We start from the raw sequence: 144,179 nt of genomic DNA, 5'->3' as shown, positions 1-144,179 counted from the left end.
TAGAAGGAGTAGGAGTAAATCCTCATGACCTTAGGCTATGATTTCTTAGATATAACACCAGAAACACAAACAATAAGAGGAAAAAAAGTGATAATTTAGACTTAATCAAAATTAAAAGCTTTTATATGTCAAAAGACACCATCAAGAAAGTAAAAATACAACTTACAGACTGGGAGAAATTATTTGCAAATCATATATGTGTTAAGTAACTTGTATCCATAATATACAAAGAACTCTCAAAACTCAATGGTTAAAAGATAAATAGCTCGATTAGAAAGTTGGCATAAGACAAGTAAAGACATTTCACTGAAGGGGATATATAGATACCAAATAAGCATATGAAAAGCAACATCATAGCCACCAGGGAAATGCAAATTAAAATCACAATGATCTATCATTATACACCCATCAGAATGATAAAAATAAAAAATTAGTGAGTGACAACATCAAATGCTGGCAAGGATGCAGAGAAGCTGGATCACTCATACATTGCTGGTGGAAATTTAAAATGATATAGCCACTCTGGGAAACAGTTTGACAGTTTCTTATAAAACTAAACATGCACTTACCATACAACCAAACACTTGTGCTCTTGGGCATTAATCTCAGAGAAATAAAAACTCTGTTCACACAAAAATCTGTCCACAAATGTTTACAGAAGCTTTATTCACAATATCCAAAAACTGGAAATAACTCAGATGTCCTTCCAACTCAGATGAACGGTTAAACAACTCCAGTACATTCTACCATGGAATACTACTCAGCAATAAAAAGATACGAACTATCGACACCTGTAACAGGTTGGATACATTTCTAGAGAATTATGCGAGGAAAAAAGTCAGTCTCCAAAGTTTACATACTCTATGATTCCATTTAAATGACATTATTGAAATGACAAAATTATAGAAATGGAAAAGAGATTTGTGGTTGCCAGAGGTTACCGACAGTGGGGTGGGCTGGGCTGGGGTGGAGGGGACGGGGAAAAGTAGGCGGTATAGTTATAAAAGGGCAAGAAGAGGGATCCTTGTGTAGATGAAACTTCTGGATCTTGTGGTGCTAGATACACAAATCTACACAGGTGGTAAAAATGTGTAGAACTAAATACACACACATGGGCATGTATACATGCACACAAGTGAGTACAAGTAAAACAGGAGAGATCAGAATAAGATTGGCAGTGTATCAGTGTCAATATCTTGGCTGTGATATGATACAATATGTCACTATTGGAAGAAACTGGGCAAGGGATCTTCTCTCAATTATTTTTTACACCTGCATGTGAATTTACAATAACTTCAATAAAATATTTAATTTAAAAAAGGCAAAGGATTGAAATAGACATTTTCTCCAAGATACACAAGTAACTGCTGAGCACATGAAAAGATGCTCAATATCATTAGTCACCAGGGAAATGCATACTGACAAAACGACAAAACCACAGTGAGATACCATTTTTTACCCACTAGAATGGTTATACTTTTTTTAAAAGGCAACCAATAACAATTGTGGGTGAGGATGTGGAGAAATTGCAACCTCCTACATTGCTAGTGGAAATGGAAAATGGTGCAGCCACTTTGGAATACAGTTTAGTATTTTCTCAAAAAGGAAAACACAGACTTAGCATATGATCCAACAATTCCACTTCTAGCTGTCTACCCAAAAGAAATGAAATGTCCACACAAAGATCTGTCAACAATGTTCATAGCAGCATTATTCACTGTAGCCATAAAGTGGAAACAATCTAAATGTCCGTGAACTGAAAAATGGGAAATAAAATGCTGTTTATGCATCCAGTGGAATACTATCTGACAATAAAAAGGAACAAAGTACTGCTACAGAGTGGAAGAACATGATGGTCAGCGAGGCAAGCCAGACACAAAAGACCACACACCATATAATTCTATTTATGTAAAATGTCAAGAAAAGGCAAATGTATAGTGACAGAGACTAGATTAGTGGTTGCCTAAGGCTGAGGGTAGAAAAGGAGGATGAGTGCTAATGGGCCATGGAAATGTTCTGAAATTAGATTGCGATAATGATGGCACAACTCTATAAATATACTAAAATTCTTTGAATTATATATTTAAAAGAGGTGAATGTTGTACTATGTAAATTGTATCTTAGTAAGACTGTAAAAATAAAAACAAAAAAATTAAGATAATAAAAAGTATGTTTGCAGAACATATTTTGACAGTTGGTTAGGTTGATTTACAACTGCTGAATATCTAGACACGTGGCATATGCATCTCCATTTGTGTTGGGGACAGTCTGTCTGCCATTGTCACTAGTGGGACCACAGGGAAAGTGCTGTGTTCACATGAGGAACCAAGCACTGAGAAGCGGCTGACTGGCTAGAGGGGAAAATGCACAGAAGTTCAGGAAAGTTCTAATTCCGATGCTGTAGGCCGCACCGTGCCACTACAAGACACTTGGGGTTCTCATTCACTCAGGGGTTCCGCCAGTCACTGCCCCGCTGAAAGCATAGACTCTAAGCTGATAGCATATTACAATTAATTTACTTCTACACTGCGCCAATCACTGTCTTGAATCCTCTCCTAACCCAGTGCCATGGTTTGAATGCGTCCCCTCCAAAGTTCAGGTATTGAAACTTAACCGCCAGTGTGACAGGGCTAAGAGGTTCCTGGGCCATGAGGGCTGCTCCCTCTGACAGGGAAAATTCATTCCTCTTGTCCTTTCCTCCCTTCTGACAGGTGAGGACACATTTGTTCCCTGTAAAGGATGCTGCCTTCAAGGCACCATCCTGGAAGCAGAGACCAGACCGTCACCAGACAATGAACCTGCCAGCACCTTGATCTCCGACTTCCCAACTTCCAAAACTGTAAGAAATAAATTTCCATTCTTTATAAATTACCTGGTCTGTGGTATTTTGTTATAGCAGCACGAATGGACCAAGTCACCCAGACTCCCACTTACCGTGTCAGTGAACATCGCAGCTGGGACTGATGCTTTCTGTCAGGATCAGATTTCTCCACCCTGCTCTCCTAACTCCTAGAACTCGACTCAGAGATTTATAAATCATTGACCCCTTTATGTCTATCCTAATCAATGCCATGAGTAAAATTAAAGAACAATATGTTTAAAGTAAAAACAAACTTAATTGGTTACAATTTTGATAGAATTCAGCATCTTATGGCCAAAAATCTTAGAATCTAAGCAATTATACAGTTTCCTAATATCCATACTAATTTTATAACATGGTGGGTGTTGGGGAATGGAGTACGTACGGCTAAGCAATTCCATGGTTCTGAATAGTCAGAACGGTCCAAGCACTGTATTTCCAGAAAGGGAAACGGCCTCTATGTTTTCTCATGCATTAATTAAGAGTTAAGTGCTTTCATAAATCTCTGCTTGGTGGCCCAAGGAGCTAAGTGATTACCACCTGGATTTGATGAGTTAGACTCTAAATATTAAACATCCCTGCAGGCCACGTCTGATGCTCATATCTGCCCTTCTGTGGCGTTCGGAGAGACTCTAACCGGCTGGGAGGGACCTTCCTACGCAGAGACAGGAGGCTGCCTCTGCCCTAAGAGGAAAGTCAGGGAGATCTGCAGATGCATGTGTTGTGGGGAGACTGTCTTAGAGGCTCGAATCACTGGGGCTGTGGGGAAGCTGAATCACTGAGGCTGCAGGGAAGCCACCTGGCTGAATTGTCTCCATTTCCCCTCAGATTCCTTCTCCGTCTTCCTCTGTCCTGCTGTCCATCAGGAGGCAGACCCTTGCCCTCTGACGGGCACTTGGACCCAGCTGATGGGGGAAACTGACAAGAAAGGGGAGGCCAAGAGGGAAGGGAGTATGGGGGCATTTACTCCCCACCTCTTCCTGGTCGGGCCCCAGGGCAGCCAGTCGCTGTGTTCCTCTACCCAGGGCCGTGGCTCCCGTATGGGGCCCTTTTCTACAAAGCCTGGTCTTGCCGGGTTGGTGCCACACCCTTCCCTTGCTCCTTCAGGCTGGGAGAGCGTCAGTTTCTCCTAAGCGTGCCTACTCCTTTGTAAATAGCCCTTCACACAACTTTCTTCCACGGCCCCTGCTGTGAGTGCCTCTGTTCCTCTGTTCCCTGCCGGAGCCAAGCAGTCGCCAGGAGTGACCACCAGTGAGTGTAATCGGAAGCTCTGGTAAAGGGTTTACCATTTCCCCTCACCCAGCCCTGTATTATTTTTTTTGTGTGTGTAATATTTAAAAATGAGTGAGTGTTACTTTGGTGATTAAACACAACTCTCTCTCTCTCTCAAAAAAGCAAAACTAAAGTAAATAAATAATATTACACACCATGAAATGCATGTGGGATATGTACCTATTTCTTGTCACTATGGGAAAAAGTTCAGACAAAGATATAGTAGGTTTGTTCCATGGGATGTAAAGATTGGATTATAAGTGTTTGTGCTTGTGTTATATTGATTTTAAAAATCTGTTTTTAGGTCCTTAAACATGGAATTCATCACCAAGTATGGGCTCATGAGCAAAAACAAAACTTTAAAATACATGTGGGAAGGAAAGAATTCAAGATTGCATTAAAATGATATAACATTTTACTATTTACTCTAAAAAAAATTATTCCAAAAAGATGCATTTGCTAGGGATTTAGTGAAGCATGGATATTCAGGTGCAGTCAAATGAGATATTCTTCCAAAAACTATGTCTGTTTAAAATATATGCTTATTTTGAAAGTGACATGGCAACATTTTCTCAAATTAATATTCTTTCTCCTCATAATTTTAAAACATAATATAATGTTAAATCTGTGACTTTACATAACTAAGCCTTTTTAAAAAATTAATCTTAATGCATATTTGCAGTAAAAAATATTTGACTTTATATTTGAAAGTATTATTACTCATTCCCTAACAAAAAATCAGAAGCAACCTAAATGTTCATTAGTAGTCAAATGGCCAAATAAAATATATCCAACAATGGAATGCTGTGTAGCAGTTAATGTTTCTCAAAACACATGTTGAATGAAAACAGCATATTCCATAATGGCATAATGTGCCATTTATGAAAAACAAAATGCATAAACAATAAGTATTTTGCTTTTGGTTTTTAAACAGACACTAAATAGTATTGATTAGGAGCCAGGCACTACTCTAAGAACCTGACAGGTGTTCACTATTTTTTTTTTTTTTTTTTTTTTTTTTGAGACAGAGTCTCACTCTGTTGCCCAGGCTAGAGTGCCATGGCGTCAGCCTAGCTCACAGCAACCTCAAACTCCTGGGCTCAAGCGATCCTCCTGCCTCAGCCTCCCAAGTAGCTGGGACTACAGGTATGTGCCACCATGCCCAGCTAATTTTTTCTGTGTATATTTTTAGTTGTCCATATAATTTCTCTCTATTTTTAGTAGAGACGGGGTCTCGCTCTTGCTTAGGCTGGTCTCGAACTCCTGAGCTCAAATGATCCGCCCACCTCTGCCTCCCAGAGTGCTAGGGCTACCTTCCAACCTGCTTGAGCCTCTGTCTTAATTGCAGTGAAGTCTGTTTCCTCTCTTCCTTAACACTTGCCAAGCTCTCACTTGCCTCTCACTCTTGGGAAAAAAAAACAACAACAAATTAATTAATTAAAATAAAAGCAAGAAATAGTTATTATCAAACCAAACCCTGCTACACTTTATTCCATGTGCATTTAAACCTTCACTACACCACGTTAAAGTTCAAGCCTTTGTAAGTTTCTGATCATTACTTATCAAATATTATTCATTGCATGTTCACAAGTGCAGGGATTGAGCTTCATGCTGAGGATATAAGGGCTGCTAAGACACAAGTTCAGTCATTTAAGAGTCTGTGGTCCAGTGGGGAAACCGACAAATCAACAGGAAATGACAGCCCAGGGTGAGAAGTGCTGCAGGAGTGAGCCCTGGGCGGGTGGGGCTGGGGGGCACCCGGCCCAGTTGAAAAGACAGAGGAAACTCAGGCAGCCAGCAGCCTGGAGCAGGGAGAGGCGATGGGAACAGGGTGGGCACCGTCGGTCCCCCAGATCCCAGCATCGCTGCGATGAGCACTGGGTTTCCCTATGAAGGGCTGTGGCTCTTCCTATGTGCCGACAGCTCCCAATTCATTCTCCCAGTTTTTCCTGCTCCAAACTTCCAAAGAACCTTAGAATTCAGCATGAGAAGAACAAATCCTCATGTTTTGAGCTTTAGCTCCTTGGAAACACTCTGCCGTCAGGTCATTCCCTGCCCAACCGCCTCCCTCCGTCCCTGTTGTCTTGCCGCGCCCCTGTTGTCTTGCCGTGCCGGGCCTAACACTCGTGGAAGGACACTGAAAATCACACGTGTTACAGGAAAGCAGCTCCAGCTCTCCAAGTGTGATAAAAATGTCGGGTATAAATCAGCATCATTAATAACATGTTGGACGGGGGAAAGAGCAGGGCCTGAGATCCCAGAAATCTTGGGTGTGGTTCCTCTTCTCCAACTCTGTGACCTGGAGCAAACCCTAAACCTCCCTGCAGTGCGTCTTGTCACTTTTTCCTGTTGAGCACTCTGGGTCCTTAGGGAAATGCTCGTCCTCGACTACACACACACCACACTGCACACAAACACACACACACCACACCACAGCACACACAAATACACACCACACTCACACACACACCACACTGCACACAAACACACACACACCACACCACAGCACACACAAATACACACCACACTCAAACACACACACACCACACTGCACACAAACACACACACACCACACCACACCACAGACAAATACACACCACACACAACCACACACACACCATATACACATACCATACACATACATAGATGGACCTGTAGGTAGATCTTGCAAATGTAGGAAAATGTCTTAAATTTTTTAATATAAATGGTAGGTGTCTGGGTGATGAGTACACAGTTCTTTTAATTTTTGTGAATGTTTGGAAATTTTTATAACAAATTAGAAAACAGAATTCCCATCCCCTAGTCAGTCCTCAATCTGTGACCTGTGACGTCCCCTCCATTCAGGGCACCCTGTCGGGTCCTGCTTCCTCCAATACCAAAGTCTGCTCAGAAATGCAGTCACCCATCATCACATGTCCTTAGCTTTAGGTGTGTTTACGCCAACCTCTTACCTTTCTGAGAAGCATTCACAGCTTATCTCCAACTGTGACATAAAGGTTTTGTGCCCTCTTAAATGGATTTCAAGATGAGAAACAGAGGACAGGAGGGACTGAGGAAAGCAGGTCACAGAGGCTATCTGCTCTGTCTACACCCACATTTGGACAGCATGGTGTCCCTCTTTAAGCCACATGTCTCAAGTGGGTTCTGTGCTCACTCGCTGTTGTTCTGAGTCCCACAGCCTCTCCAGACCACAGACTGCTCCTCTGTGAAGTGAGCCCACGGTACCAGCAGGTTGTTGGACCAGCTCACCTGGGCCGCATGGCAAGCATGCAGATTCCCGGGCCCCACCTCCTGGTGCACACGGTCCACAGTGCACCAGGTTTGGGCTGGTGCTGGAGCCCAAAGCAAGCGGGTTCAGAAAAAGGTGGAGTCAAGACAGATGTTCTAAAACCCAAAAACATTTTTTTTTTGGTTCTTCATTAAAATAAGACAAAATTGCTATGTATCAACAAAAATAAATAATTTTAAAAAAACCAAAACCAAAATTGCTCATCTCTTTCTCATTGCATTAAAATACATTTTACAAGATAGACTACCTTAACTATGGTTAAGATATATGGTCTGTTGTTCAGAACACTCCTTTTTAAAATCTGTTTTCTGAGAAACGCTTTGTAAAGGCATATTTCAGTCTAAAAATATAAATACTTTCCTTTAGGAAGTCACCGCTCCCTTCCCCTCACATATTTGAGGAAATACTGCTGATCTAACTGTAATGACTTAAAAAAAAAATAGGAAACCCAACCACAACACAAATCCCCTTCCAATGTTTTCACGGGAGCCAATACCAGCTAATGCCAAAATGATGTGGGGGGGCCTTGTTCTCCCCAATGTCATGCTCTACCTCCCGTTTCCTGTGGGCTGAGTGTTAAATAAACCTACATGCATGTCAACAAAGGGCCTTTTCATTGTGGGCGCACACAAACATGCAGGATTCGGGCCTGAAGTTCTGAGGCTCCTCTACCTGCCATGGGCTGAATGACTACAGGAATGTATGTAATAAGCCTCTGGAATGATCCTTCGTGGCAAATCCAAACGTGAGCACCGTAGGGCCAACTTCGCTGGTGACCGCTCCGTCTTCCCTGCCTGTTCCCTTGCCCGGACTTGTCTGGGTCATGTGATTATGACAAGACCAGGACAGAGATGGTTCCTTGAAGGAGCTCTGACTGCTTTCTCTTTTCTTCAGCACATTTCAAAGAATTGACAAAAGCATTTTATAAACAGATTTCTTTCAGACTCAGTGCTGCTCAGCCCACAGGTACACACACCTTGCTCTGACTGTCAAAGGCACTAGCTCAACACAATGAGCATTTATAAGGTGCTTGCTGAATGTACAACACTATTAACAGCTGAAGTGAACATGCAAAAAAAAAAAAAATTTTCATATTGTCTGTCAAAGAGTTTCATACCCAGGCTGGTCACGGTGGCTCACGCCTGTAATCCTAGCACTCTGGGAGGCCAAGGTGGGAGGATTGCTTCGGGTCAGAAGTTCAAGACCAGGCTGAGCAAGAGCGAGACTCTGTCTCTATGAAAAAACAGAAAAATTAGCCGGGTGTGGTAGCGCACCCCTGTAGTCCTAGCTACTAGGGAGGCCGAGGCAGGAGGATCCCTTGAGCCCAGGAGTGTGAGGCTGTAGTGAGCTATGATGAGGCCACTGTACTTCATCCTGGGTGACAGAGCAAAAAAAAAAAAAAAAAAAAAAGAGTTTTATACCCAATTAGGGAAGTAATTATCAATAAGTACAACACAGTTAAAGGACGAAACAGTATGAATGCAACAAACTACTACTATCACCTGAAGGAAAGATGCAGTTTGAGCTGAGTGTTTGCAGACGGCTTTATGCAGAATAAGCCTAACAGAGTAGCAGCAGTTAATGCAAACTGCCTTGGTCCAGAGCTGGGCTCCAGCACTTATTAGCTATGGGACCTAGGACAAAATACTTAACCCATTTCTGCCTTAGTTTTCTCATCTGTAAAATGGGGATAATACGAGTTCTTATCTCAGAAGGTTGTTGTAAGAAATACACACACACACATTTATTTACTTACTGTCCCTTTCCTCACTAGACTGTAAACTCCCTGTCAACAGGTAGTGTTGTTTGCTGCTATGGTGACTTTTTACTATGTCAATTAGCTAAGTTGGAACTATCTTTCCAGCATTCTCTCTTCCCTGTGTGTTTCTGGGTTAGGGTTGACCACAAGAGAATTTTGCACAATATTTGAAAGACAAAAGCAAAGTTTCTGCCATGTTTTTATGCTCTGAAGGCCAGTGCAGGCTCCAGGCAGCGTGTCAGCCCACACACGTCACTGATGTGCTGGCATGTCCTGTCTCATGGGCCACCAGCCAGGCTCCTGCTTCCCCAGCTCCCTCCAGGTCTCTTCCTTTGGCTCCTCTGAGTCCCAGCCAGGCGTGAGCGCAGCTCCATGATGAAGGCCACACAGTGCCTACCAGGTTCCATGTTGTCAGGGTCGGGGCCAGTGAGGCAGACACATGTTCTGGTCTGTTTTTGCGGATCCCAGTTAGCCTGTGGGTTCCAGTGTGCTCTGTGGGTCCCAATCTGCCCTTGTAGATCCCATTTCATACCTGGCTTTCGTTCCTCACACGGGCCTGGGTTCCTCACCACGGGGAGAGGAAACAGCCTTGCACAGACTCCTCCAGCAGCTCCACGATTGTGTGAGGTCTAATCCCTAAAATAAGCCCGTTTCTCTATATCACGTATGGTGGCTCTGCTTCTCTGACTGACCCTGACTTACACAGAAATCGGGGCTAGAAATGGTCCCAGAGGAAGTGTTTCCTGAACCAGTTCTGGGCTATCTGAAATTGGTTCTCCGATCTGATTAGATTAATTAACAAGTATTAATGACGCTGTTTCCACTGGTAAAGAGAATAATGACAGTGCCTGAGAAGCAGTGGCAAAAGTTGTTGTAATTATTACCTGCGGACACCTATAATCAAGTGTCTACAGGAAGCAAGTCTTTGGGTGACTAAGTGTTAATAGTTTCTGCCATAGAGCACTTTATATATAATAGGTTTGTTTGGTGGCTTTGAAGTGTTCTGGAGTATTCAGAGAAAGAAAATGATGAGCTTAGGGCTTTAAATTACCAAATCAAGGTCTGGCTAAAGAACTAGAAATCTTCTATGACTGTCCCCACCCCCCCCCAAAAAATCCCCCACTTTTTCTTGCAGCTACAGAGTCAAGATTTCTGGAAACCAAACCCAAAGTCCAACCCAGTTGAATTCCCAACCTTACAGGAGCTCTTTTGCTAAAATTAAGGCAATGATCAGAAAGGAGTAGAACTCTAAAAATTGGGAAGAGGGCATGCAGGCCTATTCAACACAGGAGGGGACTTTGAGTGCCCAAATTCTGCCAAGTCTTCTTTGCCAGTAAGGCAAAGGAGGCAAGGAGGTTACTGTCCTTACGGCTGAAGATCTCATAATGTCTCTTCTGCAGTGGTTGCCTTACAAGGGACTTGTGCTCCTCCTTAGGAGGAGGAACGGGCCAGGGTCAGCCCCACTCCCACCTGTATTTCTCACTGATTCTAGAACAGACTCAAATAGGCCCCAACAAATACAAAACATGACCCATAAGGTTGCAATACACACAGGAAGATTTTATCAATTTATATCAACAGAAAGCAGGAGGATGTGGATGGGAACCCAGAAACAGTGTTGGGTCAGAACGGAAGGAATACAATGTTACACTGGATTAAATTTATTTAAATAAATATTTAATAATGTATGTTACATAATGTAACTCGAAACAGAGATTCTTGATTCAATGTGTTAGCTCACAGGGCTGGGAGTGGCTCTAACAGTTTTCTTATTTGTTTGACTAAAACTGGACCCAAGGCGGCCACACTAAAACTTTAAAGAAATAGTAAAGAGAATACTTGTGGTGCAGAATGAACAGAAGATGGGAAAAGGTAATACTGGTTTCAAACATGTTCAGTCTTTAACAATGAATGAAAAGGAATTGGTTATTTTCTTACCCACAACTAAGAGCTTTAGAGCCCTTGTGAGACTAATCTCACTTTTTACACTAATTCCAGGTTTGAACATTGTGGATCATTTTTTCCCAGCCTTGTGCACCACTTGCAATTTTCAAATATTCTTACCTACTAAAGTCTGTGAAATGCAGTTAATATTAAAGAGAGATTCTAATTAAATCATTTAGCCATTCAAGCACAATAACCTTCTCTTTCCAGTTGTTTTCTCTCTTTTGGAACTGGTCCCTCGTGTTGAGTTCAATGAGCACATCATTCTCCCCAATTCTAAAGGGTAGGAAGTCCTCTGGCTTTGTGACTTTGCAGTTTATGACCCAAGATTTCCTAGCTTTGTGTGTTCGGGAAGTTTAATCTTCTTCATTTGCATTGTGGCCTTAATTAGCATGGCTGGGGCGAGAATCCAACAGACCGCATGAGTCAACACTAGACAAGGAGGAACAGCCAAAGGTGCCTGAGCTCAGTGTCAGCTCTGGCGGCTTCAGCATTCTCCCTGCTCCTGTTTCTAGAAACACCCCAGTCCTTGACGGTTTTAGGAGAAAAAGCCCTCATGAATCTAAAGAATGGAGTCAGCTATGTGAAGTTTTTTTTCCAAGCAGATTTGGTCCCCAAATATTCTTCAACCTCTTAAATTCTGCTTATTTTTTTTTTTAAAAAAATGCAAACTTTCCTTTTTCACAACTATTTCATATATAAAGATTTTAGTAGAGGCTGGGAAGGGTGGAAAGGAGGGGGACAGGTTGGTTATAGGATCCAGAGTTATAGCTGAGAAGGAAGAATGAGTTCTGGTGTTCTGTAGGGTAAATATGGTTAGCTGTAATGTATTATATATTCTCAAAAAGCTAGAAGAGAGGATTTTAAATGTTCACAACACAAAGAAATGATAAATGTTTGAAGTCATGAGTATGCTAATTACCCCGATTTGATTATTGCACATTGTATACAATGTTTTTGTAAAGAGAAAAGGTTACTGTAAGGCAGCCAACCGAGGAGATAGGAATCTGGCTCAAATCTGTCTCCCCAAGCTGGAGGCTGGGCAGGTTTTATATGGAGGGTAATAAGGCGAGATCTGATGGGATCTTGCAATGAGGTGATGTCGGGAGGCGTGGTCCGACATGTTGGGGGTGATGCCAGGGCTCGATCTGATTAGATCGTGGATTATGCCATGTGGTGTCTGGTTCTTAATCCGGTCCTGTTCTTTGGTCTGAGGTTCCCCGCCCCACCCCCCATCGTTGCAAGCTTGGTTCCTCTGAGCACTCTCAGTTTATTTAACTTGCAACCTGGGGGGCTGTGGCAACTGGAAACACAAAGTTAAACCAGACTGGTCTGGTTCTGCAGTTAGTATATCCTGCATTTTTATTTGCTAGATCTGGCACCCTTACCGTAAGGCAGTGTGGAATAGAACCACTGTGCCCAGAGAAGGCCAAATGCCATTGGTTATGACAGCACTCAGACCCAAACCGATCCCGGGCTACCCTTTCAAATCTCTTGCAACTCCTTTGTACTCTCAGAGTTTGTCATTCTGGATTTGAGGACCTGGGTTCAGAACCATCCCCAAGGACACGGGATTGGGGCAGTTAGTGGAGAAGTCACCAGGAAGCAGAGGGAAATTATTAATATTACTGAACCCACAAGAGGGTTCTGCCTAGGTCCAATTGCTTGCTGCACAGAAAGCCAATTACTGAGACAATGAGGACTGCCAAGGAAGAAAGATAATTTCTTACAGAGCTTCCTCAAATCTGTCTCTCCGACCAACTGAGGGTAGGGGTTTCTATAAGGGTTCAGGAAGGTGGCTACGGGTATGGGGGCAAGTTGTGTCAATTTAGAAGTCACAGGTTAGTGATGGATGGGGAACCTTGGTGTTGTTATCCTGCCAAGAGTCTGATGTTTCTGGGAGAAAACCCAAAAGGTAAAAGGGTTAGTTGAACAAGAAGATTATAATATTCTGGTCATTGAACCCTACTGGCCGGGAATCCAAAGCATAGGAAAGTTACAGGGAAAACATACATGGGGGGTATCAGTTTGTGTTTGTTCATGGCCAATTACAAAATGGTAGCCGGGGGCCCCGATTCAGGACCAAAGTAGATGTCTGCCTTCCACACCTCTCCAGGGCTTGGGGATGTCTCTGGCCTCCTCTTTCCTTTTAGATCTCCCCTCAGTGTTGGTTGGCACCAGATTGTTCCTCCATGAAATGTCAGGGAGGAAGGATAAATAACACCACAGGATTCCCCCACATTCTGAGCTTGATTCTGCGTCTGCCATCGCTCTCCCCACCCGTCCCCACGCCGCAGTCCAGACTCCCCACCACTGCTCCTTCCCTACCCATGTGAGCTACTCTCAGGATGGGGGATTTAGGACCAAGGGCCTGCCTTTGACCCTGACAGCTCCTCCTGCTCCCGGCCTTGGGAACTACAGTCCATGCTCAACAAACCACTGGGCTCACCGCCCCGGGATGTCCCTACTAGATCAAGAGGAGAAAGCTTTAAAATCCCAGCAAGCAGTTTCTCCAAATGATTTCTTTTTTATTTTATTTTTTCCTTTCTTTCTTTGTGTAACTTTACTTTTTGCCTTCCTTAGAATTAGAGACTCTTTTGGGGGGGGGACAGAAGCTCTGTGACTTTGTTCCTGAGAAGGTGAGTGAGGGGACCTTGCCTGGAGACCTGAGTGGTGAGTGGACACCGCTGTCCCTCGCGTGACAGGACCGCCCCCGACCCCCCCCCCCCCCACCCCCGCACACCCTCTGCCTGTGAAATACGTATTTCAGACTCAACGCAGCTTTCGGTTTCAACCTTCATCGAAGCTGTAGCCCCAGAGGGGCCTCACTCTAACACTTCTGCCTCCCTCAGAGAAAGTAACCTGCTCTCACCCCAGACTACACTCTCAGCTGGCAGAGTGAACTTTTATCAAATTAAAAAAAAAAAAACCCCACTAACAATTGTTCTCCACAAATTCTTGCAGAAAGGTCGGTTTTAATGCAATACTTATCAAATGCGGTTCAAGGGAGCCAAGGCTTGGCTAACTTGTTCCCAAACTTTAGTTTCTTAAGGTGTTTGATTTTGGGTGCTCAATCCACTTCAAATTCCAAATATTTGCGGTTCCCTGAGAGTGGGCTGTTGGACTTGGCGGCACGGCAGCCCCGAGGCAGCATTCTTGCCTGTCAGAATTCTAGAGGAAGATGAAAGAATGATAAATAGATCCACCGTGGGTGAGTCTGGACTAAAGGAAGTGCTGCCCTTGGTGCGTGGGACCGTCGCGGGCCGCGCTGCCCGCCTGACTGCGCAGGCCAGAGGAGCCGCGGGCCCTTCCAGCGCCGCTGCCGCCCTCGTCTCCCCCAGACTCTGACCTTCTCAGATTCCTGACCAAGTAAATGAAGAAAACACTAGCGTTTCACAAATTAGGTTTCATCATGTTCACTAATTAACAACTGTAGAACACGTTGGGATTAGGTGCATGTTGTCTTAAACTTAAAAATGAGAAATGCATAAGAAACAAGACACAAAGACACTGAATGATCCGGATTTGCTGTCTATCCCTGGGCCCATACATACTGATATACGTATGTATATATGTATCCCAGTAATTTCCAAACATAATTATCCCATATATATGCATGCAATTACCTTAGTATTAATAATTTCTGAACTTATTTCCCTCAAGAGGTCTCTTGTAGGCACAAATGATAGTTATTTTAGCAGTCTATCCTTTAACCCTTATATACTGAACACACCCACAGTATGTGAGGTATTGTGAAACTATTACATGGATTAAAAGCACTGAATGCAGGGCACAGTGGCTCACACCTGTATTCCCAGCACTTTGGGAGGCCAAGGTGGGAGGATCGCTTGAGGTCAGGAGTTCACGACCAGCCTCAGCAACATAGTGAGACACTGTCTCTACAAAAAAATTTAAAATGCATGCCTGTAGTCTTAGCAACTCTAAAGTCTGAGGCAGGAGGATCATCGGAGCCCAAGAATTCAAGGCTACAATGAGCTATGATTGAGACACTGTACTCCAGCATGGGCAATAGAATGAGACCCTGTCTCAAAAAAAAAAAAAAAAAAATTAGTGAATGCATTTCTTGCAAGTGCATGTGATTCTAAACTATCTCAAAATAAAACTTGTAATTAAAAATACTGAATTCCAAGATGTAAAAGAGACTTGTGGCTTCATGAATAAACAGTGAACTCTCATAGCAAAAATTCCTGAGGAAGAAAATGGCTCACTAATCCGTCCAATTTGGTATGATGCTATGTCTTGGCTTCAGCTCATTGAACCAAGGAAAGAAGAAAATTTCACTGTGTATCATTTACTGGGCAGGGTTCATGGGGGAGAAAACTGCATAAGAGGTTTGGAGAGATTGGGGGGACTGTCCCCAAAGTACCTCTGTTCTATACTATGCATATACTGTGTTTGCATATACAGTCATGCGTTGCTTAACAACGAGGATTCATTCTGAGAAATGCATCCTTAGGCCACTTTGCTGTTGTAGGAACAACGCAGAATGCAGTTACTCAGACCTAGAGGGTACAGCCTCCCACACACTAGGCTGTGTGGTACAGCCTATTGTTCTTAGGCCACAAACCAGGACTGCATGTGACTGCACTGAATACTGTAGGCAACTGTAACACAACAGTAAGAATTTGTGTCTCTAAATGTAGAAAAGGTATAGTAAAAATACAATATTATAATCCTATGGGATCACCATCGTTTATGCCGTCTGTCATTAACCAAACATCATTATGCACATCTGTATGTATATGTGTGTTTGCATATATACATATATACACCCATATATGCACATGTGTGTGTATATATCCCTTATTCCACTCCTTACTAAAATTAACTGAGCTAATTTATCTGTAGAATTCTTTCAGCTTGGAAATTCCAGGATTCTGTGTCGTGCTGGTCGGTGTGCAGCTCAGAATATAGGACAGGCAAATGCCTTTAGAAGTGGGATGCTCTGGAGCATGAGATGCTGCCAGAGGGAGAGAGCTCCAGTGGGGGGTCCAGGGCGGAAAAGGGGTGCCCACCAGGAGGAGGAATCCTGTTCAGGAGCAGCAAGGGCAGCAGAGTCAGGCTTGCCTGTGGCGACTGTTTCACCAGAGCAAGGTCTGTACCTGCAAACCTCGATTTAAGGGCAAAGTGTCTGAAAATATGCTCAATAACAATGGAGCCTGCTGACCCCTCTCAGAAGAAGTGATTGCAGGACACAGTGGGGGCAGTATTTAAGCCTTCATTTTAATGCCTAGAAGAATCTGCCTTTGCACGGTTGATTCTCCTCCTGTTTGAGTCTCAAACTTTTGACTTCCCCTTTGTTGAATCCTGACAGAAAAGGGGCCAGAGGTTAATGGACTTGGGAATCCGAGGCTCAGTTACGTAAGAACTGTACATTCCTCCATCCCTGGCGCTTCTGCGCATTATCGGACTAAGTAAATAGAGACACACCTCACTCATCTACAGCACAACTACAAAGCCAGCGCCCAAGTGGGAGTCAGGGAAGCAGAAAAAGGGCCTCATGATGGGGTGAAGATTACAGGTATTAGAAACACAGTGCATGAGCTGGAGGGAGGGGCCCAGAGAGACAGACAGACAGACGGACAGAGCTGCAGTACCATGCAGCCACTCCTGCTAACCCACAAATCAGGCAGTCCCCATTCTGTAGAGTCTGTTAGAGAGAGGAAGCAGCACTGTCTAAAGAGATGAATTAAGGATGCCTGTACACCTTAGGACTGTGTTTGAACAAGCGTGTAGAGCTGTGATTGGTGAAAAGAGCTGTAAAGGGACAGGAAGGACTCAGTGCACAGAAGGAGACAGGGAAAAGTGGACGGGCACTCGGGGCCACCAGGACGGGGCCATGCCCTCAGCTGCAACACTGAAGTGCCATCAGCTCACCCCGCATTGCAAGGAATAGGACATCAATGTCCATGTATGGAACTGTCAATGTCCCTATCTACCAATAAATGAGCTACAATATGGTCTCATTGAGTTCAAGCCTTAGCAACAAATTCCAAATTGGTGAACTTTTAGAATTCTAGCTTATTTCTATGTGTGCTACATGCAGCATTTGCACTAAATATAATTTACTCCATTCAAGGGAAGTCGTTTGGTCTGTTATAAAGACTAAAACGAAATCCTACAGTTGTAGCCAACTTGGAGTTCTGGTTTCCAACTCAGAGAAATTAGAAGTGAGAGAGGGTCTCCACTAACACAAACATCCACATCAGCAAGAAATGACAAGTAATAACATTCAGAGGAAAGAAAACAGACAGCTCTAATGTGCCAGCCCAAGAACCAGCAAGCACAGCAGTACCTCCAACTTTGTTGCAGACCTCTATGGCAGAAAACTGATGGCCAAAGTCTACAAAAATAATTGCAATTGGAATCAGTATATTTGATTTTTAAAAACTGAAAAGGGAGCAGGAAATTTGGTAATATTTTTGTCCAAAGGGGAAAAGAAAAAAAAATTATGCCTTCTAGAAAATTGGCTACCCAGAGCAAGTTGTCAAGGACTGTGGACAATTGAGGTCTGAACTGGGTTGAAGATCGTCTCCCACCAAGTTCACGTCCACTGGAACCTGTGAATATGACCTTATTTGGAAATGGGGTCATTGCAGATGTATTAAAGTGATGATGGAGCCATCCTGGATTCAGGTGGGCCCTAATCCAGTGACGGGTGTCCTCGTAGGAAGGGGGAAATTTGGAAACAGACAGAGGGCAGCAAGCCATGTGAGGATGAGGCTGAGATTGTAGTTACGCTGCCAAAGGACAAGGAACCCCAAGAATGGCAAGGAAGGGTCTCCCGAGAGAGCCTTCGGAGAGAGTGCGGCCTACAGACACCTTGACTCCAGACTTCTGGCCTCCAGAACTGTGAGAGAATACTTCTTTGTTTAAAGTCACCGGGTTCTTGGTACTTAGTTTTGGCAGCCCTAGGAAACTAAGACAACAGGTCCTATGCCTGGTTCCTTCAATTAATTCAGACAGTTGCTTTTGAAAAAGGTCTGTTTTGTTTGTGTCTACCATTTGCCAGACATCATTCTAAGCACTTTTCATGGGTCAACTCACTTAATCCTTACAATAACCATCTGAGATGGATATTATTATCAGATGAGAAAACTTCCATGTATTTCAAAGCTCTGTTGTTATGGATAAAAACATGAAGCAGAAAGAAATTAAGGAATTTGCTCAAGTTCACTCAGCTAGTGAGTTTTGGAACTAAAAAACTGGACTCAGGCAGGCTGGCTCCAGAATCCCACTCCACTGCCAATATGACACGTTTTGGAGCCTAAGTCATCTAAACCAGTTGTTTTCAAAAACCAAATGATCTAGGTAATTCACTTAGCATCCTTGTGGATAATTCAGGTCGAAGGTTAGCACAACAAAATATAGTGAATTTTATGGCTCACTGATGATTCTCTACCACTATGATCTATTCTAACAATATGGTTCATTGCATTCATTCTCTGACCATGCCACGCCCTCTCATGTATTGATGCCTCTGAAATAGTTATTTCTGTTTCCTGGAATGCTCTTTCTGGCTTCAGCATTTTAAAAATTACATCTTATCTTTGTATTTGCATTTTAAAAATTGCATCTTATCTTTCAAGTCACAGCTCACATGCAATGGTGTAGTTAAAGGCATATGCATGTAACAACAGAGCTTCAAAATGCATGAAGCAAAAACTGGCAGAACTTAAAGGAGACTTGAACAAATCCACAATCATAGTTGGAGACTTTAACTCACCTCTCTCAATCATAGAGAGAACTAATGGACAGAAAATCAGCAAGGATGTAGAAGAATGGAACAACACCATCAATCAACTTGACCTGGTATAAAACACTTCACCCAACAAAAAAATACACATTCTTTTCAACTGTATATGAAACATTCACCAAGATAGACTATATCCTGGTGTATTAAACAAATCTTTATAATTTAAAAGAATTGAAGTTATGCAAAATATGTTCTTGGACCATAAAAGAATTAAACTAGAAGTCAAAACCAAAAAGATATCTAAAAAATCCTCTAGATGGGTAGAAATTAAATAATTCACTTAATCCTTACAATACCATGAGAGGGGGATCATCATGCTCATGTTACAGAGGAGAAAGTGAGGCAGAGAGAAACTGAAGAAATTGTCCCAGTTTGCTCAGCTAGTTAGTGCTGGAGTCAGGAATTGGATTCAGGCAGGTTGGCTCCAAATCATGCTCTACTGCTCACCTGACACACTTTGGAGCCTAAATTATCCAAACCAGTGTTTCTATCCATCAAACAATCCAGATAATTCACTTAGCTTCATTTCGGATAACTCAGGACACTTTTGCTAGTTATAAAATCCTAGGTTGACAGGGTTTTCCCCCATAAGCACTTTCAACATGTTTTTCCATTGTCTTCTGCCTCCATTGTTTCTTTTTTTTTTTCCCAGAAAGAAAAATTAGTATTTATGAAGGAGAGTAATTGCGAAATAATTCTACCTTTTCTTTCCCCACTCAATGGAAGAATGGAGAGGCAGGGAAAAAAAGAAAAAATAAATAAAAAAGAATCATTTTCCATTTGTCAAAGATTGAACTGTTCTGGAACCCCTTTCTCCAGTGATTTTTTTTTCTTTTTTTTTTTTTTATTTCAGCATATTATGGGGGTACAAAAGTTTAAGTTACGTACATTGCCCTTGCCCCCCCTCCTCCTCAGCCTCCATTGTTTCTGATCATTGTTCTCCTACATGTGTCTTTTTTCCTTTGGCTTCTTTATCTCTAGTTCTTAGCAGTTTGCCAATGATTTGCCTAATGATAGTTTTCTTTAAATTTGTCCTGCTTGGGATTTGCTGAGCTTTAGGGTCTCCAAGTTGAATGGCTTTGTCTCAAATTTGGAAATTTGGCCACCATTTTCTTCATCTAAATGGTCTGCCCCATTCTCTCTCTCCTATTCTCCTGAGATTCTAATTACATGTCAGATATTGTCTCACAATCTTTGAGGCTCTGTTTATTTTTTTTTTAAATCTTTTTCTCTATTTGCTTCAGCTCAGATAATTTCTTTTCCTCTGTCTTCAGGTTCACTGCTCCTTTCTTCTGTAGTTAAGCTTATCTAATGATTTTTTTTTTATTATTTCAGATACGTGTTAGTCAATTGCAGCACACCCATTAGGTTCTTTTAAAAAATCTCCTGGCAGCCACTAGAATGCCCCACTCCTTGAGGGCAGGGCATTTCGTCCACTTTGTTCACTGCGCTATCCCTGTTCCCTAGAACTGGCATGATACCGGTTCATGGACGGACATGTGACTCCATCTCCCTAGATGTGGCTGATGGGATTCGGAAAACACAGACCTAGGAAAGGTCTGGGAACGAATGAGGGCTGGCGTGGTTCTATGTCTGTTCATGACAACCTTTGATGATCTCAAAGTCTGCCATTCCTTCTCCTGAAAATCTTGTATTTCAGATGTTGTTGACTATCTTAGTTTGAGTTTTAAAGAAGCAGACCTTTGAGAACCCTGGGACCAAGATTCCAATGCAAGTAGTTTATTTTGGAAAGGATGCCAGGAAATATCTGTAGATAAGCTGGGAACTGAGACGGTGTAAGAACGGCAGCCAATAAAGGGCGCATTATTGAGAGCATCACCAGGTGGACAGATGCAGCTTATTCCCAGAGCAGAATCCTGGGAGTCAGCGTAGGGTTATCCCACCCAGGGGACGAGGGAGCGGTGGCTTTTATACACCGTTCCCATCAGTCACTGTTGAGGGCTGCTGGCGTGGGGGTGAGGGAGTTAATTCTCTCGTGCTTTTAGTCCACTGTGCTGGCATTCTTGGGGAGCAAGCTCCGGAGCCAAAGACAGACCTCAGACGGTCAGGAGTCCTACCCAGTGCACCGCTACGGTAAGACATAAGGAAATGTGGGTGGGGAACCTTCATCAGGTGCTACACTGACCGACTCTGCGAGTAAGTGTCCAATAAGACAAATAACACAGTGCTAGGCTCACATAAATATTAGCCTACCGTAGTAGATAAGTCAGATTTTGGAATCAACTCAACTTGGGTTCACTTAGAATATCTTCTATCTACTTGCCTTGTGACCCCGAAAAAATTACTTAACTTCTCTGAGGTTCAGTTCCCTCACTTGTAAAAAGGTATAAAGCGTAAGATTGATGTAGAGTATAAATAAGAGAGCGCCTGGCACAGAGTCATCACTAGAAAAGAAGAAACTTGCATGGCTTCCCTTTCCCTGGCTTTAAGCCAGAGCAATAAATTATGGAATTTCAGGCATCAGTGAGCCAGGAGGAATGTGTATAGAGGGCATGAGTTAAAGGGAAGACAGCTTTCTGGCATTTCTGACCTGCAATACAGAGGGAATACCTCTTTGCCCTGCTTCCTGGCTTCCAGCATGAGTGCCCAGAACAGTGGGTACAATTTACAGAAATGGAGATGCTGGCAAGGGTAGTTGTTTGCGGGCAAGGGTGACTAATAAAGCAATTCAGTCAAATATTTGGATATTTAGTCCATAAGCGGCCAAAAATCTGAATATTGCCCTAGATTTTGATAATATATTTGTTCAAATTGAGCACTTTTTGCAAATGTATTTATACTTCAATAGAGATCACTGGATTTGTGTTAGAAAACTTGAGTTCAAACTCCAACTCTGCCACTGATTAGCTATAAATGGACAAGTCATTTGGCTTTTATAGTCCACAGTTTCCTCGTCCACAAAACGAAATTACATCTACTCTATCTCATAAGGGGACAAAGTGAAAACTACGTAATCCACAAAGTGTTACTATAAAAGAATGAAAATGTTATTACTGTATTATCAAGACACAAACATTGTTGTTACCAATAACATTAGGAAATATTTCTGCGGGCTATCAGTCTGGGCAAGACCATTATAAATCTGTCCAAATACCCACGGTAACAGGATGACAACATGTAAACAACTCTCAGACAATATTTTTAATAAAATTGGGTGGTAAAGTTTCCCCAGGAACCCCAGAATAATTGTGAGGAGGACCAAACCACAACTGTCGACAAAACCTGCTCATAGCCCGGTGGGGCTCGCGGCGGGGTGAAGACTCCAAGGGCAGCAGAAGGGGAATCCTCGTGGTGCCCAGAGCCAGTGACGTGCTGACGAATCAGCTCTCTGAGACAAGCACACATAACCAGACCTGACTTGCAGTGCCTGCTGATGTTTGTGGTGTGAATACTCCCAACACAGTTACTGTCACTAACTGCAGATCTGGGAAGAGCTACATAAATCAAGTCTTGCGAGCCAGTGTTAACTGAGAGTTCTAGAATCAGCCTTAGAGTCACTGCTTACGACACAGACCTTGCCAACAAAAACTCCCTCTCCCATGAGGGGGCCCCACTCTGCGAAGAAGCCGGGATGACGTAGGTCCTCGGGGACCTCAGACACACTCAGCAAAAACTTCTCTGGGAGGAAGAGGACCTATCCTGAATTTTAAAAAAATACTTCTGGTAGTGGTATCTAGATTGATCAGATCAGGCACTGGGTATAAACAGAGAGCAGGTACAAAGGAAGAAGAGCTAATAGCTGCGGGTGTGGATAAGAGAATGGCCATTTTTAAGAAAACTTTGACGTAAGGAAAGAACAGGGAGCCTTCAAGCCAGAAAGCTACCGTGGTCTATCTCCCACGCTCCGCATGAAAATATCACCCTAAAACTACAGGAAAACCCATCTCATATAAATATAAACCTTAAAAAAGAAATGTAATCAAGCCCCCTCCAAAGACATTTTAAAGAAAAAAGGAAAATGAACTGAATTTTGTATCAGTAGATCAGAAGGCACAGAAAAGGCAGGAAATATATGTCCACAAAGCAAGTGAAAAAGGTGTCCTAATATAAAATGAGCTCAAATTTTAAAAACTATAGAAGCCACAGAAACATAGCATAAATAAATTTTAAAAATCTCAGAAATTAGATCGCTAGACAATAGACATGTGTCAAAATCTGAGCGCTCAGAAAAAAATTGAAAATAATGTTTTTTAAATTCAGACTAGCTAGGTGCAGTGGCTCATGCCTGTAATCCTAGCACTTTGGGAGGCTGAGGTGGGAAGATTGCTTGAGGCTGGGAATTCAAGACCAGCCTGGGCAACACAGCAAGACCCTGTCTCTGAAAAAAATAAATAATAAAAAAAAAATTAGGCAAGGTGGTGCAAGTCAGGCAGAAGGATTGCTTGAGCCCAGGATTTTCAGGCTACAGTGATCATGCCACTCCACGCCAGCCTAGGCTACAGAGTAAGACCTTGTCTCTAAAAAAAAAATAAAATAAAATAAAAATTAAGACTAAGCTAGAAGTTACACAAGAGCAAATAGACATCACAGAAAGCATAGCAAGGGAAACTGAGATTAGAAAGGAGAAAATAAAAAATCAAACAGAAATAAAGAAGAAAAAGGATTTTTAAGAAAGAAATAGAAGATAGGCAGAGAAAATTCAACAACGTAACATTGGAGTTCCTAAAAAAGGAAATTAGGCTGGGCATGGTGGCTCGCACTTGTAATCCTAGCACTTTGGGAGGCTGAGGCAGGAGGATCACTTGAGGCCATGAGTTCAAGACCAGCCTGAGCAAGAGTGAGTCCTTATCTCTACAAAAAATAGAAAAATTAGCCAGGGGTGGTGACATGTGCCTGTAGTCACAGCTACTTGGGAGGCTGAGGCAGGAGGATCACTTGAGCCCAGGAGTTTGAGATTGTAGTGAACTATGAAGAGGTCACTGCACTCCAGCCTGGGCAATAGAGCAAGACCCTTAAACAAACTTAAAACAAAAAGCTATAAAAGTTTTACGAAAAAATAGGAAAAAAATCTTTAGGTTCTAGGGCTAGGCAGAGTTCTTAGACTTGACACTAAAAATACACTCCATAAAAGGAAAAATTGATAAATTGGATCTCATCAAAGTTAAAATCATTTGCTCTGTTCTCCTTTTTAAGAGGATGAAGAGACAGGCTACAGCCTGGTAGAAAAATTGATAAATGTGTCACATAAACGACCAGTATCTACAATATATAAAGAACTCTCAAAACTCAACAGTTTAAAATTTCCAATTAGAAAATGGGCAAAAGACATGAACAGATACTTCACTGCAAACTATTTACACATGGCAAATAAGCACATGGAAAGATGCTCAACACCATCACCTCTCAGGGAATGTGAATTAAAACCACAATGAGCTACAGGGATCACTACACCCTATCAGGATGGCTAAAATAAAAAACAGTGACAACACCAAAGGACAGCAGAAGCGCAGAGAAACTGAATCACTCAGACATTGCTGGTGGAAACATAAAACGGTGCAGCCACTCTGGAAAACGGTTTGACGGTTTGTTATAAAACTAAACACGTAATTACCATAAGTTCCAGTAATCGTACTCTTGGGAATTTATTTCAGAGAAACAAAAACTATGTTAACATAAATACCTGTAAACAAATATTCATCGCAGCTCTGTTCATAAAATTCAAAAACTAGAAACAAGGTAGGTGTGCTTTGGTGGGTGAAGGGTTAGACAGTCGTGGTCCACATGCCACGGGATAGTAATCGGCAGTAAAAAGGAGCCGCTTGCTGATACACAAAACTACTTGGATGAAGCTCTGGGCAATTACACTGAGTGAAAAATGCTAATGCCCAAAAGTTACAGATTGCATTATTCCGTTTGCATGACATTTTTGAAATGACAAAACTATAGAAATGGAGAACAGGTTAGCTGTTGACAGAGGCACCATGTGGGGTTGGGAGGTGGATACGGTTACAGAAAGACAACACAAGGAATCCTTGTAGAGACATGTCGGTTCTGTATCTCGACTATGGTGATGAGTACATCAACCTACACAGGTGATAAAATTGCCCAGAACTAAATACACACACACACACACACACACACACCCCACAGATAAAACTGGGAAAATCTGAGTCAGACTGGTGGAGTGTATCAGTATTATATCCTGTTGTGATCTTGTACTCTAGCTCTGTAAGATGTTACCACTGGGGAAAACTGGGGAAAAGGTACAAAAGATCTCTCTGTAATATTTCTTACAAATGCCTGTGAATCTCTAATTATATCAAAATAAAAAGTTTAGTTTAAAAAATGCAGCGCTCTGGGCTAACCATGTTCTTAAATCAATATTCAACGTAGGGGAAATTTCACTGATGACGACAATGGTGGTGGTGGTGGTGGCACTGGTGGTAATGACGCTAATAATCGTTTACTGAGCTATCACTGGAGGCTCCAAGAGAGCTGAGGCCTTGTCTGTGTTGTTCATTACTGTACCCCAGACACTAAAACCTACTGAACATACATTTGCTGAATAGCTGGTATTGAGCAAATACTTGTTGAATAAATAACGACCAATTCTGCAATATGCCTATGATAATGCTCACATTGCAGATGAGAGGACTGGAACTAAAAGAGTGTCAGTAATACTCAAAGGTCAAACAACTTACAAGTAGAAAAGCCGGATTGGCTAATCACAAAGTCTGTGCTATTAATAACTACATCACAATCTCCCAAAATGCTAGCATAGCTCCCATTACACCAACACGAATATTCTTTATTTTGGCAATAATCACTTTCACTGCCTAGCATCTCTCATCTGAGCCTCGTGACAGTTCTTATTTTAGAACTTATTTATAGTGCTGCACCATCAGCTCCCTGCCCATGCCTTATTGTTCCCGGAGCATCATTGTGAGAGATTATTATTAGTGCCACTGAACATGCGGGGAAAAGGAGGAACAGGGCAGCCCGCATGGGTTCAGAAAATCTGCCAATGACTAAAGCATTTTTAAGGCACGTTAGGCACCTTGGGAATTTCCATTAATTTCTGAAAATACTCTTAGGAATCTCACCCTATGGGTCTGTATTATTCCAATTTAAGTTGGCCACGTAAAAATCTGCAAATGGGTCTACTGTCAAGCATGGGACATAGTTTGAAAATAATAAGTCAGGCTGTTTTGGGGAAAGACTACTTGGGAAGTAAAGAATAAAAACTGGAAAGAAATTCTCCAAAATATTCAGAGTGTTTATCACTCAGTAAGTGGATTTTGAATTATTCGCATTTTCTTCTTTATATTTTTCTAATTTTCTACTATGAGTATAAATTACTTTTATAAATAATGTAGTAAAAATAAGAACATGAATGACTGAGGCCAAAAATTTTACAAACGAGTTTTTAAATTGAAAAAAAGAATTCAAGAGATTCTGGAATAAAGCTATCTTAGCCCAGGTTCCCTAGATACCAGAACTAAGGATAAGGCAGCAGCCTCACCTGCCCACGTTCAGCCTCCAGCTCCCAGGGCCCAGCAAGGTGTGACAGGGAGTAAAGAGGTCCCCAGGAGTCCCCTGCCCCTGCTGCCACAGAGAAGGGTCCGGTAGGAGGCGAGAGGCAGGCAGCAGGTACTGTCTGATGGGGACATGCCCAGGGCACCGCCGCAGCCAAGCAGCCGAGTAGCAGGGAGAGCCCCATATGACACTGCTGGCACCACAACATGGTGACCAAGTTCAACAGGCCTCCCTCCAACAAAGATGGAAACGTCCTCTCTGGACATGTGGGTTGTTTAGGAGTCGTGGGCAGATCAGCCACGCACACAGCGCTCCTATGGCCGGCCGGTGGCACATTCTGTCATCAATGGTACCTTCTGAGGGCTTCGAAGGAGAGTTGGAAGCCCAGGACTCCATGTGTCTGTCACTGACTGATAACTCGATCACATCCTTGTGCTTTGATTTCAATGAGAAATTAAAGTCCATCCTAGTGTTTGCTGCAGAGAAAATACAGCAAAATCTTGTAGGCAGTTGTCATTGAGAGGCAGACATTACCTGTGGCCAGCGAGGATGTGCAGGGGGAGTTCCCCAGACCCCCTGTCCACCCAGGGCCTCTGCAGAGTGACCAGCGTCACAGAGACTCAGTGTGGATGGAATTGTGGGACGTGGCAGCCCCACTCACGCCTCTCACCATTGCTTATACTGGTGGAGAAGACCACGATCCAAATGCAGAAAGTACAATTTTCTCACGAACAGGAGTTCTGGAGACACAAACAACAATAGATGGCGAGGGAGAGTGAGTTGTATCTCTCAGGGCCATTGTCCAGCATCTGCTACAACTGTCCTGGTCACAGGCTGTGGGCAGGTCACTCAATTCCCGATTTTGTGATTGATGAAAGTGCCATTGGTTTTCGAAGAAGTTTCCAAAAAGCAAATATTATCATATGTGCATTATACTTTATCTGAAGAGCCCTCCAAAGGCACGATTTTCTGTGTCCCCAGAAGAGCGCGCAGCTGGAGTCTTCACTGGCGCGCAGAACGCGGACACTTGGTGAAAGACAGCAGGGTTGTTGCGCAGCGACACAGGCGTGGTCCGCCCGTACTGTGTGTTTCAGAGACGCAGCGCTGTCCGCCTGCTGTGCCTAGGGGAGCCTTTCTAGCCCATACAGGAGTCGCTGGTGTCCTCAAGGCACGTTAAGTGTGAGTTACCTAAATCTCAAGTCCTGTGGAACTAACTGGCGATGAGAATAAAGGCCACACCCGGTTGGTTTCACACCTTTGTGCTTCCGTTCCTGCCTTCAAAAGCTTCAAGGCTTTGTTATGATGGGACAGGGTAGCTTCTAGGTATTATACATGGCTGTGGCCTGTGGCTTTATTGTCACGCAGGTGGGCCAATTTTCTAATGACTGTGGTTTGATTGCGGGCAAATGACAGATGGGTGTGGGGTGGGGTGAGGGAGGAGCTCTCAGTGTGGATGTAAAAGTGAAAAAAGAAGCAGAGGAAGAAAGGACAGAAGACAAGAAAGAAGAGGAAAGAGGAATCTGAAAAACTTGGAAACAAATCATTTCCAAAGAGCAGGCCTGAAGTTTACCTGTGTAAGCAATAAATATTCATGCAGTCCCTTCTAATGCATCGGATAGTTGCAGGAGCTGGAGATCGAGCAGTGAATAAAAGATATCTTTTCGGCACTTTCAGTCTGGTTGCTCTGCTGGAAGGCACATTTAAGAAGTGGTGGCCAGACTGGAGCTATCCCCTCCTGTTTAGTTAAGACTTTGAATCCCTTTAGGTTATTAACAGCATCCCCTAAGCCAGAAGACTAAATCTAGACCTGCCTCTGCAATCTATTGTAAAAGCTGAGACACCTCAGTGTGTCTGCCATGAGAATTCCTCCCGGCCATATGAGACCGGAAATTTGAAAAGAACTGACTCCACGCACATGCCAAGCAACAGATCAGAGTCACCAACACCTTCAGGAACCTTCTGCTAAGAGAAAAGCATCAGGATTCTAACTGCAGTGGCGGCTTATCTGCTTTGCCTGGTGTAGCCATCGGATAGGAGCAGATCTTTATCTTACACAGGGCAGAATCTTGCCAGGAGTGCACATTGGGTGTTTCAGCTGGCACACTGGCATCACCAGATGTGTCTCCGACAGAGCAGGAAGATGTGCACAATAAGTTTTACAACGGCTATCTAGAAATCACATCCAGGTGTCAATGTGAGTGGCAAAGAGTGGATGTCTGATATACTACCTTCTAGTCCCAGAACATTTCCGAAAGAGCAATGCTGAGATTAGGTAGCTAGACATATGCTAAGATGCACTGATACTTCCAAGACAACCAAAAATCACATGCAAAAACATGCATCTCAACCTGGCCATTAGATGCCCAAAGAATGAAGAGGAGGGTAGAGGAATGAGCATGGAATTGTAATTTGGGAAAATTGGGTTCTCACCGGACTCTACCACTAACTAGCCATGCGATCTTGGACAAGTCACTCTAATTCTCTCCAGAATCCGATCCTCTCTCACCAGTTCCACTGCTACTCCTCTCGCCATGCCAGGGGGATCCCTGTAACATCTGCTCTCCCTTTGCACCCCAGAGTCGACACGGCAGCCAGAGTGGTCTTCCAAAACCTGGGTCAGAGCAGGTCGCCTCTTCGCTCAACCTGGCAATGGTTTCTCTTTCCTCTGGAGGAAAAGCCAGGTCCGTGCAATGACCAGAAATGTCCTACAAGGTCGACACTCTCTGCCCTTTCCGCCCACCACTGGAGCCCTCGCTCTCTCTGTTCCCACTGACCGCCTAGCCTCGAGCCTGTGGGGCGTGCCCTGCTTCAGGGCATTTGAGCGAGCTCTTCTGCTGGAACGCTCTTCCTCCAGCTGCTCTTCCTCCAGCTGCTCAGAGCTAACCTCCTCTGCTTGTCTTTGCTTTCATGCTACTTTCCCAGTGAGTCACACTCTGACCTCCTAGTTACCATGGCGACCCCATTCCCAGCACCCACTCACCCCTTTCTATTTCTTTTTCCATAGCATTTATCACCTGCTATAATACTTTGTGCTATTTATTTATTATGGTTTATTAAATATAATAACCAAGAATCTAGGTGTATTTTGTTCACTGATATACCTGGGCTGGCCTAAAAGAGCACTTACATACCCTTAGTGTTTAATAAATATTTGTTAAATGAGTGAGTGAATGAACAATTCAGGATACGGTAACAAAACTCTCCATCCATACACACATAGGGCTCTGGATTGAGATGACTAGAAATGTCCAGCAGGTTTCCCACTCTGTTGTTGTCCCCTGGGGTGGTAAGGGATGTGTGAGCAGATAGAGGGCCCTGTCAACATCCAGGGGAAGCTGCCTGTCGTGAGTAAGGACGTTTGTTTCTGGTGCTTCTCCTGCCAGCTTGCCCACCAAGTCCCAACTGCCTCCGCGGGATCTGTGCTGGAGTCAGAGACCGATGACTGAGGAGATGGGCTGCTGTCAGCACGAGGTGTCTGAGCAGGAAGCGTTGCACAAGTAGCTCAGAGGCATTCACTTGTGCCACACGCCTGTGATTGAATGGGATCCGTGGAGGGCTGTGCAGAAGGCCGAGCGAACTGCTCCTTGGCAGGAGGGTGTTCCCAGGACTGGCTGCACTGAGCGTGTGCCCTGCAACATTCAATTCTGTTACGGTCCAGGACCTCTGCCATATCTCACTTACAAATAGAAAAGGGTAAGTCAGCAATTCTGCAAGGATTAGCTGCCTTTTAACTCCATTTTTAGCATTCAGGAAGTACCTATTTTCAAAAAATTCTCCTTGATTAGTGACTAAATCTAACTCCACCAAACAATGATATCATCGATGAACAGCTAGATCCATGTCCTGCAGCTATTCAGGACATAAGTGCCTGAAGGTAGCCTGCTACACTTCCGGGGACTCTGCCGGTGGTGGGGTTCTTCCTACTGACTAGATCAATAAGGCAGCTGACCTTGTCCTCCAATCCTTTTTGGATTCTTTCTTCTCTGTATCTAGTTCAGTCACTGAGTTACCAGCCAAATGGCAAACTGTGGTATTTCACGGAACTGATTTTGGTAATGTGCAGGACAGCACAGGTTGCATACTTTTGAGCATCTAAGTCATCTCCTGGTTACTGACAACTGTGTCCAGCCCCCTCCCTTGCTGGGCACGGGGGAGGAAAGAGACACAGAGGAAAGAGCTCCTGTCCCTTAAAAGACGGAGGAGATGGGCACCCACACAGGACATGCTAGAAGAGTCTGGCAGGCAAGGAGGCCCCTGAAGGCCATGCAGGCAGTGGGGGCTTCAGCTGCGCCTCGCAGGGCCCCTGCAGCAGAGAGGATGCTGTGTCCGCCACACCGTTCCCCTTCCTGGCACCCAGGGAGACTGCACTCCCCACTTTCTCTGCAGCCAATTTTGGCCACTGGAATGGGGGCGGACATTCAGGTTTGGCCTTTTAGAAGGAAAATAACGAATCCTCAAAAATGTATTTTTCTGTCTTCTCCTGGGCGGTCCCTCTCCCTCCACACATAGCCCGCCCGAGCCTCTGGGCTGGGTGCTTCTCAGGCCGGGCTGTGGCAACAGCTCACAAGCAAACATCCTTGTACTTTAGTGTTGACTAGAACGTACCTTGTCTCAGACACCTAACAATGCGTTCACCCGAAGGGAATGTCAGGGTTACATTTTTAGACCTTTTCTTCAATCATCTTGCCAGGGAGCCACTTACTACTCCTATGAGTGGAACTTGTCCAAATAGAAACAGAGTTCAGTGCCAGGAACATACCCTTGTTAATTGCAATCCTCATCCTAGAACATTTTTCTTTCACTGTTATGGGTCACTAGGGAACAAGTTCGTGCATAGGACCCACCTACTGGCTCTCCTCCCCCTGGTGATGTGATCTTATGTTCCTTTTAAAAATAAACATTTATGGCTGGAGTTCAAGACCAGCCTGAGCAAGAGCAAGACCCTATCTTTACAAAACTTAGCTGGGCGTGGTGGCACACACCTGTAGTCCCAGCTACTCGGGAGGCTGAGGCAGGAGGATCCCTTGAGCCCAGGAGTTCAAGGTTGCAGTGAGCTGTGTTGAGGCCACTGCCCCCAAGCCTGGGCAGCGAGTGAGACTCTGTCTCAAAAAACACACCAAAAAACCCTCATTTATTATATTTTCTTGTGTGTGTGTGTGTGGGGGGGAACCATGTTTACTGTACAAAACATTTCAGAACAAAGAAATAACATAAAGAAAATTTAAATCACCTTATATAATCCAACAATCTAAAAACAATAGTTGGATGTATGGATGTTTTCCTTTGGGTATGTATTTGTGTAGCCTGTGCTTGTTTTGTCTGACAAAACAAGATCGTATCACACATAGTGTTTTGTACTTGCTTTTTTCCTTCAGCAATATATAGTGACCATTTTTTCATGTTATTCAACACTGTATCTCCCCATGGCAGACCTACATACCCCGAATGAATAAAGGCGATTGCATTAGGGAAGGGGGCCGTTCTCACGAAGAACTCGTGTCTGCGAGGCTGCAGGCCCTCGGCAGAGCTCTGCAACCCGCCAAAGCAAACGGCAGGGGAGGCAGGGGCCGGGCGCAGAGGCCCCAGGCCGCAGCGCAGGAGGCTCTTACTCTGGGCGGGGACATTCCAGGGACACCTGAGTTTGCCAGAGGCCGGGGCAGCCGCTTCCTGCTCCCTCCCTGGCCTCCTCCAATGCCAGTCACTCTCTTCTGGAAAACCGCGTCCCCTACCTGTCTTCCGGGGGGCGTCCGAGTGGGAGGAGTGGGCGCGCGGCGGGGGTCAGAGAGGAGGGTCTGAGCGACATGGTCCTTTCTCTTTCTGGACTGTGTTTCCTTCTGGAAAGAAAAGGTCAATTTATTAATAATACCGCTTCACCTTCTAGGACAGCTTTGCAAATCGCTTACTAGACAGCGGCTTCCGACTTGCAGTGGGGACTCCCCGCAAGCGGGGGAAGGGGCCGCGCCGTGTCCTCGCCCGGGTCCCGATCCCGCCGCAGCGACACCCGGCGGGGGCACGGGGCGCGGTGCGGGGACCGCCCTACCTGCGCGAGTGTCTGCAGGTTTGTCTCCGCCAAATGCAAGAAAGCCTTTGCGTTCGTCACAGCTGGGTTCCCATTTTAAAACATAAAGGCTCATTGTCCTGAAGTCACCCGGCCTGTCTAACCACTTTGGAAATGTCTTTATGCTCCGCTGAACTTGGAACCGGTCACCCCCGTCGTGCTGGGGTGAGACTGCACTGTGCGGCCACGGGAGCTCCACAGGCGAACCTCTGCAAGAGGCCAGGCGAGTTTAATTTTCTGTGAGTGCAAAGCAAGCACCACCGGGGAAAGGCTCTGATTATCCTGTGAGAATGGTCAACACCTGACTAGCTGATGGAGGAGAATGAATAATTAACCTGAAAAATAAAACACTGCAGGTGGGAGTTTGTGTATCTGTTAGTGGTTGTGTGTGGTAGAAGATCCATCATTCAACGATTACCTGTTTTCAAAGAATGAACATCAAAAACATTTATGAAATGTAATTTAATCTCTCCTCCATGTCAAGCTATTGCATTTATTTCTCAAGGTCATTTGGGACATCCCATAAATTAATACTGGTTTTAAGTGTGTGGTTGATCAAGGTTCATGTTTGTAGACGTTGTCTTGCTGATTTTATCCTGACAGCTGAAGATTCCTAGTAAACTTTATTTTTCAGAGGGGAAGCCCTGAAAAGGTGTGCAAAGGCGTAAGTTTGGAGGCGGCCGGATGGAGAGTGCTTTCCTGCAAGAGAAGGTGCCAGCTGCTGCCAAGCTGCCCCAACGCTCTGGCACCTGCCTGAGTTCCTGTTGGCCAGGCTTTTCATCTGCGTCATTATTGCTTAAGAATAGGGAAGGCAAGAATAGGAGAGGACAAATAACACGAAAACCAAAACTCTTGGATAGCATTAGCGATAGGGAGGACACCAACCCACTACTCTGAAAACTATAAATAAAGAGAAAGAATTGTTAGTAAAAATTCTCTTTCCAGCTGGGTGCAATGGCTCCCTTCTGTAATCCTAGCACTTTGGGACACCAAGGCGGAGGACTGCTTGAGGCCAGGATTGTTTGAGACCAGCCTGAGCAACATAGCAAGACTCTGTCTCTACAAAAAAAACTCTTTTGAATATTTAGCCAGGAGTGGTGCTGCCACCTGCCTGTCGTCCTAGCTACTTGGGAGGCTCAGATAGGAAGACCACTTGAGCCCAGGAATTCCATCCAGCCTTGGCAAAAGAGCAAGACTCTGTCTAACCCACCTCTCCCCGCAAAGAAAACCCCCAAAACTTCTTTTTCCTATAGGAACTAGATTTTAGGGTAACTAAATAGACCTAATAGATGAGGCAAAAAAGTTTCCATACAGAATTCCAGGCAATGAATGCAGAACATTTTTAAATTACATTTTGAAACTTATAATTAAATAACTTCTAATTTAAAAACTTATATTTAATTAAGTTAAATACAAAACTCAGCTAAACATCCATTAAAACAATTGCATTGATGAGTGTTTAGCCGAACTGTATAATAAAGGGATTAGGCTGTCATCCTCGACACCCATTGATCAATCTTATCATCACTGACAGTGAGACAGCCAGACATTATGTGTGGCAATAAGAAGTGTAATATATCACCTATGAGACAGTCTTATCAAAAAAAAAAAAAAAGAGGGAGGGAAGGAAGGAAGCAGGGTGGAGGGAAAGAACATGAACTCAGGCAAGCTTTCAAGTCTGATTCCCAGGCCACTGGAAATACAGGAGATGGAGAAAGAAGTTACATAAACACCCGGGGGAAGCAATTAGCTAAATCCAGAATGAGGGATATTTTACAAGAAAACTGACCCCATTTCTTCAACAAGTCAAAGATAAGGGATAAAAAGGGAGAAGGGACTGTTCTACATTAAATGAAACTTTAAAAAGACTTAAGCTATGACTAAATATAACGATGGGCCTTGTTTGGCTCCCGACTTTAACCAGCTGTGAAAAGACTGCTTAATCAGGGAAAATTGGATATATATAGTATGTTAGACAATTTAAAAAATTTATTTTTAATTAATTGGATGGAATAATGCATTGTGGTTATGTGTTTTAAAAAGTCCTCTCATCTCCCTTGAGTGGGGCTAGATGATACAGGGCAAAGCAACACTGGTGAAGTGGAGTGCGAGCCTGGAAGCTTGTCATAGTCCCTGCTTTTCTGTATGTTTGGAGATTGTGGCAATAAAAAAATAAAATGAAATAAAGATGGCAAGCAGAAGTGGAGAAAATGTCATAAATGTAGTCTGACCAACTGGTGGTCACTAACATCTCTAATTAAAAAAGAAAAAAAATCACCAGCCTGACCAAGAGTGAGCTCCCGTCTCTACAAAAAATAGAAAAATTAGCCGGGCTTGGTGGTGTAGCCTATAGTCCCAGCTACTCAGGAGGCTGAGGCAGAAGGATCGTTTGAGCCCACAAGTTTGAGGTTGCTGTGAGCTAGGCTGACGCCACTGCACTCCACCCAGGGGAACAGGGAGAGATTCTGTCTCCCTAAAAAAAAAAAAAAAAAAAATTAGCTATGTGATTTTAAAAGCTTCATGGAGCTCCTACCATCCTATGCTTAAGTAATTCAGTAGTTCATCTTGAACAGAGAATTTCTTATTGTTGCTGTTAAATTTGGCATTTGGAATTCAGTCCTTTGTTGAGATAATGCTCGTTGAATCAAATTATCTCCTGTCAACTGAAGAATGACAAGGTTCATAAATTTGAAAAGGAGAGCTTTATTTCTTCTCATAAAGCGCTGTGGCCTGCAGGGTGGCCATGCCCACAGGCTGGGAAGCAGGGCCTCCAGCCAGAAGCCTGAAACTCCCGCTTGGAAGGAAAGGTAATGGGGACAGGAGTTTATGCAGACGGGGGGAGGGGGGGGCTAAATACACACACTTAACAACCTACAGGAGGCGTCATGAATATTTGTGAAAGGAGAAACATGGGCCTGAGAAATTGAGCTTCCTGCCACTCCCTGGGATCCGTGTTCAGAAAATGGCGGGTCAGCATGAGCAGAGGATGCAGTTTTCTGCCTTCTGACATCAAAAGGTGAAGTGGGAGACACGAAAACCCTCCCTGTGGCTGGGTCAGAACCTCTCCATGGCCAGCGGCTCCTATCGGGAAGGGACGCTGGTCAGTGTTGTGCCCAAGCTGCGAAGGGGAGGAGCAGCATTAGGCACCGAAGGGAACCCGCATGGCTGCTTGTTTCGCCCTTGGGGAAGGAAGCCCCCTCGTGGCTGGGAACTCAGCTTTAAGGTCCCTGGGCTCCGTTCAGTTAGTTGGGGGACTTAGGATTTTATTTTTATTTCTCACCCCCTAGACCAAATGTTTTCCAAACCACAGTTCCTCAATCTGATGAGCTTTACCAGAAAGAAGACAATCTTCATCCCCCAATCCTAGAATTGCTCTCCAGCAGCAGTGACGGTGAGGGGGCCAGCGCGCTTTCAGTTTTGTCCCCCGTCCCCCCAATTCTCTCATCACCGAATATGAACTCCTGGGGTGGAAAAAACACCAGCGTCACTCACAGCGGGCAAGTCTGTGTTCTCGCGCTGGCGCTGCAGGGGCCGATGCCAGCAAACCCTTTCAGCACCTGGAAAGCTCTCCTTGATCTGTTTATTTTACAAACCTTTATGTGGGCTCCAAAACCCAGTTCTCACGACATTATCTGTTCACGGATGATGGAAATGCATTCCGATACAACAAAAACACAGAATAATTTTATCACGAACAGGAAACAAAAACAACTCCAATGTCATTCCTTGAGGGGGCTCAACCTCCCTGCGGCTTCCTCCTCACTCTGTGAAGTTAACCACCTTCCCAGGGGTTCCTTTCTACCTCGTCTCTTTTATTAATTTTTTAACTATGGAAAATTTTAGACTTACCCAAAAGGAGAGTGAATAGTATGAGCCCCCAGTCTCGCTTCATCCATAGTTAACAATTATCAACATTTTTCAAATCTTGTATCATCTAGGTATTTTTTGTGTTTTCTGGAGTATTTTAAAGTGAATCTCAGACACCCCATCAGTTCACCACTCTTGTACCCACTTCAATTGCATTTATTACACTGTATTGGAGTTTGTTTACAGGGCGGTTCCTCCTAGGGGACCACTGTTCTTCAGGAATAGGGACTACTGTATGGCTGTAGCAACCAGCACAGAAAGTGGCCCACAGTAAGCCCAAGATAAACACTTGGAGTTCAATGTGTAGTTTGGGGCAACACGGTTTACTGTCACATACTTAAGGGAAGGTCTTAATTCACAGAATGCCCAGTGCCTCGGGCATACACATTTAGCAGAAGACTCTTTTATTTAGGACTAAGCACTGCGGCCGGAGAATGGTGGCTGTGTAGTGTGTCCTGGTTAAGCAGGCAGGCTCTGCAGGCAGCGCCTTGATTAGAATCCCAGCTCTTTACCACTTGCTGTGTCACTGGGTGTGGCAGCTTGTGTTTTCCAAAGATGGATGCAAAATAGCTCCTGTCCCACGCCTTCTAGGATGAGGCCATTCCCCATCAAGAGGTGAAGTTTATAGTTTCTGTTCCCTCATCTCAAATCTGGGTGGATTTGTGACCATAGAGGAAGTGATGTTATGTGAAATTCCAGACAAGGTCAAAAAAGGCAGTGCAGCTTCCACCTTGCTAGTTCCATTCTCACTGAGCGCTGTGCTGCCAGGTAAGCAGTCCGATGCCCTGAGATGGCCATGCTGTGAGGAAGCCCAGTGACCACATGGAAAGGTCCTAAGACTAAATGACAAGTGGCACCTTGGCTACAACTGCATAGGTGACACCAAGCCAGAACTGTTCAAGCAAGCTGTTCCCAAATTCCTGCCCTGCTGAAACCATAAAAGATAACGATTGTTGTTTTAAGCCGTTAAGCACTGGGATGATCTGCTTTGCAGCAGTTGATAACTTGAACACCGGGCAAGTTATTTAACCTCCCTGTTGCCTCAGTTTCCACATCTTTAAAATGGGAATAATAAGAGTATCTATACCACATTGGGCTTTAGTGAGTATTAAATGAGATAAAAAACATTCCCATTTAGCACATCTTAGCACTCAATAAATGTTAGCAATTGTCATTTGGGAACCTGAGCCCACAGGGCAACCTTAGCAGATTGCGTGTGCTCTCTCACCTCCTTAAAGACTGAGAAAAAACATAGACCTGTTTGTTTGCTTATCTTTACAGTGGCATGCACAATTACAAATCACACTGACATCAATGTTAATAATTTTAAAGTGTATATCAGTGACCCATTTGTCCATACACATACTTCATGTTTGACAATGGCAGTGCTAACACACAAGGTCTTTATCATGGAAGCAATGCATCAAACCACCTTAGAATTCAAAGGAACATTAAAGGCCTTTGTCCAATATTTTTCAAACTGCAGGTTATATCTCATTAGTGGGTCATGAAATCAATTTAGCAGGTTTCAGCCAGTGATATTTTTTAACAAAACAGAGTAGGATACAAAATATAAGAGTATATACAATGTACCATTTCATGAAACTTTTGTTTAGTCTTATATATTTCATATATACATACATGTATGTACACATGTATATACTCATATATGTAGTACATTACATAAATATCAGCAAATTCTTTTTTTTTTTTTTTTTTTTTTTTAGACTAGTCAAGTGCAGTAGTGAGGAGGGGGGAAAGTAGTAGAACAAGGAGTTCAATCTGTAACTGACTGAACAATCAAGTGAGATTTCTCACTACCTTCGGACCAGCCGGCAAATTCTGATAACATGGACCTAACCAACAGATAAGTGAGTATCTTCTCCAGCCTTCCCACAAAAAGTAGTAATACAGATGACACTCGTTGAGCACTAACTTTGGGTCAGGCACTGTTCCCAGCTGTTTTCTTACATGCATCTGTTTCATCCTTACAACAAGCTGATGAGATAGGTGCTATTACCATTTACATCTTATATATGAGAAAACTGAGATATACAGTGGGGAAGTAACTTGAAGAGTCACCTCGCCAGAAGCAGCAGAGGTAGGACCGGATCCTAGACAGACTCCGGAGTCACGCTCCATGGCCTCCACCTGAAAAGCTGTGTTGTAATAGGGGACTCACGTCCTCCCCAGACAGCCTATTGACTGTCCAAGTCTCACGGAAGTTTAGCAGAGCCAGTTCTAGAACAAAGATATCCAAATTTCCAACCCTTTGCTCTCCACTACATGCAACAGTGTTCTTAGTAAAAGCTGTCGCATGAAGTGGAAATCAAACAAGTTCAAAATAAATAAAAGATATACACAAGCAAATTTGAAAAAGAACATGTTTATTTACATCACTATTTCCTTTTTACAATGCTGCCACTTTTTAAATAATAAAATTTTCCAGGAAATCAGGTAGTTTTAAATTATTACGATATTTTAACAAAGGAAATTTTCACCCTATGATTTTTATTTACATGAATTTTCAAGAGTTTTAAATAGTCCTTTTAAAACTGCACAACATAACCAAAAGCTCTTTTTCAGACCTTGCATCTTTTCCGAAAACTTTTAGTTTAGGAAATCATGCTTATAATCAGGACCTGGCAGCTCAGATCCTTTCAGATGAAGATCTTATTAACACCTCTAAAACTATGAAGCTGCTTCATAAATGATCCACATTTCAGCTGCAAGCTGAACCTTTCTAAAACTTTTGAAAGTAAGCAAAGATATTTTTGACACCTTAATTAAACTGCTTTGGTTAAAACTTTCTGGAAGTTTTCCATATCAGTAATACAACTGCTCACGTTGTGTGTATGCTCTGAGCACACACTGAATTTATGAGGATGGATGTATCTCCAGTTCAGCCAACTATGAAAGAGATTCAGGGAATTCAGAACTTTACTGGCACAGATATTGGTGTATTTTCCTCTCTTTGTCCAGTCATATTTGGGATCCTTAATTTTCCTCTGATATTGTACACATAAATCACTTTTAATAGAATTTACTATTTATAAAATGACTTCCATCGAATAACAATGGTCTGAAACCTTTTATGTCACAATGACAGATTTCAAATATTTATTAGAGAAACTATAAGAGAGCATAGATTTTCTTAATATTTTAAGTATGAGTTCCTCTGAACAGTTGGTATAATATCCTTTAAAAAATAGAAAAGATTAACTTTTTACCATGATCCAAGCTACAGTTCACAATGAAACGCCTACATAGCTCTTCCCAACTTCTCTGTAAGAACAGCCAAGGGCTCGCCTTGAACATCACGCAGCAGCAATAGAGGTATCATCCATGAGTCGGCCCTGTGGCTTTAAAGTGGGAAAACAAAATTTTTTTTACAAGGTAATAATGACAACAAAAGTTCAATTAATTGAAAGGATTTTGGAATTCTTGAAACTGTTCTACAAAACCCGAATAAACAAGTATAAACATCAAAGTAACAATGGTTATTATCCTTCTGTTACCCCACCTTCTTTCTTCACTAGCACCTGGGGACAGCCACAGCACGCCTGGGCTGTGACACCTGACACCATCCCTGTGACACCATCAGCTGACTGTGCACCTCCACCTACCGAATCCACTTCAGCCTATACTTCTCTTAACCTCATGTACCAGCAGCCACTGCCAATCTCGATGGCACCTCGTTTACCATTCTTGCTCAACTGATCAAATTTCATTCTCTCTCGCTTGTGCAGGGCCATCCTATATCTCAAGCTTAAGTCCACCACAAACCTGAGCTGACAGACCAGTTCATTTTGGGGATTCAAGGTTTCCCAATCTTCTGTTTGAGAAAAGGTGATTCACATTGAACTCCAGAGTATCTAACAATGCACACTAGAAGGATAGAAGCAGCAGATAAAAACAAAAATTGCTCTTTCTCTAAGGTCACCGATTGAAAAAATTTAAAACATCACATCAGAAAAGTCAAGGCTATAAATGAATAAAAGGTGTCTATAAAACTGTTTTTAGTTGTAAAGTTTGTGACAGGTTAGTAACATCCCAGAGAGTTATCTGGTAGCTAAAAGAATAAAACTCTTGCAAATAATTTTATTTTATTACACAGACGTATAATAGCAGGCCTTTGTGGGGGAAGCATGAGAAGGATGGTGATCAGAAAATGAAACCAGGCCGGGCGCGGTGGCTCACGCCTGTAATCCTAGCACTCTGGGAGGCCGAGGCGGGTGGATCGCTCAAGGTCAGGAGTTCGAGACCAGCCTGAGCAAGAGCGAGACCCCGTCTCTGCTAAAAATAGAAAGAAATTATCTGGCCAACTAAAATATATGTAGAAAAAATTAGCCGGGCATGGTGGCGCATGCCTGTAGTCCCAGCTACTCGGGAGGCTGAGGCGGTAGGATCGCTTAAACCCAGGAGTTTGAGGTTGCTGTGAGCTAGGCTGACGCCACAGCACTCACTCTAGCCCGGGCAACAGAGTGAGACTCTGTCTCAAAAAAAAAAAGAAAAAAAAGAAAATGCAACCAAATAGTGTTACAACTTCACAGTCAAAAGCCATTGCTGGGCTTTCAGCAGAAGGATCCCTGAGGGCTTCCCGAAGGCAGTGGAGGCACCGCTCCTGCTCAGCTTTGCTGCTACTATGGCTGTAGTGCCGTAGATGGGGTGTGTGTGTGTGTGTGTGTGTGTGTACAAGTATAGGTCTCTGACATTCAAGTCGGGAATGGAATGAGTGAAATAACAGGTTACTAGTCTTTACTCATAACTTATTTTTTTAGTACTGATGGAGGCTGCTTAGTTTTAGAAACAAAATAAATGGCTCAAGCTAGTTAAATCCTTGCCAAACGTAGCTTTACAAGCAGGGGTAGAAAATGACTACATGTTGCAATCAAAAAACTAAATTTTTGGCCGCTCCGGACCCAGCCGAGCGGAAGTGAAGGGGCGGAGCTGTGCTAAGGCGTAAAACAAACAAACAAACAAAAAAACATTGAGTCGCTGAATTATATACCTCAGATTTGTGTATCTTTCTGCCTTGCGGTGTGGTGAGGTGCTATGTAGTTTGTTTTTGTTCATTTTTGTTGGCGTTTTTGGTGTTTTTTGGTTTGGCTTTTTGCGTTTTTCTTTTTTTTTCTTTTTTCTTTCTTTTTTTTTTCTCTTTTTCTTTCTTTCTTTTTCTTCTTTTTCTTTCTTTTCTCTTTCGTTTTCTCCTCTTTCTTTTCTTTCTTTCCTTTTCTTTCTTTTTTTTTTTTTTTTTTTTTTCTTCTCTTTCTCCTCTCTTTTCGCCTTCTAACTGGGGACCCACGGTGAGCTTCGGAACGGGCCAGGTCCCTGGCTCTGGTACATACCGGATCCTGAGCAGTCACCCCCAGGGCCGGAGATCTGCGGGCACGCAATCGCCATTCTAGGGCCCACAGCCAAGTCACTGCGGAGCAATAGGGTACCAAGAGGCTCCCTGGACGGCCCTCTCCCCTGGTCCACGGACCTTATATAGGATCCCCGCCGAAGTGTAAACACTGAATACTTCTCCAAAAGCGAGAGTGTGGAACCTGATCCCTGGGGACATTAGGCCAAGATAGACTTTTGCCCGTGGGAACTACAGCAACTGGGGCGCTGAGCAAGCGAGGTCACCGTCCTCTCCCCATAGCTAGTATCTTGCCTGCAGATAGAGTCAGAAACCTCCCCTATAGAGGAAGAACCAAAGGGAAACAAACAAAGAGAATTTCGGTCTACTATTAGTGTGGACCCCGCCTGCCTTCTGAAAGACCACAACACAGTGTTCTAACTCACCAAAGCGGTCTTGGATCACTCCAATCCTCTAGGATTGGACCCATCGGAAGCAGTCCCCCAACGGAAACAGAAAAATCTCTAAACAATACACAACAGTCTCCCCCTCTTGCCAAAAGAAGCAACATACCTAGACTGTTTCACAGCCTAAGAATAGAGCACAAAGAGTCCTGTTAACCAGACTAAATCTATAAGTAAGGATCCAACGATAAATCTAGATGGGAAGGGCCCAGCGAAAAAACACGGAGAGCACAAAGAATCAAATGGAAAGCTCATCCCCAAAGAGAAATACCAGCTCCCAACCATTTGACACAAACCAGACTCAAAACACCAACATGTCACAGGAAGAATTCCAATTATGGATTATAAACAAGCTGAATAATATACAAGAATCAATGGATAAACAACACAAGGAAAACACAAAAAAAATACAGGATTTGGAGGAAAAATTCACTAAAGAAATTGAAATATTGAAGAAAAACCAAACTGAACTCCTAGAAGTGAAGAATTCACTCAGAGAGCTACAAAACACTGTGGAAAGTCTCAAGGGCAGGGTAGATCAGAGGAAAGAATCTCAGAAATTGAAGATAACTCCTTCCAACTAAATAAGTCAGTCACAGAGATAGATCGAAAAAGTAAGAGAAATGATCTGAGTCTTCAAGAAATGTGGGATTATGTGAAGAAACCTAACTTGAGAGTTATTGGCATTCCTGAGGGTGAAGAAGATAATAAGCAAGGGTTGGACAAGCTATTTGAAGACATAATCGAGGAAAATTTTCCAGGCCTTGCCAATACTCTAGACATACAGATTCAAGAAGCTCAAAGGACCCCTGGGAGATTCATAGCAAATAGGAAAACACCACGCCACGTAGTCATCAGGCTGACCAAAATATCCACTAAAGAGTCACTTCTCCGAGCTGTAAGGAGAAAGAAACAAGTAACTTACAAAGGAAAACCCATCAGAATTACGCCAGATTTCTCAGCTGAAACCTTACAAGCAAGAAGAGGTTGGGGCCCCATTTTCACGCTTCTGAAACAGAATAATGCCCAGCCTAGAATCTTGTACCCAGCTAAGCTAAGTTTTCTATACAAAGGAGAAATCAAGACATTCTCAGATAAACAAAGGTTGAGGGAATTCACCAAGACAAGACCAGCCCTCCAAGAAGTACTCCAAAGAGAATTACACACGGATCAGCACAAGAAAGATCCACAAATGTAAAACTACTCAAGAGCTAAAGATCAAATTCCAGATACCACAATGGCCCAGGAGAGAAAACATCACAATGAAGTTCTACCCAACAAGCTGAACAAAAAACTGTCTCACTTATCAGTTTTCTCAATAAATGTGAATGGCTTGAACTCCCCGCTCAAGAGACATAGACTGGCCCAATGGATAAAAAAATACAATCCAAGTATCTGCTGTCTTCAAGAAACTCACCTAACCTGCAAAGATGCATTTAGACTGAAAATAAAAGGATGGAAATCGATATTTCAAGCAAATGGTAACCAAAAGAAAGCTGGTGTGGCAATCTTAATTTCCAATAACTTAGCTTTCAAACCAACAAAAATAATAAAAGACAAAGATGGCTACTACATACTGATTAAAGGTACAATTCATCAAGAAGCCATGACTATACTCAATATATATGCACCCAACCTAGGTGCACCTAGATTCATAAAGCAAACCCTACTAGATCTCAACCAAATGATAGATAACAATACTGTAATAGCTGGAGACTTTAACACCCCACTGACAGTACAGGACAGATCCTCTAAACAGAAAATAAACAAAGACACAACGGACTTAAATAGAATGCTAGAACAAATGGGCATGGCTGACATCTACAGGACATTCTACCCAAAGTCCACAGAATATACATTCTTCTCATCAGCTCACGGGACATTCTCTAAGATTGACCATGTCCTAGGACATAAATCATGTCTTCAAAAATTCAAAAAAATAGAAATTATACCATGCATCTTCTCAGATCACAGCGGAATAAAAGTAACAATGATCACAAACAGAAACCCTCACTCTTACTCAAAGTCATGGAAGCTAAATAACCTTCTCCTGAATAATTATTCTATAAAAGAAGAAATCAAGATGGAAATCAAAAATTTCTTTGAATTAAATGACAATGGAGATACAACTTATCAAAATCTATGGGATGCAGCTAAAGCAGTCCTGAGAGGAAAATTCATATCCATAAATGCCTATATCAAAAAGACAGAAAACATGCAAATAGACAACCTAACGAATAGACTCAAAGAACTGGAGAAAGAAGAACAGAATGATCCCAAACCCAGCAGAAGGCGAGAAATTACTAAGATCAAATCAGAACTAAATGAAAAGGACAACAAAGAAACTATAAGGGAAATTAATAAAACAAAAAGTTGGTTCTTTGAAAAGATAAACAAAATAGACACACCTCTGGCTAGACTAACCAAGAGCACAAAAGTAAAATCTCTAATAACCTCCATTAGGAACATGAAAGGAGAAATCACAACTGATGCTACAGAGATACAAGATATCATCTATGAATTCTACAAAAATCTTTATGCACACAAACTGGAGAACATGGAGGAAATGGACAAATTTTTAGAAACACATAGTCTTCCCAGGCTCAACCAGGAAGAAATAGAGTACCTGAACAGACCAATATCAAGAACTGAAATCGAAACAGCAATAAAAAACCTTCCCAAAAAGAAAAGCCCTGGTCCAGATGGGTTCACACCTGAATTTTACCATACATACAAAGAAGAACTGGTGCCCATCCTACATAAACTATTCTCCAATATTGAGAAGGATGGAGTTCTCCCCAACACGTTCTACCAAGCCAATATAACATTAATACCAAAACCTGGAAAGGACACAACAAAAATAGAGAACTACAGACCAATTTCCCTCATGAATATAGATGCAAAAATTTTCAATAAAATACTAGCAAATCGAATCCAAGTACTTATCAAAAAAGTAATCCACCACGACCAAGTGGGCTTCATCCCCGAGATGCAGGGGTGGTTCAACATACGTAAATCTATCAATGTAATTCACCACATAAATAGAAGCAAAAACAAAAACCATATGATACTCTCATTAGATGCAGAAAAAGCATTTGACAAAATTCAACACCCTTTTATGATAAAAACGCTTAACAAAATAGGCATTGATGGAACCTACCTAAAAATGATACAAGCCATATATGACAAACCCACAGCCAACATCATACTGAATGGGGAAAAACTGAAAGCACTCCCACTTAGAACTGGAACCAGACAGGGCTGCCCATTGTCTCCATTACTTTTCAACATAGTATTGGAAGTCCTTGCGAGAGCTATCAGGCAAGAGAGCAGAATCAAGGGAGTCCAAATAGGGAAGGAAGAGATCAAACTCTCACTTTTTGCTGATGATATGATGTTATATCTGGAAAACCCCCAGGATTCAACCAAGAGACTCCTGGAACTGATTAACGAATACAGCAAAGTCTCAGGCTACAAAATTAATATACACAAATCAGAGGCATTTATATATGCCAATAACAGTCAATCGGAAAACCAAATTAAAGACACAATACCCTTCAAAATAGCAACAAAGAAAATAAAATATCTAGGTATATATCTAACTAAAGAGGTAAAGGACCTCTATAAGGAAAACTATGAAACACTGAGAAAAGAAATAGCAGAACTTGCAAATAGATGGAAAAATATACCATGCTCGTGGATCGGAAGAATCAACATTGTTAAAATGTCTATACTACCCAAAGTGATCTACAGATTCAATGCAATCCCTATTAAATTACCAACATCATTCTTTACAGACATAGAGAAAATAATTATACACTTTGTATGGAATCAAAGAAGACCCCGTATAGCAAAAGCAATTTTAAGCAACAAAAACAAAATGGGAGGTATTAATTTGCCAGACCTCAAACTATACTACAAGGCCGTGGTTCTTAAAACAGCCTGGTATTGGCACAAGTGCAGGGACACAGACCAGTGGAACACAACAGAAAATCCAAATATAGAACCATCCTCATATAGTCACCTAATTTTTGACAAAGCGGGAAAGAATATACCCTGGGGACAGGAATCCCTATTCAACAAATGGTGCTGGGAGAATTGGTTAGCCACTTGTAGAAGACTGAAACAGGACCCACAGCTTTCACCTCTCACAAAAATCAAATCACGGTGGATAACAGACTTAAACCTCAGGCGTGATACAATCAGAATTCTAGAAGAAAATGTAGGAAAGACTCTTACAGACATTGGCCTAGGCAAAGAATTTATGAAGAAGACCCCCAAGGCAATCACAGCAGCAACAAAAATAAATGAATGGGACATGATTAAATTAAAAAGCTTCTGCACAGCCAAAGAAACAGTCCAGAGAATAAACAGACCACCTACAGAATGGGAAAAAATTTTTGCATACTACACATCAGATAAAGGACTGATAACAAGAATCTATTTAGAACTCAGGAAAATCAGCAAGAAAAAATCAAGCAACCCTATCAAAAAGTGGGCAAAGGACATGAATAGAAATTTTTCAAAAGAAGATATAAAAATGGCTAACAAACATATGAAAAAGTGTTCAACATCTCTAATCATCAGGGAAATGCAAATCAAAACCACAATGAGATATCACTTAACCCCAGTGAGAATGGCCTTTATCAAAAAAACCCAAAACAACACATGTTGGCGTGGGTGTGGAGAGACAGGAACACTAATACATTGCTGGTGGGACTGCAAACTAGTGCAACCCCTGTGGAAAGCATTATGGAGGTATCTTAAACAGATTCAAGTAGACCTGCCATTTGACCCAGCAATCCCATTACTGGGCATATACCCAAAGGAAAAAAGGTCATTCTGTAACAAAGGCACATGTACCCAAATGTTTATAGCAGCACAATTCACAATAGCAAAGATGTGGAAACAACCCAAATGCCCATCAATACATGATTGGATTAGTAAACTGTGGTATATGTATACCATGGAATATTACTCAGCTATAAGGAATGATGAAGATACGACATCTCTATGGTTCTCCTGGAGAGAGTTGGAACCCATTATATTAAGTGAAGTATCCCAAGAATGGAAAAACAAGCATCACATGTACTCACCAGAAAATTGGTTTCCCTGATCATCACCTAAATACAAATCTGGGAACGACACCAATTGGACATCAGACTGAGGTGGGGGGTGGGGGAGGGGATGGGGGTATGCCTACACAATGAGTGCATTGCGCACCGTTTGGGGAGTGGTAACACTTGAAGGTGCTGACTCGGGAAAGGGGGGGTGGGGAAAAAATATGAAACTATTGTTTTTAACTTGCACTGTTCACTTAATAATTTATCATGAATATTTCCCATATTATTTCATATCATTGTACAAGAAATAATGTATACATTATGAGGACATATTGTATCTAACAAGATATACTGTTAGACTCTTTGATTCTTTAAAATTAAATTGAAAAAAAAAAAAAGAAAAAAAAAAAAATTAAAAAAATACAAAAAAAAAAAAAAAAAAAACTAAATTTTTTTATTCAAAGGAAGAAAAATGTTGACCCAAACTTGCTCTAGGACAGCACTGTCTACTATGGTAGTCACTAGTCACATTTAGCTATTGAGCACCTGAAGTGTGGCTAGCGCACCCAAGTAATTTTCAAATTTAATTTTAACTTAAATTTCAATAGTCACATGTGACTAGTGGCTATTATACTGGACAGCACAGCTCTAAAGCTGAATAAAGGTGCACTGGGACATAAAATTTTAGTCAGTGACTGTCGAGTAAGTGGGAAAGGATACTCTCTCAGTCATTGTTCTTAGTGTAACAGGTTAAAATAAATTTTATTGACAAAAATTATATACATTTATAGTGTACAGCATGATTTTTGAAATATGTATAATATGTATACATTGTGGAATGGCAAAATTTTTAATTATAAGTTTTCCCAACTGATAAAGGAGCTGGCTCTGAAGATTCCAGACAACATTTTTGGCAGCGTTCAGTTAATAGAAGGTGGTACTTTTATTTAGAAAAGAGATCACTGCAGTTAAAAAGGGCATGTTAGTTATGTTAAAACTTATGAATGTTTATTTTCTGGAACTTTTCCTTATGAATTTAAATACTACGCAGCAGAGGTTTTACCTTGATCAAAAATCGAAAGACTGAACTAGCAGTAGTTGGGATTAGGTTTGGGTTTACTGGGCACTCCAGAGAAAAGACTGAGAGAGGTTAATTGATGGAACCAAATCTCTATTTCCCAATATAAGTAACTCTAGCATCTCAAAAAAGCTAATCAGAACAGTTGTGAACAGGTCTGTAGGCTGGTAAACCCTTTCTTCCATGATGATTAAACCAGTCTTCTAAGTTTAGGAATGGCAAACTCAAAAAGTCAAACAGCCAAAAGGACATTCCCTACTCCCCTTCTATTCCCTACCTAGTCATGAGACTGCTCCCCTGCAGGGGACTTAGTATAGTTTCTGACAGAAGAGACCCAAATCCAGCATTACACAGTTAGAATTAGGAAAGTTTAAGGATATCTAAAGTTAATCCATTTTGATTAAAAACTAGTTACAAACTAACTACAATTTGAAAACACTTTACTAAACCAAAGAAAAAACATGTTTAAGGATATTTAAGAATAAATCATTATTTACGTAAAGGAATAAAAATCTCTGAAATTAGACTCTATAAAATCATAGTAACTCTAGAGAAATGAATAGCAATATTGCCAAATTCATAAAATAAAAGTCAAAGCCATCACTTGTTAGTCTCAAAATATTGTTCAGTGAAGTGTACATGAAAAAAAGTCCTCTTTTGTTTGTTTTTAAGACACTGAATTTAAAAAGCAGAACATTTCTAGACCTTACCTTTACAAAAATACTGGTAGGTATAAGACGCCTGAGAAGCTGATTTGTGAAGTTGGGAAATCTCAGCAAGTGGATGTTGAGAGATGGCAGCTGCTGGTATCCAGCCATTAGTGGATAGAAATTATATAACATTTCCTGTTCAGTGCCAGGTAGGATACGCAATCGAATCTAAATCATAAAAAGTTGTAGAGAAAGATAATCAAATACACACGTACAATATCTGTATGTTGTTACCCTCAATTATTTATGAAAGACTGGATACTTAAATCCTTCTGGTGAAATATTCATTCTATCTCCTATTCCATCTTTCAGACAGATTCCAAAATTGTGGGCTGAATTAGTATGAGGTTAGGACAAAGCAGATAGGAAATGTATAAAAAATATATGCATGATTTCTCTGTTTCTGCCAAGATCTACAAAGGCAACTTATACCAACACTAGACAGGTTAATATTTTCTGCCTTAGCCCAGGTAGATTTTACATTCACAATGTGTTATAGGATAATTTGTAGGAGAGTGTCTGTTTGTAGACATATGTCAACATAAGACAAACTATTTATTTCCAGTGTTTTTTTTTTTTTTTTTTTTTTTTGAGATAGGGTCTCGCTCTGTTGCCTGGACTGAAGTCCAGTGGCGTCATCACAGTTCACAGCAACCCTCAACTGCTGGGCTCAAGCGATCCTCCTGCCTCCCCAGTAGCTGAGACTACAGGAACACGCCACCACCCCCAGCTATCTAGTGTTCTCTTTTAAGGATGTTACCCTTGTGTTAAGGTAAGTAACTTCAGGAAAAAAAGATGTTTGAAAATCTTTAACAATACTTTAGAAGAGAATACAAAGTGGTAAGATTTTGGCATCTTCATATTTCCTAACTATTTATATGTCAACACCTGGAAAAGACCAAGATACTCAAGAAAAGCTTTCTCGTTTGTAAATGAGAAATGAGTAAACATATATACATGTGTCAAGAATAATATATGCATAGGTGTACCAATATATTATAGCTGGTGTTATACTTAATACTGTATATCATAAATATAAAATAGTACATAGACATATAGCATATTTTATATGTAATTCTATTTTGCATTTACCAACAAACGCAGCACTAAGAATATGCAGAGCACAGTTAAATCGGTCAGGGTAGATACTTCTAGGTTGTAGGACATGCTTATTCCTTTAATTATACCCTTGCTAATAAAAAAGCATGTACTGAGGTATCTCTGTTATCCCTCTGACCGTGGGGGACAGCACTCTCACCAAAGCAGTTTTGCCAGAGTATTGGGTTTGCTCATTTAAAAACCTGACGAACTTTTCCACCTCTGATTTGACTGAATCAAAAAATCTGGATAATGTATTTTTAAGTTTAGATACAAAATTGTATCCAAACATACCAAAGGTAAATAAATTCTATGCATGATAAGTATTTCTATGAAATTTGACCAATAGTAGAGAAGAAAAATAGGCTGTTAATATTGGCATAGTCATACCTCCAAGCCTCAAATTAAGAAACACACACATATATACACACATGCACACACACACATCAGTAATATAGGGAAGATTACTTCAGGAATTCTAACATATTATAATATAGTCCAAGGATTTGTGAACTTTTGTTTTCTAAGGTGTAAGAACCTACACGTCTGATCTCCATGATGTTGTACTTAATCTTTAAAAGTGCTTAAAAATTCACGACTGTCAAAACAATAGAGAGGACAATCAGCCATAATCAGTTCATTCATAAAATCGAAATGTACAGCTCTCCATTTCCTGGTCACACTTTTGTGTCTACATAAGCAACACAACAAGATAAAACCTGTACCTGTTTGAGACCTGAGAACATGAAGGCGTCGCTGGGCTCCACAGAAATTTCCACATCTTGAACTAAGTTAGTCTTATTCTGTAGGTGATACCTGACAGGTAATGACTCTCTGACACGCCCAAAGGATGGCAGATCTACAGAGAAAGATGACGTAATTCTCTTGTTTAAAAAAAATAGCTCACCATTTATAAGTTGTTCTTGAAAATAAATCTCATTCTACAGACATAGTATTATTTAAATTAGTGGTATTACTGTATTCTTGACAGAAAAGAAAATTATTTGATTGGACAATAGCCATTGGATTGTAATAAACACGCTAACAAAATAAGTGTCCTACTAAAAATGACTGGTCTAGAAAGGGTCTTGGCTATTAGGAATTAAATTATATTTTAGGAATATTTCTTAAAAATCTATAAAAAATTTCCCAAAACATCAATCATGGTTCCTAAACTAGAATAAGCAAAAGCTATGTTTTAGTGAAACTATAAGTAAAACTTTCATTCATTTAAGTACCCATTCATTTGTTTTTATGTGTTTTTTTTTTACAGTTCTGCCATTTTATATTTCCTAGGACACAAAAATATGGAATGCTTCATGAATTTGTACATCATTCCCATGAAAGGGCAATGCTCATCTTCTCTGTATCATTCCAATTTTAACATATGTGCTGCTGAAGCAAGCACTATATACTACTTTTTCAAACTTATAGACATCACGGTAACCAAACAATTGATAAAGGGAGGTTTCTCTTAATAAAGTATTCCAGTCAAGAAAGAAGGAATGATAGATATTACATGCATATACCGTTAATTATGAAGTATTCTTGCCAAAAACTTGAACCCAAATCTACAAGTCTACAGGTAGCGAGCCACTTTATAGCAAGTGAGAAACATTTAAAAATGACACCATGCAATCAGCAAAGCCAGGCTGTGGAAAACTCTATGGGACAAATGACTTGGTTTCCTCAGCAGGGAAGAGAGGAGGACAGGAGGAGAAGGGAGAAGTGGTGCAGAAAGCAGTACTGGAAGAGGTGATGGAGGGGTAACAGTGGAGGGGAAGACGGGCTGTGGGGGGAGGAAGAGGGAGTCAGCCTACCTATAGATTACAGATGGATAGTATGAGACTTATCCATCAAATGCAGTGTACAGACCTTCAAATAAACTGAAAAACATTCACAGTCAAATTTCAACATTGAAATGTGATATTAAGAAATTACTGCTAATTTTTTTAAGTCATGATAATGGTACTGTGATTATGTTAAAAAAATAGCTAATTTTTGTTAAAGAGGCTTGATGAAATATTTATGGCTGAAATGGTATCTGGGACTTGTTTCAAAATGAGTGAGAGGAGTGTATAGGAGTGGAGACGAAACAAGACTGGCTGTGATCTACTCTTATAAAAATGTTGGAAATTTTTCATAATAGAAAGTTAAAAAACTAAAATCTTAGAAGCTAACATAAATATTATTATTATTGGATCCTTTTTATCAAGTCAAATTGGAATTCCCACTACCTGCATTCACATGAAGAGGGATATTTTCCACAATCACATGTGGCAGAGTGATGACAGTGCTGATGACGGGGATGTTCTCCATGGCTGAAGCTCTAGGGCAGAAAAGGTCATCTTTTAAACTCCATTTTATGTAAAAGGTTAATACATCAAAAGCAGGGAACATGTGTACTCATCAACTAATTTCAGAGTTAATAGAAATTATTTATCCATTTACCAAAACTTTATTAATGGAAGTAGTTTTGTGAAGTAAGAGCTTTTAGAGTCCCACTTTTGTTTTAAATATTTCCTTTTATGAAATGTTATGTTATAACCCACGGCTACTGTTTGTTACCGGTGGGGGCTGACATTAGGAGGTGTGCCAGATTGTCAACTGTGAAGCACACCATTTAATACGGTTCTGATAGCAAGACTTTCGCAGCAAGGGAAGCAGTGCAGTGATTTACATGATGACATAAATTCCTTAACTCACTGAGGATGCTTTACAGATGGGTCCCAGACCACTTCAAAGTTACAACTCACTACAAGTACACAGCAGAAACTGAAGAATTAAAAATATCTTACTATCAACAAACATAGTGGTGTTCCAACACTTACAGAGATAAAATAACATTATGCTATTTAAATATTCTCCCTATGTTACAGTTATAGTGGGAACTACAGGGGTGGCTGGTAGTCAACTGTCCGGGAAGTCCCTTATGAGGAGTCTGCCTCTAGGGCCAGACCAGCTACCATTATGTGCAAACTATTACCTAGCAAAAGCAATAGGCAGAAGCATCTAAGCCCTCGTCAATAATAAAAGAATTCATCTCTGTAGTGTCACTGTATGATGCAATAATTAAGCAGTGCCTTTAAAATGCTATCTTAATACCTAGAAACATATAAATTAAACTAAACATCAATACGGTAAATTCAGGAATAAAGAAAGATAAATTCTTTATTTATTTCTTAATAAAATTATATATTTCTCCATTCCAATTTTTAAAGTTTCTGCTTTAATTTTTAATACACTAAAACTCAAATAAAAACCCTTTAGGGTTCTCAATGATTTTTCAAAGTGTAAAGGTGTCCTGTGACCAAAAAGATAGCTGCTGGCCTGTAGTTTTCATGTTCTGCCTTTGTCAGGTTTAGTATCAGTGCTCTTCATGAAAAGAACCAAGGAACTATCCTTCTTGCTCTATGCTTTGCAAATAATTAATAACATGAGAATAATAAATGATGATGTAATGTAATTACATATACTAAACAAATAGTCTTTAAAGGTTTGAAGGTAACTTTCTGAATTTCCTTCAGTTATTGATTTTTTAGGTTTAAAAATTTCTCCTTCAGGCCGGGCGCGGTGGCTCACGCCTGTAATCCTAGCACTCTGGGAGGCCGAGGCGGGTGGATCGCTCGGGGTCAGGAGTTCGAGACCAGCCTGAGCAAGAGCGAGACCCCATCTCTACTAAAAATAGAAAGAAATTATATGGACAACTAAAAATCTATATAGAAAAAATTAGCCGGGCATAGTGGCGCATGCCTGTAGTCCCAGCTACTCGGGAGGCTGAGGCAGTAGGATCACTTAAGCCCAGGAGTTTGAGGTTGCTGTGAGCTGGGCTGACGCCACGGCACTCACTCTAGCCCGGGCAACAAAGTGAGACTCTGTCTCAACAAAAAAAAAAAAAAAAAAAAAAAGAAAAATTTCTCCTTCAGTCAATTTTGGTAATTTACAACCTTTTAGTGATAGCTGTAACATTCAGATCTTCCTAATCATTACTTTGAATTGTCCAAAAACTCTAATTAAGACCTTCCGATTTCCTTCTCTTTTTTGAGGGGGGCGGGGAGTAGTCTCACTCTGTCACCCTGGCTAGACTACAGTGACGTCATCCTAGTTCACTGAAACTTCAAATTCCTGGGCTCAAGCCATCCTCCTGTCTCAGCCTCCGGAGCAGCTGGGATTATAGGCACATACCATTACACGCAGCTAATTTTTCTATTTTTTGTAGAGATGAGCTCTCACTCTTGCTCAGGCTGGCCTTGAACACCTGAGCTCAAGTAATCCTCCCACCTCGGCCTCCCAGAGTGCTAGGATTACAGGCTCATTATTCCCTGTTTCAAAACTTATGAAAATAAGCCATTCTAAGAGAATACATGAAATATCATGTATCTACTCTCCCGTGTGAGAAAAAAATGCGAAAATCCAGCTGAATCTTCTGGCAAAGCTGCTGGTACCCCACCCTGCATTCCAGAGGTTAACTGCTATCCTGAATTTGACATCTATCATTCCCACGTATTTCTGGACACCTTTCCAAATTATGTATGTGCGTAGTCCTAAGAAATATATAGTATGTTTTACATGTTTTTCAATGTAATATAAATGCAATTTGTTTATATTCTCATCTTTAGCTTGCTTTGTTCACTATACATTAAGATGTTGATACATGTAGCTCTGGTTCATTCATTTTCACTGATATATAGTACTCCTCTGTATGAATGTGCCACAGTTTATCCACTTGCCTATTGATGGGCATTTAGTTTTTTCCAATTTTTTACTATTATAATCAGTGCTGCTATGAACATTCTTATACATATATCCCTTGTGTTCAGATTTAATTTGGCTAAAATTTAATTACCATGTAAGTTATGAATTGTGACAAACACAAATTAAAGTTTAACTTTTTCTTAGTCTTTGTGTTTTTAACAAATGGTCAGTCATATCCATGTGACTTCTCTTCTGCTCTTCAGAATGACAGAAGCTCTCAACTATTAAGTGACAATGACAAATAATAAAAGTATAAGAATAAAGACAATGAAGAAAAGATAGGATTGATATAATTTTTACCTCTTCCAGGAGATAATATAATGCCCAGTTGCTACTCCACCTTCAACATTTCCAACAGATGGGCATCGAAGACAAAAGCATTCACTGGCACTCTCCCCAGTCTGTAAGACAACTACAAGGAAGAGTCTTTATAACCCCTATGCAATGGCTTCCCCTATGAAAGAGGAGTTCTACATCCTAGTAACATAACAAAGAAGGAATGGCTTATCAATTATATATTATTTATAGAGACTTAGAAACGAAGCCTCAGAGATGTTAAATGACTTTTTCAAGGTCACAGTGTCCATTGTTTTTGCTAATCTATCAACATTCCATTATAGTAAAAACCAGTGAGGCATCCGTACACCTGCCAACAAGTCCTATTGAAATTAATGGATGCGAGAAGCTTGGGAAAAGAATATCCTATGGGTATTCTTCTTTTTCCCAATTATTTTATGCTTCCAAAGGAAACATTCTGGGGTAGATAAAAAGAAAAGAGAAAACTTTAGTCACCCTTAAAGTACTCAAAATGTCATTACAGAAAATTCTGGCTTTCTCTGAGTAAACACATATAGGTTGAGTGTACCTAATCCAAAAATCTGAAACGCAAAATACTCCAAAATCCAAACTCTTTGAGTGCAAGCATGATGCTCAAAGGTCATGCTCAAGGTCAGATTTCAGAATTTCGGATTAGGGATGCTCAACCAGTAAGTAAAATGCAAATATTCCAAAATGTGAACAATCAGATATCCAAAACACTTTGGTACCAAGCATTCTGGATAAGAGATACTCAAACTGTATTACTGATACCACTCACATTGCCCCATCATTGCCTGATGTGGCTACTCACCTCTCTGTGCAAAGATGCTTTCTTCTTGCCAATTTTATAGTAAATTTCCTGATGACAAGATAAGTGCTCATCTAAATCAAGTGTTCTCTACCTTTTAGCAGTTTAGAGCCTGCAATGTCTCTTCTTTAAAAGCAAGCAGGCCACAGTGCTTATTTTATGCCAATTTTAGCAAATCTGTGAGTGAAACTTTGAAATAATAAAAAAGTCCCTAAATATCAGGTTATTATTTTTATGGCTTTCTGATGAAGAAGGTTGTGGTAGATTAATGGAGGTCTGATTGTGTACAGAGAACAGCAGTAAAAGGCAAAAAAGCTGAGTCAACCTTTACTGTAATTAAGTACTCTGAAGTAATTTTAAGACTAGGACATGATATTGTAGTCCAGTAAATAAAAACTACATCAATTCAAACCTCTTGAAATCGAGTTTTTAAAAACCTGGGCCATTCAATTTAAACTCTACCAAAGTTCTCCCTGATTCTAAGAAGTTAACCAAAATGACCCTGACGTTTATTGACAATTAACATTAGGGTCAATTTGTGACACAAAAATGCTACATTGCTGGTTTCAAAGGTGGAGGAAGGAGCCATGAACTGAGGAATGCAACCATTTGTTTTTTGGATTTCTAACCTCCAGAACTTTAAGACAACAAATCTGTGTTGTCTTAAGCCACTAACTTTGTGGTCATTTGTTACAGCAATAGGAACTAATACACTGGAGAGTCAAACCAGAGATTATTCCTTAATTTAATAAACACTTATTAACCAACTACTACGATGCTAATAATATGAAGATGAAAAAGACACAGTTCTGGCTCTAAAGGAGCACACAGTCTAGTAAGAAAGCCTTTTTATTTTTTTTTTTTTTGAGATAGGGTCTCACTTTGTCATCCAGGCTGGATTGCAGTGGCATAATACCTCACCACAGCCCCGAACTCCTGGGCTCAAGTGATCCTCCTGCCTCAGCCTCCTGAGTAGTTGGGACTACAGGCATGTGCCACCACACCAGCTAATTTTTAAATTTTTTTTGCAGAGATGAGGACTTGCTATGTTACCCAGGTTGGTCTTAAATTCCTGGCCTCAAATGATCCTCCTGCCTCAGCGTCCCAAAATGCTGGGATTAGAAGCTTACACTACCCACCTGGCTGGGAGCCATATTTATAGATAAATAACTGCAATATAATAGGATAAGTGTTACAATGTAAGTATGTACAAAATACCATGTGACTAAAGGAAGAGTACTCAGGCCTGCTTGGGAGGATCAAGGAGTTAAAGCTTACATGAGCCCTGAAGAGCAAACAAGAGTTCAACAGGTAAAAAACAGAGAAAGGGTTTTAGACAAAAGTAATAATATGTTCAAAAGGAGTTGGGGCAATGTAAGTTTGCCTTAGTTGAAGTCTGGGAAAAAGCAAAAGGAAGTAGAAATTTTAAAATTTGACTTTAAAAGATCAGATTTTTTTCCTACTATAAGGGAGCTTCACTTTGAAAAATGTATTTTAAAGTAAAATAAGAATTCTTTTTGCATTTGAATTTTTTAAAGATTTTCTTCTTATTAATTTTAATTAATGTTTACTGTTATTTATAATTTGAAATGGAAAAAGATGTTTATTAAAGACACCTAGGAAAATATAGAAAAGTAGAAGATAAATTTTCCCACAGCTGGGAAGGTAAGCTAGAGCCTGACTGGATAAGGTCTAGCACGTCACAAAAGTTTTTTCAGGCATGACACTGAACTTGTCATGCCTACTTATAAAAGTGTTTTGAGGAATCAAACTCTAGCAGCAATATGAAAGGCAGACTAGGGAGAGAATGGCTGGCAAGGAGGAAAGCAGCTAAGAAGCCATCTCTATACACCAGGTGTGAAAAGGTGAGGATGGAGATGACAAGCTGGACTCGAGAGATGTTGCGAGGGCAGAACTTGGTGTCGGGCCGGATGTGGGTGTGCAGAAGGACTGCAGTTTTCCCCTGCAGTTTCTTGCCTGGATTAGGAGCACAGTGACTCCTCTAACAGGACGGAGAATACAGGCAGCTTAAGGTTGTGTGGCAGCTGAAGATTTGTACAGAAAGAAAAAGGAAACCAAAGTCAGGATCTTGGAGATGACCAACATTTTCAGGGTAAGAAAAGGAATCAGTAAAAATGGACAAATAACCAGCTTTTATTGAGCTGTTAAAAGATCAGCATTGAGGTAAGATATTTCATATTATCTCATATACATTATTTCATTATTTCACATGCATCATAGTCTTTAACTCTGCAAAGTGATGAAACAAAATGAACCATCCAAGTTCACAAAAGAACAAGTGGTAGGGCTGAGAACTGAATCTAGTTCAGTTTGACTCTAAAGCTCAGGATTATTCCAAATTAGCATGTTAGGAGAAAAGGAAGGACAGAAAAACAAAGTAGAAACAGAGACAGTAATTTCCAAAAACACAAGAAAAAAACAAGTTTCAAGGAGAAATGAAAAAGCTCATGAAGGCATTCTGAAAGCAAAATATGCTTTTTGTTATCATTACTTTACAGAATGTGGAACATATTTTTAGCATTTAAATAGAAAGTTTAGGGACATGTTTGATTTTTATCTATTGATCTTACATAAAGATTTGATGCCAAGATCTTGTGCAAAAACCCAATTGTTCTGTGTACTCTTTGATAGCTCAGCTAGTATAGTGAAGGACTGTAGACTGGACAAAAACCCAATTATTCCATTCCAAGGGGAAACAGTATCTCCTTTATGATGAGTTTCTAAAACACAGAGGCGTGAGTATGGAGACTGCCGGATCATTTTGGTATCTTCTCGAGAGCCTAGCCTGGTGCCTTATAGTGAAGCACCTGATAAGTATTTGTTGATTACTAATTGACAGATACTGAAATATATTTTCAGGGCAGATACTGAAATATGTTGTAATTCTGATACTTTCTCGTCTAATTTTAAGCTGCGTTGCGAATCAACAATGAACACTAGTGTTCAGTGACCAACAGTGAAATAAAGGAGACAGATAAACAGAGCAAATAAAACAACTCGTTTATATTTGGTTTAAGGAATAACATCATGACTTTTTTCCTCACAGTTTTTACCTTATGATAATACAGTTGAATACAATTTTGCTTGGGTTAATATTCAAATTAATTTCTAATACCTCTAAGAGTTCAAGAAGCATGCAAGCCCGGAGTACACTGAACCAGAAAGGTGTCGTTCTGGGTTTGAATCTGTTCTAGAAATTGTTTTAGTTGGGTGATTCAGAAAATTTATCTTCTACTTTTCTATATTTCCCTATGTTTCTTTAATAAATATCTTTTCCCATTTCAAATCATAAACAGTAAACATTAATTAAAAATTAATAAGAAAAACAATCTAAAAAATTCAAATACGAAAATATTCTTACTTTACTTTCAAGTACATTTTTCAAAATGTAGCTTCCTTACAGTAGAAAAAAAATATGATCTTTTAAAATCAGGTATACTCAAGCAAATGGTAAATAATACTAATTCTAACTTAATTCTATATGTATTGCTTTTGTGAGTGTAAGTCTCCAAGTTCCCTCACTTATTAAAAAGTTAACATTGCTAGCTTACACACGCATGCACCACGCATGCTTGCACACAATTCTTTCTGCTGTTTAGGTGGGAATGATCCAGTCTCACCTTTGTCTACCTGGGACTCTAGCTGATCCACTGCGGTCATGGAAGGAGCAAGCTGTAGCTCACTGGACACAATAGTGAGGGCCCAAGGCGAGGCACTTAAAAGGTCCGTCATCAACAGAAAGGGGATGTCAGCATAAACCCTTTCCAGGTGCTCGAACTGTCACAAATGAACATAAAAGGTCTGTCAGGAATTACATTCATCTATTTTTTTTTCCACTGAATTTCTATAACATAAATGATTTCCAATATGCCTTACAGGAACTTACCTTTGTAGAAACAAATTTAATGGCAACATCAAATGGAAAGACTGTTTCTATTGTTACAGTTTCATCCTGTAAGAAAATTTAAAGGGCACATTCAATGGCTTTTTAAAATCTTTTTATATAAAGTTTTAAAAATAGAAGGCATACAAAACACAATCTACAACTGATCAATAAATAATTCCAAGTTATACATTAAGAAGTAAAGGTCTTTCTCTTGGGTAAGATTTGTGAAAAATCTAAGTAGAGAGATCTGACTAATATTTCCAGTAAGTCACCTTACGGTTTTATAACAATTCACACTGCAAAGTGCTTTCTTCTACATTACTGATGTCGGATCTAGTGCAGCAGGCAGGGCAGCCATCGTGTCATTTTATAGTGGAGGAACCACACTCCCACAAAGCTAGTGGTGCCAGGCCTAGAATCTGGGTCTTCCTTTAGTCCAAGTGCTTTACCTCACCTTGACTCAAAATAGCTAAAATAAATATAACCATAATAATAATGATGTAGTATGACAGACACTGTTATAATCCCCATATAAGCATTATGTGAAGTTCCTATCACTCCAGGAAACAGGAGCTATTATGAGTGCCACTTTAAGATGAGGTCACATGGCTAGAAAGTGACAAAGGCACACAAACTGAACTGAAACAGCCCTGGAGCTCTTACTCTCAACCAACATGCTTTTAAAGTCTGTTAGAAAAACAATGGGGTTATTGTATCTCTCAAAACAAATAACCCAGCCTCGTGGTGAGAAACCTTTTAAAAAGGTCATGTTGGTTAAAAGCTCAAGCTGTAGTGCCAGATAAATCTGGAATCTAATCCTGGCTGGATACTTACTTACTAGCTCTGTCACCTTGGACATATAGCCACGTGACCTTGGGAAAGTTTTACAGGTTGACTATCTCTTATCTGAAATGCTCGGGATCAGAAGTGTTTCAGATTTTGGATTTTTTTGGATTTTGGAATATTTGCATTATACTTAGGATTGAGTATTCCAAATCCAAAATTCTCCAGTGAGTATTTCCTTTGAGTGTTACACTGGCACTCAAAGTTTCAGATTTTGGAGATTTTCAGATTTCAAATTTTTGGATTTGGGATGCTGTACAGTCTCTTTAAGTCTCACATACAAAGGCTGAGATTGGCACCCTTATCTCCTAATTCACCACCTAGGGCTCTATGCATTACACTGGGCTATGTGAAATTTCTGACACCCTTACGCGCCTTTCTCCTTCCCACTTGGGAAATACTGCTAACTTTTCTGGGATGGTTTTCCTTCCCAATGACTTGTAAACAGCCCATGGCCCAGACTCTGTACAGTAATGAAACCACAGATTCTCAGATTGCTAGGCCTTCTCCTCTGCTGGGCTGAGGACCCAATTCCTAAGAAAAAGCTGAGACAACACTGCTTCTAGGACCAAGAAGCTATTAAATACCATAACTTTCCTTTAATAAAAAGGATATAAACATTATATGCAATATGGTTAAATCTATTTAAAAACACGGCCCCTCAAAAATCTCCATAAAAAGAAAAGAGACCAATAAAAAATACATCAAAGGGTTAGCAGTTGCCATTGAGTTGTTGGACTATAATAATTCCTATTTTCACTCTTATTATGTACATTTACCAAAAACAATTTTTCACAAGAAGCTTTTTTAATAATAGAAAAATATATTTTAAAAAGGGAGACCTCCTTTCCTCCAAAAACTTCTGCATATAAGCCAACTTACAGATTTTGTCTAATGTGTGATTTGCTTGAGATCTCAAACCCATACGAAAAGTCACGTAAGCCAATTTTCTGTCTAACGTTTGAGCAATGAGTGCTAGCCTAAATGTATCTCAATATACAGAATAATAAAAAAACTCAACAGATGTTTAACTAAAATTTATAACAGGCTGTAATAAGCACACAAGCTGCTTATTTTACAGGCAAACTAACAAAAATAGGGGAATACTCCATACATGATGCTTTGTGAAGTAGTATAATACCTTGTGACACTTGCAAACAATTTCTTTTTCTTCAACGGTTGTATTGATCAGGTAAGAAACATACACGAGAAACATTCTTGAACCCACTGTTCCACAGCGAACATATAACATTTTTTCCAGCTATGACAAAAAAATTGTTATAATTTCATCAATATTATGGAGATTTATTCCTGATATTAATATATATTTTAGTATAATGTTCCCACTTTCTAGAGTTTATTATTCTAACTGACTAAATTCTTTATCACTTTCATAGGATGTTGCAGTGTAGCTAATCAAAGCTTCCACCGTGGAAGAGTACCCTGATTCTACTTCTGCCACAAAATACAAGGGGGATCACTGCTACTGCATCTTTTTTCATTATCATTCTTAACTTCCCCCGAATCTTTTGTGCTTGGTTTGGAAACAAGTTAATTGAGGGATTATTGCACTAAGTTACAAACAACAGTTATTTTATTAGACAACTAATTCTCTTTATGGCCATTTGTTCTACAATCCCTTGTAGAAAAACTGCTTAATACATTTTACACATTTAAATATGTAAAATGTATAAAATGTTCATTAGTTAAATCACTTTTTTAGTCCTAGGATATGTTATTAAAATGCTCTGAAACTATCTAACACTCACTGTATATTTAAAACTTCAAACTAACTGATTTCCTCTCCAATCCCAGTTGACCAAGTTCACCTGTTCCCCTGGTTGTAAGTCTCCAACAGGAATGTCAGTGAGTAAAGCTGGGTAGGACTCATCGCACAGTTCTGTTCCATGAAGAGTCACATGAGTTTTCTGAGTTAAATTGGCATCCTGTCCTAAAAGCGTTAATATTGGTGTTTTAAAATAAAGAAGTCAAATATTATTCTAACAATCAATACTGTGTGAAGAGCACTATGTCATACCTTCTTTTAAACAAAGGCCCTACAGTTAACACCACTGATGCTTATTTTATGTTGGGTTAATACTGCTCAAACTTAAAAAGCAAATGTTTACCTGGTTTTAAACCAGCAGTGAGCTTCACGTCTCTGATTTGGGTCTTTTCATGGGATTGAACAGTCACAACCAAACAATACATTTCATTAGTCAGGGCAGGAGGCTCATGTCGCAGATGCACAGAAATGTTTGGAACTCTGGAAATGATCCTTTGAAAAGAAATCTTAGCTAAGTTACTGATTTTTAAAAATACATAAATAAATCACATTAACAAAGTATTTAAAAGAAAAAAAAGGATGACCTTTAACATCATCTGCCAGGCAAGGTACACTCACATTGTGCTTGCCTGAATGATGATGCTGTCCCAGTGAACCTCATTGTCGGGGAGCTTAGGTCGTCTTTTGAAGGATCGAGCTGCCTGTAAAGCTTCTTGGGAGGAAGCAGCATCTCCTCCTCCTCCCTGCCAATTTAAAACCACACATCTTCCCGTCTCATTGCCCAGAGCAAGATCCACTGAAGTAATCTAAAAGAAGACGGTCTGTCAGAAATGCCATCTTATACTTGCTTGTCACCATCCCCTCTTAACAGAATCATGCTGTACTGTGGAGTTCATTTGGAGACCCACTGAGTAACAGAAAGCAGAACACCTGCTGTTAGAGTCTTATTCTGGCTCTGGGTTAACTGTGCTCCGAGTTTCAATCTCTTTACCTTTATTAAAATAGAGATAACTTGACTTTCTAGCTAAGAGACTGAGTGTACAGACAGTACTGTTATGATTTTAGCAACTTGCTACATAGCACCTGATGTAACAGATGCCCAATTAGCAGTTGCTGAATGAAATAAATATTTTGATGACCATGAATACATTTATAACCTAATCTATAATTACACAAATATCCTTCCTGAAAAATATTTATAGTACTAGCAGTGGAATGCTTTATTAATTAAATAAGTGTTCCTTCCAACTAAATTCATTAACAAGGGACTCAAAATAGGATTATTAAATATGATTTCTGTCTGATAGGCTTCCTCATGAAAAAAATAAAATATACAATTATGGATTTAGTCAAAATCATACAGGATTTTAAAAAAACGAATGAGCAAAAAACTCTGGATACAGGTTAATAATAAAATCAACAGGTTCACAGAAATTATTATGGGAACATTGGTAGTATAACCTTATGTACCATCTGTCTTAGCAATGGTCCCAAGTCTAGATTAAGCTAACCATTCCCATTCAAGTCATGAAAAACAAGCACTAGACGAGTGTTTATTCTGTGCTAATCACAATTCCAAGCAATTTATATCAACTGATGTAATGCTCATGAAACCCGAAGAAACAGGTACCATTATTATACTATCCCCATTTTACAGATGAGTACACTGAGATACAACAAGCTAGTAAGCTGCAGAGTTGGAATTTAAACCCACATAACCAGGCTCCAGAATTTATCCTCAATAAAAATATTACTTATATCATTTATTTCTAAGAGTCATTTCAATCATCTACATTACATTAATCTTTTAAAATATAGTTCATTTTTGTTTAAAAATGTACAATCAGCAATGTTTAAATATCAAAAAGATTATTTAGTCTGAATTATATATTATACAAAATATATTTGCTATACTATGTAGTATATATTGTTTAAAACTCCTTAACTAATTATGTAGCCATTAAAAAATGAAATGATGTCTGATATAAAGTGAAAAAAGCCAGCTAACAGAGTATTATGTACAATGTACTCCCAAATTTTTTTAACTGAAAAAAATTTTAAACTACAAATATGCTCACAGAAAAATGTCTGGAAGGAAACCTACCAAACTAAGAATGGTTTGTCTTAGGAAGTCCACATGAAGACTTTCATTTTTCACTTAATAAACTTCCGTATTAAACTTCTTCTGATATAAATACATTATTTTTACAATTAAAAATATTTTTAATGTAAATTTCATAACTAACCTCAATTTTCTTTCCCACATCTTCAGTTTTTGCAACAAATTTAAATGACAATTTTCTTGTTTTACCAGGAACTAAGCACATCTTTCCTTGAGTCAAATTTTCTAAAACTTCACTTGCTTTGGATGCTTCTTCTATTACACAGAACTGGTTGTATTCCTGAAAGAGAGGTTAGCAAAGGTCATCAAGCTCGTTTTATCCAGTTTAACGCAAGCTACAATAAGATACACACATGGTAAAAACATACCGAAAGGTATCATTACCTGATTATTAAAGCTCACACAGAGCTTGGAAAACCTAATGGGATGTGGACAATCAGCCTTCAGATAAATATCAAACTGAACAGGAACATCAACATGAAAGCTTGGGGCATGAAACTTGGCTTTGCATTGTACTAGAAACGAAACAAAAGGGCTGAGTTACACGTTACCAGATATATGAGACCCACGCACATTATTCTGTGAAACACGCTCTTCAGAAAAGACTTATCTGCATGGTCCATTATTACTGACTGTCACACTTAAGGCATTTCAACAGACATTAAATGTGGCTCAGTTTTTAAAAGAAAATTTAAATAAATTATAGATTTAAAACCACCTTTAATTTTAAAAACAGACACTCCTGAAATGTAGGTGATAAAATTTTACAGGAAAAAGAACCATTTTGTTATTAACTTACTTCAAAATACCTGCCTAGACAGTCAAGTGTGTTTCTAATAATACTCAAACTACAAATGAACAAAGTATATTTTAAGACATAAATCAGGTATTTATGTTGGTTATCTTTATAAGTCACTGAGCAGAAACAAATTCACAGTTTATCTACAAAATGATTGTACTTTGAAAAATTCTTTCTTGATTTTTATATTTATCATTTTGCACCTGTAAGAACGATTTCTCTGAAATACCGTAGATGTCGGCTACCTACCAAATGGCACAAAGTCCTGTACTCCTATTGTGAAAATATTGCTGCCAGCCAGAGAAACTCGGTCTGTCCACAGCTTCTGAGCAGTTTTCACAGCTAAGATATCACAGTCAGGTTCTGGATCAGGACTTTCATTCTGCACCAACAGAGTTAAACATTCGTTCAATCAGTTAGAGAAAAAAAAACTATATATCCATACACACACATATGTGTAGATGTAGATACAGGTATACATATCCATACAATACATTTTATATAAACAACTCCAACTTACCATTAAAACATTTATGAGGTTCTTTTCTATCCGAGATTTCTGGTCATCTTTCAGAGTTGAAGCTAATATGAAGAAAGAAGGAAAAAAATCAGGACTGTAAGACAGGCAAATGAGTTCACTATCCTTATTTAATAAATAAATAAATAAATATATATATATATATTTTTTTTAAATAAGGTTTCGCTATGTCACCCAGGCTGGAGTGCAGTAGCATCATCACAGCTCACTGCAACCTCAAGCTCCCAGCTCAAGCAAGCCTGCCTAAGCCTCCCAAGTAGCTGGAACTACAGGTGCACACCATCACGCCCCACTAATTTTTCTATTTTCTGAAGAGATGGGGTCTTGCTCTTGCTCAGGCTTGTCTGGAACTCCTGGTCTCAAGGGATCCCCTCGCCTCAGCCTCCCAGAGTTCTAGGATTACACGCCCAGGCTTTAAAAATATTTTATAATAAATATCTCTTTTAACATGACTAAGCACAGTGACTTGCATGTAGTAAAAGTATTGCTAAATATGTAAGACTAAATTATTCAAATTTCAAAAAGTTGACAGATGCTAAATAATTTTATGGATTGAGAATTTTGCTGAAAGACACCAAGTTACCTCTTCCAAGGAGTTCTAGGGAATAAGTAATGTAATCTTTCAACTGGGCCATGAGGTAAGAACACTTCAGAGCTGTAGTCAATATAGACGTGAGTAGAGTCCACCATCCTTCACTCCGATAATCACACATCACATAATCCAGTAACCTAAAAGATGATAAAATGTAAGATATACTGAAATAGCTCCACAAGAAAGGGTTTGAAGAGTTCTAGAAGAAAAAAAAGTGCAGTCCTAAAACTCTGAAAAAGATTGTGCCAGCAGATGGCACTTGAAAAAATATTACAGAAATGGAGTTTAACAGAAATATAAATATGAAAATAATAATCCTTCAACATAAATTTCTATTCCAATTTCATTGTAAGGTAATCAGACTACTTGTAAAAATAAATAGTGAACAGGGCTTACTTCAAAGCTTTGGTATAATCCTTTGCATAATAATATTCCTCTCCCATTTGAACCACTATAAAGGAAAAAAGATTTATGTATATAATTTAAAATCACTCAAAGTTTTATAAAATTGTGGCATGTTATGGATACATACTTAGATGGCTTTTCATTCTTGGACACTTATACTTCTTGAATTGTGCAACAGCATTGCTCAGAAGAGTTATTATTATTTCCTGGTAGAAAAGATAAAGTAGAAAACATTTCAATAAAAATAATTTCATATTTTTCTTGAATATTGTAAATAATAGTTTATATTGAAAAAAAAACTTACAGAGTGAACAACATTTCTCTCCTTCAGCTGAATGGCAAGAATTCCTATCTTCTCTTTTTCAGGATCAGAAAGATCAAAACCTGTATAAGATAAGACGCAACCCATCTTAGATAGCTCATTTAACATAAATCTTCACGTGAACATTGTATGTGTACACTCCTTGAATCCTTTACTTTAATATAACATATTTAAGACTCTTAAACATTCTAGAATCTTAAAGGTTCTAAGAGACAGCTTTGTTAACATGGAAATTCTCTGTGATCTCAGCTCTGAGGGGAACATTATTGAGCTCAATGTTCTTCTGCTTAGTGGAATCAACCATCTGACAAGTAATATCAATATCATCCTCTATACATATACTCTGGAGATAAAAGTAAATAATTTCTTGACACCTAAGGTTCAACTGCCCCAGATACTGCTTGAATTGAATTATGTATAAAACATAAAAAAGATACAGAGAAATTGTTCTTAAGGTGATACAACTCAACACTTTTTAAATGTCAAATAAAGTGTTAAAGTTAACTGGAATTATTAATATTTAAATAGGCAACAGTGGCTTATTGTGTTTAAGACAACAGATATCCAAATGTTTCAATCACATCAACATCGTTAATTATAAAGTTACTCTAATATGTAGTGGTACAAAGCATTCTAAAAACTAAGAAACTGCAAATCTTAAAAAAAAATGTTTGCACACATTTTTACTTCAACATAATTTCTTAGGCCTAACAGAGCCAATGGAAAAATTATGACAGTTATCTTTGCCTTCTGAGGTTGAGAAAAGGGTAGATGGAGGGAAAAATTATTTACTTAGTATTCCTTGTCGCCATGATCTTTGTCCATAAAAGTCAAGAAGGCCTGTTTGTGTTTCTAAGGGATCAGGATTGGGATACATTACAGAAGCCTGTAAATCAAAACACAAACCTAAATAATAGTTTATGTAATCCATCACAAATCAACTCTCGCCCCATCTTTGAACAGAAACGTTTTCAGAAATACAAACACCAAACACACATTCAAATATCAAAGTTGTGAATGTTTTAACATAAATTAAATTTTAACAGAAATTAAACTAAAAGTGTTTCACTTAATATTTAGGTAGTCTTATAAAAATTAAATTTAACAAATCAATCTGATTCTGACAAATGATTTCATAGTAATATGTTCACATTTTCTTTTTTATCTTTGTTATAATAAACCAGTAAAAATATACTACAAATTATGCTTGATATTTATTCCACATGTACAAGTGTTCTTTGTGTAAAAGAAAACAACGTTATATGGCATTTTAAAGAGAAGACATTATTTTCCTTCTTTATCACTTCTGTATTAAGTCCTGGTATTAGGGCAGGGGAAGATATTTTTGGCACCATAATTGACAGACTTATACTGCTTCATTTTTCTTTGTTATAATTTTTTCCCTCTGAAACCAAAATGTAATACAAGTATATTGTTGAAAAATGTAGAAAATACCCAAAAGGAAAAAGATAAAGATTTTAATTATATATAAACCTACTACCACTATGAAGAATGTATACATTATTCTTCCAGATTCCATGTGCAAAAATTTGGTAGAGATTGGAATAATTTTTCAATCTGCTTTTTTCATTTAAATATATTTTATACATTTCACCCTATCATTGACTAGTCTTCTAAAACATTTTCATGGCTACCTGTTTTTCCATATTTTAACAAATTCCCTATAGTTGGTTCATTTTATTTCTATTTTATATTACAATTAATAAACCTGTGAGAACAACTTTATAAATAAATCTTGGTACCTATCTCTGAGGATCTATTATCTGCCTTAATATTACTGAAAATGAAATTTTGGATCAAAAGATATACATAGTTTTAAGGCTTCTCACATTACTATTTGACAAAAATATTATTTTACATTTTAACCAATGATGTGTGTTAATGTCCAGTTCTTTATATCCTTACAAAACCTAGTTTAAATCACTTTTTAAAAATACTATGTTCAAATTACAATGTCAAACTTAAAAAATATAATACATGGAATAAAGTTATTAATCATATACAAATAACATGGTAAAAACAACTACATCAACATTTAAGAGGGAAAAATCCTAGCATTTCATGTGCCAATAATATACAAAATATTTGTTTCTGGAATAGTTTTTTAAATAGTATTATTAACAATATTCACCTATCTTCAGAGAAGAAAACTATAGGTTTTAAGTGAAAATAAACTGATATAACTACATGAATATAAATGTATTTTTATATACACACATACCCTATGTTCTTACTTTAAAGGTACTTAACGGGGAAACTAGTATCTAAATGTAATCATCCAAGAGAAAGGCAAAATGAAACGTCAAGTTTAATAAACTATGCAATTAACACTATGCCTCAAACAGATTCTTAAGAGTTTTCCATAGAGGAAAACCCCAGGAAGAGAAAGAAATCAAAAGTTATTCTCTCCAGTGGGTAAAAACAGAGCACATTCCCCAATCTCTTCTAAACTTCTACAGCAGTAATCATTGAAACAATGAATTTATACTGTGACAAGGACTAAAGTGCGGCTTTTATTTTAAAGTAATTTTCTCTTGTCTAAATCATTAACTTATTGTCAAACATAAATTAGTTCTTCAAAGAAAAATTTCTGTTCAACTCACAGGCACAAATACTCACACTAAAACCAAAAATAATCATAGTTCCTGAAACTTATATAAAAGATAAAAGCTGATTATATTCAAAGACTTGGAAAAAATTATCTATACCAATCAGTATTATTAATAGCTTCTTTCAAGAAGATATTAATAAATTTCCCAAATGCTAGATAATATGAAAGCTAGTAACTTACTTCATGGTTACAGAGGGTTTTTGCAAACTGTTTCCGCTCCTGGGCATAGTACGCAGCCTGCTGGTAATAGAAACCAGGATTCTGAGTTTGAATAGCTGTTAACCCTAACTTAATAGCTTCATCAAATAAATCTCCAAAGGCCTGGAATCTTAAAGAAAAATATTAAGAAATAAAAAAGAATGAATAGGAAAAGCAAAGAAAAAGAAGCTTACTTCTAATAATTATTCATCCTGGGAACCATAACTTCAGCAGACTATACTAAAATAATGCTATTAACAGTTAATATTTGTTATAATTTCTTTGTAAATATTAATGTACACTAATTCTGCATTTAAGTCATCTCTTCTATGCTAACAACTTATAAATATACCATCAAACTAGATCTCAACATAGTTCCCACCACTCCAATACAACCAGGTTTCTAGGAACAATTTTATTTTAGCAATTTTTAAGCATCAGCTCAAACAGTAAGCTCCATGAAAGCAGGAATTTTGTTTTGCTTACTGCTATATTTCTCAGGACCTAGACACATGATGGAAACTCAATAAATATATTTTGAATGAAAAAGATGGTACCATGAATTAACTGATTTCCATTAAGGAACTGTACAAACCAATACATACTATTACCAGACACATACTTAAGCTACATCATTAAAAACCTACAAAAAACTTGGTTCAGTTTTAGAACCAAAGCCCATGCTGATTCCATTTCTGCAAATCCCATGTATCATTTTAAAAAAATATTCTAAAAGTACAATTTAAAACATACTGTTTAGACATCCATGCAGCATGCTCAAAAGACAACTCCGCACTTCCAATTTTTTTCTTACACAAGTCAATGTGTTTTCGGAACTGAGCAATCGCATCCAATGGGGTGTTGTGTTGAAAACACAACCTACAGATCTGCAAAATGTAAAATCAATCCCAAATAAAGAAAAAAATCAAAGTCGAAAAGCATATTCATTTAAAAATAAGTTTGAGAGTAACTTTTTAAAAAGACTATGGAATTTCCCTCACTGAAGTTCTTTGTAATAGACTTTCTTCATCAAAATGGTTGAGCTAAAACCAGAGACTATATCCATTTTAGAAATGAAATAAAGTAACTCAGTATTAGGACTGAATTTATTTTATACTTTAGGAAAACTTTTCAAATACATAGAATTTTTTTTTTGTTTTTTTTTTTTTTTTTGAGACATGGTCTTGATCTGTTGCCCAAGCTGGAGTACAATGGCACGATCATACCTCCCTGTAGCCTTGAACTCCTGGGCTCAAGTGACTCTCTGGCCTCAGCTTCCCGAGTAACTGGGACTACAGGTGTGCACGACCACATCTGGCTAATTTTTTAAATTTTTTGTAGAGACAGGGTCTCGCTATGTTGCCCAGATTGGTCTTAACTCCTGGCCTCAAGTGATCCTCCTGCCTCGGCTTCCCAAAGTGCTGGGATTATAGGTGTGAGCCACTGTGCCTGGCCTGAATTTTAAAAACTATTCCCAATGAAGAACATAAAGATAGGCTAAAATAAACTATCTCCAATAAGAAAGTGAAAGAAGATAAATTAACTTTCAGTTTTAGATCTGTCAGAAAGCTAAAGATTTTCTGTAGCACAATTAAAGCAATAACACTTCCCTATCAAACAAGGATTACAGAAATTCTCAAACTTTTGTCTGGGATGCTATTTGAAAACAGTAATAACCTATACATATTTGGTAGTATTCCATGGTATATATAAAAGACATGTATTTGGGGAAAAAGGAAGAAACAAAGCCTAAATTTACTTCCATATGCTTGTTACAATTTTTTATTTTATTTTTTAAGTGCAAAGGAATACATGAAAAGTAAGTCTCCCATCCATCCCTGTACCCCAGCCATCTAATTTCTCTTTCCAGAGGCAACTAGTTTCTAGCATATGCTTCCAGATATATTCTACATACAAGTATGTGTACATTTATATATAGACTATTGTTTTTATACAAATAGCATCACACTCAATATGCTAATTTGTGCCTTACTTTTTTGACCTAACAATGTATCTTGGATATCATTCCATATCAATATATCGAGCTGCCTCATTCTTAATTGCTGTATAACGTTCCATTGTTTTGAGTTATACTTTATGTAACCAATCACTTAATGCTGGGTGGTTTCTAATCTTTTCCTATTAAAAGATAAATAAATACACATATATATGTGACTTTCAAGTGTTGGCATATATGTCAGACAAATTTCCTGAAATGGAATTGCTAGGTCAAAGGGAACATCCACTTTAAATTTACACAGTCATTGTAAATATATTTTCTACTGAAGTTGCACCAATTTACACTCACACCAGCAGTGAATGAAAGTATCTATTTGCCCACATATCATCAACACAGTGCCAGACATCTTTAAGATGAATGTGGAAAAATTAAAAGCAAAACAAATAGCCCTCACTTGCTTTCTGAGGGCACCTATTTCTACTATATACAATCTTAAAATGCTCCAAAAAAATTCCCTTTAAGGTGAAGAGATATACCTTTTCTTCACTGTACCAATATTAAACCAAGAAAGTTCTAATGTGTTGCATCTTTTAAAATTCAATAATCTAGGCAGCTTTCCTTGCTCTCACTTAAAAACAAATAAAAACCAAAAAACTAATAAACAGAAACCAAAAAAACCCTCCCAACTCTAAATAACTCCAGAACCCATCAACTCAAAAACCAACCATTACAATCAGGCTGCTAGGAACCAAGGCCCTTTTTGAGAAAAAGAATATAAAAGAGGAGAGCATAATTAAGCGAATACCAACTTTTCAGAGTAAGAAACTAATTTTGATTTTCAAATTTTAAAAGGATAATTTAACATTTAAAAACAAATTCCCTTTATTTGGAAGTAGAACAATTACCTTGTAGTTTATAAATCCTGCCATAGTCTTAATTTCCAGAATATTAGTTTCATGGGCTCTCAATTCATGTACAAGATTATAGGCAGTCCTATAATTCCTAATACAAACATGGGGAGGGTGGTTAATTATGATATAATTTAAGAAAAGATTTTTAAGAACAAAATCATTACAAATAACAGACAATATTTATTTAATATTTCTTAGCATTCAACAGCTCAATGACAGCATATACATATCAATCTCCGATTTCCTGAAAAAGGATCTATTAACTTAATATATGTGGGAAGAAGCAATGACTTTTCATGAAGAACAGAACCATCATGTGTACATTGTTCTTCCTGTCATTAACATCTATCAATAACCGATAGAAAACAAGTTGAAAAATAAAAGTAAATTGGATAACTGCCCAGAATTACAGCAAAAAATTAGCATTCTATTTAAAAATAAGGGTTTTTTTTTGAGAGACAGGGTCTTGTTCTGTCACGAAAAGTACTATTATAAGTTTCTCAAACAAACAGAAACTGTATTAGCAAAGGTGGTATCAAGACAGAGCATGGGTCAACTACTTTTTAACCCCAAGTACCTCTACAGGTTAAGAGTATCACTGATCTCAGGTAGAAGCTGGAGAGGAGGGACAAGTGTCCGTAGGGCAGCGAGGGCTGAAGGAGGATGGTGGTGAGAAAGGAGGGTCTGGGAGGAACTGGGCCTACCCCTAGGCATGGAAGGGAATGAGAAAATCTCAAAACAGTCTTCTCCATAGAAAAAAGTTTGCTCTTAACTTCTCCAGGTAAACTTATTTCTTTCCAGAATTATTTTGAACAGAACTGAAATTGGAGGTTTTCAACTATTAATAATACCATCCCTTTAAATGAACTACATTAAAGCCAGTTATAATTATATGAAGTCATTGAGATTCAGAGAACACAATTTGGTGCTTAGCACTTCAACAATAATAAAAATAAGATGTTTCTGCAATATTCCTGTGGATAATAGAATTATTTTCATTTACTTCTATTTTTCTCCCCCTCCTCAATTTTAGGCTAAATAGCTGTTTTTTTTATCCCCTTGTCAAACTGCCACTGTCAATCTTCAAAAATTGAGTTAAAGGTCATGTTAAATTATGCTTGGTAAAAACAAAGGAATAAAAGGTTTAACTACTGCTAACACATCTGCAACTCATCTTCAAGGCTCTATGTATAACAGATCCTTCAAATGGAAAATGATGCTATTAACAGGCATTATAAACTAACAAAAAAAAATTAAAAAGAAAATCATAGTTGAAATGAATAAATGTACTACTGTATAAACTTTAAAAAATCAATAGTCTGACCTAGATAATATTTAATGTATATTACACTTTGGAAATCAGTCTTTTAACACAAGGGTTTTACTGAGTATACAAATAAGAAATAGTCAAGAAAAGAGGGAAGATTTTAATATTATATATCTTAAGATCATAAAATTTAATTAAATTAGACCAGAAAGCTTTATGACACTATGAAATTTACTTCCAATAATAAAATAAAAAAAATTTGTAAATCCCAAAATAATATAATCCATTCGTCTCTTAACTAAAGTAAATATTAAATACCTGAATCTGACTAACATAAGCATTTAAAAATTAATTACAATTTGGTTGAGATTCAGAAATTGCCATTTATCTTACTGTTAACAGAAAGATAAGAAAAATTTAGTTTGAAAACTGTTAAAAACTTACTTCAGAGCATTTTGTGTATCTTGTTTCAACTCACTGAAGAAAGCTATCTTGAACTGATGTCTAACAAATAAAAGCTGAAAAATGGATAGAAAAAAATTGCTATTATACATATTCTATTTAAAATGTGAAAATTATAATAATGTTTATTACAAGGAGACTATAAAAGAATGAAAAACATTCAAAATTAAAATGCAAGAATTATTCCAAGAAGCAAGGGTACAGTTAAGAAAGCTATAAAAATCTACCTTTAAGAACTTTAAGGGCAAAGAGTTTAAAAACAAACCTTAAGGGCAAGGAGTTTAATTTAAAAACAAATTAGTTTTTAAAAGCTTTAAAAAAAACTTTAGAAGAACTGACGCCATTTGAAACCATCAAGGCATTAAAGACATGTAATAACTGCTTCAAAAATAACCAATAATCTGCTCTTGCGTGCTTCCATTATTGCAAAAAACATGTACCTGGTGTGTTGTTTTATTCAAAAATTCTTTATGAGATTTCACTCTTCTGATCTCAGTGTAGTAATAAGTCTGTGCATGCTCATAAAAGGCATTTTCTAATCTATTAAAAAACAAAACCAACATTCAAATATTAAAGTAATTTTAAACCAAGCTGTTTTCAAGAATCATATTTGTGAGACCTGAAAGTAAAATCCTGACAAAGTCTATTTTACCTTATGATTAAGATGAAAAGTGAAGCAAATATAACCTAAATTTCTAGATAAAAAGCCTAAAAATAAGACCCCCCAAAGCCATTTAAAATTATTTACAAGACATAATAGATAAAAATAACTTTTTCTAATTTGTAAAAATTGGTATACTCTAAGATTACTTTCACTTCTACTATTTTATACTTTTAAGAGTCTGAAAAGAATATTCAACACTCATTTATATTTCACTATTTTTGGTGATTTTAATATTTAGGGCTTAAAAGTATAAGAAAACTAATGAGGAAAGAGCCAAAAACAAAAACTAGCAAATGAGGTGAAAATAACATTTGTATGATTTAAATCCTACTTCATTCCATAACTTTGAGATTACATAGAAACAAAGAAAATCTGACCAGAGATGGCTAAACAACTCAAACTTTCTTTGGTGAAAACAAATGTACATCAGGAGCATTTGCCTAAGGCATAAAAGAAAGCTGAATTCATAGCCAGGTAAAAGCAAAAAAAACAAAAAAACAAAAAAAAAAACAAAAAAACCCACAAAACACCTTTTATTTTTCTCCTCAGAATAAAACAGAATTTTGGACCTATACTCAAAGGGTTTACATACACTTAAGGAAAATACATAAAGGAAAAAAAAGAAAACAGAATGTATAACTAAAAATTTTTTAAATCAGACGTATTTTAAGTTAGATTTTCTAGGTGAAACTTTTTCTATTTTCAAAACTATAATTTAAAAAATGTTAAAATATGAAAATAATTAAAATTAGATTCTAACCTTGAACCAAACAATGTTTGAAGGAACATATTAACCTAACCTGTTCTTTAAAGTTTTACAAATGAGTAACAATAAGGCACTGACTAGAATGTCTAATGTTATGGTAGCCTGAAATATGTAGGTTATTATGAATTATTAAAAAAAAAACAAAAGCAAAAAATCCTTCTCAACAGAGAAATCAGTATTACTGATTTAGATTATCTCAATAAGTATCAAAGATAAGCTTGGTTTTAGTTTCTAAGCTGGATGTGTACTCAGAGATAAAACACCTGGTAAGCAGTTAATACAGAAAATTGAGAGTCTGAAAAGTCCTATTATTTCTTCTAAACTTAAGTGATACAGAATCAAATCTTTCACTGTTTAAATGTAACAAATTAGTTATAGAGACATCCCTGGATAAAGGAAAAGTATCGTAAGACTTTCACTTTTTAATTTACACATTTCTATATTATTTGACTTTTTTTTGAGGAAAAAAATATACCCAGTTTCAAAAACATAAATAAATAAATAAATGACAGATCTAGTCAAGATGTGATGGGTTAATGAAAAGACCAATTCTTTTAGCAGATATTCAAAAATTATACTTTTAAGGTTAACGCCAATTAAGAAAGCTCTTTTGAGGAAACACACCTTGAGTTTCTTTGTTCCTACAACAGAAAATCCAGCTCATTCAGTCTTCCCATTTAGTGATGTAACCTAGCTGAATTTTAAATGTACATGCTTTTTTATGATGTTCCCCTGCCCCCAAATAACCACTACTTCCTTCCCACTAATCTAAACCTCCAAGCACAGATGCAAGGCCTTCCTCTTCCTTAAAGCCTTCCCAGGTCACAACTATCCATTTGTTCTCTTAAGACTTGTTCCTATAAGCCTCACAAACTGTCACACTTGCAATGGTCTGTGGTATTTAACACAGATGATTTTGGTCTCAACAATTAAATTAGTTCCTTTATGAAGGTAGGAACTTAATTAACTTGTTTTGAACCAGACAAAATATGCACATACACACACAGTTATGTATATTATAATTTATTACTTGACCTTGGCTCAAAATAGAACTTATCCTACCAGATAATTTAGATTGAAAATTTGATTGCAAGTAACTCCCTATTCCAGCTAATTACCAGAAGATATATGATGTTCACTCTTAGCAAAATTCATACAAAGATCACCTGGAGTCCATTTTCTGATACTGCTGCACTAGCATATCAAGTAAGCACACTTTTTAGGATATACAAACAGATATCTTAGCCACTGCAACTGAATTTTGAGAAGCTAGCATTCACTCCAGGGAACAGAGCTACCAGTTTTCCAATGAAGAACATTCAAGTTTCCAAGCTACAGATGCAGATTAAAGTCTAAAAGGAAAGAGGCTTTCCTTAATTTTGGAAACTATATAATACACAAAAACATTCACACAACTTCGAGGGACAAAGGGAGGAACTATGTGTACCTGAAAGGAAGTTATAACTGAAGGTAGATCCTTCCCTAAGGTTGAAAATAAAGGAGTAAAAAGAGCCAAAGCAGAAGCAGCAGGCATGTGGGAGTCCTTACATCCTTTTTCCTTTTTGCCTACAGCCTTTTCAGCAAAGGCAGACAGGGGGAAGAGTCAAATACTGCTTCAATATCATCCCACCCACCAAAATGCTTACAGTAGTTTTGATTTTTAATTTACAGAAGGGCAAAGATCGGAGATCCAAAACCTAACTGCAAGGATTAGATACATTTGTAGACGCTGTTTTGTATCTTTAATGAGTTCAAACCCATTGAAACCCTTTATTTAAAATAGTTTTAAACTAATTAAAAAATTGCTTCCTTATTTTCAGGAGCCCTTTTCAAGCACGTTCTCTCTACACCACAACTTTTCTCTGAGAAGCATGTTTTCTTAACTCATTAAAATGTCACCTTTGTTTTGAAAGGCAAAGTATGTGTGTGGTTTTTTAACATTTGCAAGTTAACATGACACTGATAGCCTACTGTCCTAAGAAAGGTTTGAAAATTCAGAACACATTTTCTTTTATAAAAGAAAAATGCTTAGTACACCATTAATTGAAATGAACAACGAACCTCTGTAATAGAAAAGATTTTCACAATCATTTCCAATGCATTACATAAGTTTTGTAAACATTTTAACATTTTGACACTTTAAAAAAATTAATCAAAGCACCATAGCATGTATACATAATACATCAAAATGCTCTGAAAGCACATGAATTAAGGATGCTACCAGTAAGTCTGCTACTTCTTCCCAGATCAATGAAGATGAAGATTTTTTGATATTCAACTTTTCTTTCTCTTAAGAAAAAAGATAACCATGAGGAAAGGGTCTGTCTTCCCTTATTCCCAACAGACTGTCTTATGCACCCCCGTCCTGATAGCCACATTCTGGAGGCCATGGACTCAGAGCACTTGCTTTTTACATCAGTCATTCTGACAGTGTCCTCCTTATTTAAATGTTTCATTATCTCCAATAAAACCATAAGTGGTTAAGGGCAGAAGTTACATTTGTTTCTCTTGTATCCAGGAAAGCACTGAATTTGAAAGCTGAGGAAAGGAGACAGGATCACTAATGGTTAAGGTAGTATTCTCAATCTCACCACTACTGACATTTTGAAACAGGTAATTCTTTGTTGCATAGGGCTGTCCTGTGCATTGTATGATGTGTAGCAATATCCCTCGGCTCTACATTCTAGATGCCAATATAGCAGCCCCCTCGGTCATGGCATAAGTGGCAGGAAAGTCTCCAGGCATTACCAAATATTCCCTGGAGGGTAACACTGCCCCCAGTTAAGAGTCACTGGGTAAGGTATAGAACAGAGGACAATAGCTTTTTAAAGAAGGGTTCGTGTAAACTAAGCCTTAACAGTTGAGTAAGGGGAGCTGGCAGGTGGGCACTAGGTATGAAAGCATACTGACAAGAAACAGCATGATAAAGGTACCGAAGTGCAAAGCAGAAGGACAAAGTGTTCAAACCTGGAAAGGGAGTCAGAGGCCAGCCGTGAGACTGGATGAGCCTCCGTGGAAAGAAAAGCAGTCTGGGTGTGCCACCATCAACTATACCTGGTCCCTCTCTTCTTTGTGTTCCCTACGGGTCATATGTTTGCAATTAAAAAACAAAATTCATCATTCTTTTCCTCTGTATTCTGGGCCATTATGCCAATGTTATCCTCAGCATGAATGACTTGACTTTCTCTGCTTCTAGCATGAAGATTTACTTTGCTAATTGCATTTAAGTTTTCTGCAAGTCATCTTTTCATTTGATCCTGTTCCTGTGCATGTTCTCTCCTTCAAAATTTATGCTTCTCTTTCTTAGGAGCCAAGTTATTTATATACCAATAAGAATGGCAGTTAACCTCCTGTAGTAGATCATTTTTTCATTTTCCTTCTGAGAAAGAGAGAGAAACAAACACAAGAAAAGCAATAATAAAAGATAAACTAAATTGTTCTTGAGATTAAGGACACTTATGCAGAATGAAAAGGAAAATCATTTTATAATCAATATCAATGAGAATATTCATATCTAAATACATCCTAGCTAAAAATGTAATACTATAAAACTTCTTTGCAACACTAAATGCCAGAAAACAATGGATAAAGGCCACATAATTTTTGAGATAATATTGTACCCTCAGGTAATCTGCCCTTTATCTATGAAGACTTTACAAAGATATTTAAGATCTGATGAAGCCCAGGACCTTCTTAAAAAATGATTTAAATAGATACATCAACATATCAAGAAGAAAGCAAAAAAGAGGCCAGAAATGGAGACATTCTCATATAAAATAACAAAATGTCATACAAGGACATGTGGTAATTACTGGAAAGTACAATGGAAAAATACATATTTTTTTAAAAATGAGGTTGACCTAGATATAGCTATGCAAAGGTGTCCATGAGTAAGTAGAAGTTCACTGTGTATTATATGATTACATTTATTTTTTGCATGTTTAGGTGTATGTGTATGGACTATAAAGATATACCTATATTTGTTCTTATACAAAAAGATATTTTTGGAAGGAAATTTAAGAAATTGCTGATAGTGGTTACCTCAAGAATTAGAGAGGGTCAAAAAGTTGACAAAAAGGGACTTTTATTTTCACCCTATATCCTCTGTATCATTTGAATTTTTTTCATGAGCATGTTTTTTTTTTTAAAATAAATGGGTGTAAGCTGCCAATTTCTCAATTCCTAATGAATACTCTAAAAAAAAAATACTTTAAAAGACCTTTATTTACCTTATGATATAACCCACCAGGTGGTCGGTGTGTGGCAGTACAAACAAAGACTTTCCTGAGAGCTCACATGCATTGCATAAAGCTGCAGCCCTTTCTGAAGCAATGACATCTTCTCCTGTTGATAACCCCCACAAGGATAAAGAAAGAAATTAATGTATTTTTCTAAATAAATATTTCCCCAAGTCTGAAAAATATAATTAGCAATAAAAACTCAAACGACTTTTCACCAGGCCAATAGGACTCCTGGGCTCCTTGGGAGCTCTGAGGGGTTCTTAGAAGTTACACAGTATATACCTTTTTGGAAAACACCGTGGAACTTTTTACCGAGCCAGGAGAAATGCCAACAGATATATCACATAAGTATTTGAAAACACATAACTAAAAGTGGAAGCAATAACTCACGAAAGAGTTTCCCACAACCATTTAGGATGCTACAAGTTTCAACATAGAAACAAAAACATATGGTCTATGAAAGTCTGGGAAGGCAGAAGGAATAAGTATTTGAAACTAAGACATGTTCCTAGAGGAAACTGCAAATCTTATAGCATTTTTCTTTGCTCTATAGCAAATTAATAAAAAAAATTACATAAGGAATAAAATTTCAAATAGAGCTCACATAAGTAAATTGCATTCTTTTTTTAAAAAAATCAAGCAAATTAACCGTTCTTCAATTAAACATGTCCTCTTACGTCCCCTACATGAGGAGGTAAGTGAAACTTCGAGAGTAGGACTTAAGAATCTGCATTCTTTACTATTTTTAATTATTTACAATAAGCATTTTTCATGTATTATCGGTTACTTTTTAAAGTTAACACACTATTAGCCCCATAACAGAGTGCATAAAAGATTTAAACATTAAAAAAAATCTATCTCCTTATAATAAGAATTGGAGGAATAAAGCAATTAATTTTAAAAAACCAAGTAAATAATTCATTAGCCTTTTGATACCTGGGGGCAAAGGGGTTTTCTTCTGAATTAGAACCACTGCAACTTTTGTGTTTCTTCCTTGTAAACTTTGCCTGCAATGGGGAAACAATAATAAAATTAATTAAATTATTTTAACTTTAAAAAAGTATTCATTACTTTACATTAAAACACAAGCTTGAAAATTCAACTGAAAATAAATTTCAACTTAAAAAACTAAGATCAGAGGAAATCTTTTCCTGCACACAAATAACGTATATGTCACAATGATTTAAATTCTAAAAGTATAATCTCACATCTTCTAATCCTCAAAAATCTGCCTTAAAAGCAAAAGTTTAATATGTTCTTTTATACAGAAGTTATAATACAACTTACTTCTTTTTTTTTATTTTATTTTATTTTTTTCAGCTCATTATGGGGGTACAAAAGTTCAGGTTATATATATTGCCCATGCCTCCCCATCCCTCCGAGTCTGAGCTTCAAGTGTGTCCATTCCCTAGACAGTGCACACCGCACTCATCATGTAGGTGTGCACTCATCCCCTCCCCCCACCTCCATCCCCCCCAGTCAGAACTTCAAGCGTGTCCATTCCCCAGGCAGTGCGTGTCCATTCCCCAGGCAGTGCGCATCGCACTCATCAAGTAGGTATACACCCATCCCTTCCTCCTAGCCCCCACCTCTGTCCGATACCCAATTGGTGTTATTCCCAAATGTGCACTCAGGGAAACCAGTTTGCTGGTGAGTACATGTGGTGCTTATTTTTCCATTCTTGGGATACTTCACTTAATAGAATGGGTTCCAGCTCTCTCCAGGAGAACCAAAGAGATGCCATATCGCCATTATTTCTAATAGCTGAGTAATATTCCATGGTATACATATACCACATTTTGCTAATCCATTCATGAATTGATGGGCATTTGGGTTGTTTCCACATCTTTGCAATTGTGAATTGTGCTGCTATAAACATTCGGGTGCAGGTGTCTTTTTTACAGAATGACTTTTGTTCTTCTGGGTAGATGCCCAATAATGCGATTGCTGGATCGAATGGTAGGTCTACTTGAATCTGTTTAAGGTATCTCCACATTGCTTTCCACAGGGGTCGCACTAGTTCACAGTCCCACCAGCAGTATGAGTGTACCTGTCTCTCCGCATCCATGCCAACATATATTGTTTTGGGACTTTTTGATAAAGGCCATTCTCAATGGAGTTAAGTGATATCTCATTGTGGTTTTGATTTGCATTTCCCTGATGATTAGAGATGTTGAATACTTTTTCATATGTTTGTTAGCCAGTTTTATATCTTCTTTTGAAAAATTTCTATTCATGTCCTTTGCCCAGTTTTTGATAGGGTTGTTCGATTTTTCCTTACTGATTTTCCTGAGTTCTAATTATAGTGATATATTACAGAGTAGTTATCCAAAAGAATTCATTGTGTTGAAACTGAAATAGTGACAAAGCAAAAGTGTTTTATAGGACTAAATAGTAAATTATTATGTCTCCAAAAAAGATCGTAAATGTAAGAAAAAATATTTGCAAATCCAGACCAATTTGTCTTCTAAATTTCTTCACATACTCGACATTATATACAGTCAATATTTATGCTCTCTGTTAGGAACTGAACAAGATTCATTAGAGGTTAGCGATCCCCAAAGTGACCATTATAGTCTAAACAGTCCTCAGTTGCCTTCAAAAAATATTAGTAAGTAACAGACATGTGCAAACTAACATGGGCAACCTGAAAAACAGAAGATCATACCTGACTATTTCCACTCTGGTGGCGCACTCGGACTGCTTTTCTTTCCACTGAGGTTCATCCCAGTCCAGTTCATAGAACACAACCACTAGGGCTGGCACCAGGTTCAGATGCTTATTCATCCAACCAGTCTTTAAAATCCCTTTAGGAATGTACCATTCATACGAAGTTCTCTGCAAATGTTGAAAAGTTATTTGACAACAACAGCAGCAGAAACCTCGTTATTGAGTGCCAGACACTTTATGTGTATTTGTCTCATTCAATCTATACACCACCCATTTTTATGATTAGGAAATTGAGACTTACAGAAATTAAACAAGAGCCAGCAAGTGTTGGAGGTAGAATCTCGACCCTAGAGTTGCTACACTTCTACTTCCCATTTAAAGAAGAATGACCAAAGCCAAAGAGTTTCTAATGATGTCAAGGCTCTCAGATACCTTGTAAAAAAAAGTATCTAGCCTGTTTTCAGGTAAATTCTACTTATATTCTTCACCATTCCAGTTTCTGTGCTTGTAAAACTGCTCAAATAAAATATTATCTAAAATCCAAAATGGCTTTGTTGTGAAGACATATTGCCATGATGGCATTTCACCTCACTTGTGAATGAAGTAAAAAATAAAAGACAATTCTTAAATACAGAAGAGCAGTCACTTGGGTGTCAGCACTAAGTGCCACGTAGCAGAAAGAGGATGCAGTAGATCTGACTGCTACCCCTGAAGAACGCAGTCGAAACCTCAAATCACTTCCAAATCACCTGCGGTGACTCAGACTACACCAGTTCACATTGGTCCAATGTCTACTTGAAGTAAGGAGAAAGACAAAGACAATAAGGAAGGCTGATACAAAATAAAGTGGGGACTCAGGAAAGAACCAGGAATAGGAAAATGAAAAGCATCCTGAATTGGAGAATTAAAGAAGAAAAGGGAGTTAGCTGTGCTGGGCCACTTGCCTTTTCTGACACAAACATCACATTAAAGAAAATCAAATGTGTAAGGGCCAGGGCCAAGGGTGCATTACTTGCATGATTTCAGACAGCTTCAGTTTCTAGGGTTAGGCACATGAAATGGAATCTCCAGCGTATGGGTCTTAAACACATAAGCAAAATAATCAGCTGGTGACCAAATCCACAGGTCCTACCCTTCCAGAGACTGAGGAGGCCTGGCATCTACATGTCTAATAAACACCCAGGTGATGATTACATAACTAAATGGTCCAGAGCACACTGTGTCTGAAACACTGCTCTAGAGAAAAAATAAAGGGGGGGCTTGGGGTGAGAGGGTTTGTTTTGATCAGTGTCTTGTTACCTAACTTTCAAACCAATTTCGTAAGATAATAAACATCAATCAATATAGATAAATTGCTTAAAACAGTAAACTTCACATAGTAAGAACCATGAACTATGTAAGCTGCTATTATTAATACTATGATTCTTATAACAACTACTTTTCTAAGATAAATTAATCTCTACTATGTTGTTCACCTTAAAAGTCAGTTTGGAACTTAATACCTTTCCTCATTCCACATTGAATAAACTGTTTTGGTTTACATATAACTTCCTAAGTACAGAGAACCCATCTTATTTAATTCATTATCACCAGCTTATTACATGGTTCCAGGTACTAAAACAAAGCAAGTGCTGAAAAGATATATGTGAAAAGGAGCCAAATTGAAAAAAAAAAAAAAAAAAAAAAGAGCCAAATTGCAAAGACCATGTATTCTATGATATTGGTAATCATGATGGGGGATGTGAGACCTTCCTTTTAGACGGGACTAGAAACTTGAGTTTTTTTCCCACCAATGCAGAAAAACTTAGGCTAATAGGACAGAAAGCTTTATAAAGTAACTATTCCTCTGGGGCTTAAAAACAATAACTATTATTAAACATATATGTAGTATATTACATGAAAATGTCTAAGGCTTTCTTTGTACACCACTGTCTTAATAAACTCCAGGGTTTTCTAACACAGACAATAGGTACAAAAAAGAGATACACACACACATGCACATAAAGAGAGGGGCAAAGAATACATGCAATCATAATGTCATTACCTTGGGCCTACATTTGGGATACTCATGGTCGCCTGGGAGCACTTTGAAAGAAATTGGTACCCGGTCAGCTCTCCGATTGGCACAAAAAGCATCCCAGACAGCTCGATGGACAGCATTATAAACGACATCCAGGCCCGTAAGAGTAACAAAAGCCATAGGCCGACAACATAATTCCACAGGGAAGTCCCACTGTGTAGGGCTCATATTTAAGGTGTCACAAAAAAATCTGAAATACAAATGTTAATACATTTACAATTCGTTAAGGAAAAAACCATATCCATTTCTAAGATATGAACCTCCGTCATCTAAAAATCATTACAAAAACGCTTTGAGTGTCTGGAAACTGTCAAGCAAACAGAAGAGGGCAAAAGGGAAAACCTTAATTCCTCAATTGGACCTATTAAAATATAATAACTATATCAAATTCTTAAAAAAATCTTCACATTAAAATGTTATAGTCAACTTTAAGACAAATCAGTATTTTCTGTAATGTCTCAAAATGCACACAGAAGTTTCAAATGAGCAGACCAAGAAAGCAAGATGATCAAACTAAAATAGGTCCACATGACCTATTTCAACTATAAATAATAAAAGTAAAATAATTACTGACTTGCATGTTAATAATCGAGAGAACATGTTTCTCTGAGGGGTCCATTTATTATGGACTAAGAATCTAGTATGCTTTGACTTCAGAAAAGCAATTATATAAAAATGTTTATTCAAACATTTTTTATTTTCTTTTACTTATTTTATATTTTAAAAATAATTTCAGGGCCAGACATGGTGGCTCATGTCTATAATCCTAGCACTTTGGGAGGCCAAGGCAGGAGGATGGCTTGAGCTCAGCAGTGCGAGGCTGCAGTGAGCTAAGATCAGGCCACTGCACTCCACCCTGGGTGGCACAGTGTGAACTTGTCTCAAGAAACAAAACAAACAAAACCTACTATTTTCTTTTCTTTTTCTTTTCTGAGACAGAGTCTCGCTCTGTCGCCTCAGGTAGAGTGCAGTGGTACTCACTGCAACCTCAAACTCCTGGGCTCAAGCGATCTTCCTGCCTCAGACTCCTGAGTAGCTGGGACCAGCTCAGGCTGGTCTTGAACTACAGACCTCAAGTGATCCTCCCGCCCTGGCCTCCCAGAGTGCTAAGATTATAAGCGTGAGACACTGTGCCCAGCCTAAACCTGGTAATTTCTTTTAAAAAATAATCTCCACCAGTATATTATACAGAATTCAAATATAATCTTGTGAAAAGTGAGGTGCACTTGGGCTAACATTTGATCCCCAAAACATGGAATATTTTTAACTGAAAGGTTAATTTAGTAAAGACTGTTAAGCTTTTGGTGTGCTGAGGGACCAATGGGTGTTGAATAAACAATTCGAAAATCTTGCCAGAAATGATACATGTTTATAACAGATAGAAGTTTTAGAATTATTTAAACATTTTTAGCACACGATTAAGTTATGAAGGCAAAGAATTGCATTTTCAGAAAAATATTCTAGTTCTAGAGAATTCGGATTGAAAATAAAAAAAGAGATGGTCAAAATACAGTATGGGTAACTTTGCTTAATAGCAGAGTCCAGACAAGAGCCCATTTCCCTTGATAACCCCAGGGCCTCAAAAGAAATAGCCGTGGTCTTTGAATATGGGGTGGAAATAAGGGGAACCTATAATGCTTTAAGTTGGTGCCATCCAACAGAAATACAGCATGAGCCATATGAATAATTTAAAATTTTCTAGCAGTCACATTAAACAGTAAAAAGAAATAGGTGGAATTCATTTTAATAATATTCTATTTAATTCAGTACAATATGTCCAATATATATTGACATTAATATAAAAGTTATTGACATATTTTGCCTTTTTATGTACTAAGTCTTCCAAATTTGGTGTGTATTTTACACTCATAGCACATCTCAATTCAGACTAGCCTATTTCAAATGCTCAATAGCCACATGTGGCTACTGGCTATCGTACTGAACAGCACAGCTCCAAATTATTCTGTCTCAAAATTACTTCATGAAAATTGTATCAGAAATTCTCGTCATATTCTCTCTTAAAAGCTTTAACACTTGAAATGATCGTGCTTATTCTGCGGCAAAGGGATGGGAATGGGCAGAACAGTGGTAAAGCAAAGGTGCAGAGATTGAATGGATCTCAATGACTGCCTGGGAAAAAGAAATTTCCAGGTCTCCTGGAAGAAGCCAATGGAGCAACCAACGAAACTATGACACAGATATAGAAGGTCTAGAGATTCAGAGTGTATGACACAAGGCTACTAAGAACAGGATTCAGAAATGTCCAACTACAAAATGATCACAAGAGGAACGACAGTTTGGGGCCGAAATGGTGGGGGGTGGGTGAGCTTGTGTTGAGGATGTGAAGCTACCACCCAACAGAGGAAAAGATATCGTCCCATGGTCTCAGTATTCTGCCGTGGTAGCTCCAAAGGGGAAAGGCGGAGAAATAACCTTGCAGCCCTAAAGACAGACGAAATCTTCCTCCTCTCTTCCCCCCGTCTTAAGCCTCGAAGCCCTAGATATAGGTGCGGCTTTTCTTTGGGGCTGAAAGAAAAGTGCCAGGATTGCACCCATCGACGAGGTAGGAAAACGCAGGCCCCCAAACCAGCATTGTTAAGAGCTAGCTCCCTGCCTCGGTGGTCTCGCCTAGCCACATAGGCCTCCGGGCCCGGACTCACCCAGGCCCCACGTCCCGGGCCCGCTGCAGCTGTGGCCGGTCGCCGCCAGTCCGGACAAGATGAGGGGAGGCAGACAGGGATACCCAAAACACCGAGGCCCGTCCCTGCAGACACAATCCCACAGCCCGCTCCAGCAGGCTAGACTTCCCTGTTCCCACCTCCACTGACACAGGAAGTACTTTCTGGGCCTGAGTGACATAGCTCTAACCCAATCGCTGTCTCGGAACTTTACGCCTCTCCTCAACACGTAAGGAGGGGGCTCCATTTCCTACAGGAGAAAGAGTTGGGGGCGGGGAGACAAGAAGCCAATAGGAGAAGCTAGAAGGAGGAGGGGGTGGAGCCTCTAACATTACCCTGCAGCCTCTCCCGAAACCCCAGGGCGTCCCACCTGCCGCCGCCTGTGATTCCGGGCCGGCAGCCCACCGCCGGCGGCTGGGCGCAGCCGAGGGCTGGGGCGCCCGGGACTCGCGTCTGTGGGTGTCGCCCCCGCAGCCGAGGCGCAGAAGGGGGACGTCCCGGCCTCGGGGCCACTGCCCTCGCTTTTTCTGCATTGTCGCGAACGCGGTCCGCCTGGGAGGCACCCGGCGATCGGCGTGATGAGTGCCAACGAGGACCAGGAGGTGAGTCCCCGGGCTGAGTGCCCCCTTCCCCGCGCGGGCGCGGTCCCCAGCCCCGAGGGAGGGCGGCTGAGAGGCCGACCTCCGGGTAAGACCTTGTGTCCGAAAGAGCGGCCTGGCACATGCCCTTTGCCCCTGGATCCTTCGGAGCTTGGAGGGGTGCCCCAAGGTGACCAGCGCCTCGCGAGGAGGCGCCAAGCATGCGTGAACGGGTAGGGGGTCTACCTCTGTCTCCCCACCCCCGGAATTTTTCATTTTTGCAAACTCGGGAGTCTCCTTCTGTTTCCTTAATCACAAGGTGAGCGTCCTTGGTAGACGACCCGGGTGCGCTTGGCTCTCCTTGTATCCCGTATGTTTGTTTAGCGCTTGTGTACTGAGTTACGCTGATTTGGAATCGAGCTCCTTTAAATTTTAAAGTCTGTTGACTAGTGGAGAGAGTATTAATTGATAGTTAAATTTCTCGTGGAAGAAAATGGCACTAGTGCCTTTGGTTTCAGCCCATATTGTTTGATGAAATCATTTATCCATCTGTTAGTTGTCCGGTGGGGACGAAATCCTTTTTGAGATATGTGTACCACCTGAATTGTATGGTTTATGCTCAGGTATTTTCTTGTGAAATGCCATTTTGCCATTGAATCACGTATTAGAGTTCGAGGGGATGCTACAGGTCATCTGTAGGGGGGAACCTTCCAACTTTGTTATGTGTAGAGATGAGGAATAGGGTCTACAGAGGTAAAGTGATTGTCCCAGGGGTGCACAGTGAGTATGTGATAGAATCAGGACTAGAACCCAAGTCTCCTTGAGTAGTAGGTAAGTAGTTCACTGTTCATTTAGAATATATTGCTTGAATGCCCTTTTGCACGATAAATGTAACAGAACCTCTGGATTGGAAGTTACCATTAAAGGACCCAAAGTTCAACAAGCTAATGGATAGCTGAATCCCTTCTAAAATATTCTTGCCAGGTGAGTTTCTAAGCTAAGACATTAGTAGTCTGTCTCTGCAAAGCAAAGAACATACAGTGTAATATTTGTCTAAGTTTGACCCATGGAAACATCCCCTTAGAACCATCTGGGTAGTTGTTAGAAAAACAGATGCCTGCATGCCACCCCAGACCTACTGAATCAAATTTCTGTGGTGGGGCCCAGGAATCGCCATTTTAACAAGAAAATTCCATTCATCTTCCACATGACTGATATTCAGATCTTTGAAGACAGTTTCCTGCCCAGTTTTTCAGAACTCTTCTCAGATGAAATGGTTCCTTTTAGCTTTTCCTCATATGTCCATTCATTTTAGTTCCTTCACTATCCTGAAATCACGTGTCTGAGGACAGATTCTAAGTTTATGTCCTTTTTAAAAGTTCAGGCATCCCATTGTTTTCTACAGTTAGATTAACTGTCAAGTGAAACCCATTAAGTATTTTATACAAAGTCTTTAATCCTCTGCTTGTGTATTTAGGTGTCTAAGTACAAGTTCCATTTGCCATGGTAAATTTCATCATTAGCTAGTTTTTTGAGGACGTTTTGGATTCTTACTCTACCACCAGCATTATTCAGTATCCCATCAGGTTATCATCCACAAATTTAATAAATCCGCCTTCTATTTTTCTTCCTGTCCAAGTCATTAATTAAATTATGAGAAAGGAGCCGCGCCCAGTGGCTCATGCCTGTAATCCTAGCACTTTGGGAGGCCTAGGTGGAGGACTTGCTTGAGACCAGGAGTTTGAGACCAGCCTGAGCAAGACCCAGGCCTCCATCTCTACAAAAAAATAGAAAAAGTTTGCCTGGTGTGGCAGCTCGTCATGCCTGTAGTCCCAGCTACTTGGGAGGCTGAAGCTCCTTAAGCTTAGGAGTTTGAAGCTGCAGTGAGTGAGCTATGATGACGCCACTGCACTCCAGTCTGGGCGACAGAGCGAGACCCTGTGTCACAAAAAAAAAGAAAGGATTAAGGACAGAAGAAATTATATATTTTGAGTAAAGGTGTTTGTTCCAGCCTAATCATCTTAGTTATTCTTTAATCCAGTTTGAGTTCCTACATTTTTTTCTGTAAAGGTAGCAAGAGGAACCTGTGGAGCCTTGCTGGAATCTAAATTGTCCATGTTTTGTACCTTTCCCTAATGTACCAATCAAGTTACCCACTCTAAGAAGGGTTATTTAAATATATTTTGGTTTTCATATGTTTGCTAGGTCTTAGGGACTGCTGCTTATTCACCCAGGTCCTTATACACTGTTTCTTTAATAATCTATTCTAAAATTTTGCCCATGTAGATTAAGCTCACCATCTTTAGTTTATAGAATTCCTGGCATGCATCTTTTTGAAAACTAAAACATGTGCCCAACCAAGTGCAGTCTTTCTTTGCTTCCTTTCTCAGGTATTTGTCTGTGATCACAATGGTTGAACTTCTTGTTTGCAATACCACAGTATTCTAAGAAATATTTGCAGGCAAGGATTACTGGTTACATTTTCCCATGTAGTCCTTTCTCCCATCTTTAGTAGATCCTTGTCATCCTTTTTCTCTGGAGTTGCTTTAAACTGAATCTTATTTTCCTGTCTGGTAGATAGGAGAAAATATGGTCTTCTTGACAGGATTGATTTGATAATTATAAGATAATAAAATGTAAAATGCATAGCAGTGTCTGGCACATAGTTTTAAAATAAGTGTTATTAAATAGTCGTAGTATTGTAATATGTTGGTACATGGCACATGTATTATTAATATAAGCACCTAAGTTAGCCAGGTTTTACATAGATGAGTGGGCTTGAATGGGAAAGTAGAAACTCTCTATTTGTAATTCATTTATACCACTAAATGAAACTCATTTGATTGTTTTCTTTCAGATGGAACTAGAAGCATTACGTTCTATTTATGAAGGAGACGAAAGTTTCCGGGAATTAAGTCCAGTTTCATTTCAATATAGGGTAAGACGGCATGAATGGGAGCACTTGCTACCATGCGAGAAAGGACTACAGGTTGCTAAAATTTAAACTTCATTGTTTAAATTTATTATGTCTTTGTATTTTCTGAAGCATTTAAATGGAAATCCCTGCCATCAATCATTTTTAACATGTGAAAACTTAATTCAGAAACTTTTTAAAAACAAAGATAAGCTTGTTCTTATTGTAACAGAATCGTAAAATATTAGAAGTGAAAGAAACCTTAAAAATTGTATAATTTTATCCTTAAAGGTAACTTCTCAGTCATAGTTTCCTAAGCTTCCACAGCTGATATTGATAAATATTAGGATTAAAATCCAGATATCTATTCCAAGCCTAGCATTCTTCTTACTTCCTTATGATACAGTCAAGAAAAGTTGGTCTTTTCTTAATTCTGTATTCTAAATATGTGTGGTCATTTTTTATGTATGTGAAACGTAGATTTTTCTTTAAAACTTGGTCTTTAAGATAAAGCAGTATTAGTATTTTATTTTGTAAATAATATAAACCATCTATTCAAATGATTATAAATATTAGTGGAATAGGAAAGTTTCTTTCGTAAGAGATATACAGTTATTAATGTTGTCACCATTTACAATAAATAATTTGCAGACTCACTCTGCACCCAGCTGCAGCCCCAGGCAGTGCCTTTTCCATCTGTCTGAGTAATATTCTGGGTGCTGTGGCTGCCTCACCTGTCAAGGACAATGCAGCTCTCTGGGGACATGGGGAAAAGATAATAAGATAAGATAATAAAAAATATAAAATAAATATAAAAAATAAATAAAATAAAAATCCTTACACATGGTTTATTGTAGACTGTCACAAGAAATAAATTCTCTATAATCACTTCCTTTGGATACTCTCCTCCCTGCTCAGCTTTCCTCAATTCCCTTTCAAGCTTAGCAATCCTGACACCATCGCCATGTATATAATAATCAGGGGATTTTTTAGGGCCAAAGTTATGATGGAGTTAAGTTCTAGATCTTTCTATTTGAATCCAACTGCCACCCCAGACTTGCCCTGCCACTGCCACGCTCTTCATTAGCAATAGGGAGATTGAGAATCCTCTATACTTTCCTAATTGTCTCTATTACCAACAGCAGTTATTTATCGAGTGCAGTATGCAGAATACTCTGGACATGTATGTGTGCTGTACCATGGACACTCCGATGTGACCCATAGGATGGATTTAAGAGGAATGAGACGTGAGATTAAGAGACAGTGTGTTTGCAGTCACAGGACCTGGGGTAGAGTTCTGCCTGTGTTCTAAGTCAGATCCCTCAGTTCTTGCATAGAATAGTTCAGTAGCCTCCCAAAGGACTTCCCCGGTTTAGTTCTTTCTTTAGCTTCCTCCGTACACTCCACCATTAGTCCTCCAACAGAATTGTTAATAATAGTTGGCTCTCTGAACACTTAAGTAGTCATCCCATTCTCTTGTTTAAAAAGGTTTCTCCATAGTTTCCTCTTGCCTATGGACTGAATTCCTCAGCATGACACTCAAAGTCCTTTTGTTTGTTTCTAACTGTCCTCCAAACTTTCCCACTCACCAGCATCCCTTAGACATAATGGATTGTTAAATTTCCCCTGCATTTTATTTTTACTACTATGCCTTTGGACACATTGTTTGCTCTTTCCCTCACCTCTAATACATTATCTATCCTGCTGCTGCTTTAAGGCCTAACTCAAGCCTCCTCTGTACATATTTGGGCCATGTCTCCTGTCTCCGACTTTGAAGCAGAATTAACCATTCCTCATTTCTTTGTGCTTTATTCTCATTTGAACTATTTTTCATGCTACAATTTAGTGAGTCATCTAAACATCTGCCTCCCTTGAAGATAGGAATGGGATGTCTCTGTCTTTGTATCTTCAGTACCTAGCACAGTGTGAGGCATATGACAATTTGTTCCTAAATGCACCAGGAGTAAGGACTTAGTGATTGCATAAAGCAAGTAACTATTATCACTTTTTAATTACCTCTGTATTTAAAACACAAGCATAAGCCAGTTATATCCATTATGCAGGTAATCAACTTATCCAAGTATATCAACAGATCCCTAAGTTTATTTGATACAATTTCTGAGCCTTGCCTCATGTTGGTAAGAATGTGATTGAGGGTGAAAGGATGGGGACGAAAAGTCAGTGGTCAGAAAATAAAGGTGAATCAAGTAATAATTTGGGTGAAAGATTTTTAAATCTTATTGCTGCTTAAAAATATCTTTTTAAAGTAGTATATATACTAAAAATAATATAGTAGAGATTAGCATAACCCAGAGCAAGGATGAGATGCTAATTCATAAAGCATTCCATAGTTTTATTATAAAGTCATTTTGCAACCACCACTGTAATAATTGGTTCAGTCAAGGACTATTAATGAATGCTAAAATTTTTAGATGAAGGGTTGTTGAGAAACAAGGTATTCACACAGTTTTGTAGTGTTACCCCACAGATGACTTCTTAATTATAAAATGAAAAGGTTTACATTGAAGAGATCTGGGGAATATCACCTTAACCAAGTGATCAAGCTTAGTGTCGCCAATGATGATTCCAGAAGATCTTGTCTGCCTCCTTATATGATGCCATGAGAATGGACCACATCACCTATGCAGTTTCCTAACCAAAAATGTTTAATTTGAATCTGAACATAGGAAACAATCGGTCTACATCTGAGGACGTTATGTAAGAAAACTGGGCTGGATTTATTTTGTCACAAAAGATATTTAAAAAGCAGGGGAGAAGGCTGAGGACTGTTCTTTTATAAATTAAAGCAGAATAAAGACACATGACAGCTAAATGCAATCCGTAATCCTTGAATGGATTATGGATTTGTGGGGTTGGGGGTGATGTCTGTTAAAGGACACTTCAGATATGGTTTATGTGTGAGGTAATAGTTTTGTATTAATGTTGAATTTCTTGGGTGTGATAATGGTCTTGTGGTTATAAAGGAGAATGTCCTTTTCTTAGGATGCTTTACCCATAAATATATTAGGACATTTCGTTACTTTCAAATGGTTCAACAAAAACCGAAGGGAAAAATCACATCAGGGGAATACGGGTGGATTCTCTGGTGAACAGGGGGAAAGATAAAGTAAATGGAGCAAAAGATATTTGGTGAATCAGAAAAGTGTCAATGTGTGTTCATTGTACTATTTCAGTTTTTCTTTAAGATTAAAGTTTTTTTAAAAAATTGGGGTAGCAAAAGAAACAAAAGACAGCTTTAACTTATTCAGGAATTGCTGTTCAGCTAAAGGCATGCCTTCTCCTTATCTGTTGTCTTTCCCTTTTTTCTCTCAGTTTTACATTTCCTTTTCTGGTCTCTTGGGATTGTGCCTCTTGTAATTTAGCAGTTGGATAACTTAGAATAAAGATAAGGTGTTTCAAGTTTGTGGATTATTATTTTTTTCTACTCCTTTCCTGTTTCCCATAGTTAATGTCTTCTGTTAATTCTCAGAACACTGGAGAAAACACACAAAAAAATGTAAGACATAGACTTGGTACATGGGGCTGGTTGGAGAGACAGGCCATGGGCTTAAACTAAATCTATTAAGACAAACTAGGATTAAATTGAAACTCAGGCCTTCTTTATACTCCCCTCGTCCCCTCTCAGTCTTAGCCTGTACCCCTGGACTTTTCAAAATAGTATGTTTCTGATCTGAGCATGAGTATTGCAAAGAATTCATCCTTTTGAAGATCATAATTTACTTCTCTGTCTTTTTATCACCTTTCACAAGCCTAAGATTTCCCCTTTTCTTCAGATAGGTGAAAATGGTGATCCCAAAGCCTTCTTAATAGAGATTTCCTGGACAGAAACATATCCCCAAACACCTCCAATTATATCTATGAACGCTTTTTTTAACAACACCATGTGAGTAGTGTTTTGTTTTCATTGTTTTTTGACTTCACTCTCTATTTTACTTTTCTCTTAGCAATGTATTTGTTGTGCATTGTAGATCATCGGCTGTAAAGCAGAGTATATTAGCCAAGTTGCAAGAAGCAGTAGAAGTTAATCTTGGAACCGCTATGACCTATACATTATTTGAATATGCCAAGGACAATAAAGAGCAGTTCATGGAGAATCACCATCCCATTAATTCTGCAGTGAGTATGTGATTATTTTTTGCTAAATTCTTTTGTTGTTTTGGTTTTGCTCTGCTAGTAATTAATTTTTACTAGTTAATATTTTTTCAAAATTGGAAGGAGACTTTGTGTTAGATTTAAAATGAGAGTTACATCCGAATTAAATAAGAACAATGAATTTTAAATTTCTCCTATTTAACCTAGAAGATGAAACAATATTCTCTAGATTTTTACCCTTTACCAAAGACTAGGATACATCTTATGCCCACTAGAACTGAGATTTTATAGAACCTAGTATTCTTTTTTTTTTTTTTTTTTGAGACAGAGTCTCACTCTGTTGCCCAGGCTAGAGTGAGTGCCGTGGCATCAGCCTAGCTCACAGCAACCTCAAACTCCTGAGCTCGAGCGATCCTCCTGTCTCAGCCTCCCGAGTAGCTGGGACTACAGGCATGCACCACCATGCCCGGCTAATTTTTTCTATATATATTTTTAGCTGTCCATATAATTTCTTTCTATTTTTAGTAGAGATGGGGTCTCGCTCTTGCTCAGGCTGGTCTCGAACTCCTGAGCTCAAACGATCCGCCCACCTCGGCCTCCCAGAGAGCTAGGATTACAGGCGTGAGCCACCGCGCCCGGCCAGAACCTAGTATTCTTAAAATTTACTTAATCTCTTCATAAAGCTTAGATAGCTAAAAAATTTCTTAGGTAGTGTTAAAATATTTGTGAAATTGCTTTCTCTGTGAGGCTTATTTTGTTGTAGTCTTGCCACAGTTTAATTTGAAGGTGTTGCAGCATAAGAAGACTTTATTGATTAGAAAAAATTGTTTTATTTATAGAATAATTTTAGGAATTATTCATCTGTCATGACCTCAGGCATAGGTATAGGACCCCTTCGCACCACATTATGCACTAAAAGACTTTCAGTCGTCAGTATTTAGTTTTGTCTTGTGAACCAAAGAATAAGCTTTTTGGTAGCAAAGTCCGTGTCTTCGACTTGAGTGGCTCTGGCTTTCACATTCCCAACAGGACACAGAAGAACCCTGAGAGGCAACTGGAGGAGCAGTAAAGGGTGGTAGCTAAGATCTTGGATTGTGGGCCAGACTGCCTGGGTTCAAATCCTCACTGCACCACTTACTAACTTTGTTACTTTGGGCAAGTTTCTTAATCTCTCTCTGCTCAGTTCCTCATCTGTAAAAGGGGGGTCATAATGGTATCTACTTCATAAGATTGTGTCAAGGATAAAATGAGTGATATATGTAAAACATTTGCAGCAATGCTTAGACCTAGTAGTAAGCATTTTAAATTTTAGTTATTCATAAATCCTGTCTACACAAACCCAAATGTTTTAAAAATATTCTTCAGGGAACCAGAATGTTCTAGGTAGGTCCATGTGATTTTTCTAAAGACATGTTTAAATTTCCAAATAATAGGAAGTTAACTGATTTGTAAAACTACCTTGGAACCTCAGGTCTTCAGCATAATGCTAGTAATGAGATCTCCCTCCCCAGGGTTTTGGTTATAATAGTTGCACTAATATTATGTCCTTCGATGTGAACTTTTACAAGAGTGAAACCAATAATGTGTTAAGGGCACCTGATTTAATAAATGAGTAATCATAATGTAGGATTCTTTTGTAAGTCTAAAAATTATCAATCCATTTCAGGTAGCTGGTATATATTTAGTGTTATTTAGTAAGTTTTAAGGCATGAGTCTAAGAATTATTTTTTTTTTATAGGCATCAATGAGCAATATGATCTCAGCTGAAACTCCTAATACAGCCTCATCAAGTAAGAAAAAAGACAAAAAAGAACAACTTTCAAAAGCCCAGAAGCGTAAGCTGGCAGATAAAACAGGTTTGTGTTATTTTTTTTCTTTTACAACCCAGATAAATGGACTACTTTTTAGTATGATATGGGTGCTTAATAAATATATCTAGATTTAGAAGGTTAATTCTCTATTTTTTAAACATTTGGATCACAGACCTCTTGGGTCACAGATATATACTGAAAATATTTACTATTTCATCATAAGAGATAACCGTTGAAAAGAATGTAACTGAGTGACAGAGTAACTATAAATGAGTCTTGAGATTGAGGTACATTAGTATACAAATAGTATACAAAAATGTGTATCCTACTTATGTGCTCTGACACGTTTGGGATTTTCCTATTTGTTTACTTCTGTGGCAGGCATGTGTTATTAAAAATTCTTTGTAATACAGCTTTCATTTGAAATGAAGCTTGGTATACCATTAGGTCTTAACATGGTAAATTAATGTTTTTGTTTGTAGTTAACTTACTTATACAACAACAAGATTTAAGAGTATTAAAAAAAAGATTTAAGAATAGAATTCCCGTGTTTCCTAAACCAGAGTCCTTTAGAAGAGGATTATAAACTTCATTTCATATCAATAATAATATTTGATTCCTTTTTTATTTAACCTGAAAATTTGCAAATTGATAATCAGTAAACTTTTTCACAGTTAGGGGAAATGAGGACATTATCGTGTATATGTGCACATTTATACTTATGTATATATGCGTGTGCTACTGTTACAAGGTAGCTGCCCTTTATTGAGAAGAACTGACCCTTTCATTTTGGTGAGGAAGTTTAAAATGCCTTTTCTTTCATAAAGGGATGGTAGTTTTTTGGTGATTTATGTTTTGTAGAATGTCTGTTTGTGGCAGAATAAAAAGATAGCAATTCTATGTTGATCCCTAAACTATATTTTTGAAATTGTAATGGTTTGTGAAATAAAAAATCTAGGAATCCATTATACCTAATGTCAGAGCAGCATTAAAGTATAAACAACTGAAGCAATAAATCATTAGCCATAATAGTCTGTTCACTAGAATTTTTGTTAATCTGTTTTTTGGAATGATGTAGCGTCTATGGCAGTTACCTGTTGCTTTTATACATAATGACCTATGATCATTCCCTTTCATTAATATCTCCCTACCTCCATCTCCTTGATGAGGCCTGCCTAAATCATTACCTTCCCATAATGACAGTCTAGGAGTTTGTGACTTGGAGCTTTCATTCCAAATAAAACTGTAATGAGACAGTCATGGCACTGTTGGTAAATTAGTTAACCAAAACTGGTGATCTGCCTCTGTACCCCTCATAACCAGTAACCAGTGGGATGTGATTCTTACTGGCATGAAAGAAAACAGAACCGTTAGCATCTAAAATTGAGCTCCAGTAATGTTATTTCTCGCCTGTAAGAATCATGGAGTTAATTTGTGTTTCCCTAGCTATAAAATTCATATAACGTACTTGGTTTGAGTGCAAATTTTGAAGGTTTCGTAAAATGAGACCTAAATGGCATATATCAAGCCACTTTAAATTGAAGAATTTTTAAATAGTATTTATTTATGAAACTACTCTTTAAATTTCAGTATTCTGTTAAAAGACTGAAATCACTTTGCAAACTATGAATTCTTATATAAATTCTTATGAGCTTGTGTTCTGGCACTCCCAACAGATAAAGCCCTTCTTAAAGAATGTTAGATTAAATAATGAATATTTCATCAGAGTACAACAACTAATACATAGGTTAGCCAGGCCTCCTCTTACTCTCGAAACCAAGCCAAACATTTGTTTATAAGGCCTGGCTTCCTGGTGTGAAACACTCATGAAACGGTGAACTAACACAGCTGCTTACTCAAATAAGCAATAACCTTATATAAAAGAGTAGAGTTGTACAAATGCCTAAAACTAATAAGTTGATTAGCTCCTATTCCTGGCATTACCAACCCAGCTCCATATTTTTTTCTTGATATCAGGTTTTGTCTTGAATGGAAATACCATAAATGTAAAAAGGGAATATACCTAAAATACTTTGTAAGTGTCCCCAGGTTAGACTGGTGCTTTCAGGTTACAATGATGATAAACTATTTTTCCAACTTAGTGACATGTGATTTAAATTTTTAATTTATTTGTTATATATAATAGTATATAAAATCTTATTTATTAGAGCTATAATTAATTTTAAACTAGCTGATTAGTCTTAGAAATAAAGTTGCTAATTTTTATCCTGTAGATCACAAAGGAGAACTTCCTCGAGGTTGGAACTGGGTTGATGTCGTAAAGGTATGTAATGTTTATATTTTAGTTTTTAAAATTGTTATAATTATTACCATCAAATAATGAAATTTATATTTTCTGCTTCCCCCCTCACAACCTTCGGAATTTCCTGGGAATGTCTGTTACCTTTTTTACATTCAGCATGTAAGTATTTTTTAAATATCCTTCACATTCTTCTCTTTTAGGTTTTGTTTTTTTAAAAATAATGGAAAATCTGCAAAAGTTATACTACCGTATAGTATGACTCTTTATGTAAGTACATCTTAAGAATGCAAACACTTAAATATGGCTCTAAATTATCAATAATATGGAAACTGAAAAGCCACTCATAGAAAGGAATGCTTTAATTTCTTAAAAGTTTTTGTGGTTTGGTTTGGTTTGTTTTGTTTAGGACAGATCTTAAATGTAGTTGTCCATTCTTGCCAAAAAAGATTTTCCATTTTGGTTAAAAATTATTTATATTTGGGATTTTTCTGCCTACTTCTCTCAGATTTTTCTTGCATTAGCTGTAGTTTTAAAACTGATGAATAACATAGTAAATTCTCTTTGTAGGACTTCATGAAATAAGTTTTGTGTGCCAGTTGGTGCCACAACTGCTATGACTAGTGTTTATTAATAATATGATCCAAGGGTAAAGATTAGGATCTTAATGGGGACCCACAAATACGGGCAATTTATGAAGTATTCTGAAAGTTTGTTTTAAAGTCTGCTGTTTGGTCCATGGAATGCATTTTCTGTAGAAACTCTTTAAAATAATCTTTGTGCCTCTAGAATCTAGTACAAAAATATTATGTGAGAGTAGGGAGCCATAAGCTGCAGTTAGAATAAAGAAACGTAGTATTTCTTCCTTCCTGGGTGGGAGGCTGAGCCAGTACAAGATGTCTGTATGGGTGGAACTTCTCTGGCATTCTCACATTTACCTGGCCCTCTGTGTTAATGCTTGGTGGAAACTTCGTGTGTCCTAGATGTGCTCGCATGCAGCCTACCAGCTAAATCCCTTCCCTCCCGAAAGTGCTCTGTGCTCTGGGATGAGCTGTTTTCTCTGTCAGAGTGTGGTTTCTCTGGTGCAGCAGCTCTCTGCTGAGAGTGAGACGAAAATAATCTGATTTATGGAAAGGGGGTGACAGTGCTTCTCCTTCCCTAGTTCCAGAAATTTTTGTTTGTTTTTAAGAGAGTCCCTGTTTTTTTTGTTTTTTTTGATCTGTCTCGCTACATCCCCCGGGCTGGAATGAGATGGCTCAGCCCAGCTCACAGCAACCTCAAACTCCTGGGCTCAAGCGATCCTCCTTCCTCCGCCTCCCAAGTAGCTGGGACTACAGGTGTGAGCCACCATGCCCAGCCTGAGTCCCTGTTAATAGAAATAGAATTCCAAGTTACAAAAAAAAAAAAAAATCAAATTCAAATAATGCAGTATTCTTGGGAGATGTGAGAAAGTATTAAAGGAGGTTTTTACCTAGACATAGTTTGGTCTCAGAATTCGCTACCCTAAGCCAGTGGTTTCCAAGTGTGGTCTTTGGACCCCTGAGAGGTCCCTGAGTATCATAATACTAAGACATTGTTTGCCTTTTTAATTCATTTTCTCATGAATTTTTTCTGGCATTTTCCAGAGACTGCATGATGTGTGGTGATGCCATAAGTCATACTCTATTTAAAGCACAAAGAGAATGTGTATTTGTACATTCTTGTGTTTTCCAGAATTTTCTAAGTTAGTAGGTTTAGGATCTAAGTATGTGCATTATTAACCCAGACTGTACTTCTGCTGTGCTCTTGTTAGCTGTCTTCCATTATACCTGCTTTACAGTAAAAGCAGATTTGTGAAAATCCAGCTGTCTTCTACTGAGCTAGATAATAAAGAGACTTGCAAAAATGTAAAACCAGCACCACTCTTCTCATTGTTCTGTTTTAGAAAATAGTTATTTTTCCTTAAAAAAATACTATTGGGTTATCATATAATGGGTGTATTGCTATTTTTACATAAATTAAATTTCTCAGTTTTAATTTCTAATGTAGTAGTTAAAACCCACATTAAAAAATTAAAATGTTCTTAGGGTCCTCATTTTTTAATAGTATAAAGAGGTCTTTGGGCTGAAGTGCTTGAAAACCACTGCCCTTAGTGGTTTCTGCTTTTCACAGCTTTGCATATTCTCTGGAGTTCTTAAAAGTTATTGGGTGCGGTGGGAGTTTCTCAGTGGCTGGGGTACTATTCTGATCAGAATTCTCTTTGCATTGTTTGACACCTTTATCTACCCTCCCCCCACCCCATTTGCCAACTCCTGCCAAAGATTTTGTGCAGAAAAAAATTATAATTTAATATTTTTATCATATTTTTAAAATTATAAGAATTTGATATCTGGTTAAGATGGTAAATCTTATGTTAAGTATTTTTTACCACAATTTTAAAATTTTTAAAAAAGATTTATTGTCTGATAGAAAACAAAAAATAGAAGAATGTCATTCATTTTATAAATGGCATCTCTAATTTGTATTTTCTTGGTTCCAGTTTATTTCTTCGAAAATTTCAAGGATTTTTTCCCCCTTATTCTTTTGATGTTATATTTTTGTTGAGTTCATATTTTTAAACCTGTTTGAAGTAGCTGAGCCTGAATTTGAAAAGTAGCTACATGTGATAAAAGCTATAGCTAGATGGTTTAAGTTATCTGATCTTTGTTGCCTATTATTTAATTTTGATACTGAGTGGAAATAATGAATCAAATAATATCACTTAAACTTGCTGAGTATTTCTTTTCTCTTTTTTTTAGTTAAGCAAAACTGGCTCTAAAGATGATGAATAGTGCTTGGAATTTGAGACAAGGAAAGAAGATTCTTTTAAAAGTAAACTGGGATCACAGTCTTTCATTACTATTTTATGGTACTGAGGTGGCTTTTTATAAAACAATTTTTTGTATGTTTCTTACATTAAAGATGTGAGCTGAAAGTTCATGAAGAGATCTGGTTGTATTAAATTATTTTCACAAACTTGCCTTAATAAAAGGTGAAAATGTTACTGTTTAGTATACTTTATGAAGCCTGTTGAGCTTTAAAAGTGGACAAATATGGGGAAAAATAATCAGTGTTAATTTATATTATCTTATTCTAATGGATGTGATATTTTTTAAAGGAGTATGAAGCCCTTTTCAAACTGTCATCCCAGTGCAGTCGAATATTGACTGAACAGTTATTCCATAGCATGATCCATTTTAATAGGCCTCTTAAGCAAAGTCTTCATCTCTTCTTTTGCTTAATTACTGAACCATAATTGCTTCAGAGAAATTTAAATACCAGTATTTCAACTTTCTACATGACACTCTTTGTAGTTCCTTTTTATTTTTCAAGAGTGAACTGCTTCCCTTTAATAAATTGATATCTATTTATACTTTTCTCTTGATTTGGGCCAAGATGTTTGATTATGAGAGCTTTCAATGGTATGTGGAATAGGAGAATATAAAATCTGCCAGATACTTTCGAAAAGCATTTGATTAAGGAGTGCTGGCACTTATTTACATTCTCTTTGATGCATACGCCAGGATGGGAGTAAAAGATGCCTTAATATTTAATTTTTATATTGTTGGAAACAGTGATTTTAATAAATTCCTATTTATCTGCTACTGTGTGTTTTTAGTTGTTGGATAACTGAGGTCTTCTAAATGGTTCAACAGAAAACCACCTCTCAAGTCTTATTTCTTTTTGGAGTGTCTTTTCAAGTGTGAAAATGTGTCTCAATCTGAGCATCTTTTTAATAATGTACATGCAAGTCTTCCAAATGCTGGACTGTTACAGTGCTTGATTTTTTAATCATTAATAGAAGAAACTGTTCGTATAGTTTTACCAAGAAAAGTTACTGGTGTTTATGGTTTACAGTGATTTTGTATATGCTCCCCAGCTTTAAGAACACTTAGAACTACTGCTGTATCTGAAAGGGTAGATTGTTAGTTCCTCAAGGTATACCTGTGCAGCTTGGGTCTGAGTTTTTAAAGAATAATTAACTTTTAAAGAAGTTATCTTAGCATTAGAGCAGCTTGAGTTGTATCCATGGTTTTTACTGGTTGACTTTAGCTTTGGTTAAATTGTTTGAATTATAAAGTAAGTATAATTACAGTAAAGGAGTTTAGTCTCATTTTCAAAAGCTGAATCATTTTATTTTTTGAATTAGAGCAAAATATGTTAACATTCAGGACCACTGGAATATACCAACTTTCGTTACAGGATTGTGTATGTGTAGTTTTTATTGTTGTGTTGATTTGTCTGCTTATTTTTTTAAGAAACATCTGCTAGTGGAAGAAAATGTTTTGTTCTGAAGATTCTGAAATTGTTCAGGCTTATCTTGGCTCATGGATTGCAAAGAATAATGCTAGTTATATGCCAATGAACTATTTTTACTCTTTTTATATGAAATGTACGAATTTCTAGGGGTGACGGTGAGAGTGGTGCCTCTAATTACCTTATATAAAACACTTGAACAGTCTCATCGATATTGCCATCACTGTTTAATACTCTCAGTATATTTTCTCAATGTCTGTTTACTTAAAATTGTGTAGAGAGACATACTTAATAAGCAATAAAGTCTGAATTACACACAGTGATTTTTCTGCACATTTTATTTCAAATCACTTCAGAGACAGCTGTTGATTTTATAAATCTGCATAGCCTCACTACGGTGTGAGATGTACCCTTCTACTAGAAACTACTCAAAATATTGGATTTAAAAATGTTTTTCGAGTGAGCTCATAAGAAGGTAAGGAATACCCAGAGTCTAAAAAATCAGATGACAGTTGGAACTTGCAAATTATGGGCAGCTTTGGTTTTCACAACTTCAAAAGACCAGAGATAAGAGGTGAAGTCCAAGCGCACACACACACACACACACACACACACACCCAGGCACCCTGAGCACACGTGAGGCTGCGACCCATCTCCCATTGGGGGCCCTGAGGAAAAGTTCCTATCTTGAACTTTGGTTTTAGATGGAGGAGCAAAATACAAGTATGCTCATGTGTGTGCATACACATACTCTCCTGCCAATTCATACCCACAAGTTACTTCACACTTGGATTGCAGCCCAAATTCCTCCCCATATGGGTAATTAAGAAAACAGAAAACCCTAAGCCAATATTTTAGTTTAAATTATTTGGTACCCATAGTATCAACTGGGTAGGGTCTCTAGGCAACTGTTAGGAACAAACACAAATCTGCTCTGGAAGAACCCATCTTCAACCCACACCTACAAAGAAGTCCCACATGCAGAATTCATGGAATGTGCGCCCTTAGTCAAAAATCCTACAATACACAGAAGCAAGGCATGAGCACCTGCCAGGAAAAAACCTTAGGGGACTAAGAGCCATGAGGATTTATGGATATTACATAGACTTAATGTATTTTAAATAAAGAAATAAAAGGAAATTGAGTAAGAACAAACTATTAAAAAATCAAGTAGGTTTGAAAAAAAAACTTCTAAAAAATGAAAAATAAAATAATTGAAATTAAGGTGACAGGTGAACAAGTATTACTTGCAGTGTACTTTGGCAAATCTGAAGTGTATAAATATCCTGTGGAACTAAATCAGTACTAAACCTGCATTTTCTATTTTCTCCCTTTGATTGCAGCATTACAATCTTAGTCATTCAACATCATTTCTTCACAGGCCAAAACATTTTAGATCAGTTGTTCAACGCCTAACCCTGGACTTTGTTTTGTTTTACAGATGGGGTCTTGCTATGTTGCCCAGGCTAGAGTGCAGTGGTATAATTATAGCTCACTGCAGCCTCCAACTCCTGGGCTCAAGCGATCCTCCTCCTTTCCTCCCAGGTAGCTGGGACTACAGGCGCACGCCAGCCCGTCTGGCTAGGATCCTGTTTTAAAAGAGAACAGTTAGGAGGATTTGGCCAGTATTTCCAGAGGGTTGTCTGTGGTAGCTTTAAAAATGTTAAATGTAAAAATCATGCTAGAGACTTTTGTTTTTTTACCAATGAACATTCGAGTAAAAACAGAACAAGAGGAATTATCTGACAATTTATGATTTAGAATTTCATTGTTTTCAATTATGTGACAAAATGATAAGGAAGTAAAGTGTGATCTAGAGTGTGCTTTAAATTTGTGATCCATTACTGAGGAAATTACTTGAGGGTCTTTACTAGCTTTCTTAATGGAATGAGAGAGAATAGAATTGAACAATAGAATTGATACCAGTGTGCACTACCTGTTGTTAGAGTATTTTTGTTTCTTGTGAAAACTTGTTTTTTGGGTGTTTAGGTATGGGTACTGAGTCACTATAAAATTTATGGAAGTGAGCAGTGGTGAAAAAAGTTTGAAAGCCACTGATCAGAGCATACAAAAGATGGAATAACTGTGGTATGAAGACTTCGTTTTTAAAAACACAAATATGTCTTTCAGAGTCCTTAGGACTTTCATCATTGACTTTGCATTATTCCTAAAGACCAGTGAGGTCAAGCTACATTGCACAGCATAAGGAGAGGAACAATGGTTTGATTTAGAGTGGGATCTTTAATGACTTTGTAAATTTGTAATAATGAAAAACTCTTACATGATAATTTTTTCTTATATGAAGAGCTGAGAACATTTTAAGAGGCAATTCCCTGAATAAATAAATAATTTTAATAGCTATAATTTCTCACTGATGAGAGCCAAAAATTTAAAAATTAATTCAGTTTTCTCACCATTTCTAGAAGAACAATCATTTGCTTGCTAAGTTTCCTGTATAAATCTAGTTTGCAAACTGTAGTGACAGATCAGTAGTGGTGATAAAGTAGGCAGGAAACATTCCCACCTCTGCCCATTTCCCGTTCGTTACTGCTGGCATCTGGGAAGTTTTAAGAGACCTTGCATGTTTTGTTGTAGCCTTCTGGAGCTATAAATGTCCTTTTCTGTGCCGTCTACAAATATTTGGCCTTTTGGGACACTATTTTTGATATTTTAAGTAACAAACTGTCATCTCTATGCTCAGTTCTTTCTCCTTTTCCTAATAAAAGAAAATGCAGGGCTGGGCCTGGTGGCTCATGCCTGTAATCCTAGCACTTTGGGAGGCCAGAGGCAGGAGGATTGCTGGAGGCCAGGCGTTCGAGACCAGCCTGAGCAAGAGCAGCCTCTACAAAAAATAGAAATTAGCCCTGTAGGGTGGTGAGCAGGAGGATGGCTTGAGCCCAGGAGTTTGAGGTTGCACTGAGCTATGATGATGCCACTGCACTCTAGCCTGGGTGACAGAGCAAGACCCTGTATTAAAAAAAAAAAAAAAAAAGAATGCAATTTAGAAAAGGAGAAAACTGTCCAGAGAAGGGAGTGCAGATTAAAACCATTTTGTTTCATAATTAGGTGATTAGAAATTAACCTCAAAACTTTAATATTATGACAATGTTTAGAGTACAAAAAGAGATCGGGGAAGGGTTTTCATTTAATGTGGATGGGGTGTCCACGTAGAGAGTTACAAGAGGCTGAGCCTTACTGTGTGTAGACTGAAGATTTTCCTCCTAAGTGCTCTGACACTTCATTTTTCTGCTCTTGCTGCAAGGTGAAGCTGAAGGACAGAGATTTGTTTTTACAGAGGGCGGTAGGAATTCTGAGTCACTTGCAGTTTATCCCATATGTGAAGGAACATACCAAGTTTTGGACCCCTGTGACCTGGGGAAGATCGCCATCTCCGGTCTACTTCAGTGGAAGCAAACACTTTTATTTCCACATTTTTTCACTGTCTTTTGTATTCCTAAAATCATGCTTTTTTCAAATATCCACCCAACAGTATGATTTTTTTTAAAACATGGAAGTGAAAGAAAAACTTGAAACCTTTTCCTCCTTTTTCTGTTCTTCTGTTTTCTGAAGATCACTAAATCTATGATTTGTCACTCTGCCATCTCGCTTGATAAATGCTGGATACACCAAGCATTCTTTACCTTCTAGGGGCAGCTCACAGACTAAATTTGAAATTGATGGATGTTATTTTGTTTAAAATCCTCATAACTGAGAAATCATGCAGTTTTGGTTATAAGAATGTCCATCCATCTGCTAAAAGAGAGTTTAACTCCCACTGCATGCTGACAAATACCATCTGTTAAGTTTTCCCATAAGTTTCTATATTTCTCTTTCATATGTCAGTGTTTTAAGAATTCTTACTAAGTTTTTATTTTTATCAAAGTCATACATGTAGATAGTTTCAGAAATGACATAGTTGCACAAGGCTTTTAATGTAAAAAGATCATTTTCCCTACGGTACCTGTCCCATCATCCGAGGTCCCACCCCACGTAGGTAACTACTCCAGCTTTTCAGCTTGAACTGGCCGTGGCCCTGGTCTGTGTCTGTTCCTCCTCCCCTGTTACTCTCCACCAGCTCCCGCCTTCTAGTCTTTGTTCTGGTGATTCCTCTGCCTGGGACACTCCCCAAGATAATCATTGGCCCTTTGCTCCGAGTCTGTTTCTTACTCTGAATGAGGGTTTTGAGCAGAGGAATGTGGTGGTCTGACTTCTGTATTGAGAATAGACAAGCAAGAGGGAAGGCGGAGAGACTAGTCAGGAAGCTGTGGACGAAGTGGGTAGGGAATGACCACAGCTTGGCGAGCCCGGGAGGTGGGTGTGGGTGGTAAGTGCTCCGTGTCCGGGCGCATGGTGAAGGAACCCTGACAGCGTCTGCTAAAGGAGCAGATGAAGGATGTGGGGGAGCTACAGGCATCAAGGGTGACTCCAAAGTTTTTGGCTTGAGCAATTGAAAAAAATCAACTGGTAAAGGTATTAATTCTCCTTAAATTATCCTATCAATGTAAGGTAATCCCAGTGAAATTGCAACTGGATTTTTAAAAGGAAGAGAAGCTGATTCAAAAGTTCTTAAGGACGACTCTAAGCATACCAGGACAGCCAGGAAAATGTTGAAAAGTTGTGAAGTAAGATTAGTTCTGCCAGTTGGTAAAACATATTTCAAGCAACAAGAATTAAATTGATGTGGTGCTGGCACCTGCTCAGATCAATGAAATAGAATAGAGCCCAGAAATAGACCGAAATATGTAAGAATTTAATAGATATCTTTGTAGAAAATATAATTTCTTCAGTATATGGCATAGGACAACCGGATAGCCACCTGGGGGAAACAGTGAAAAGAATTGTTTTGCCCTTGATGTCATAGGAACTTCAGAGAGATGAAAAAAGCTTTCGGAAGAAAATGGAGATTTATAAAATGCATAGTTGTAGGATGAGACAACCTTCCTTAAGTATGCACAAAACTCTGAAGCCACACAAAAAAATGCTGTTTGATGACATAAAAGTGAAAAAATTTGCATAAAAGGAAAAAGTACTTTTAATATACATAAGAAAGCTCTTAAAAATTAAGAAAAAGGACAACTTAATAAAAAAATAGGCAAAGTATGTGACAGTTTCAGAAAAGGAAATATAAATGGCTGTTAAACAGAAAGACGCACACTCTCATAATAGAAATTAAAACTGCGGTGAGATTCCATTTTTCTCCTGAACAGTTTGATGACAGTGTTTTTGAAGGTGTGAGGAAACAGGTTCCCTCTCACTCTGTCACCCAGACTAGAGTCCAGTGGCTCAATCATAGTTCACTGCAACCTCAAACTCCTGGGCTCAAGTGATCCTGCTTCAGCCTCCTGAGTAGCTGGGACTATAGATGTGTGCCACCACCCCTGGCTAATTTTTTTTTTTTTTTTTTTTTTGCGAGATGGGATCTTGCTATGTTGCCCAGGTTCATCTCAAACTCCTGGCCTCAAGTGATCCTCCTGTCTCAGCCTCCCAAAGTGCTGGGATTACAGGTGTTAGCCACCTTGCCCAGTTTGGGTGTAACCATGCACCTTTACAAAGGGCAATTCAGGAATGTCTATCAAAATTACAAAGGCCTTTGTTCCAGAAATTCAACTTCCAGGAATTGTTTCCACATCTGTGCTCTCCCATGTGGGAAGTGATCCACATACAAGGATAATTAATGTTTTGTGTCACTACTTGCCCATAATTATCAGTTAGTACCTTTAGGTATTCCCTGGATGAAAGACACCAGATTAGATATGGGATCAAAAAGAACACTTGAATCAGAGTAAGGTAGATGCCACATTATTTGTGTGAATTTAAGAAAATGACATCTCTCAGCCTCAGCTACCTCAACTATAAAATGGAGACGCGTTGGGAGAAGCAGTCCCCCCTGGGCCCCGAGGACCCTGCCTGTCCATGCTGAGCATGCCAAACTGCAAGGCCCACTGTCCCCTGACCTGTAGCAGCTGGTATAGCTAGTCACAAAGGCACCACTGCTCGCCCCTCAGGGAAGGAGACTGGCTTGTCGCCACTTGCTATCAAAGGTGCTGAGCCCTCGGCCCACATACAGAGCTGCCATCTGGCCCATCTCATGGGGTCAGGGAAACTGGCCCTACCATGCTGAGCTGCTGTCATTTGCTGCACTGAGCAATGGAGTATCTCGCGCTGGGCCACCAAGTCTCCTCTACGGCCAGCACCTGTGGCGCTAGCACAAGTCAGTCTGCTTGCCTGCTTTGTCCTCTCCTTCGCAGTCTTGTTACTTCTCGCCATTCTCTGTGTGGCTGGGGTTCTCCCCTTGACGGGAATAACAGTGCCCTAAATTACAAGGTTGTTGGGAAGATTAGAGAAAATGTTTATAAAGAGCCTAATACTGTAACGGCCATGACAGTAGACAGTACATGGTAGATATTACTTTATTTATTTTTTTAAACTCTGTTGCCCAGGCTAGAGTGCCGTGGCGTCAGCCCAGCTCACAGCAACCTCAAACTCCTGGGCTCAAGCAATCCTCCTGCCTCAGCCTCCCAGGTAGCTGGGACTACAGGCACACACCACCATGCCCAGCTAATTTTTTCTATATATTTTCAGCTGTCCAGATCATTCCTTTCTATTTTTCAGTAGAGACGGGGTCTCGCTCTTGCTCAGGCTGGTCTCGAACTCCTCAGCTCAAACGATCCGCCCATCTCGGCCTCCCAGAGTGCTAGAATTACAGGCGTGAGCCACCACACCTGGCCGATATTATTTTTTTAAATGAATATCTTTGCCACCTTTGTTCTAATCAGATATCCTTGAATATCAGTATCAAATGGTGTCCAGTTTATAAAATCTTGGCTATCATTCTACTACATAAATAATTAAAATAGAGAAAAATACATTTTCTAAACCTGTGTTTTTCAAGCTGGTTCACAACCCATTAGTGGATAGAAATTCAATTTAGTAAGTTTTTAGCAACATCTTTTTTAATGAACAGAACAGAATAGAGTATGTTGATCAGAATGCAATACATGTTCCAAGAGTAGATACTGTTTGTAAAACATTTTTGGCTTGTTTGAGAATGAGTATGTTTATGTAAGTACTGGGTTGTGATATGAAATCTACTGTGAGTTCTATTTTAAAAGCCTGAAAGCCTCTTTTCTAAATCCCAAGTTGCTGCTTGACTTTAACGTTTGTGAGGGTTTCAATGGAATCAGATCAAATGATCTTGTATTCAGCCAGCACAGCGCTTAGACTGGACCAAGGGTGGCAGAAAGACAGTGTGGCAAATGCTACTAGTCGGCTAGTCGGAGTGCCCAGAGCCCTTTGTCCCTGGCACCAACATTTAACAGGGTAAGAGTCCTGGAGAATTCAGTCTGAGATTGAAAACAACAACAACATCAATAACACAAAACTGCCAGTTTACATTATCAGCAAATGAACTCTTTAAAATCCTATTTTGTTCAGCATAGAGCAAAATCATGCCTTTTACTGAAGCATCCTGCTGGTTAATAAGCTGCAGAATTTGCTGTACACTATTTCCCACTTGAGCTGTGCCTCTGAGTCATTCTCACCGCGTCACGCTTTGGAGCAGGACATCTACTTCACTACCGCGTTGAGTCAGTGATTAAAAGCAAAAATACGCTCCATTGCTGCACCCGTGTGGTGATCCTTTAAGCAAAAGGACAAATGTCATTCTGAAGCAGTTGAGAATCAGTTTAAAATTTCCTCATCTTTTCAGTTTCCACCTTTAAATCATTTTCCTTTTCCACATTCAGTGATTTTATTTATTATTGAAAGAAATGCCCAGTGACAGTAGGGAAAGCCTGTCAGGCATCTCCGCCTAGACAGTGGGCCCAGGACTGGCTGCCAAGCAAACACTTGACCCCGTGTCTAAGTCTGGCCCCAGGAACTTGCCCCTCTTCCTGAGACCACTGGGCTGGGCAGCTTCTTTAGCAATTTTGTTAACTCTGCTCCCTGGTGGGAACCATCTTTTTTTGATCTGCATTGACTGACTCAACAGAATTTGGTTTTGTCAAGGATTTACAATTTAGATCAGGAATGGGCAATCTGTGGGCACTTACGTAAAAAGATTTGGGTGAGTAGTCATCAACTCAAACCTTGCAGCACCACCACAGACAGCGGTCCTGAAACTGCGAAGCGTGGGGACTCCATTTCCCACCTCTCATCTGGTCACCTCCTCCGGTTCCACAGACCTCAGAGTCCACCTGCTACTGTGAGACCCCAAAGTCCCCACTTCATGTGCCCATTCCCTCACCTGCCTCTCTCACCCATATCCTAAGTTCCACGTCCCTTGTCCCCGTGAGAGTGCATGTTAATGCCTGTGATTAATGCCTGTCTATGTTTGGAGGAAAACTACTTTCTCTAAGTAGCTCATCTTCCCACCAGCACAGCCAGCATCCCGGCCGCGGTGGACCCATATTCACTGCTATGCCGCGGTGCACAGTGTAAAATGCCTCCGCTCTTACCCAGGCCCACCTCTTCACTTGGGTTCTACCTCCCATTGCCTCTAAGGGTCTCAAAGGCTTCTGCAGTGACCGTTTCTCTCTTGCATCATCAGTGTTTATCTGCTGGGCCATTCCCTTCAGCAAACAAGCATGCTCTAGTATCTCCTCTCGATTACAAAACTGAAAACCTGAAAGCCATTCTTAATCTCCCACCGGCCCCGGCTTCCTGCCCCGTCCTTCTGCTTACCTGCACGGCAAAGCTCCTCCTTCATACCTGCCCGGCCTCTCTAATCTCCACGCGGGGCAGACACGAGTGTTATTCCCGTTTCACAGCGGATCTGTTCATTCTAGATCACCTCTGACTTGCCCAGGCTGACGTGGCCTTCCATTACTCACTTTTACAAACTCCTGGCATTTTCGTGCCTCTGAACACCTGTCATTTCAGTTCACTGGGTGCTCCCTGCACAGTATTGACAAGTAGGTGCCTTCCTTGAGTCAAAAAGGACACAGTGGCTTACTCAGTGGGACCTGGACCCAATAGAAGACTGTACTGTCCTGGAAAGGCTGGGATACTCTCCTCCCCGCTTCTGGATGTCCACTGAAGGTCAAGGGCTGTGAAAGCCTCTAAGGGTCTACATCAGATCTGGCTTCTCTGAAGTAAGTTCATTTTTTGTTTTGTGTTCCCTGGGAGATCCCTACAACTTGGCATTCTGCAGTCAGAGCAGATGGCCTTTATCTCAGCAAATGTTTCTGGCTGCCGAGTTACAGGAGACAGGCCTCACAAATAGCATCAGCCTGTACAGAAAGGGGGAGGAAGGCATAGCCGGGGAGATCTCAAGGAGTCGCAAAGCAGCTTGTTCTGCTTCCTCGCCCTGTGCACAGTTGGCGCTGCCTTGGCCGCCCCCTCAACCCGAAATACTCAGCCTGCTCCTCTGTTCCTTCACCTCCCTCAACATACGGCTCGAGACCAATGTCCTCCTGGAAGCCTTGCTCTCCCTGAACCCTGAACACAAACACAGTAAATGCATTGTCCTTCCTCCAAGCCACCATAACCCTAAGGACACGAAAAATGTGAGATTACAAACAAATGAAAGTGCAGAAATGCAACAGTCATGTGCTGTTGTAACATTTGGTCTAGCCCTACTAAGAGCTAGCAGTATGCAATGAGATCTGGCAGGACTCTGAGAAAGATGCTCTTGCTTTTTGGCTTAAAGCCAAGAGGCTGAGGCCGGGCACGGTGGCTCACGCCTGTAATCCTAGCTCTCTGTGAGGCGGAAGTGGGAGGGTCCCTTGAGGTCAGGAGTTTGAGACCTGCTTGGGCAAGAGTGAGACCCCATCTCTATTAAAACCAGAAAAAATTAGCCAGGTGTGGTGGTGGGAGCCTACAGTCCCAGTTACTTGGGAGGCTGAGGCAGGAGGATCGCTTGAGCCCAGGAGTTTGAGGTTGCTGTGAGCTAGGCTGACGCCATGGCACTCTAGCCGGGGCAACAGAGTGAGACTCTGTCTCAAAAAACAAACAAACAACAACAAAAAAATTGCCAAACTTTTGAAGACCCAAAACACTTCTAATATCAAACACCGAAGTACATGTGAGCTATAACATTTAGGAAAGATTAACCAAAACAAGTAAAATAAGCATTTGCCCGCTTATTCCAGTCCAGGGTCAGGGTGGCCAGAGCCCGTCCCTGCAGTTCAGGGCCTAGGCGGGCACCAGCCCCCCAGGAGCCATCCTGTCACAGGTGCTCACAGCCACACCCACTGACACGCGACCCCAGACAGGCGCCGTGTACCTGACCTCGGGGCTTTGGGACATGGGAGGAACCCTGAGCGCCCAGTGAGGAGAATGTGCCGAGTCCTCACAGTCCTGGCCAGGAATTTTTTTTTTTTTTCTCATCAAAGTTATCATGAAACAACATTGAACAAAACAAGGTAGAGAATGAAAAGTACAGAGAACACAGTCTGGAATCTAGAGACGTTCAGTGCATGCCCTCCTTGGGCCACAGAGGATTGTGGCAGATGACACATAAACAACCAAACAAACAAAAAAAGGCGCCGGGACTAGGAATATATAGGAAGCATAGAACCAATGGGGATGCACAGAACACAGAATCTTTTACAGGGTCCTACATAGTTACTAGAGTTTGCTAGGAATTTAGTTCTGCGCTTTCTGGAGATCAAAGTTAAAAGAAATAATTACACACTTTCAATAGGCAAAAAGAGAAGTTATGCAGTCTTTGGGAAAAATCAAATAACTAAAAGCTGGCTTTTAACTGCAAGAATCTGCCCATATGAAGTTTCACAATGGGGATGGAAGGAGGTTTAAACCTCCCTTAACAAGTACAGTGATGGATTTCATAAGGTTATTTCTTTTATTAATTTTTTGAAATAATTTCAGACCTGCAAAAATAGTACAAGGAAGTCCCTTATACTCTTCACCTGGACTTACCAAATGTTACACTTGTCACATTTTATCTTATATTTACTTTATCATCCTCCCTCTAGCACTCTCTGTCTCTCTCCCAATCTCTCTCTCTCTGTCTTTCCCAGTACATGCAAACACACACACACACACACACACACATATATATATATATATGCACACATACAGTAGTCCTCCTAGAAACGATTTTACTTCTGTGGTTTCAGTGACTCAAGTCAACCACGGTCTGAAAATAGGTAAATACAGTACGATATTTTTTTTTTTCTTTTTGAGACAGAGTCTCACTCTGTTGCCCAGGCTAGAGTGAGTGCCGTGGCATCAGCCTAGCTCACAGCAACCTCAAACTCCTGAGCTCAAGCGATCCTCCTGTCTCAGCCTCCCGAGTAGCTGGGACTACAGGCATGCACCACCATGCCCGGCTAATTTTTTCTATATATATTTTTAGCTGTCCATATAATTTCTTTCTATTTTTAGTAGAGATGGAGTCTCGCTCTTGCTCAGGCTGGTCTCGAACTCCTGAGCTCAAACGATCCGCCCACCTCGGCCTCCCAGAGTGCTAGGATTACAGGCGTGAGCCACCGCTCCCGGCCTACAGTACGATATTTTGAGAGAGAAAGAGCGTGAGCGTGTGCGAGCACGCACAGTCACATAACTTTTATTACAGTACATTGTCATAACTATTCTACTTCATTATTGTTGTTAATCTTTTACTGTCCCCAATTTCTAAATTAAACTTTATCATAGGCATGTATGTATAGGAAAAAACATAGCCTATACGGGCTGTGGTACTCTTTGTGTTTTCAGGCATCCACTGGGGGTCCTGGAAGGTTTCCCCTGGGGATAAAGGGGTAGTACTGACTGTATCCACGTTTCTGAACCATTTGAGAGATAGTTGGAGATATTACATCCCTTTACTCTGTCCAATTTTAGCGTATGTGCTGCCGAAGCGAGTACAGGCCCCTTTATTCTTGAAGACTTCAGTGGGAATTTCCTAAAAACAAGGACGTTCTCTTATGTAACCACAACACAATGATCAAAATCAGGAAATTAACATTGATAAACAGTAGTATTTTCTAATACACAGACCTTTTGAGATTTTACCATTTTTCTCAAATAGCCTTATGTCAAAAGAAAAAAAATGGTTTTTTGGCTCAAGGCTCTTATCTAGGATCAAACTTGCACTTTGTTATCATCTCTTTGGTCTTTAACCTGAACAACTTCCTTAGTCTTTCTTTGTCCTGCAAGACCTTGACCTTTGGAACAGTATAGGCCTACATTTGTAGAATGTCCTGCAGTTTTGGTCTGTCCATTGTTTTATCATTAAATTCAGGTTACAGATTCTTGGCAGGAACATGTTGGAAGCGGTACTGGATCCGGCGTGGGCCATCAGAGGCACAGGATGTCTACCCTTCCCACCACTGGCCACCTTAACTTTGAACACGTGGTTAAGGCAGTGTCAGCTGGATTTCTCACCTGCAAAAGATACTGTTTTTTACCTTTATAATTAACAATTATTTTATAAGGAGATACTTTGATATTATGTAAATATTTTGTTTCATATCCAGCCTACCAGTTTCTTTCTTTCTGTTTTTTTTTTTTTTTTTTTTTTTGAAACAGAGTGTCACTCTGTCCCCTGGGCTAGAATGCAGTGGCATCATCACAGCTCACAGCAACCTCCAATTTCTGGGCTCAAAAGCAATCCTCCTGCCTCAGCCTCCTGAGTAGCTGGGACTACAGGTTTGTGCCACCACGCCCAGCTAACTTTTTCTGTTTTTAGTAGTGACAGGGTGTCACTCTTGCCCAAGCTGGTCTCAAACTCCTGACCTCAAGCGATCCTCCCACCTTGGCCTCCCAGAGTGCTAGGATTACAGGCATGAGCCACCATGCCTGGTCAAAGATTGTTTCTTTTTAAAAACTAAATCTAACTGATATTGCTTACCAGGTCCAAATCAGTTTCTATCCTTTCCCTCTCCTTAAGAGTTTTTCAGTTTTTTGTTTTCTTTCTTTCTTTTTTTTTTTTTTGTCGTTGTTTTTTAAATGACCTATGTTGCTGAAACAGCAGAGGGAGCTAAAATTAATAAACTGATGGTTGCTGCCATTGTCTTCAACGCTTCCAAGGCACAAATATTTGAAAAGCAGGCACATGAGTTTTCCACTCCACTAACAACATGGTTTGAACAGAGAGTAGGAGTGCAGTCCTTACCCGGGAGATAAGAGGGTCATAGTACTTAAAATCGGGTGATAAAACTGAAATACAGCTTTTACATGTTGAGAAAGCCTGACTCATCCAAGATCACGTTCCAGAGAAGCCTTGAGAGAGCAGCAATTCTTACTGCTAGGCTTGCAAATCCACGTACTAAATTTCGATTCCCTGGGAAAGAAAGGCCCAGAGTCCTCTGTAGAGTGAAACGTCACCTCCGATAGATGCAGGCTTCCTTGGAAGTGGTCAGGTTGGGAAGAGAGTTCACAGCAGATCTCTTTTAACTGCAACATATCATGTAATGTAATCACTGATGTATTTGGGATTAAATCTACCTTTCTGTCTCATCTGCTTTATATGTTTTTGTGTCCATTAATTTTATGTGTTAACTTGACTGGGCCACAGAGTGCCCAGATATTTGCCCAAACATTATTCTGGGTATTTCTGCAAGGGTGTTTTTTGGATGATAATTACATGCTAGTTAGTAGAATAAAGCAGATTGCCCTCCATAACGCAGGTGGACCTCGTCCAATCAGTTGCAGGTCTGAATAGAATAAGAAGACTGACCATTCCCCAAGTAAGGCAGAATTCTCCAGTTAACTGCCTCCAGATTTCATCCGCACCAGCAGCTCTCCCGGGTCTCTAGGCTGCTGGCCCTCAGACTGGAACTGCACCATCAGCTCTCCCCGGTCTTGGGCCTATTGGCCCACACTGCAGATATGGGCTTCCCAAACTCTCTAATCAGATGAGCCATTTCCTTATAATACGTTTCTTTTATAATACATGTACATCCTATGGGTTCTGTTTCTCTGGAGAACCCTGACTACAGTAATCCCCTTTATCTGGGGGGAATACGATTCAAGACCTCCACTGGATGCCTGAAACCACAGATGGTACCAAATCATATATAGATACACTATATTTTTTTCAATGCATTCATACATATGATAAATTTTAATGTATAAATTAGGCACAGTAAGAGATTAACAGTAATAGTAAAATCAAATAGTTATAACAATATATTGTAATAAAATTATCTGAGCTGGGCGTGGTGGCTCATACCTATAATCCCAGCACTTTGGGAGGCTGAGGTGGGAGGATCGCTTGAGGCCAAGAGTTTGAGACCAGGCTGGGCAACATAGTGAGACCTCATCTCTACAAAAAAATTTTAAAAAATTAGTAAGGCACGGTGGTGAGCACCTGTAGTCCCAGCCACTCAGGAGGCTGTGGTGGGAAGATCACTTGAGCCCAGGAATTTGAAGTTACAGTGAGCTATGATTGACAGCCTGAGTGACAGAGCAAGATCCTAGCTCAAAAAAAAAAAAAAGTTATGTGACTATGGTCTTTCTCTCTCAAAATATCTGACTGTACTGTACTCACCCTTCTTGTGATGAGGAGAGATACATGATGAGATAAAGTGAAGTGAATGACACAGGCATTGTGACTTCTCCATCGGCTACTGTTGACCTTAAACACAAGTGCTACAATACTGAGACAGTGGATCTAAGAGTGAGACAGCTACTAAGTGACTAACAGGCAGGTAGCATATATGGCCTGGGTACACTGGACAAAGGGATGATTCACCTCCCAGACAGGAGGACTGAGTGGGATGGTGTGAGATTTCATCACACTACTCAGAATGGTGTACAATTTAAAATTTATGAATGGTTTATTTGAAATTTTCCATTTGATATTTTTGGACCATGATTGACCACAGGTAACTAAAACTACGGAAGCAAAACAGTGGATTTGGTGGAGGGGGGGCTATTGTAATATCATTTTTTCCTCTCCTTTCACAGTTTATCATTTCTACCCATCTCTCTCTCTCTAAAAACAGTTTGTTTCTATTATTTTAGTGACTATCCAAGAAATTAAAATATGTATGCTTAAATGATCAAAAACTAAAGTTTGCTGAATGTTTGCCCTCTCCCAGATGGTACATTTTCATGCTTTAAATTTTATTTGTCCCTGTCTGCTTATATTACTGTTGTGTGTTTTTTTAAATCGTATGCTGTTATTGTCTTTTTAACTTCTCAAGCTGTTCTTACTGTTCCAAGGAGGCCATGTTCACTTAGATTTCCCCACAGTGGGAGAAAAGCTAATGTCCCTCCTTTGCGACACACAGTAAAATGGCTCTTTCCCACCCTCTTGAAGTTCGACGTGACTGTGTGACTTGCTCTGGCATATGAAATGGGAGTGTTAGTAACCTGTGTCATTCTCACCAGAAGCCCTTAAGGACCACTCTGTTTTTTGCTGTTTCCTTTCCTCTCCTGGCGACCAGCACCATTCCAGGTGGAGGGAATGTTCCAGAGGGAGGAGGCTCCACATAGGAAGCGAAGCCTCCAGCAAGCACACAGTGCACACGTGGCATGGTGGGTCCTGTGTTGTGCTACACTGCCATGTCATGTTATGGCCTATCCTGACCGAGGAACCCACTTTTCAAAACCACTTTCTTTGCTCTTCATTCCATCTTACATTTCAGCCCTTCCCTCTGCCTTTACTTTGCTTCCTCTTAATATATAGGCTTTTAAATCTCCTATGGTGTGGATCTGCTGACGGTGAACTCTCTCAGGTTTTGTTTGAGGATAATCTTATTTGCTCTTCACATTTAGAAATATTTTCACTGGGTATAGAATTCGACGTCGGCAGTTATTTTCTTTTGGCAGATGAAGACATCATTCCATCATCGTCTGCTGTCTATTGCTGTTGAGAAGTCAGCTGTCATTAAACCACTTCTTTAAAGGCAATCTGTGTTTTTTTTTCCTCTGAACTCTTCTTATACATCTTTGGTGTTCTTCATTTTGACTACAATATATCTGAGGGGTGGACTTCTTCTTTGTTATCTTACTTGAGGTGTTTTGGGCTTCATAAGATTGTGGCTTAGGGTCTTTAATCAGTTCTTGAAATTCCCAGTGCTGTCCTGCGGACTCAGGCCTGGCTGCGGGGCCTGTGCTCTTGGCCCCTGTGCTGTGTCACACGGTAAAATAATCTGCTCAGCTTCCCTCTGGATAGGCTTGGTATGTAAAGATGAGTTTGAAATCATGTTCCATGTCATTCACTTTAAGAAAAAAGTTAACTATGTGAAAAATTTTAGAGGGATTTCCTTCCAAATCATAAAAATTAACATTTCAGAGCTTAAAATAAGCTTCAGATATTTGGAGAATTGTGTTCACGACTTCATTCCCTGATTATGATACTGAATAACTAAGATGCTTCTATCTGCATATTAGTCTTACTAGTCTACTTGCTAGTTCATGCCCCTATCTCATTCCAAAAGGAACTTAGCCAAAGTCACACAGTGAGTCTCTAGTGGAGTAGGTGCTAGATCCTTGGTGTTTTGATTTTCCATTTACTGATCCAGACGCTAAACCAATCCAAGAGCATACATGAGCCTTTTTTCCTGCTATATCTGAGCGAGTTCTCAATCAGCATTCTTTATCCGTGCCACAGCTGCTAATACAGAAGGTGGCAGTGCATTCACTCTTATTAGTATGTTGGAAATATTTGCTTCCCAACAGCTGTCATTTTGCATAACTGTGAACACAAACCATAGACACCATCTGGGATGTCAGGGCAAAGGAGAGTGTGGCTGTTTGAAACTCCCTTCCAATTTAATTTCATAGTTTTTAAAAGCCTTGTTTTTCTTTCATGATAATCATAGGGAAAATAATTAACAATTATCCTCTGAATGATAAAATTACTACAAATTAAGAAACAGTTATGAATATAATTTACAAATAATTATGTGACAGGAACATGAGAAGTGCAGAACTAATGAAACAAAATTAATTAAAGCAACTGAGAGATAATTTTGTTTCGTATTTAGTTGTTTGGGTCCTGTAAGGAGAGACTGTCCCAAGATGACTTACAACACCTAGAATTATAATTCAGAAGGATACCGGAAGAGCAGGCTCACAAATACATGTGGTGTGTTGGGTTGCGCTGCCAGCAGCACATGGCTCTAGGTCTCATTAGGACATGAAGAAAAACAGCACTATCCCAACACAAAGTGTTTAAGACAATTGACATGAATATGAAGCATAGGGGTGAATATGATAAGCCTAGACCAGTATTTCCTTACTGGGAGTTGATGTCAGCCAAAATGGCAAAGTAAAGACCTCTAAAAATTCTTTCTTCCATAAAAAGCAAAGAGAAAAATGTCAAAAATGGTCACAATCAACTTTTTTCACAACTCTGGAAATTAACTAAAAGTTTGCAGCAATCCAGAGACTATTTATTCAAGAAAAATGGCTGAATCTTGGTAACAACGACTGGCTTTATGGCATTTTAACTTGTTCTATTCCCACTCCCTTCTCTCTAGGTCTGTGTTAGCTTGAAAACCAAAAGCCTCCAAATCACAGTGGAAACCAGCAGCCCAGAAGCCCAGCAGCCACTAGACAGGGCAAAATGGGCTGGAGTTCTTCAAGGCCTCATTCCTAGAGAATTGTCATTATTTCACCTGCTAAGTGGTTCCCCTGAGAGACCTCACTTGCAAAATTGTCTTTATTTGATCTGACTCTGAGCTCACCTGGTGGCAAAGCCCATGTTTGGGACATTTGTCAAAAACATTTAAAAGCAAGTTTTTAGCTTTGCAGCTGCCTGAGGTGGTAGATAACAATTGGGGCAAATAATAGATTAACCAAAATATTTAAAAGGTAAAGCTAGAAAATGAAATACCCATGGGGCTTTGAAAAGCTCCTACATATTCCTGCAAATCTAGAAGGCCACACACACGTAGGGTTGTGTGCATGCACAGGGTTGTACACATACTCAGGAAAGATCTGAGAAGGCCGTAAGCTCTTGCCTCTGGGTGGCCCTGCAGGTCTGTGCAATGAGGAAGTGAAGGCTAAGACAGAGTTGTCAGTGCCTGTCTGACTACTGAAGGTTTGCCCAACATTCACAAATGGCCCACTGACACACTGACAGGCTTATAGGTTTCCAGGTGTTTAAGACAATCTCTCTCTAATCGTTAGCTGACCACCAAGCTGAGAAAGAATTTCAGTAGCCACACTGAAACACAGGCTTTACAGAATTAGCTCAGGAAAGTCACTAAATAAATAAACAATAACAACAATAAAAAGAAACACAATAGCAGTAATAACAAACTCTGAGGAGTGGAGAGAATCTGATTTCCTGAGTTGGCGTATTATAATGATTTTAAATGCACAGTTTTCAACAAAAAATTATGAGACATGCTGTCTTAATCCATGTTGTCATTTTCTGTTGCTAAAACAGAATATCTAAAACTAGGTGATTTATGATGAAAAGAAATTTATTTGGCTTACAGTTCTGGAGACTGGAAAGCTCAAGATCTTGGCACCAATATCTGGCAAGGGCCTTCCTGCTGCATCATTGCATGGCAGAAGCTGGAAGGGCAAGAGAGGATGAGAGAGCAAGAGGGGGTCAAATTCACTTTTCCATGATTTTTAATATTTTCAAAAATGTCATCAACAAGTATGTGTTGCCTTTATCCTATGATAAATAAATTTAAAGTAAACAAAAAATTCAATTTTATAATGAACCCATTCTTGTGATTACTAACTCACTCCCATAATAATGACATTAATCTATTCATGAAGGCAGAGCCCTCATGACCTAATCACCTCTTAACACTGTTGCGCTGGGAATTAAGCTTTCAACATGTGAACTTTGAGGGACACATCCAAATAATAGCGCGCCAAGAAATAAGAAAGCATAGCCCATGTGCATGAAGGAAGCAATCGATAGAAACTGTCCCTCATGAATCCCATATGTTTAACTCACTAAATAAAGACTGTAAGTCAGCTATTTAAAATATGCCTCAAAAAACTAAAGGAAGCCATGTCTAAAGAACTAAGGGAAAATATGAGAGTAGTATCTCAAGAAATAGAGCATACTAATAAAGAGAAATTATATAAAAAAAGAATGAAATACAAATTCTGTAGTTGAAAATTATAACAACTAAAATGAAAAAGTCACTAGATTGTCTCAACAGCAAATTTGAGGCAGAAGAAAGAATCAGCAAACTGAAAAGTGGTTAGTTGAGATAATCCAGTCTGAGGAATAGAAAGAAAAAAAAATAAAGAAAAATGAAGGCCGGGCGCGGTGGCTCACGCCTGTAATCCTAGCACTCTGGGAGGCCGAGGTGGGCGGATCGTTTGAGCTCAGGAGTTCGAGACCAGCCTGAGCAAGAGCGAGACCCCACCTCTACTAAAAATAGAAAGAAATTATATGGACAGCTAAAAATATATATAGAAAAAATTAGCCGGGCATGGTGGCGCATGCCTGTAGTCCCAGCTACTCGGGAGGCTGAGACAGGAGGATCGCTTGAGCTCAGGAGTTTGAGGTTGCTGTGAGCTAGGCTGACGCCACGGCACTCACTCTAGCCTGGGCAACAGAGTGAGACTCTGTCTCAAAAAAAAAAAAAAAAAAAAAAAGAAAAATGAAAAGAGCCTCATAGATAAGTACGACACCATCAAGCCATCAAGCATACTAACATATGCATTAATAGGAATCCCAGAAGGTTAGGAGAAAGAGAAAGAGGAAGAAAGAATCCATGAAGAAATAATGGCTGAAAACTTCCCAAATTTGGTGGAAAACATTAATTTTCACATCCAGAAAGTTTAACAAACTCCAAGTAGAATAAACTCAAAGGGATGTACACCTAGACGCATCATCATCAAACATCAAAAGCTGAAGACAGAGACTCTTGAAAACAAGAGAGAAGTAACTCATCACATATAAGAATTTCTCAATAAAATTGAAAGCTGATTTCTCATAAGAAATCATGGAGACCAGAGGCAGTGGGATGATATATTCAAAGTACTGAAAGAAAAGGACTATAATCTAAGAATTCTACATCCAGTTAAACTATCCTGCAAAAGCCAAGAATTCTATATTCAGCAAAACTATCATTCAAAAATGAAGGAGATATAAAACATTCCTGATTTTAAAAACTGAGCAAATTCATCACTAGAAAGTGTACCCTACACAAAACACTAAAGAGAGTCCTTCAGGCTGTAATTAAAGGACACTAGATAGTAACTTGAATATACACAAAGAAGTTAAGTGTACCAGTAAAGGTAACTACGTAGGTAAATGTAAATGACAGTATAAACGTATTTTTGTTTGTAACTCCTTTTTCTCCTATATGACTTAAAAGACAACTGCACAAAGCAATAATTATAAATTTGTGTTGATGGACAAAACATGTATAAAGATGTCATGTATATGACAATAACAGCACAAAGGAGAAGGGAATGAAGGGAGCTATAAAGTTTTTGTATATGATTGCAATTAGGTCGGTATAATCCAAACTGGATTCTTATAAATTAAGATGTTAATTGTAATCCTCAGGGTAACCACTAACAAAACAACTCAAAAAAATATATAGGAGAGAAGTAAGTAAAATGATACAATACGAAATATCTAACACAAAAGAAGGCAGTAATGGAGGAAAAGAGATACAAAAAAGATATAAGACATATGGAAAACAAACAGCACAATTGTAGATATAAATACAATTACCTTATCAGTAATTACACTAGATGTACATGAATTAAACTCTTGAATTAAAAGGCAGAGTTGGGCAGAATGGCTAAAGCCGTATTTCCCAGCACTCATCAACTAACTTGTAGTACCCTCTAATATAGAGATTTAAACCTTGATGGCACATTAGAATCACCTGGAAGACTTAAACTTCACTTAAATTCCCCAATTAAAACAGAATCTCTGGGGGTGGGACCCATGTGTTAGTATTTTTAAAGCCTCTCAGGTATTTCCAATGTGCAGCCAAATTTGAAGACCACAGATATAACCTGTGTTTCCCTGGGCCACAGTAGCTTGGAGGGCACGGTGGAGTCACAGTGTCAGAATCAGAACAGTGACCCCTGACTTTCCATATGTGTCACTGTGTTGCCGAGCACCTCTCCTGGGTTCAGGAAGGTTGTGGAGTGTGTTTCTACGTGGGTGTTTCATGTTGTCAGCCTTTTTCCTGTATCACTAGCACTCCTAGAATAGGTCTTTGTCTTCCTCAACCACAAAACCTCCTCCCTCTCCACCTTTAATGTCTTGCAGTGGTGCAATCATAGCTCACTGTAGCCTTGAACCCCTGTGCTCAAGCCTCCCAAGTAGCTGGGAGTACAGGTGCATGCCACCATGCCCAGGTCATTTTTTAAAAATTTTTGTAGAGATGGAGTCTTGCTCTGTAGCTCAGGCTGGTCTTGAACTCCTGGCCTCAAGCAATCCTCCTGCCTTGGCCTCCCAAAGTGCTGGGATTACAGTCATACACCACCTCACTCAGCCTTGAAGGACATTTTGATTACTTTCCAGTTTGAGCAGTTATGGATACAGTCGGTATAAAGATTCATCTGCAGGTGTTTCTGTGAACATACATTTCAACTCATTTGGGTATGTACCAAGGAGCTCGATCCTATGGTAATAGTATGTTTCATTTTGTAAGGAACTACCAAACTATCTTCCAAAGTGGCTGTACCATTTTCCATTCCTACCAGCAATGAATGAGAGTTCCGGTTGCTCCACATCCTTGCCAGCAATTGGTATTACCAGTGTTTTAAATTTTTGCCATTCTAGTAAGTGTGTTATGGTATCTCATTGCTTTAATTTGCAGTTCTCTGATGACGTACGATGTTGATCATATTTTCACCTGCTTATTTTGCCATCTGTATATCTTTTCTGGTGACGTCTACTTAGGTCTTTTGCCCATTTTTGCCCACCTTTTTTTTCTTCTCTTTTCAGACTATTTGTCTGATTTTGGTTCTTACATGCTGGCATCTCTTTCATAGAGCGGCTGATCAGGCAGTCAATTATTTATTTACTTTCTAAATATTATTATATCAGTAAAGTCCATTTATTGTGGATTTATGAAAACAATTATAAAGAAGAAAATAAAATTACCCATAATACCATCAAGTGTATAGGAGATAATAGTTTCATAAATAAACAGTATTTTACTGAATCTAAGACAGTATTTTACAGAATCTGATTTTAGATGGATCCTAATTTCAAAATGTAAAAAATGTATACATTAGAATCAGTGAAATATGGTATATGTATGTACATAATTGAAATCACAAAATTCCATAAGAAAGCCCTAATTCCAAAAAAATACAAATTTTTTATATTCCCACTATTTTTTCTGAGCATTAGCTTATTACATATATTTTTAAAAAATGTTTAGTGACTGCATTTCTTACATTATAATAATTTAACATTTGTGTTTTTTCCATTTTTTCCCTATTTTAAATTACACTGAAATGAATGTTATTATATATAAATTTATGTAATCCTGAATTATTTCTATAGGATAGATTCTAGAACTGCAGACACTAAATCAAAGGGTATACATTTTTAAAGTGTTCTTCATACTATCGCCAAATTGTTTTTCAGGAAATGTCTTTCAATTCATATTCCCATTGGCTATATATAAAACTCCAGTCAAAACTGTATAATTCCCACACTTTAATATTTTTTCTTTCTTTCTTTTTCTCCTTTCTCCCTTCCTGTATTTCTCCCTCTCTCTCGCCCTCTCTTCCCTCCTTTCCTTTAAAATAAAGCCCCCTTTTAATTAGGCTTTATTTTTTTAGAGCAGTTTTAGGTTCACAGTATGTATGTAGCTTTTTTTCAGATTGGCTTCTTTCATTTAGTCATGTGCATTTAAGCCTCCTCCGTGTCTCTTCATGGTTTGATGGCTCATTTCTTCTTAGCACTGAATAATATTCCATTGTCATAATTTTATATAACATAATAAATAATACTTTAAATGTGATAACTTGATTTAACATAATATTTTTTAGCTTGCTTTTATTTTCTTTATTTAGTCTTTATTTCTTTTCCTTTATTTATTAGGTAGATCATCAAAATTTCCACTATTAGCAATTTCATTTTCAATTGATATAATTAAAAGCAACATCAGTCACTCTTAGCAAATGCAAGATCACAAATAAATTTTGGTCATTTTTAATTTTAAGAAGGACAAAACTGTTTCTGGAGCTATGAGTGTTTGTGAGCTGTGACAGCATTGGGAAAATTTTCTGATAAATTATTTTGAAACATAAATTTTAGCAAATCTAGAAATGATTCTCACAGAATGAATTTTCTAAAAAAGATTTAACTCTTCATATAAATCAGTTTTACATAAATCTGAATTTTATTTTAAGTGTAAATTTATACACTGGCATTTTAAGGTTGTTTTCTGGCATTTCTTCTAACTTGTAGAGGTTGTTTGGAATTGTCTTCATGATTTTTATATAATTTAAAACATTTGTTTATGCATTTTTATAATTGCATCTTCAATTACAAGGAAAATTGAATTTTAAAATTGTCCTCTCCATTAATAACTGATTCATTTGAAGCTTCTTATAAAAAGGGTGTTCTTTTCTGTTGAATGCAATGACCTTTAAATTTAATTTCTAAGCCTGTGGATATTTGCTTTGCAATGTTCCAGTAGTTTAAAAAACCAGAGATTCCACACTCTCAACATTCTGTAATAATAGCTCCCTGATATGCTTTATTGCAATGCCCATATGTATGCTTTTCTTTTGTAATAATTTACTGACAAAGTTTACTGCCTGATCTCCCGTGGTTCCTGTCCCGACACTCAGGCCCGAGGGTTGACATTTGTGCAGACGCTGCAGGGATGGGCTCTGGAGACAGAGCCAGATTGCCTCTCACCCGGGTACTGATGCTGCCCCCTCACTACAAAGCCTGTCCTTTTTATCATGACTTCAGCCATTGCCACTCCCACCAGCACAGCTGCCACTGTCGTCACCACCAATCAAGGGCCAGGTCCTGACCAGCCGCCTGGCCGTTGGTCAGTGCCCGGGCCCCTGGCACATTCCACTGCTCACAGGCATGTTCCATTGTCCCCATCAGATGTCACTTACAAAACACAAATTCAAGGATAAATTTAGGAATTTCGAGATGGTACAACAGAGCATTAAACCAAACATGATGCTAAGTGAAAGAAGCCAGTTACAAAAGGCCACATATGATTCCATTCACATGAAACCAAGTCCCACACCCACGAAGCCAGTCGCGGCTTCCACTTGCTCATTTCCCAAGTTGGTGCCACCTCCCACCAATAGCACCAAGGGCTTTTGGGAGATGGCAGACGTCTTTTACCCTGTGCGCCCCCAACCAGTGTCACCCAAGGCAGTCACCCCAGAAGTCCTCCAGGGGGGACTATGACTATCTCCTCTATGGGCTTTTCAGATTTTTGCTCCACAAAGCCAATGGGCCCTTCCAATGCGATGGACCCTTCCGATTAATATGCTCTCTTGCTTCCCGTCAGTATGCTGCCTGTTTTGCCAGATAAAAGGCTGACATCCTTGCATGAATGATACCACCCTTCTCTCTCCACCCATACCCTCTCCCCTGTTCTCCCTGCTGGTGGCAGTGTCTGGAAGGTTGAGGTGCAGACAACTTCAAAGAGATCACATTCTAGCAATGGAAGGTGTACAGTCTAAAAAGTGCAAAAGAAGACATGTTTGGATTATGCGTTGTTCCGTCGTTAAGCTGCAACATTCCAAACAGAATAGTAAGCCTGGCCAGAAAGGCCAGAAAACAAATCATTGTTCAAATTTTCCTGCATGTTCTGGGTAGAATTTGAATCTGTAGTCATCTTCAATGAAGCCCAGTAACAACCTTGAAGAGAGTCGTTAGAAGCCAGTGTTCACGGGCATGCCAGTGGGGGATGCAGCATCCTGAGTAAAGATGTAATCAGTGTTAAATAAATGGTATCAGGGAACTGCAGAGACAGGAAGATCTGTAATCTTTCAATACGCACACACTCTGAAGAGCCATAGCATTTGCGTACTAACAGTACTGCTACCTTTCTCTCATGATGGGAGATGTGAAAGTAGTCAGGAAGAAAGCATTTGACAGGCTGGGTTCGATGGCTCTTGCCTGTAATCCTAGCACTCTGGGAGGCCAAGGCGGGAAGATTGCTTGAGCTCAGGAGTTTGAGACCAGCTAGAGCAAAAGTGAGACCCTTTCTCTACTAAAAATAGAAAAATTAGCCGGGTGTTGTGTTGTGCACCTGCAGTGCCAGCTACTCTAGAGGCTGAGGCAGGAGGATCCCTTGAGCCCAGGAGTTGGAGGTTGCTGTGAACTACAGTGACGCACAGCACTCTACCCAGGGCAACAGAGCTAGATCCTGTCCCCCCCGCCCCCACCTGCCAAAAAAATGGCATTTGACAAGAAAGAACTCTACGAGATGATTCCTAAACAAAAGGAGATGGTGCTTGGACACTGAGAAGAATTTTTACATGCACTGATTGGACAAGAGACACATACGTTAATCTCTTTTCTAGTCATTTTTCTAAATCTTCATCAATAATTCACTATATAGATTTGGTTGTTTATATAGACAAGGGACTTGCAAAAAATATTTTTTCAGAACTCACAGGTAATAGGGGTAACTCTAACCTCCCCCATGAGCTCATAAACTTCTTGATGTGTCTGTTTTATATACTATGTATCCCCAGTACCTTGTTGAATTGAACTGACTATTGTATACATATGAAAACTGGTGAAATCCATGGGTCTGTCTAGATGATTGTGTTGCACAAAAATTATCTGAAAATAATTGGGACTTGAAAATTATTTTGTAAAATAGAGATTTCTATATTGGTTTTTGACATAAGCCACATTGGAATCGTTAAGCTTTTCTCAGATTCAGTTAATAGTTTACAACTGTCATGCTTAGGCACTTTTATTATTTCGATTCACCATTCTGACAATCATTACACCAGCTGCATTTACAGCAGAGTAAACAGATATCACATCTGGGTGTTACATTAGCAGAGCAAGCATGAAAACATGGCACTTGAGTTTCTAGAGCATTCGTGGCCTGTGTCGGAGAGCTGCGGTGTTCCCTCCACCCCCACTCCTCTCTTGCCTCTACATTTTGTGCTACAATGTTTTATTATAAATCCTTCCCATTAGTCCGACCAGCTGACTGGCTGTAACTGCTTTGAAATTGCCATTTCTTTCACACAACAATTGACACTGTTCACCTGCGGATTATAATGGTGGCTATTCAGCTGCTCCTATGCTGCTATAGCTATTAATAGTAGTATAACTGCGGATCTTCAGGCAATGAAACAACATTTGTGACAATGGTTACTGGCAGGTAAGCTACACGTCTCTGCGAAAATTGGTTGAGATTATGCTTGCAAATGAGTCCCAGCTGTCCTTTATAGACAGCGATTCATTACTTCTGGAAGACTCTCCATCTCTCTGCAGCCTTAGACTCCATGCAAACATCTCCTCACCACAGTCAGAGCTGGGCGCCATTTGAAAGGCTTCAATCGAGAGGGCGGATTTAGTTTTGGGTGGTCTGGAAGTTCCTGGCTATTTAGGACATCCGTTGTTCAAGCATCATCAGGTAAATGCTGCGTTGTTGACTTTGCTGAAGCATCACTGTTAAGAACACCCTCATCCTGCTGTGTGGCTAGGACGTGAAGACTGTGGGATGGGTGGTGTGTGCAAATGTCAGAAGAAAGTCTCTACTAATCCAGAAAAGCCTGAATGAAATATTGCCCATTTTATAATTCATGTCCTCTATTATAATTCATACCCAGACTTCTAGGTAAATTATATTTCAACTAGGATTTAAAAATTATTGCAGAGCATAAATAGCAGACAGCCAAAGTAAATTCCATGATTATATATGAGCCACTATTTTTTGTTTATTTCAGTATTATCTGCAAAAAAAGAAATGAAGTACCGATGCGTGCTGCAACATAGGTGGACCTTGAAAACATGCTAAGTGAAATAAGACAATCACAAAAGACTACATATCATATGATCCATTTCTATGAAAAGTCCAGAATAGGCAAATCTATATGGGCAGAAAGCAGTTGCTGGTTGCACAATCTGGTGAATGTATGAAAAAGAAACATTGAAGTATACACTTTAAATGGGTAGATTATATGATATGTGAATTATATCTCCATAAAGCTATAAAATTTTTTGTATTGGGGTTTAAAAGTATTAATGCTGTACCTCAAATCATAATTTGATCTAAAAATCAGAAAAGTCTCAGTTCATAACTGGGTCATTTAGATCAATAGCTTTAGGTTAAGGCTATGTACACAGTACCGAACATGATCATTAAAAAGGGCAAAGTTATAAATAGTCTGGTTCTCATGCTCCTGCCGTTCTGTAACATGACTACTCCTCTTCTCGGACATCTCGTCAAATTCTGAAGTGAGGATCTAAAGAAAGCTGTTACGACACTGGGGGAGGTGACACTGTAGTGTGGCGTGCTCCCAGAAATGGGAGCTCATAAATCAAGCTGAAACTTGGTGAATCTGCAAGACTTATGGCTCACATAAAAATATGCTAACACAACTGTAAATTGATACGCCACCAACTCGAGCTCTGTCTTCTGCCACAACACTGCTGAAACTGTTAGGCACAGACTTTTGGGAGAATGAATGCGGGGTGTTAAAGTTAAATAGAGTCTCTGTGGCTTGACACAGCCCTCCCCGAGGCAGCACGAGATGGTCTCCAGCCAGCTTGCAGAAGAGATGGGGAACAGGCTCTCCAACACGTCTCCAGTCAAAACAGTGTAAAGAATTTGAGAAAGTTAATTCACAGAGTCCATAATAAAGCTGTGGGGATTTGGGGCCCTAAATTTAACTTCATTTAGCCCTTTGGAACAAGAACAAAGTACCTATTTACCTTTACTTACGAAAGCACAACCTGGCTTTAAAATCTTGGGAGCAGAGTCTTAAAAAGTCACAGATTGAGAATATTGCTTCACAAATGTCTTTCTATCCCTCTTTTCTATTTTGCTTCTTGTGTGTTTCTACTGGAAATCGTAGCAGTTGAAATTGCTTCTTGAAATACGTCTTTCAGGAATCTCCATTTTCTGGGCAAATTTTGCCTCCTAATCATAGGTCAATCAGCCATGAGCTCTGTGAGTGGTTCAGAGCCAACATCCTCTGTGTTTTATTTTTGTTGTTTTTTTTTTTTCTGTTTTGCATTTTTGGCTCCCTTTAGGGGTCTCCTCTCTCTAGAGTGCCTTTGTTCTCATCATGCTGCCGGCCTCCCCGGATGGCCTCCCCAGTCATGCACACATCAGCTCTGCCTAAACCAGAAAGGGCCTCTCTGGAACTTTCTGTCTATTTCTAGTATTTTCAGCAGTGACCTAAGGTTTATCTTTGTTCACGCAATCCCTCTGCATTTTGAATTCATGACATACTATTTGATAGTCTGCATTTCAAATTCTTAGTTTCCGTACTTTAACATGTTATGATCTTACGCTGTCGATCACTAGTTTGAGTTATTTAGTAGGACAGTCTGATTTCTTTTTTTTTTTTTTTTGAGACAGAATCTTGCTCTGTTGCCCAGGCTAGAGTGAGTGCCGTGGCGTCAGCCTAGCTCACAGCAACCTCAAACTCCTGGGCTTAAGCAATCCTACTGCCTCAGCCTCCCCAGTAGCTGGGACTACAGGCATGCGCCACCATGCCCGGCTAATTTTTTCTATATATATTTTTAGTTGGCCAGATAATTTCTTTCTATTTTTAGTAGAGACGGGGTCTCGCTCTTGCGCAGGCTGGTCTCGAACTCCTGAGCTCCAGCGATCCGCCCGCCTCGGCCTCCCAGAGTGCTAGGATTACAGGCGTGAGCCACCGCGCCCGGCCTGATTTCTTTATACATTATCTCCGACTAGGAATTTAAGTGAGCTGTTTTTCACAGATTCATGTGACGATTAGATTCTCATGCTAATGTGTGAGGTGTGCCTCCCTCAAACCTTGTTACCACATCGGCACTTTACTCTTCTGATGTGAAAAAAAAGAAGTCTTTACTAATTATCACTTAGACTGCACACTGAAGTATTTATAAGACACATGTTGTCTGAGATTTGCTCAAAATGCTCAGAAAGAGTTATGTTGGGGAAATAGATGACATAAGATTGGGAAAATCTTTGACAGTTGTTGATACTGCATGATGGGCATATGGGAACTCATTATACTATTCTCTTTACTGCTATATAGGTTTGAAGGATTTTGTAATAAAAAGTTAATTTGAAAAAATAACAAACTCTCCTCCAAGGATAGCCCCAATTTGTGGCCTGGAGAGAGTTTCCTGGCCATTGCGTGTGGAGCTGGGGAGGTGGGACTCAGACCCACTTCCTGGCAGTCTTCTTGAGCTGAAGAAACAATTGGGAGTTCAAAATGATCAGGATGGCTAGAATCTGGAGGTCAGAGTATCAGAGAGGAGAGAACTACTGGAGAGGAAAGAGTTACACAGAGATAGAGAAAGTGTGCTCTTAGGATCTGCAAAGGGTTCCCCTCAAGCCTTCAGCTGAATAACGAACAGTGTATGGGTATAGAGAATTATCTATAGCTGAGGAAAGAACCACTGAACAGGAAGAAGCAGAATGATCCCCAAAGTTCACACACGGCAGGGAGTATTTTATGTTCCCCAGCCAGAGTGGAGAAACCCTGTCACACGCAGAGCACTCGGCACATTCAGCAGGTATTGCCTCAGTGACTGGGCCACATCAGCTTACATCAGGCTGCTTTATTTCCACCTAGAAAGTGTACATGATCAAACTGTTTCTAAGTAACTTAATTGCAGCCCAGAACAAAGCTCAAGAATATTTCAAGAAATACAAAAATGTCTAGCATGTAACAAGGTGAAACTTATAATATCTAGCATCCAGTAAAAAATTATTAGGTATGAAAAACAAATAAAAACGTGACCCATAATGAGCAGAAAAATTAATATAGATAGGCCCAGAAATGAGGCAGATGATAGAATTAGTGGACAAGGACATTAAGAGAGTAATTGTAACTATATTCCATATGTTCGAGAAAGTAGAGAAAAGCATGATCATGTCAAAAGAGACATGGGAAATACAAAAAAGACCCAATTAAAATTTTTAGAAATGAAAAATTAATAGCCCACATAAAAAATACACTTGATGAGATTAACAGCAGATGAGACTAACAGTGCACTTACCCAAATCTGGACGGTACAGCCTACTACACACCTGGGCTAGATGGTACGGCCGATGGGTCCTCCGCCACAGACCCGTACAGCGTGTGACTGTGCTGAATACTGTCTGCAACTGTAAGAGAACGCTAAGTATTTGTGTATCTAAGCACATCTAAACATAGGAAAGGTACAGTAAAAATACAGCACAAAAGATAAAAATGGTACACCTGTATAGGACACTTACCATGAATGAGGTTGCAGGAGAAGTTGCTCTGGGTGAGTCAGGGCGTGGTGAGTGACTGTGAAGGCCGAGGACACTGCTGTAGACTTTATAAACACCGGACACTTCGGCTACACTAAATTCATCCATAAAATTTTCTTTCTTCAATAATAAATTAACCTTAGCTTACTGCAACTTTTTTACTTTATAAAGTTTTTACATTTTTAAACACAGCTTAAAACACACATTGTACAGCTGTACAAAAATATTTCATTTCTTTATATCCTTATTCTATGAGCCTTTTTCTATTTAAAATTTTATCTTTACTTTTTAAACGTTGTTGTAAAAAACCAAGACATAACTACACACATTAGCCTAGGCCTCCACAAGGTCAGAATCATCAGTATCCCTGTCTTCCACCGCCACATCTTGTCCCACTGGAAGGTCTTCAGGGGCAATAACATGCATGGAGCTGCCATCTCCTGTGATAACAGTGCCTTCTTCTGGAATATTTCCTGCAGGGCCTGCCTGAGGTTGCTTTACAGGGCACTTTTCATTTTAAATAAGTGTAAGGAGTACACTCTAAAATAATAATGAAAAGCATAGTATAGTAAATATATATAAATCGGTAACATAGTTGATTATTATCAAGTATTATGTACAGTGCATAATTGTATGTGCTATACTTTTATATGACTGACAGTGCAGTGGGTTTGTTTACACCAGCATCACCACAAACATGTGAGCAAGGCATTGCACTAGCACATTACAATGGCTACAACATCACTAAGCCGTAAGAATTTTTTCGGTTCCATTATAATCTTACGGGACCACTGTCATATATACGGTTTGGCATTGGCAAAAAAGTCTATACGGCACCTGCCTGTGCATTATTTTTTGCATTGCTTTGAGTAGGTAATTTGACCCTCATTAACTATGACAGGAACTCATGACTCTACAAGTCACCAAACATTAAAGTAAAACAAAATCCCCTCCAACTAAATGGAAGGCAAAGTATGGAAAAACTCCCAGAGATCAAGCCATGAAAGAGACATGTTGTGGCCAAGAGCCCAGGAAATACCAGCTACGTAGCCAAATGGGGACAAGAGAAATGTCGTTTTAACCCCTGGGATCTTAAAATCAAAATGTTTTTAGTTCTCAAACAGCATCAGATGCTACAGAGAAGCCTTTCATGAAAGGAAGAGTCAATCAGTGTGGCAAACTTCACTGTTGTCTTATCTTAAGAAATTGCTGCAGCCACCCCAGCCTTCAGCAGCCACCACCCTGATCAGTCAGCAGCCATCAACGAGGCAAGACCCTCCGTCAGCAAAAAGAGTCTGACTAGCTGAAGGCTCAGATGATTGCATTTTTTAGCAATAAAAGTACTTTAAAATAAAAAAAAGTTTTTAGTTTTTTTTTTTTTTTTTTTCACTGTTGATCCCCTAGTCTTGCTGCTTTTGACCATGACATTTTCTGCTCAAGGCTAGAGCTATAATTTTAGTTGAGTAGAATGAATGGCCTTTTGCCTCCTGCACGCACAGGCCCTGGAATGAATCCCGTTCCCCTAGTGAGAAGCTACAGGACTTGCAGCATGTCCAGTAACCTCTTTTGCAACCGACTTCCCATGCCAGGGTAGGCTGTAATCAGAAGCCAGTCACTGGTTCTAATGCTACTAACACACAATTGCTCACTTGGACAATGTTCGAGGGAGATGGTTAAGCTACACAGAAGAACTCACACTGGTGTGGATGAGATCAAGTGTTCTAACTGAAATACCTGAGCGAGGAATTGGTGCTAAGAGACCCTACGCCAGCTTCCAGGTCCATGCTGTCTAATAGGAACACGTGAACCACAAATACAATTTAAAATTTTTTTCATAGCCACGTTTGGAAAAGTAAAAAGAAACAGATTAAAATTAATTCAGAGGCCGGGCGCAGTGGCTCACGCCTGTAATCCTAGCACTCTGGGAGGCCGAGGTGGGCGGATCGCTGGAGCTCAGGAGTTCAAGACCAGCCTGAGCAAGAGCGAGACCCCGTCTCTACTAAAAATAGAAAGAAATTATCTGGCCAACTAAAAATATATAGAGAAAAAATTAGCCGGGCATGGTGGCGCATGCCTGTAGTCCCAGCTACTCGGGAGGCTGAGGCAGAAGGATTGCTTGAGCCCAGGAGTTTGAGGTTGCTGTGAGCTAGGCTGACGCCACGGCACTCTAGCCCAGGCAACAGAGTGAGACTCTGTCTCAAAAAAAAAAAAAAAAAAAAAATTAATTCAGTGATATATTCTATTTAATCCAATGTATCCAAATGCTACTTCTGCATGTAATCAATATAAAAATTATTAGTACTTTACTTTTTATAATAAGTCTTCAAAATCTCGTGTATATTTGACACTTTCAGCACATCTCAGTTTAGATGAGCCACATTACAAGTGCTCAATAGTCACATGGGGCCACTGGCCATCATATATGATGGCGTAGTTCCAAATGATTGATGGTGGAATTGTATAAATATATATAAGAAAACCTTTGGCAATATCCAAGTGTAAATTAAATATTTTATTTATTTATTTATTTTTATCTTAAGGGGGTACAAGTGTTTTTGTTACATGGATAGCTTTTATAATGTTTTGGTCAGGGCTATAAGTGTGCCCATCAGCAAAATGTATTCATTATACCCCTTAAGTAGGTCTTTACCCCTCCCCCTTGTCCCCTCCCTCCTTCTTCATTTCCAACAATTTTTATTTCTTTCTATGCCCATGTGTGCCCATCAATTAGTTCCAAATTATTAGAGAGTACATGTGGTGTTTGTTTTTCCATTCTTGAGATACTTCACTTAGGATAATGGTCTCCAGTTCCATCCATATTGCTGCAAAAGACATTATTTCTTCCTTTTTATGGCTGAGTAGTACTCCATGGTGTACATGTACCACATTTTGTTAATCCACTCATGAATTGATGGACACTTGGGTTGATTCCACATCTTTGCAATTGTGAATTGTGCTGCCATAATGAATTAAATATTTTTATTAGCAGAGAAAATATATTAATATCTTACATGTCAGTTCTGTCTTGTGGATGGTGAGGTGGAATGGGGAACTCTGGTTAGCATTAGCTCCTGACATGAGTGAACTAAGCCTTCTCCTTGCAGGTCTGAGAATGGTGCATTGCATATAAATAACCATAGGAATGTGGAAACTTGTTCATACAGGCTTAGAAATGTGGGTCCTGGTGAATATATAATTTGTAAGTCCTGAGAGGAGAAAGGATTACTAATAGCTAGGAAATTATTAAGAGCGAACCAGACCAAAGCTATCTCCCAAGTTTTGCGGTTTAATAACATTTACAGAGCCCAAACTCCAGGTGAGAGCAAGCTCTGGGAAGTTACATGCCCAGATTTACCCTCACAAGGGCCAGTTCACTCTTGCTCTCTTAGTTATATTAAATTCATTACCGTCCCTTCCTCCCACTGCGCTCTCGCCCCCACCATATCAGCACCGCCTGTGTGCATACCATAGTCCCCAGCAAGGATGTTCTATGGGCTGTGCTCACATAACTAGAAATCTGTTCACTGGGGTTTAGGAAAAGACATCTGCTCCTCTTGCAAGAACAGGGGATACCATGTTAGACCTTGCCTGACAGTGTGAGAAGACCACACAGCTCCAAGATCAGGTCACAAAAGTATGTGTGCCAATTAAATTAAACCTAATCAAATTGCTATGGGTGCTCCTCTGAGTTTCATACTATGAAAACTCTAAGCAGGCCAGGCACGGTGGCTCACACCTGTCATTCTAGCGCTCTGGGAGACCAAGGCAGGAGGATTGTTTGAGCTCAGGAGTTCTAGACCAGCCTGAGCAAGAGCCAGACCTCATCTCTACTAAAAATAGAAAGAAATTATATGGATGGCTAAAAATATATATAGAAAAAAAATTAGCCGGGCGTGGTGGCGCATGCCTGTAGTCCCAGCTACTTGGGAGGCTGAGGCAGGAGGATTGCTTGAGTCCAGGAGTTTGAGGTTGCTGTGAGCTAGGCTGATGCCACGGCACTCTAGCCTGGGCAACAGACTGAGACTGTCTCAAAAAAAAAACAAAAAACCCCCTGTTAAAGAGTTTGAACTTTATCCTGAGAGCCCTGTGGTATCATTGAAAGGTTTTAAGCAGGGAGAGATTTGCATTTGAGAAGTATTTTAGAAAGTTGAAACTGGCAAAATTGAATAGCAATGATCCTCCAAGTGCAATATAAGCAACCCATGAACATGAAGTACGCAAAATAGAATTTAAAGAGTGGGAAGAAAATAGCAGATCCACTTTTCCTAAAAAAAAAGTATTAAGTTTTACTAAAATGCAATATGTAGTTTTCAGCATATAAGTATATGTATAATGTACAAATAAATATATGTTGGGAGTAAGTACTCAAAAAATTTGTACCGGTAGGGATGTGCAGTCAAGCACATTTGCAGAACACGGATATAAAAGATGAACTGGAAGAACCCCCGGGGGATGCTGTTCCTCCTCAGTTCCTGGTTGGTAGGCTTGATCCCAACTCCAGGGAGAAGGCTCCATCCAAGGCCTTGTTCACAACTGAGGCTACAGCAGGAGCCCCCAGGCTCTGCAGGCCCAAAGATGTAGAGACTACATGTAAGACTTTCTTGGCCACCCCATTCCAACTCTGCCCCAACAGAGTACTTTCCAGAAAATGGAGGAACCCAGGTGATCCGAGGTAGAAAGAGCAGAAAGATGAAGTCCCGGCAGGACCCATGGGAGGGAGGCTAGCAGGGCCCTTTGGCTGACAGCCTCAAGGTTGAGGGAGCCTCACATTTTGGCTTCCGTTCAATGACAAGTTTGTGCAGAGGAACAGGATGAGGCCCTTTTACAAATGGAGAGTTTGACCTTGAGCTATATCGTTTTCTAAGAGCCTGTTGCCATGGTTACTCATGAGTGGCCTTGGGTGCTAGTGAAGAGCCCAGGCTGTACTGCTGGAAGAGAGAGTTTTTTCATGTTTAAACTACTCCTACACATTCGGTGGCCTCTCTCCAAGAGAGCACTTTGAGATATGAAAGGACTGAGTGTGCTACATGTATATGGGGATTGCAGGGCTTAATGAGGAACCTTTGAAAACACATATTTCCTCATTTGACCCTGCTTTGTGTAGGTTTTCATCTGAAATATTTTTATTTAGTATTTACTTTTCTCTTAGCTTTACATCAAGTTTATATAAAATAGGATTTGCAATCAATTTTTGTTTATTGGTGCATATTCTTTCTAAAAATCTGTTCTGTGTACTATTTTCAGGATATTTTAATCTTTTATAATCCTCATCACCTGCCATTGAATAATTAATTATCGTCAATTGCACACTGAATTGTTTTTTAAATGTCAGCCCTACTCAGGATTCAAGTTAAGTAAAAAGTAACCAGTGAATACTCTAAGAATTTAGATATTGCAGGTTTATAAATTTTCATTTTGTAATATAAAGTCATTAAGCAATCCTTTTATTGTTGTCCCATGGTTCATTATCAGAACCCATGGAAATCCAGGAGCACTGGTACTAGTTAAATATGAGAGTAGAAGGGAGGGGGAACCCCCAAAATTCAAGGGCTACCTAGTTTCATTGAAGATCCTTAGAAGTTGTTTAGACTAGAGTGTGACTGTGGAGGAAAATCCAAGCAGGGGAATTGTGTTGTGCTGAGTTTGGAAGGTGAAGACCAGTAGTATTAGAGACAACACCTAGGGACCTGCTTGTGCACCCTGCATGGTAGGTCTGTTCACTGAGACAGAGAGCCATGGGAGAGGCCCAGCTTCCAGCAGGAAGACCACAGACTTAGCCTTGGTGTTGTTCAGCTTGAGACACTTTTGAGACATTCAAGTGGCAAAGTAAAGTAGACAAGACCTAGAGTTGAGAGTAGAAGTTTGGCTAGTGACGTCAATTTGGGCATCATCGTATAGACAGTGATGGGGGGGGCCTGTAATCCTTGCATTCCGGAGGCCGAAGCCGGAGGATCGCCTGAGGCCAGGAGTTCCGGCCCAGTCAGTGAGTGAAGCTAATGGCAGAGCTGAGATATATAGAGATCAAGAAATCTCAAGAAGAGTATAGAACAAGAGGAGAGCTTAGGACAAAGCATTAAGGAATCTTGATATTTAACGGCCAAAGGATGACAGTTTTGAGAAGGAAAGTAAGTCGATGTTGTGCTGGATGCTGTGTAGAGATCGGGTAAAGTGAGCGTGCAGTGATGCTGAGAGCACGGGAGACCCTGACACGGACTGCACAGGCCTTGACAGGAGGGGACGGAGCGATGAGAAGTGAGGAAGCAGAAATCAAAAGTCTGTACCTCTCTTTCAATTTGATTATAAAGGAGAGGAGAGAAAGGTGGTTGTTGCTGGAGGGAGTGATAACCAGGGCATAGACTGGGTTTGGTTTGGTTTGGTTTGAGGACGGGAGAGACGGGAGCAGGCCGTGGAAAGGATCCGGTTGAAAGGGAGAGGCTGACGGCACAGAAGATCAAAGAGACAACTGCAGGGGCGGTGGGAGTGGAGACCTGCAGGTCAGGAAGAGAAAACACCTCCTACAGTCGACAGAAAGTAGCAGAGGCTGGGAGCAGATGCCAGGCAACTAACTTACAGGAAGTTGGGAGAGTTCTTGGCTGATGGCTCCAATTTACTCTAAGAAGCTAAGGATGAGAAGGGCGGTAAAAGGATTAGAGGTTTGAAGACAGTGGGAAAGTTCAGAACAGTCATTCAATAGAGAGAGAAAGAGAGCGAACCAGAGAAACATATTAGGACTTCCAGGCAGTGCTGAGAGTCCGCTGGAGGTTGGTGATTATTCATGTATAAATGTCCCTTTTCACAGCCCTAACGGAAAGACTGCCAAAAGCTTTTTAAATAATGTTGTGTCTTTCTTGATACTTACTTTTAATATGGATATCACAGCAATTTTTCTACACACATCTATATTTTTCTTTCATTACTCTTGAGGATCAAATTCAAATCAATGAGAAAGAGAGTTATGTAACTAAATCTAATTCTTTTGTTTCTTTACAACTTAAAAAAAAAAAAATGTACCAGAATGGCTGAGAAGCTAATTAAGCCTTGAAATCTCTAAAAATACTAATGTCAGTATTAGCGTTTGGAATGCCAATAGGGGAACACGGATAAAACCACAGTGTAAACATACTGGCCTTTGCAGGGTGGGTTTGGGGAAGGGTTAGCTGAAAGTGTGTGGAATTCAATAATTTATGAGGAATAAAGGAGTCATTAAGATGCAATAAGGAGAGTATTCAAAACCAAACTCAGAAATTTAAATAAACTCAAGAAGTTGAGAGTCTGAAAGCGATGTAGTCACATGACCTCGAGAAGGACTGTATGAGACCAGCTGAAGGCTGAGTGATGGTTAATGCTGTGTTAGCTTGACTGGACTGAGGGATGCCCAGACAGCTGATAAAACATCATTTCTCAGTATGTCCCTGGGGTGTTTCTAGAGGAGATTAGCATCTGAATCAGTCTATTGAGTAAAGACGTTGCCCTCCCCAATGTGGGCAGGCACCATCTCATCCCTTGAGGGCCTGGACAGACCAACCAGGCAGAGGGAGGGCGAAGTCACTGTCTATTCTGGAGCTGGGACATCCATCTTCTCCTGCCCTTGCACATCGGAGCTCCTAATTCTTGGGCCTTCAGACTTCGGGACATATACCTTGGGCTCCCCTGGATCTCGAGTCTTGGAACTCAGGCTGAGTCGCACCCCTTTCCTGGTTCTCTAGCTTGTAGATGGCAGGACACAGGGCTTTTCCACCTCCAAAATCACGTGAGTGATTTCCCATAATAAATCTCCTCTTACGTATCTTTATGTATCCTATTGGTTCTGTTTCTCTGGAAAACCTTAATACAGGCTGATGAGGTAATCAAGGCAATGAAAGAAAGAAGGAAGGTTGTGAATGTTAAAGACAAACATTACGGGAGGAAAATGAATATAAAGACGGACAAAGGCAGAAACTAAAGAAAGTATTTTAAATGCACCAACGTTTATCATTTCTCTCTCACTATTAGGAGGTTTCTGTCTCCTGGAGTCCTGGGGGGGAGAAGCGGCTGGTGACGTTTTCCCAGGTGTTTCCATTCTCTACTGTAGATCGGTTCCTCCACTGTTGATGTTCAGGTGAGGACTGGAATGGGCTGGTCATTTCCATCTTCAGCTTCACTCTTTCCTCTGTTTACTCTGGTGGGAGATGACCTTTCTCTTAATATATGCGCACCTCTCTCCTTCTGCATGCGTTTGAGAAAAGTCTAAATAAAAGACCAGCATCTAGATCTGCAGGTTCCCTCCCCCCTCACTCAGGCCCAAGGCAGCAGCCTCCCTCACCTCCCATCCATATTTCACAAGCTCTCCCGGTTCCACCTCTGGAATGTCTTTCAAATCCATTCACCTCTCCCTGAATCCCTGTTTCTGCCTTGGGTCACCATCGTCCCTCACACAGATCACAATTGCCTTCTGCCCCAGGTATGCCCACGCCAACTCCCATTCTCCCCTGACTCGGTTGCTGCATAGCGAGAGATTAGTCCAACATGCTGGTTAGTGATCATGCGGGTTCACTGCTGAGCTATGCAGTGGCTCTATGTTGCGCTAAGATAAAGCCCAAACTCCTTAAATCCTGGCCACAAGGCCCTTCATCTGCCCTCTGTTTCACTTTCCCCCAACATTTAAATGTTATTGTTTTAATGGACATGTAACAATTGTATCAATACATATTCTTGCGGTATATGGTAATGTTTTGATACATATAACGCATAGTGATCGCATCAGGGTAATTAACATATCCATCATCCAAACATTTATCGTTTCTTTGTGTTGGGAACATTCAACATCCTCCTTCTAGCTATCTGAAATTGCAACAGATGTTATTGTTAACTGCAGTCATCCTACGGTGCTGTAGACAAGGACTGATTCCTCTTCTCCAGCTGTAATTAGCCTGATTGGTCTTATCTCTCGTCTCACCTGCCTCCCCTCCTTCCCCTCATTTCCTCCTTCATCTTCTCTCTCTTGCTACCCCACTCACTGGACAAACTCCTAATTCAGGTTTCTATTTAAACACTATTTACTCCAGAAAGATTTCCTTAACTTCATCGTTTCTTCCAGGCTCAAAAGTTTACTTTCTTTAAGCACCAAGAAATGCCAAGAAATCCATGTCACATTTTATTGTACATATCTGCTTGAAAGCTCAAATGGCTAACAATATAACTGTGTCATAATGACTAACAATTGCTGTCTTTTCTATGCATGTGGTTGTGTCTTTTCCCACTAACACGATAGCTCCTTTAGGAAGGACTCTTGCCTGCCTTGTTCATCCTGGCTGCTCAGGACCTGGGAGGGGATCCAGCACGGCAAAGATGAGCAAATGCGATGAATGCTCAGTGGAGCCAAAGAAAGAAAGATTTGAGCCACACTTGGGTTAGGGTTCAAGAGTGGAATAGTGCGTTGCTGTGGCCCGGATTGGAGGTGATAGAGGCGATGCATTTGAGAGAGTCTCACTGGGAAAGTGAAGCCCAAGGAGGAAAGTGAAGACAAGCTAAGAAATAGACTGTCAGGCTCAGGCTACTTTGCTTACTGCTATATTCCTAAGCACAGTGGTTGGATGCATGATCAAATGAAATCCCCACGAAGACCACAGCTTTTTGGAACTTAGCAAATAAGATCTGGTCAATGTTCCAGATTTGATCAGACTTAGGGAAAATGCTCACAAGACATTGAATTATATTCATCAAAATTCCAATTTATTTATTCTGTAAGAAATATAACTGACACATGGGCTCAGAGTTCACATAGACCTACCTTATTTTCTCTGTGAATTAGGAAGCAAAAATCACAGAATGTTTCTTGATGAGCATAGACTCAGAGAAAAGGAAGTTATAATTCAATATTTAATAACACGGGGCTTTAATTGCCCGATCCCTTCATTTTTGTAGTTGGTGGTACACCTGCCAGGTGGAGGCCCTGCATCCTGTCCACGAAGGCACCACCAGCGCCAGCCTGTCAGACTGCTGTTTTAGGTTCTTTTTGCTCACAACTCCCCATATTATAGTGACACTTTATTTAGATAAACCAATATATTTTATTATATTATTAGGGTCTTTAACCAGACTGAGAGTCTTTAAGGAGATTGGCCTGTCTCTATAGTGATCCCCAGAAATCTTGGA

General features: G+C 39.4%; 2 protein-coding genes and 3 non-coding genes across 6 annotated transcripts; 3 read left to right on the top strand and 2 right to left on the bottom strand.

Moving 5' to 3' along the window:
* Nucleotides 1-39,417: 39,417 nt before the first annotated feature.
* On the bottom strand, nucleotides 39,418-87,825 carry TRAPPC11 (trafficking protein particle complex subunit 11). Its single transcript, XM_069493727.1, has 30 exons — nucleotides 87,787-87,825; nucleotides 85,091-85,316; nucleotides 83,045-83,214; nucleotides 81,313-81,383; nucleotides 80,365-80,479; nucleotides 75,146-75,245; nucleotides 74,688-74,761; nucleotides 72,971-73,067; nucleotides 70,859-70,992; nucleotides 70,088-70,235; nucleotides 68,068-68,161; nucleotides 67,258-67,337; nucleotides 67,081-67,159; nucleotides 66,945-66,999; nucleotides 66,540-66,685; nucleotides 65,939-66,000; nucleotides 65,668-65,800; nucleotides 65,004-65,134; nucleotides 64,744-64,899; nucleotides 63,116-63,303; nucleotides 62,841-62,989; nucleotides 62,541-62,662; nucleotides 61,853-61,972; nucleotides 59,869-59,934; nucleotides 59,603-59,759; nucleotides 55,136-55,247; nucleotides 52,318-52,409; nucleotides 50,806-50,939; nucleotides 48,983-49,150; nucleotides 39,418-39,685 (listed from the first exon to the last, which is right to left on the bottom strand). Exons 2-30 carry the CDS (start codon nucleotides 85,292-85,294, stop codon nucleotides 39,641-39,643), a joined length of 3,402 nt encoding a protein of 1,133 aa, XP_069349828.1. The 5' UTR covers nucleotides 85,295-85,316; nucleotides 87,787-87,825; the 3' UTR covers nucleotides 39,418-39,640.
* On the bottom strand, nucleotides 51,382-51,488 carry LOC138399209 (U6 spliceosomal RNA). The gene has a single exon (XR_011236107.1). It is a non-coding gene; the product is annotated as a U6 spliceosomal RNA (small nuclear RNA).
* A 334-nt stretch (nucleotides 87,826-88,159) lies between the features above and the next one.
* RWDD4 (RWD domain containing 4) lies at nucleotides 88,160-104,078 on the top strand. Of its 2 annotated transcripts, none has more exons than XM_069493149.1 (8): nucleotides 88,160-88,406; nucleotides 91,240-91,320; nucleotides 95,095-95,200; nucleotides 95,286-95,433; nucleotides 97,148-97,265; nucleotides 99,455-99,504; nucleotides 99,640-99,642; nucleotides 102,258-104,078. In XM_069493149.1, the coding sequence occupies exons 3-8, from the start codon at nucleotides 95,175-95,177 to the stop codon at nucleotides 102,288-102,290; spliced, it is 378 nt and encodes a 125-aa protein (XP_069349250.1). In that variant the 5' UTR covers nucleotides 88,160-88,406; nucleotides 91,240-91,320; nucleotides 95,095-95,174; the 3' UTR covers nucleotides 102,291-104,078. The 2 variants fall into 2 exon arrangements, with proteins under 2 accessions (XP_069349250.1, XP_069349248.1); XM_069493147.1 differs by having other exon boundaries at nucleotides 95,091-95,200.
* On the top strand, nucleotides 91,944-92,066 carry LOC138399252 (small nucleolar RNA SNORA77). The gene has a single exon (XR_011236142.1). It is a non-coding gene; the product is annotated as a small nucleolar RNA SNORA77 (small nucleolar RNA).
* A 28,445-nt stretch (nucleotides 104,079-132,523) lies between the features above and the next one.
* LOC138399264 (small nucleolar RNA U13) lies at nucleotides 132,524-132,627 on the top strand. Its single transcript, XR_011236149.1, has one exon. It is a non-coding gene; the product is annotated as a small nucleolar RNA U13 (small nucleolar RNA).
* Nucleotides 132,628-144,179: the final 11,552 nt, after the last annotated feature.

Source organism: Eulemur rufifrons, chromosome 18 (genome assembly GCF_041146395.1).
Source record: "Eulemur rufifrons isolate Redbay chromosome 18, OSU_ERuf_1, whole genome shotgun sequence".
Classification (NCBI taxonomy): domain Eukaryota; kingdom Metazoa; phylum Chordata; class Mammalia; order Primates; family Lemuridae; genus Eulemur; species Eulemur rufifrons.
This window is presented reverse-complemented; position numbering and strand designations above follow the sequence as displayed.

Coding starts and splice junctions, on each gene's coding strand:
- TRAPPC11 (XM_069493727.1), bottom strand. CDS start 85,294: ATGAGCCCTACACAGTGGGACTTCCCTGTGGAATTATGTTGTCGGCCT. Junction 55,248..59,602: donor AGAGTCCCAGGTAGACAAAG/GTGAGACTGGAT, acceptor TCTTCCTTGTAG/TTGTCTTACAGACTGGGGAG. Junction 50,940..52,317: donor CCCTCTTCATGTGAATGCAG/GTAGTGGGAATT, acceptor CTTTCTCTGTAG/ATCTGCCATCCTTTGGGCGT.
- RWDD4 (XM_069493147.1), top strand. CDS start 88,383: ATGAGTGCCAACGAGGACCAGGAG. Junction 88,407..91,239: donor GTGCCAACGAGGACCAGGAG/GTGAGTCCCCGG, acceptor GTTTTCTTTCAG/ATGGAACTAGAAGCATTACG. Junction 97,266..99,454: donor TAAGCTGGCAGATAAAACAG/GTTTGTGTTATT, acceptor TTTATCCTGTAG/ATCACAAAGGAGAACTTCCT.